A 117,671-nucleotide genomic window follows, 5' to 3' on the forward strand; every position below is an offset into this window, starting at 1 on the left:
ACCGACCAGGGCTGCTCCTCTTTCATCTTGATGTGGTGACCATGGAGGGGAGGAGTTGAAACTTATGGGGTCCGGGTGGTTGCTGGTGTGAGTGCGCTAAAGGACTTGACATTTCCACATGTTTGTCCCCTCTCCCTTGCTGCCCCCCCTTCCCTCCCCCCTTCCCTCCCTTACCTCCTTCCCTTCCCTCCCTTACCTCCTTCCCTTCCACTCCCCCTTTCCCCCCTTACCCCCCTCTTTTCCCCCCTTCCCTCCCCCTTTTCCCCCGGGTCGTGGACGGAGGAGAGGGGGTAAGGAGAGGACAATCTGCCAAAGGGAGAAATGCATTTGTTCGGGGGCTGCATGTACTTTTGGGGTATGGGACGGGAGGTGGTGGATCCCATTCTGTGATGCCTTTTCTGTTGTGACGGGCTCCCTCGTGCATGCCTATGTTTAGGGTGAGCTGAGGAGACCCCTCAGTGCTGACAGTTCTATGCTCTACCTCTGTTTTGATTATACTATTGTTTTTTGGTTCTTTAATGTTACTGATTGTCTTTTATTTGCATACCGGTATCAGACGTGACATTTACCACTGCCGGGACTGGGGGGACTGGGATCCGGGGGCTCCCTCTCCGACCTGTCTACCCACCAACCCAAGTAGGACGGCGCTTTAAAACCAGTGTACATCTGGTAAGCGCTATAGCATAATTGTGCTGTTTTAGTATACAATTCCTGTACTGTTGAGTGCGGACAACCCTTAATTTCCCTCTCCCCCTGGGGTTGAGGTGCCCGGCTTCTTTTTCCCCTTACCTTTCCTTCCATTTGCCCTTCCTTTCTCCCCCTTAGTTCCCGCCATCCATTACCTACCCAATACCTACCTTGGTTCAACTTTCTTTGCTTTTCTCGGACGTCCCCCTTCCCCTCCCCGAGGAGCGATGGCAGACTCAGTCAAGGTCACCTCTCTAAACGTTAAGGGAATGAACTCCTCTGAAAAACGGTGGATCCTCCTGTGAGAACTGAAGACTTCCTGTACTGATGTGGCCTTTATACAAGAAACACATTTTAAAAATACTAGCCTCCCCTTTCTATGGTCAAGATCCTTCGCTAAGGTCTACCACTCTACTAACCCCTCCTCTAAGACCAAGGGAATCTCCATTCTGATCTCTAGCAGGCTCCCCTCGGTTCTCCAGGATTCTCTGGTGGACCCTGGGGGCCGATATCTTTTTCTCAGGGGCCACATTGGAGAGCTCCTTTTTACATTTGCCACTGTGTACGCTCGCAATAATCACCAAGACACATTCCTCAGAACTACCCTGCGCAGATTATGTGACTTTCGGGAGGGCCAGTTGATATTAGGTTGGAATTTTAATGTCCCCTTTCGCCATCGGTTGACACTTCTGCCTCTTGCTCCTCGCTCCTCATTTCCTCTAGAAAGCGGATTACTAAGTGTTTACTGAATGACCAATTAGTTGATGTCTGGTGTCTGCAACAAACCGGGGAAAGGGATTACTCTTTTTGCTCTTCCCCTCACAAATCATACTTGAGGATAGACTTCTTCTTGATTCCACATGACCAACTGCACTTGGTGAGCTCTTCTTCCATCGGCCATATTACTTGGTCCGACCGCGCTCCTGTAGCCCTTACCTACACCCTCTCTAGGAACCCCTCACTTAGGTCTCTATTCTGGCACCTTAATGAGAGCCTCCTCCAGATACCGGAAGTTTTAGCAGATGTGACCAGGGAATTGGACCTTTATTTCCAAGAAAACTAAACGCAGGACTGCGACCCGGGGATAATTTGGGAGGCTCACAAGTCAGCTCTCCGCAGGGTATTTATCAGGCACGGGGCGCACATCAAACGAACACGGAAGGAACAGCTTGCTAATCTGTTTTGTGAACTTGCCTCTGTGGAAGCGAAACATAAACATGCCCCGTCACGGACCTTAGAGATTGAATTGGGGACACTCCGTACCCAGATTACTGACCTACTCCATTATAAAGCGAAAGCGGCACTCCAGTTTTGTCGTAAACTGACGTAGGAGTCAGGGGACAAATGCGGAAAAATCTTAGCCAGGTCGGTAAATGAGTTGAAATCTGCCTCTTACATACCACAGTTGATAGATGAGAATGGCCAGAGGGCCTCTACCCCAACCCAAATAGCCAAAGTCTTTGAAAAATGTTACTCTGATCTCTACAACCTGCCCGATTCAGGGTCCGGACAGGACAATATAGACAGATATGTAACCGGTTCTGGTCTACCAACCCTCTCATCGGAATCACGGGAGTACTTGGAGGACCCGATCACACTGGAAGAAGTCCAGATGGCCGTGGGACCTCCGAAGGTGGGTAAGGCTCTGGGCCCTGACGGATATACCGCACAATACTATAAGACCTTCCTCCCTATTCTCGGCCCGCGCTTGGTGAATTTATTTAATACTCTGAGCTCGAATGGGAATTTTCCTGAGGATACCCTTAGAGCCCACATCTCGTTGATACCTAAGGAGGGCAAAGACCCGGGCCTATGTGGGAGCTACAGACCCATTTCCCTCCTGAATTCGGTCCTAAAACTATTCTCTAAAATCCTCGCCACGTGATTGGCACAGCACTTACAGTCCCTTACATATTGGCCAGTTAGGTTTTATTCCCACCAGGGAAGATAGGGACAACACCATTAAGGTGCTTACCCTGGTCCATAAAGCAAAGTCATCTGGGACCCCTTGTCTTTTCGTGAGTACTGATGCCGAGAAGGCTTTTGATCGGGTCAAATGGACATTCATGTTCTCGGTCCTTCGCCATATAGGTCTGAGTGAACGGATGCTGGCATGGATAAGTAAGATATACTCACGCCCTTCAGCTCAACTCAAAGCGAATGGGGTGCTCTCATCTCCCCTTGACATCGGGAATGGGACCAGACAGGGTTGCCCCCTGTCGCCCCTATTATTCGCACTGTCATTGGAGCCCTTTCTCTCCACAATTTGACAAAACTCAGACATAACGGGACTCCAAATGGGTACTATTGAGTGCAAGATATCTGCCTACGTGGATGACTTGCTGTTCTCGCTGACGAATCCCAGAGTTTCCTTGCCAAATCTCCTTCGGGAATTCCAGATATACGGGATACTTCTTGAAATCGGAGGCCATGGGGGTCGCAGTCCCCCCGCAAATGTTACTAGACTTGCAGTCCAATTCTCGATTTAAATGGACCCATACAGCACTTCCCTGGCCCCCACCCATTCATAATCCTTACCAAACTTTCCTTCCGCTGCTCACAGGAACACACTGGATGACTTGTCTAATTAACCAACTTGTAAAAGACACTGCTATCCTCCTGTCTGGCACCGGTCCCCTTGGAGGCTTTACCCCTCACTGTTTGGGTGGTCTCTGCCTCCCCCTGGATGCTCCACATATACCCCAACGACATTGTCAGATTCATCGGAACCAGAGTGTTTAAAGGGGACAACCGCAGCCAGGTAAGCTCGCACCTCCACTCAGTGATTGTTCCAGGGACTCCGTCTGACCGCCTACGGGGGTCAGGAAGGAATTTTTGCCCCACTGGTGCATTTTGCTGCTACTGTCAGGGGGTTTTTCGCCTTCCTCTGGAACAACCATAGGTTAGCATACCCCTACCTCCGGCCTCCTTTCCTTTTTTTACGCTATCCTAGGACGACTATTCCAGATCACAGCCAGACTTCTTTTCTAAGCGGAGACCTCCACCTTAAGTAAAGGCAGCTGGAACAGCCAGCAACCGAATACAACAACTCCTTCCGCATCCATATAGGCATCCCCTGATCAACTTGCGCGCTAATAGCCTCAAGCACGGCGGCAAGTCTGATACCTAGCCCCACCTCAGGATCAATACCCTGATCAGGATCATCATCTTAGGCCCATAGTACCATCAACAGCATCCACAAACCATGTGCTACTTCAAATACTCAGCTGAAGTTCTGCACAGACTAAGGAACATCAACACCACATTGCCATCTTCCATACAAAAAATACTTCAAAGAGAACAACTATTAAAAACCGGACGACAACCAGCTCCCAACCACAGGAAGACATCTACTCGACCACTACAATTAGATTGCGCCTTGATTAACGCCAGGTCTGCAGTCAAACATAGACTGGAAGTACACGACTTCATCATCGAGAACAATGTAGACTGCCTCTTCATCACCGAAAGCTGGTTAACCTCTGACTGCAACACCATCCTCACCGAATTGGTGCCGGAAAACTACAGGATCCTAACCGAACACCGGATAGGGAAAAAAGGAGGAGGCCTCGCAGTGATCTTTAAAGGTCACCTGGATCTCACTAAACCATCATCTCAGAACACAGTGTCTTTTATGGAAACCCTGACGCTACATTTTCAACCAACACCCCATGACACCACTCATATTCTACTGTGCTACAGACCACCGGGACCAAAGTCCAATCTTCTTTCACCCCTCACGGAATCCTTTGCAATGCACACCCTAAAATTCAAAAATTTCCTGGCACTCGGAGATTTCAACCTTTGGGCAAACGAGCCTAAAGACCCCATCGCGACTGCCTGCATCAATCAACTAGAAGAACTGGGTCTACAGCAACTGATAAAGACTCCCACGCATGGGTCAGGACACACCCTGGACCTCATTTTCAAACAGAACATCGACGTCAACATACTCGACAACATAACTCTGCCATGGACGGATCACCACTCCATCAAATTCAAAATCACTACCAACATCACCAACGCAAAACGGAAACCTGTAACAACGCACTGGACCAGATCGCATAAAAAACTGTACTCCGAAGCCTTCAAAACCACTCTGTCCAAAAAAATATCTACAATAACTTTAAACCACTCTACGGAAGAAACACTCAACTCCCTGAACAAGGCATTACTGCAATCAGCAGACTCGGTAGCACCAAAACGCAGGGCTCTCATCAGGAAGAAAAATGCTGGATGGTTTAATAGCTCCCTCTCCGTACTAAAGCAAGAACGCAGAAGAGCGGAAAGAACATGGAGAAGAAATCCCACCGAGGAAAACCTATTTAACTACAAACGTCTGACAGAGAATTATCGGAAAGCAATCTTCAAAGCCAAAAAGGACCACTTCTCATATACAATCTCAACGGCCGCAAACCAACCTCGGGAACTGTTTAAACTGGTTAATCAATCAATGAATCCGGTGTGCCTAGAACCCCCAGAAAGCGAATCCCAGGATTACTGTGACAAACTGTCGGATTTTTTCATCGATAAAGTCAAAACCATCAGGGAAACAATTTGTCAGAAGAAAACATCAAACCTCAGCCAGCAAATACATAAAGAGGATGTCCGCACCAACATACCGCAACCGCCAAAATTTTCACTATCCCCAATTACCGTAGACACCGCAAAAAACATCATTAATAAACTGCGTGACAGTACCTCACCTATTGACATCATCCCCACAAAACTACTGAAAGAATGCTCCGACATCGTGGCTCCAACCATAACCCACCTCATAAACCGATCATTCCACGAAGGGATTGTTCCCAGCATCCTCAAACAAGGCATCGTCAAACCTCTACTCAAGAAACCAAACCTGGACCCTCAGGATCCAAACAACCGTAGGCCAATCGGCCTCAACACCATTTCTAAGATCATGGAGAAAGCTGTAGTACATCAGCTACAACTTCACCTGGATACTCACAAACTCCTGGACCCACTGCAATCAGGCTTCCGCCCGGGTCATGGAACAGAAACAGCTCTCCTCAAGATTTGTGATGACGCCCTCGAAGCAGCAGATGACGGAGAGCCGTGTCTCCTCGTACTGCTAGACCTAAGTGCAGCGTTTGATACAGTAGATCACAATACTCTACTCGTCCGCCTCACAGAAGTAGCCGGAGTCCAAGACATAGATCTCCATTGGTTCGCGTCCTTCCTAGGAAATCGGTCACAGACAGTGAAACTAGGAAAATTCCTCTCCGAAACTCGGGCAGTCACCTGCGGAGTCCCTCAAGGCTCTCCGTTGTCACCCGTTCTCTTCAACATTTACATTCGCCCACTCCTTCAAATCATCAGATGCTCAGATCTCTGCTTCCACTCTTACGCTGACGACACGCAACTTTATTTCCGGATCAATGGAAAAAAAAAAACACCAACAACAACTTGAAAACTGCCTCAAATCAATAGAGGACTGGATGACCACCAACTCCCTCCAGCTGAACCAATCAAAGACAGAGCTTCTTATCTTACACCCAAATCAGAAGCCCGCAACCAAAACCTCCTGGTCTCCACCAACCGTCTTTGGGCAGACTATCTCCCCAAAGACCAAAGCGAAGAGTCTCGGGGTTATTTTAGACGCACAAATGTCAATGGATGCGCAAATAGGATCTGTAGTCAGTCGATCTCACCATCTGCTGCGCATGCTTCGCAGACTCATCCCTTTTATTCCAAAGAATGACAAAGCAGTGGTAGTTGGAACAATCATTAATTCACGACTGGACTACGCAAACTCGCTTTACATAGGATTACCACAATATCAACTTGCGCGATTACAACTGATCCAAAACACGGCGGCAAAGCTGATAACAGGAAAAAAACCCTGGAAATCCATTTCTCCTTCACTGAGGAGCTTACATTGGCTAACCGTAAAAAATCGGATCACGTTCAAGACCCTTTGCCTCACCCCCAAATGCGTGCATAGAGAAGCTCCGCAATACCTAATGGAGAAAATAAATCATTACACACCAAACCGCAGTCTTCGATCAGCCAACAAAAACCTCCTCCTCGTGCCCAAAGCCCGGTATAAATCCAAGGGTGATCGGAGATTCGCTGTCCAAGGGCCTCGGCTATGGAATGCTCTACCAATCAACATCCGCCTGGAAGAAAATCACCTGGCTTTTAGGAAAAAACTCAAGACCTTCCTATTTTAGCAGATGATCAAAGCTCGCCACAGCGCCTAGAGGCGATTCAGTTCGCATTGTGCGCTATATAAGTATTTCATTCATTCATTCATTCATTGTCAGAGGGGCAACACTTGACAGGACACGGGGCTGTCATGCCGGTGGCATCTCCCATTGGAGGAAGGGATGATGGCCCCAACCCCTTGGCAGCAGGTTCTTTCATGTACAGACCAGGGCGGCTCATCTTCCCTTCTGGAGTCTTGACCTTAGAGGGGGGAGTTGCACTTTGGGGGGGTCTGAGTGATACCTAGTGCGCTGTACTGGAAGGGCTTGACATTCCCGCATATGTGTCCCCTCTCCCTGGTTGCGCCCCACGTCCCCCCCCCTCTGGCCCCCACCTACTCTTTGCCGACATTGCCTTCTGCAGCTTTCGGGGACACCCTGGATGACTTATTTATTGAGCCTATTGGTACGAGACACTGCTTCCCTCCAGTTTGACTCTGGACCCCCCTGGAGGATTTACCCCTTACTGTTTGGGCGGTCCCAGCCTCCCTCTGGATGCTCTACACAGCCCCCGATGGCGATGCAGGAGAGACACTAATTGGCGGGCCCCAGAACTGCTGCTCGGGTGAAGTCTCCCGTTGGATGGAGGGATGGTGGCCCCAGCCCCTTGCCTGCTGGATTCTCCATGCACCGACCAGGGCTGCTCCTCTTTCATCTTGATGTGGTGACCATGGAGGGGAGGAGTTGAAACTTATGGGGTCCGAGTGGTTGCTGGTGTGAGTGCGCTAAAGGACTTGACATTTCCGCATGTTTGTCCCCTCTCCCTTGCTGCCCCCCCTTCCCTTCCCCCTTCCCTCCCTTACCTCCTTCCCTTCCCTCCCCCCTTCCCTCCCCCCTTTCACTGCCCCTTTCTCCCCTTACCCCCCTCTTTTCCCCCCTTCACTCCCCCTTTTCCCCCGGGGCGTGGACGGAGGAGAGGGGGTAAGGAGAGGACAATCTGCCAAAGGGAGAAATACATTTGTTCGGGGGCTGCATGTACTTTTGGGGTATGGGACGGGGGGTGGTGGATCCCATTCTGTGATGCCTTTTCTGTTGTGACGGGCTCCCTCGTGCATGCCTACGTTTAGGGCGAGCTGAGGAGACCCCTCAGTGCTGACAGTTCTATGCTCTACCTCTGTTTTGATTATACTATTGTTTTTTGGTTCTATGATGTTACTGATTGTCTTTTATTTGCATACCGGTATCAGACGTGACATTTACCACTGCCGGGACTGGGGGGACTGGGATCCGGGGGCTCCCTCTCCGACCTGTCTACCCACCAACCCAAGTAGGACGGCGCTTTAAACCCAGTGTACATCTGGTAAACGCTATAGCATAATTGTGCTGTTTTAGTATACAATTCCTGTACTGTTGAGTGCGGACAACCCTTAATTTCCCTCTCCCCCTGGGGTTGAGGTGCCCGGCCTCTTTTTCCCCTTACCTTTCCTTCCTTTCTCCCCCTTAGTTCCCGCCATCCATTACCTACCCAATACCTACCTTGGTTCAACTTTCTTTGCTTTTCTCTGACGTCCCCCTTCCCCTCCCCGAGGAGCGATGGCAGACTCAGTCAAGGTCACCTCTCTAAACGGTAAGGGACTGAACTCCTCTGAAAAACGGTGGATCCTCCTGTGTGAACTGAAGACTTCCTGTACTGATGTGGCCTTTATACAAGAAACACATTTTAAAAATACTAGCCTCCCCTTTCTACGGTCAAGATCCTTCCCTAAGGTCTACCACTCTACTAACCCCTCCTCTAAGACCAAGGGAATCTCCATTCTGATCTCTAGCAGGCTCCCCTCGGTTCTCCAGGATTCTCTGGTGGACCCTGGGGGCCGATATCTTTTTTTAGGGGCCACATTGGAGAGCTCCTTTTTACATTTGCCACTGTGTACGCTCCCATTGATCACCAAGACACATTCCTCAGAACTACCCTGCACAGATTATGTGACTTTCGGGAGGGCCAGTTGATATTAGGTGGGGACTTTAATGTCCCCTTTCGCCATCGGTTGACACTTCTACCTCTTGCTCCTCGCTCCTCATTTCCTCTAGAAAGCGGATTACTAAGTGTTTACTGAATGACCAATTAGTTGATGTCTGGTGTCTGCAACACTCCGGATAAAGGGACTACTCTTTTTGCTCTTCCCCTCACAAATCATACTTGAGGATAGACTTCTTCTTGATTCCACATGACCAACTGCACTTGGTGAGCTCTTCTTCCATCGGCCATATTACTTGGTCCGACCACGCTCCTGTAGCCCTTACCTACACCCTCTCTAGGAACCCCTCACCTAGGTCTCTATTCTGGCACCTTAATGAGAGCCTCCTCCAGATACCGGAAGTTTTAGCAGATGTGACCAGGGAATTTGACCTTTATTTCCAAGAAAACTAAACGCAGGGCGCGCATCAAACGAACACGGAAGGAACAGCTTGCTAATCTGTATTGTGAACTTGCCTCTGTGGAAGCGAAACATAAACATGCCCCGTCACGGACCTTAGAGATTGAATTGGGGACACTCCGTACCCAGATTACTGACCTACTCCATTATAAAGCGAAAGCGGCACTCCAGTTTTGTCGTAAACTGACGTAGGAGTCAGGGGACAAATGCGGAAAAATCTTAGCCAGGTCGGTAAAGGAGTTGAAATCTGCCTCTTACATACAACAGTTGATAGATGAGAATGGCCAGAGGGCCTCTACCACAACCCAAATAGCCAAAGTCTTTGAAAAATGCTACTCTGATCTCTACAACCTGCCCGATTCAGGGTCCGGACAGGACAATATAGACAGATATGTAACCGGTTCTGGTCTACCAACCCTCTCATCGGAATCACGGGAGTACTTGGAGAACCCGATCACACTGGAAGAAGTCCAGATGGCCGTGGGACCTCCGAAGGTGGGTAAGGCTCCGGGCCCTGACGGATATACCGCACAATACTATAAGACCTTCCTCCCTATTCTCGGCCTGCGCTTGGTGAATTTATTTAATACTCTGAGCTTGAATGGGGATTTTCCTGAGGATACCCTTAGAGCCCACATCTCGTTGATACCTAAGGAGGGCAAAGACCCGGGCCTATGTGGGAGCTACAGACCCATTTCCCTCCTAAATTCGGTCCCAAAACGATTCTCTAAAATCCTCGCCACGTGATTGGCACAGCACTTGCAGTCCCTTATACATATTGACCAGTTAGGTTTTATTCCCACCAGGGAAGATAGGGACAACACCATTAAGGTGCTTACCCTGGTCCATAAAGCAAAGTCATCTGGGACCCCTTGTCTTTTCGTGAGTACTGATGCCGAGAAGGCTTTTGATCGGGTCAAATGGACATTCATGTTCTCTGTCCTTCGCCATATAGGTCTGAGTGAACGGATGCTGGCATGGATAAGTAAGATATACTCACGCCCTTCAGCTCAACTCAAAGCGAATGGGGTGCTCTCATCTCCCCTTGACATCGGGAATGGGACCAGACAGGGTTGCCCCCTGTTGCCCCTATTATTCGCACTGTCATTGGAACCCTTTCTCTCCACAATTCGACAAAACTCAGACATAACGGGACTCCAAATGGGTACTATTGAGTGCAAGACATCTGCCTACGTAGATGACATGCTGTTCTCGTTGACGAATCCCAGAGTTTCCTTGCCAAATCTCCTTCGGGAATTCCAGATATACGGGATACTTCTTGAAATCAGAGGCCATGGGGGTCGAAGTCTCCCCGCAAACGTTACTAGACTTGCAGTCCAATTTTCGATTTAAATGGACCCATACAGCCCTTAAGTACTTAGGTACTTACATTCCACCGGACAACGCGCGTACGTTTATGTTGAACTTCCCCCCACCCCTTGTCACTAAGATCCGCAGTTTGCTTCACGGGTGGCATTCTGGCCTCCACTCCTGGTTCAGGAGATGCAATCTCATTAAAATGAACATACTCCCTAAATTTACCTATCTTTTCCAAGCTCTCCCGATCCAGATTCCAGTCCCGTTTTTTAAGCAAGCTCAATCCCTGCTCACTCAATTTAACTGGGCCCACAAAAATCCCAGACTTAAGTGGTCACAGCTGACATTGTCTGAACAACAGGGATCTCCCTGACTTGCGATGCTACTACCTGGCCTCCCATCTGGGGTGTGTATTGGACTGGAATGGAAACAAACTTTCTAAGCTCTGGGTGCAACTAGGACAATCTCACTCCCGAATTCCGCTAAGAAGCGCCAAGAAGCGCCATGTGGTGCTATAAGGATTTACCCACAGAATTGACGTCACATCCCACTATAGGGGCTTCATTGAAAGTCAGTCACCTGATCGCTACCCAAAACACACTCACGTCTTTGACTTCCCCCCTATTCCCTATACGTGGCCATCCGAACTTTGAACCGGGGACCCACTTAGAAATTCCAACCTAGACCATGCGTCTAAATTCGTCATTGATGGAAAATGGCCTTCTTTCTCAACCCTAACAGATCCGACAGGGCTTTTCCAACTGCCTTTTTGGAGAGCGGCGCAACAACATCATTTTTTCCATTCCATCCCCAATACTCAAACTTTCGCCCACCCTCAGACAGAGTTTGAGACTCTATGCAGGAGCGAAGGCCCTTAGGTCCACATTCTCTCTCAAACAGATCACCCACACTTAACCTGTCTGTCCAACTGGGAAAAGGACCTTAATTGCTCATTTTCCCCAGCACAGAGACAACGCATTATCACTTTGGCTCTCAAAACCTCGCTGTGCACGAAGATACAGGAGACAAATTTTAAACTTCTCACCAGGTGGTATTTGACACCATCAAAGCTGCATAAATAATTCCCCTCTTCCTCGAACATATGCTGCAGGTGTGGAGAAGAAGAGGGCACGTTGCTCCACATTTTTTGGTCCTGCCCCAGCTTGGTGGACTTCTGGACAGAGATCTGATGCATAGCACAAAAATTCACAGACTTCTCCATCCCGGAAGAGGCTGCATTCTTTCTCTTGCACCATTCACAGATTCCCATTAAGAAGTACAAAAAATCAATTTTACGACATGTGATAAATGCGGCAAAATCCTGCATCTCTCTCTATTGGAAAATATGTCCCCCCCCTTTCATTACTCACGGCTTAGGAAAATAGAGGACATTAAAAAAAATGGAGGACTTGATCCTCACATCACAAGGTAACCAAGAATTTTTTAAACAAACCTGGGACATCTGGAATACCTTTATATTCTCGCTGGAAGGATGTCGCCTGCTATCGCCTTAGTGCTCTGAGCTTTCCTTGACTGGCCCCTTGGACAGTGGCTGCCATCGTGTCTCGTCTCCTCTTCTCCTTTCCTGATCTTTCAACCCTTCTCTTTTCTGCCTTCCTCCCCTATCTCTCACCCCCTCCACCCCCTCTCTCTTTTGGAAAAAGTGGAAAATTGGGAATGACGGCCCCACCCCCCCCTCTGGATGGATTATGCCGGAGGGACCTGGGGTTTGTGTGACCCTGGATCTTGGTACAGTACTTTATCCGTGCCTTGAATCATTATGATTGATGGAAGGCAGACTCACATTTGCGAATATACCTGTATCAAGTATTGTTCAGCTGCTTTTTGCTCTGTATTTCTCTGTTGCATTATGTACTCGGGGGACCGTCTTCCCCTGTTTGGAGAAAAAAAAAAAAAGAAGCCTGCGACACCTGGTATTCCCAGGCGGTCTCCCATCCAGGCATTAACCAGGCCCGACCCTGCTTAGCCTACAAGATCAGATGAGAAGGAACAGATTCAGGGTGATGTGGCTGTAGCCAGTATCTTCAGGCACTCTCAACTCTCTTGACAAATGCCAAGATGGTCACCTTGGGAACAAGCGGAAAAAATAGGTCAACGGCAACAACATAACAAGAAGCCTACGGCATCTGGAAATCCCAGGCGGTCTCCCATCCAGGGATTTAACTGGTCCCAACCCTGCTTAGCCTCTGAGATCAGATGAGATTGGGCTCTTTCAGGGTGATGTGGCCGTAGGAGATTTCTTCAGGCACTCTCAACCCTCTTGACTAACGCCAAGATGGTCACTTTGGGAAACAAACAAAAAAAAACAAGTTAACGCCAACAACATAAGAAGAAGTCTACAGCACCTAGTATTCCCAGGTGGTCTCCCATCCAGGTATTAACAAGGCCCGACCCTGTTTAGTCTCTGAGATCAGACGAGATCTGGTGCTTTCAGGGTTATGTGGCCATAGGCAAGCTCTTCAGGCACTCTCAACCCTCTTGACAAACACCAAGATGGTCACCTTGGTAAACAAACAAAACAAAAACAAGTCAACGCCAACAATATAAAAAGAAGCCTACAGCACCTAGTATTCCCAGGTGGTCTCCAATCCAGGTACTAGCAAGGCCCAACCTTGCGAAAAAAGACAGGTCAATGTCAACAACATAAAAAGAAGAATACGGCACCTGGTATTCCAACGCCATCTCCCATACAGGTACTAACTAGGCCCAACCCTTCTTAGCCTCAGAGATGAGAAGAGATAGGGCTCTTTCAGGGTGATGCTGCTGTAAGCGATCTCTTTGGGCACTCTCAACCCTCTTGACAAATGCCAAGATGGTCACCTTGGGAAACAAGCGAAAAAAAAAAAAACGAATCAACGCCAACAACATAAAAAGAAGCTTACAATAACTGGTATTCCCAGGTGGTCTCCCATCCAGGTACTAACCAGGCCTGACTCTTCTTAGCCTCCAAGATCAGACAAGATTGGGTGCTTTCAGAGTGATGTGGCCATAGGCAATCTCTTCAGGCACTCTCAACCCTCTAGACAAACACCAAGATGGTGACCTTGGGAAACAAGCTAAAAAAAAAACAGGTCAACGCCAACAACATAAAAAGAAGCCTACGACACCTGGTATTCCCAGGCGGTCTCCCATCCACGTACTAACAAGGCCAGACTCTTCTTAGCCTCCAACATCAAACGAGATCAGGTGCTTTCAGGGTGATGTGCCCGTAGGCAATCCCTTCAGGCACTTTCAACCCTCTTGACAAACGCCAAGATGGTCACCTTGGGAAACAAGCAAAAAAAAACTAAGTCAATGCCAACAACTTAAATAAAAAGCATATGGCATTGAGAAATCCCAGGCGGTCTCCCATCCAGGTACTAACCAGGTCCCAACCCTGCTTAGCCTCTGAGATCAAATGAGATTGGGCTCTTTCAGGGTGATGCGGCCATAGTAGATTTTTTCAGGCACGCTCAACCCTCTTGACAAACGCCAAGATGGTCACCTTGGGAAGCAAACAAAAAATCAAGTCAACGCCAACAACAAAAAAAGAAGCCTACAGCACCTAGTATTCCCAGGTGGTCTCCCATCCAGGTATTAACAAGGCACGACCCTTTCTAGCCTCTGAGATCAGAGGAGATTGGGTGCTTTCAGGGTGATGTGCCCATGGGCAATCTCTTTGGGCACTCTCATCCCTCTTGAAAAATGCCAAGATAGTCACCCTGGGTAACAAGCGGAAAAAAACAGGTCAACGCCAACAACATGAAAAGAAGAATACGGCACCTGGTATTCCAAGGCCATCTCCCATTCAAGTACTAACTAGGCCCAACCCTTCTTAGCCTCCGAGATCAGAAGAGATAGGGTGCTTTCAGGGTGATGCTGCTGTAAGCGATCTCTTTAAGCACTCTCTACCCTCTTGACAAATGCCAAGATGATCACTTTGGGAAACAAGCGAAAAAAAACAGGTCAACACCAACAACATAAAAAGAAGCCTACGACATCTGGAAAACCCAGGTGGTCTCCCATCCACGTACAAACCAGGCCCAACCCTGCTTAGCCTCTGAGACCAGACAAGATTGGGCGCTTTCAGGGTGTTGTGCCCGTAGGCAATTTCTTTGTGCACTCTCAACCCTCTTGACAAATGCCAAGATGGTCACCTTGGGAAAAAAGGGAAAAAAAACAGGTCAACGCCGACAACATAATGAGAAGCCTACAGCACCTGGTATACCCAGGCTTTCTCCCATCCAGGTACTAACCAGGCCCATTGCTGTTTAGCCCCCGAGATCAGATGAGATTGGGCTCTCTCAGGGTGATTTGGCCGTAGGCATTCTCTTTGGGCACTCTGAAGCCTCTTGACAGCAAATATCAGCAACGTGTCTCAAAGAGACAAATTGCATTAGAGATGTGAGATAGACATGAAATGTCAATACCCATTGGTTACTTATATGTAACCATTAATACAGTTAATGCGGCTACATACAGCAAAATGTGAGCTAAGCAGCTAAAGGGTATACATTATATAAGAGTAAATTGACGTAGCTTGTAAATTCCAACGTGTAAATCGTTCCATTAATTTTGTTACGCACGAAGACTGCTTACACTGACTGTTTTCCGTTTCCACTGGTTATCGGCATAATGTATCAGTAACCCTGAACATTAATAGTGATAGACAGTTTACATTAGGATGTATGCTTGATGTGAATGTAAAATAGTTGCATTATGTGTTATTAATGTAATCAAACTTTATTGCTATCCTTTGGTACTGCAACCACTTCTCAATCAAGTAAACCGTCCCACTGCTTTTCTCACATTTTGCTGCTGTTAAAAAATGGGTTGCCAGTGTTATGTGTTACAAATGGTTATCAGTGTGACAGTTAATGTGGAGAAGACGTAATACACAAAATAGAGTCAGAAAGAGAATCCTATTGCATAGAGGTAGAGAGATGGTTGCATTACTCTTAATGTGCAGTGTGTAAAAGGTTTTAAAAAGATGGTTTTGTGTGAAGTTTGCTTTAACGTAAAATTACCTGTACATTATAACTATGGTTACGTTTACAATGATTTAGAGATAGTAATCTCTATAATATAATAATAAGTATATTGAGGCAGTATATATAGGTCGAGATAAAGTGAATACACAAAAGGGTTCAAGGGATAGTTGCAAAGTAATATCCTCATTAAGGCAGAATGTCGGAATAGCAATGAGATTAGATGGTTGCAACATAACACGAAATATGAGTACGGCTAAAATACAGAAAAACAGTACATAATTTAAGAGTACCGTAGAATATAGTATAAATTATTTAAGATTAAATTGACTTAGCTTGAAAAAATCTTAGTTTAAATCGTTGAGTAAATCGTTGAGTAAATCGTAAATTTATCAGCTAAGTTAACTCTGAGATTATGATTAATTTGACAGTTCCATTACGCGGGCCTTTTCACTGGTTTAATCATAATGTATTATCAGTAATTGCTATCAGTAAATGTTAAAATTTTAAGACGGTTTAAATTAGGATGTGGAATTGATATGGATTTAAAAGCGGTACATTAATTTTCTGAAGCATATGGCAAAAAGACGGCTTACACTGCTTTTCTCACATTTTGCTGCGGTAAAAAGGAATGTTTTGTCACTGTGTTTTAACTGTGACTTATTTGCTTATGTCATGACAGCTTCATACGGGTTGAGCAATAAAACAGTTTTATTAAGATGTAAGACTAGTTTTATTCTCTACATATATGCTTTTCAGAGAGTTGTATAATATAGATGACCAATAGGACATTTAAATGGCTTAATATTGCAGGGAGGAAGTATCGCTGTTCAACGGTAAGAGATTGAAAGCTTAGCTTGATAGTCTAAATTTAAAGGATATGCCGGTACCACTGAGAAAGCTTGCATATATATTTATTGTGAGACTTTAAGCACAACAGTGATTGCACTTTGTACTAGTACCTCTGCTTTGTAGCTTAGGACTATGTCTCCTCGTAAGAGGGTCCCAGGGGGAGATAACAAGGACACTGGTAAGTCACCGCCTAGGTCTAGGGGTTCTAAAAATGCCTGTAGGTTACCATCCCCCCCCCTGCAAGACTGGAGTCAGCCTCACAGGATGAGTCAGTGCCCCTGTCAGGATTTGCAGCCTCTCCTAATATTTCAGCCCCGGTATACATCACTGAGGACTCCCTTAGGGCTACATTGGAGGGTTTTGAAGGGAGAATCATGAATTTTATTTCAGCTTCCCTGAAAGATAGCAGGAAAAGGGGTAGTTCCCCTACCTCTGCTGAGATTCCTCTTTCAGATGACACTTCTGACAATGAGGAGAGATCCCTATCTTGGGACAGGAATCTTGAGCAGTCGGATGAATCAGAGGAAGAGGAGAGAGTCCCCTCCTCCCAGGCGCTCAGAAAACAGGTGCAGTATTATACTGAATTGGTGCGTACCACATTCAGAATGCCTGCTGCTGAGATCGCTACGTCCTCTGTTTCTTCCCTGGGAGTCAGGAAAATCCCACAACCTGCCTTTTCCTTTCCAATTAATCCCTTAATGGATAAATTGTTGTATGAGGATTGGGGACATCCCGATAAACTGTTTGCTCCTCCTAAAAGGTTTTCTATGCTTTATCCTCTGGAGGAAAGTTTCACCAAGAAATGGGGGGTCCCATCTGTCGATGCGACTGTTTCTTGCATGAATAGAAACCTGACCTGTCCTTTGGATAATGCTCAGGTATTTAAAGATCCAACTGATAAGAAGCTGGAAACATTATTAAAAGCCTCCTTTTCCATGACTGGCACTGTAGTGCAACCTACAGTCGCAGCTGTGGGGTTGTGTCAGTTCCTCAAGGAACAGGTTAAGAAGATGCTTGGCCTCCTTCCCAGTGAGGAAGTGGAGAATTATGCAGAAATACCTCAAATTCTGTGTTTCATGATTGATGCGATTTTGGATTCTGTCCAACAAGCATCTCGTTTGTCTCTCCTGTTGGTACACATGCGAAGGGCCCTATGGCTAAAGAATTGGGCAGCTGAGCTATCATGCAAGAAGCATTTGATTGGGTTCCCGTTTAAAGGGGAACGTTTGTTTGGAGAAGAATTAGACAAATTCGTCCAAAAAATTTCAGGGGGTAAATCTACTCTCCTTCCAGTCAAAAGGAGCAAACGTCCATCATTTAGGCGTTCTCTCTCTCCCGGAGCATCAAGCTCTAAGCAGTGGCGACGGCCTTCTCAACCCCCCTCTACAGGAAAGGCTCAAGGCCGGGCCCAGTGGCAGAAGAAATCCTGGGGGCGAAAGCCTGCCAAGCAGAGCCCGAAAGCTTCCTTGTGAAGGGGCGCCCCCACTCGGCCAAGTGGGGGAAGGCTCCTGCAGTTTGCAGAAGCCTGGCGGGAAGAGATCCGGGACGAGTGGGTGGTCTCTTTGGTATCCCTGGGCTACAAGCTGGAGTTTCAGGAGAATCCACCTTCTCGCTTTCTAAGGTCAAGGATCCCCAGGGACCCAGTAAAGCAAAGACCGCTATTTCTGGCCTTAGATCACTTACTATCCCAGGGGGTGATAGTAGAAGTGGACCCAAAAGAACAGGGTTCAGGGTTTTACTCGAATCTCTTCACCGTTCCAAAGCCAAATAGAAGTGTCAGACCTATCCTGGATCTGAAGGATCTGACCCGTTTTTTACGCATCCGGTCCTTCTGAATACAGTCAATTCGCACTGTGGTCTCCTCCCTGCAAGGGGGAGAGTTTATGGCATCAATAGACATCAAGGATGCATATCTCCATGTGCCAATTTTTCCCGCACACCAAAAGTATCTAAGGTTCACGGTAGAGCGGCGCCATTTTCAATTTGTGGCCTTGCCGTTCGGGCTAGCTACGGCCCCTCGAGTCTTCACAAAGATTCTGGACCCTCTCTTGGCAAACCTAAGAGCTCAGGGTATAGCCGTCATGGCTTATCTAGACGATTTGCTTCTCATAGAGAAAACAGTAGCGCTCCTGAACCACAGTGTTACCAGAACGCTAGAACAGCTGGAACGCCTAGGTTGGATTATAAACCTAGAAAAGTCGTCCCTACAGCCTGCTACCAGGTTGGAATACCTGGGTATGGTTATCGACACTGCTCAGGGCAAGGTGTTTCTACCAAGGCCAAAAGTCTTGGCCATTGGGGATCTGGTGCGCCTAATTCTGGGCAGAAGATCTTCCCCCATTCGGTTGTGCATGAGACTGTTAGGGAAAATGGTTGCCTCCTTCGAGGCCGTTCCATTCGCCTAGTTCCACTCAAGGCCTCTGCAAAGATGCATCCTTGCGGCTTGGAAAAGGAAGCCCCAGTCCTTGGATCTTCCTATGCGTCTATCCCCAGGGACACGCAAGAGTCTCGTCTAACGAGTCTAAGAGTCTCGTTACAAACCGAGAATTTGCTGAAAGGCAAAACTTTTCTTCCTCTTCCATGGAAGATTATTATGACAAATGGCAGCCTGACAGGCTGGGGAGCAGTGTTGGAGGAGACGTGCTCGCAGTGGAAATGGTCTGTAATCGAGAAGCTATTGCCCATAAATGTCTTGGAGATCCAGGCAGTTTATATGGCTCTCATAAACTGTTCTTTCAGACTACGGGGTCTCCCTGTTCGAGTTCAGTCCGACAATGCCACAGCAGTGGCCTATATCAATCACCAGGGTGGTACCAGGAGTCTGGTTGCGCAAAAAGAGGTGAATCGCATACTTGTCTGGGCAGAAAGGCATGTTCCATGCCTTTCTACAGTCTTCATTCCAGGAGTGGAAAATTGGCAGGCAGATTTTCTGCGCCGCCAGCAGTTGTGCCTAGGAGAATGGGCTCTGCACCCCGACGTGTTTTGGAACATATGTCGCAGGTGGGGTACTCCAGACGTAGATCTGTTTGCGTCCAGGTTCAACAGAAAACTGGACAAATTCGTGTCAAGGACAAGAGATACACTCGCTCAGGGGTCGAATGCTCTGACAGTTCCCTGGGATCAGTAAAATTTGATTTATGCCTCCCCCCGTGCCCGCTTCTGCCGCGGTTCCTGGGAAGAGTCTAGTGGGAAACAAAGTCGCTTCTTTTGGTAGCCCTGGCTTGGCCCAGGCGACCGTGGTACGCAGAGATCATGAAGTTGGCAGTAGGCAGGCTGTGGATCCTCCCTCTCCGGCCAGATCTGCTCTCACAGGGTCCAATTTACCATGCTGCTTTACACAGTCTGAATTTGACGGTTTGGCTGCTGAGACCCACATTCTGAGAGACCGTGGGCTTTCGGGGCCAGTCCTTTCTACTCTGGTCAATGCCAGAAAGCCGGCCTCCAGGCTTATTTACTACAAAATCTGGAGGGCATATGTTTCCTGTTGTGAACTCAGGAAATGTCATCCTAGAAAGTATGTCATTAGCAGGATCTTGGCCTTCCTCCAGTCAGGCCTAGAAATGAATTTGGCCGTAAGCACTATCAAGGTGCATATTTCGTCCTTGTCAATGTTTTTTCAGAAACCACTTGCATCACATTCCCTGGTGCGGGCTTTCATCCAGGGGGCTATGAGGATAAGGCTGCCAGTCAAACCTCCGGTATGCCCATGGGATCTGAATTTGGTTCTCTCAGCTTTGCAGGGGCAACCTTTTGAACCTTTGCATCAGGCTTCGTTAGTTCTTTTGACTAAAAAATTGGTTTTCTTGGTAGCCATATCCACGGCTAGAAGAGTGTCAGAACTAGCAGCTCTCTCCAGTAAAGAACCGTATCTAATTATTCATAAGGACCTGGTGGTAATGCGTCCCAACAGGTCCTTTCTGCCTAAGGTGGTTTCAGGATTCCATTTGAATCAAGATTTAAGCCTACCATCCTTTTTTCCGGACCCACAGTCCGCAGAAGAAGAATCTTTGCACACTTTGGATGTGGTAAGGGCAATCAGTATCTATCTTCAGGCAACTGCTCAGATAAGGAAAACTGGTTGCTTATTTATTTTGCCGGAAGGCCCTAGGAAGGGCCAGGCGGCATCAAAATCCACTCTCTCAAGGTGGATTAGACAGATTATTTCTCAGGCCTATAGTGTTAAAGGGAAGATCCCTCGTTTTCAAGTGAGAGCGCACTCAACTAGGGCTGTAAGTGCTTCTTGGGCAGTGCATCACCAGGCCTCCCTGGCTCAGATCTGTAAGGCTGCAACTTGGTCATCAGTCCACACATTCACCAGATTCTATCAGGTGGATGTCAGAGGGCAAGAGGATATCGCCTTTGGGCGCAGTGTACTGCAGGCTGCAGTTTAGGTCCTTGGCGGTCTATATATTATGATCTGTGTCTCCCTGCCCTCAATCTGAGCATTGCTTTGGGTCATCCCACTATGTAATGAAGCTCCTGTGTCCTGTGATGTATGATCAAGAAAATAGGATTTTTATATACAGCTTACCTGTAAAATCCTTTTCTTGAGAGTACATCACGGGACACAGGGCACCCACCCCTCTTGGGTTTTACATGGTTTCCTATTGCTTTGCTACAAAACTGAGGTGCCCCCCATATGGGAGGGGTTATATAGGGGAGGAATTCTCCTTAATTGGGGGTTAACCAGTGTCCAATCACCAGAGGTGCCTATATAACCCACTATGTAATGAAGCTCCTGTGTCCCGTGATGTACTCTCAAGAAAAGGATTTTACAGGTAAGTTGTATATAAAAATCCTATTTTTTATGTTGTTGGCGTTGACCTGTTTTTTTTTGCTTGTTTCCCAAGATGACCATCTTGGCGTTTGTCAAGAGGGTGAGAGTGCCCAAAGAAAGTGCCTACGGCCAAATCACCCTGAAAGTGCCCGATCTTGTCTGATCTCGGAGGCTAAGCATTGTCGGGCCTGATTAGTAACTGGAAGGGAGACCGACTGGGAATACCAGGTGCCGTAGGCTTCTTTTTATGTTGCTGGCGTTGACATTTTTTTTTTTCCGCTTGTTTCCCAAGGTGACCATCTTGGCATTTGTCAAGAGGGCTGAGAGAGCCCAAAGAAATCTCCTACGGCCACATCACCCTGAAAGCGCCCGATCTTATCTGATCTCAGAGGCTAAGCAGGGTCCAGCCTGGATAGTACCTAATTACAGGTGCCGTAGGAATCTTTTTATATTGTTGGCTTTGACCTGTTTTTTTCCGCTTGTTTCCCAAGGTGACCATTTTAGCATCTGTCAAGAGTTTTGAGTATGTCCCAAAGCGTTCGCCTAAGGCCCCATCACCCTGAAAGCGCCCGATCTCAGAGGCTAAGCAGGGTCAGGGTCAGATGGGAGACCGCCAGGGTCTATGTTGTTGGCGTTGACCTGTTTTTTTTCACTTGTTTCCCAAGATGACCATCTTGGCATTTGTTAAGAGGGTTGAGAGTGTCTGAATAGAACACCTATGGCCACATCACCCTGAAAGCGCACAATCTCATCTGATCTCAGAGGCCTAGCAGTGTACGGCCTGGTTAATACCTGTATGGGAGACCATCTGTGAATACCAGGTGCCGTAGGCTTCTTTTTATGTTGTTGGTGTTGACCTGTTTATTTTCGCTTGTTTCCCAAGGTGACCATCTTGGCGTTTAACAAGAGGGTCCAGAGTGCCCAAAGAGACCACCTACGGCCCCATCACCCTGAAAGCACCCAATCTTGTCTGATCTCGGAGGCTAAGCAGTGTCAGGCCTGGTTAATACCAGGATGGGAGAACGTCTGGGAATAACAGGTGCCGTAGGCTTCTTTTTATGTTATTGGCCTTGACCTGGTTTCTTTTTTCACTTGTTTCCCAAGGTGACCATCTTGGCATTTGTCAAGAGGGTTGAGAGTGCCCAAAGAGATCACCTACGGCCCCATCACCATGAAAGCACCCAATCTTGTCTGATCTCGGAGGCTAAACAGTGTCGGGCCTGGTTAGTACCTGGATGGGAGACCGCCTTGGAATACTAGGTGCCATAGGCTTCTTTTTATGTTGTTGGCTTTGACCTGTTTTTTTCACTTGTTTCTCAAGGCGACCATCTTGGCGTTTGTCAAGAGGGTTGGGCGTGTCTTGAAGAGAACGCTTACGGCCACATCACCCTGAAAGCACCCGATCTCATCTGATTTCAGAGGCTAAGCAGTGTCAGGCCTGGTTAGTACCTGGATGGGAGACTGCCTGGAAAGACCAGGTGCCATAGAAGGATCTGGCCTGGTTAGTGTCTTGATTGGGAGATCGCCTGGGAATACCGGATGCCGTAGGCTTCTTTTTATGTTGTTGGCTTTGACCTGTTTTTTTTTAGCTTGTTTCCCAAGGTGAGCATCTTGGCCTTTGTCAAGAGGCTTCAGAGTGCCCAAAGAGAATGCCTACGGCCAAATCACCCTGAGAGAGCCCAATCTCATCTGATCTCGGGGGCTAAGCAGCGATGGGCCTGGTTAGTACCTGGATGGGAGAAAGCCTGGGAATACCAGGTGCTGTAGGCTTCTCATTATGTTGTCGGCGTTGACCTGTTTTTTTTCCCTTTTTTCCCAAGGTGACCATCTTGGCATTTGTCAAGAGGGTTGAGAGTGCACAAAGAAATTGCCTACGGGCACAACACCCTGAAAGCGCCCAATCTCATCTGGTCTCAGAGGCTAAGCAGGGTTGGGCCTGGTTTGTACGTGGATGGGAGACCACCTGCGTTTTCCAGATGCCGCAGGCTTCTTTTTATGTTGTTGGTGTTGACCTGTTTTTTTTCGCTTGTTTCCCAAAGTGATCATCTTGGCATTTGTCAAGAGGGTAGAGAGTGCTTAAAGAGATCGCTTACAGCAGCATCACCCTGAAAGCACCCTATCTCTTCTGATCTCGGAGGCTAAGAAGGGTTGGGCCTAGTTAGTACTTGAATGGGAGATGGCCTTGGAATACCAGGTGCCGTATTCTTCTTTTCATGTTGTTGGCGTTGACCTGTTTTTTTCCGCTTGTTTCCCAGGGTGACTATCTTGGCATTTTTCAAGAGGGATGAGAGTGCCCAAAGAGATTGCCCATGGGCACATCACCCTGAAAGCACCCAATCTCCTCTGATCTCAGAGGCTAGAAAGGGTCGTGCCTTGTTAATACCTGGATGGGAGACCGCCTGGGAATACTAGGTGCTGTAGGCTTCTTTTTATGTTGTTGGCATTGACTTGATTTTTTGTTTGCTTCCCAAGGTGACCATCTTGGCGTTTGTCAAGAGGGTTGAGCGTGCCTGAAAAAATCTACTATGGCCGCATCACCCTGAAAGAGCCCAATCTCATTTGATCTCAGAGGCTAAGCAGGGTTGGGACCTGGTTAGTACCTGGATGGGAGACCGCCTGGGATTTCTCAATGCCATATGTTTTTTTTTTAAGTTGTTGGCATTGACTTAGTTTTTTTTTGCTTGTTTCCCAAGGTGACCATCTTGGCGTTTGTCAAGAGGGTTGAAAGTGCCTGAAGGGATTGCCTACGGGCACATCACCCTGAAAGCACCTGATCTCGTTTGATGTTGGAGGCTAAGAAGAGTCTGGCCTTGTTAGTACGTGGATGGGAGACCGCCTGGGAATACCAGGTGTCGTAGGCTTCTTTTTATGTTGTTGGCGTTGACCTGTTTTTTTTTAGCTTGTTTCCCAAGGTCACCATCTTGGTGTTTGTCAAGAGGGTTGAGAGTGCCTGAAGAGATTGCCTATGGCCACATCACACTGAAAGCACCCAATCTTGTCTGATCTTGGAGGCTAAGAAGAGTCAGGCCTGGTTAGTACCTGGATGGGAGACCACCTGGGAATACCAGTTATTGTAAGCTTCTTTTTATGTTGTTGGCGTTGATTCGTTTTTTTTTTTTTCGCTTGTTTCCCAAGGTGACCATCTTGGCATTTGTCAAGAGGGTTTAAAGTGCCCAAAGAGATCGCTTACAGCAGCATCACCCTGAAAGAGCCCTATCTCTTCTCATCTCTGAGGCTAAGAAGGGTTGGGCCTAGTTAGTACCTGTATGGGAGATGGCGTTGGAATACCAGGTGCCGTATTCTTCTTTTTATGTTGTTGACATTGATCTGTCTTTTTTCGCAAGGTTGGGCCTTGCTAGTACCTGGATTGGAGACCACCTGGGAATACTTTTTATGTTGTTGGCGTTGACTTGTTTTTGTTTTGTTTGTTTACCAAGGTGACCATCTTGGTGTTTGTCAAGAGGGTTGAGAGTGCCTGAAGAGCTTGCCTATGGCCACATAACCCTGAAAGCACCAGATCTCGTCTGATCTCAGAGACTAAACAGGGTCGGGCCTTGTTAATACCTGGATGGGAGACCACCTGGGAATACTAGGTGCTGTAGACTTCTTCTTTTTTTTTTTCAAATATAAATTTTTATTATTTTTCAAACAATGCCCAACATGGGCATAAACATATAATACAACATAGAAGTGGGATACAAAAGAAAAGGGGAGGGAGGGAAAAAAGGGGAACCAACATCAAACCTATTACCGAGTTCACAGAAGGGACAGGGTCATAAAAAAAAAAAAAAAAAAAAAAAAAAAAAAAACCCCCATTGTGCATGGCTCCTCCATAGCATCTGAAATACCGAAACGTAATTGGGAGCCTTAATCCCTTCAGTTCCCCCATCTCCAGCTCTCATCAGAACCTCGATACCCCGGTAGAGACCCAATACCAAGGCAGAGATCATTAAAAATAGGGGAAGGGGTCCTGACATGGAAGACTAAGAGAGGGAGGAGAGGGGGGTGGGGTGAGGGGGGGGAAAGGAGAGAGATGGGGAGGAAGAGGGGGAGGGAAAAAGAGGGAGGGGAGAGGTGGAGGGGGGGGGAGGGGAGGGGGGGGGATTTCTGGTTGATTCAGGACTGCCCTACCCCCCCATGCAGTATCTATCGCCAAACATATTACAAAGTTCTCAAAAGTACCCCTTCGGGCGAGAGAATAAATTGGTGCCAGGGTGCCCATGTTTTCCTAAATCTTTCCTGCTGTTGCCTCCCCGTAAGTACCAGGTCCTCCAGTCTACTAATTTCCTCCACCTTACGAACCCAGGACGCCACCGATGGAGGGGCCTCGCTTTTCCAATGGAGCGGTATACATGCTCTTGCGGCATTCACCAATGGACATAAAATGGATTTTTTGTACTTTTTAATGGACATGGCATTCATGTGCAGGAGGAAAAAGGCCGGGTCATTAGGGACATTATACTCCGTAAATTTTTGAGTAACGGTCCTCACAGTGGACCAAAAATAAGACAACTTCGAGCATGCCCAAAATACATGCAACAAAGTGCCCTGTTCCAGTCCGCATCTCCAACAAAGCGCAGAGGTGGTCGGATAGAAAGAGTGTAAAACCTGTGGAGTTAAGTACCATCTCGTCAAAATTTTATAGTTCGTTTCCTGTGTAGTAGTACAGATGGTAGATTTCAGGGCCAATGCTACAATGTTGTGAATCTGGGTCGGAGTAAACGTACAGTTCAAGTCCCTCTCCCATTTTGTCATAAAGGTCAGATGGGCATTATCCCCGGGTGTGATAAGGAGATTATACATTGTGGACAACGTTCTTGGAAGCACCCCGTTACCAGAGCAACATTCCTCAAAGGCGGTCAACGGTCCATCAAATCGGAGGGGGAATGAAAGAGTTCGAAGAAAATGTCTAAGTTGGACAGCAGTCCAGAAAGCTAATTTATAAGGTCCCGATGTATTACAGAGCACCTCTATGGACGGCCAATCCCCATCTATCCGGAAACATCGTGCTTGTGTGCGCCCACTACTGGTCATAACCTGTAGAAGATGGGGGTCCATCCCGGGGGAGAATTGTGGGTTCCCCATGATAGGAAATAGCGGGGAGTTAGGCGTGGAAAGCAACCCCTTTGAGCAAGTCTGTGACCCCACCCGTAGAGTCGTCCCTATCAAGGGATGCCTCTTCATGTAGGCTGGGAGGTGTCTATAACACCAGATGGCCCCTGTTAATGGCACCCGGACCAGGGCCTGCTCCAACCGGATCCAAAGCTTCAGATCCCGGTGCCTGCACCAGTCTACAATTCTACCGAGGTGTACCGCCTGATAATATTTCTTTATATCAGGAACGGCAAGGCCGCCGAAGGGTTTGGGCATGGAGAGTAAGTTCCGGGCCAATCTCTGCTTCTTATATGCCCAGATAAAACCAGTAAATAAACCGTGAACCTGTCGGAAATATGATGTGGGTACCGAAATAGGGAGTGCCTGCAGCAAATATAAAAATTTGGGCAGGATGCACATCTTAAGCAGGTTGCACCTGCCAAACCATGAATGAAGGCCTTTGTTCCAGGATTCCAGAAGAGTCCTGGTTCTGATCAGTAAGGGAGGGAAATTAAGTTTAAAGACGTGGTTTAGATTTGCCGGGACAAAAGTCCCCAAATACGACAGTGCCGTGGGCGACCATTTAAAATTAAAGCTGGACCGAAGCCCCTGTATGGTCGCTTGCGACAGTGCCACTCCCATGGCTTCTGATTTAGTGTAGTTAATCTTTAGATTGGAGACTTGTCCGTATTCCTCGAATTCCCGGAGGAGATTCGGGAGGGATATCGCTGGATTGGAGAGAGAGAAAAGCAAGTCATCCGCATATGCAGAGACCTTGAAGTGAGCATCACCCACCACTATGCCTTGGATATCGGGGTTATTCCTAATTCTACATAAAAAAGGCTCCAAGGAAAGGGCAAAAAGAAGCGGCGACAGCGGGCAGCCCTGCCTGGTTCCATTTTTAATCAGCAGGGGTTCCGATAATATCCCGTTCACCTTAATTTGTGCCGTCGGAGTAGCATATAATTGGGCTATCCACCTAAGCATTTTCTCACCTAAGCCTATGTGGTGGAGGACAGTGGACATATACTCCCAGTTAACCCTGTCGAAGGCTTTTTCGGCGTCTGTATTAAGGAAAATAGAAGGAATAGGACCCTGGTTCGCAACGTGGATCAGGTTCAATACCTTGATTGTACTGTCTCTGGCTTCCCTCGTAGGAATAAAGCCCACCTGATCCTGATGGACTAGGGACTGCACATGTCTGGCCAGTCGTGTTGCTATTATCTTGGTAAATAATTTAAGATCCGTATTTAACAATGAGATGGGTCTGTAGCTACTACAGGCCAAGGGGTCTTTGCCTTCTTTAGGGATGACCGTAATATGAGCCCGAGTAGTATCAGGAACAAAGGTGGCCGTGTTCCCTATGTCATTAAAAAAGGTCACCATACGAGGGCTAAGGATGGAAAATAACGTCTTATAATACGGGAGGGTGAAACCATCCGGTCCAGGCGCCCTCCCAGGTTTAGCCGTGTTAAGCACCGACTCCAACTCCTCAGGAGTTATCGGGGCCTCTAACTCAGCTACACTGTCAGATGATAGTTTGGGAGTCTGGCTAGAACTCACATACGCCTCCATCAGAGGTCGTCCTCCCGGGAGAGGTGGTAGATTGTAAAGGGTATTGTAGAAGTTTTTGAATGCAGCCGCTATCTGGTGCGGGAGGCCGACATCTACATTCGCTTCCGACCTGATTCGAGGGACATAGGTCTGTGTCTTGATGTCTCGAACCGCCTGCGCCAGACCGCGCCCGCACTTATTACCCGATTCATAAGCCATAAGTCTGCATTTTTGTAACGCCGCCTTGGCTTTGTAGCCAAGGAGGTCATTGACCTGGCTTCGAATAGAGGAGAGTTCAGCCTCCACGGATGGTTGGCGTTGACTTGTTTTTGTTTTGTTTGTTTACCAAGGTGACCATCTTGGTGTTTGTCAAGAGGGTTGAGAGTGCCTGAAGAGCTTGCCTATGGCCACATAACCCTGAAAGCACCAGATCTCGTCTGATCTCAGAGACTAAACAGGGTCGGGCCTTGTTAATACCTGGATGGGAGACCACCTGGGAATACTAGGTGCTGTAGACTTCTTCTTATGTTGTTGGCGTTAACTTGTTTTTTTTTGTTTTTTTCCCAAAGTGACCATCTTGGCATTAGTCAAGAGGGTTGAGAGTGCCTGAAGAAATCTCCTACGGCCACATCACCCTGAAAGAGCCCAATCTCATCTGATCTCAGAGGCTAAGCAGGGTTGGGACCAGTTTAATCCCTGGATGGGAGACCACCTGGGATTTCCAGATGCCGTAGTCTTCTTGTTATGTTGTTGCCGTTGACCTATTTTTTTCTGCTTGTTCCCAAGGTGACCATCTTGGCATTTTTCAAGAGAGTTGAGAGTGCCTGAAGATATTGGCTACGGCCACATCACCCTGAATCTGTTCCATCTCATCTGATCTTGTAGGCTAAGCAGGGCCGGGCCTGGTTAATGCCTGGATGGGAGACCGCCTGGGAATACCAGGTGTCGTAGGCTTCTTTTTTTTTTTCTACAAACAGGGAATGACGGTCCCCCGAGTACATAATGCAACAGAGAAATACAGAGCAAAAAGCAGCTGAACAATACTTGATACAGGTATATTCGCAAATGTGAGTCTGCCTTCCATCAATCATAATGATTCAAGGCACGGATAAAGTACAAGAATTTTTGTGTTATGCATCGGATCTCTGTCCAGAAGTCCACCAAGCTGGGGCAGGACCAAAAAATGTGGAGCAATGTGCCCTCTTCTTCTCCACACCTCCAGCATATGTTCGAGGAAGAGGGCAATTATTTATGCAGCTTTGATAGTGTCAAATACCACCTGATGAGAAGTTTAAAATTTGTCTCCTGTATCTTCGTGCACAGCGAGGTTTTGAGAGCCAAAGTGATAATGCGTTGTCTCTGTGCTGGGGAAAACGAGCAATCAAGGTCCTTTTCCCAGTTGGACAGACAGGTTAAGTGTGGGTGATCTGTTTGAGAGAGAATGTGGACCAAAGGGCCTTCGCTCCTGCATAGAGTCTCAAACTCCGTCTGAGGGCGGGTGAAAGTTTGAGTATTGGGGATGGAATGGAGAAAATTATGTTGTTGCGCCGCTCTCCAAAAAGGCAGTTGGAAAAGCCCTGTCGGATCTGTTAGGGTTCAGAAAGAAGGCCATTTTCCATCAATGACGAATTTAGACGCATGGTCTAGGTTGGAATTTCTAAGTGGGTCCCCGGTTCAAAGTTCGGATGGTCACGTATAGGGAATAGGGGGGAAGTCAAAGACGTGAGTGTGTTTTGGGTAGCGATCAGGTGACTGACTTTCAATGAAGCCCCTATAGTGGGATGTGACGTCAATTCTGTGGGTAAATCCTTATAGCACCACATGGCACTTCTTAGCGGAATTCGGGAGTGAGATTGTCCTAGTTGCACCCAGAGCTTAGAAAGTTTGTTTCCATTCCAGTCCAATACACACCCCAGATGGGAGGCCAGGTAGTAGCATCGCAAGTCAGGGAGAACCAACCCTCCCTGTTGTTTAGACAATGTCAGCTGTGACCACTTAAGTCTGAATTTTTGTGGGCCCAGTTAAATTGAGTGAGCAGGAATTGAGCTTGCTTAAAAAACGGCACTGGACTCTGGATCAGGAGAGCTTGGAAAAGATAGGTACATTTAGGGAGTATGTTCATTTTAATGAGATTGCATCTCCTGAACCAGGAATGGAGGCCAGAATGCCACCCGTGAAGCAAACTGCAGATCTTAGTGACAAGGGGTGGGGGAAAGTTCAACATAAACGTACGCGCGATGTCCGGTGGAATGTAAGTACCTAAGTACTTAAGGGCTGTATGGGTCCATTTAAATCGAAAATTGGACTGCAAGTCTAGTAACGTTTGCGGGGGGACTGCGACCCCCATGGCCTCTGATTTCAAGAAGTATCCCGTATATCTGGAATTCCCGAAGGAGATTTGGCAAGGAAACTCTGGGATTCTTCAACGAGAACAGCATGTCATCCACGTAGGCAGATATCTTGCACTCAATAGTACCCATTTGGAGTCCCGTTATGTCTGAGTTTTGTCGAATTGTGGAGAGAAAGGGTTCCAATGACAGTGCGAATAATAGGGGCGACAGGGGGCAACCCTGTCTGGTCCCATTCCCGATGTCAAGGGGAGATGAGAGCACCCCATTCGCTTTGAGTTGAGCTGAAGGGCGTGAGTATATCTTACTTATCCATGCCAGCATCCGTTCACTCAGACCTATATGGCGAAGGACCGAGAACATGAATGTCCATTTGACCCGATCAAAAGCCTTCTCGGCATCAGTACTCACGAAAAGACAAGGGGTCCCAGATGACTTTGCTTTATGGACCAGGGTAAGCACCTTAATGGTGTTATCCCTATCTTCCCTGGTGGGAATAAAACCTAAGTGGTCAATATGTATAAGGGACTGCAAGTGCTGTGCCAATCACGTGGCGAGGATTTTAGAGAATCGTTTTAGGACCGAATTTAGGAGGGAAATGGGTCTGTAGCTCCCACATAGGCCCGGGTCTTTGCCCTCCTTAGGTATCAACGAGATGTGGGCTCTAAGGTTATCCTCAGGAAAATCCCCATTCAAACTCAGAGTATTAAATAAATTCACCAAGCGCGGGCCGAGAATAGAATAAGTTCTTATAGTATTGTGCGGTATATCCGTCAGGGCCCGGAGCCTTACCCACCTTCGGAGGTCCCTGGACTTCTTCCAGTGTGATCGGGTCCTCCAAGTACTCCCGTGATTCCGATGAGAGGGTTGGTAGACCAGAACCGGTTTCATATCTGTCTATATTGTCCTGTCCGGACCCTGAATCGGGCAGGTTGTAGAGATCAGAGTAACATTTTTCAAAGACTTTGGCTATTTGAGTTGGGGTAGAGGCCCTCTGGCCATTCTCATCTATCAACTGTGGTATGTAAGAGGCAGATTTCAACTCATTTACCGACCATCATCCCTTCCTCCAATGGGAGATGCCACCGGCATGACAGCCCCGTGTCCTGTCAAGTGGTGCCCCTCTGACAATGTCGTCTGGGTATATGTGGAGCATCCAGGGGGAGGCAGAGACCACCCAAACAGTGAGGGGTAAAGCCTCCAAGGGGACCGGTGCCAGACAGGAGGATAGCGGTGTCTTTTACAATTTGGTTAATTAGACAAGTCATCCAGTGTGTTTCTGTGAGCAGCGGAAGGAAAGGTTGGTAAGGATTATGAATGGGTGGGGGCCAGGGAAGTGCTGTATGGGTCCATTTAAATCGAAAATTGGACTGCAAGTCTAGTAACGTTTGCGGGGGGACTGCGACCCCCATGGCCTCTGATTTCAAGAAGTATCCCGTATATCTGGAATTCCCGAAGGAGATTTGGCAAGGAAACTCTGGGATTCGTCAGCGAGAACAGCATGTCATCCACGTAGGCAGATATCTTGCAGTCAATAGTACCCATTTGGAGTCCCGTTATGTCTGAGTTTTGTCGAATTGTGGAGAGAAAGGGTTCCAATGACAGTGCGAATAATAGGGGAGTCACATTCCCGATGTCAAGGGGAGATGAGAGCACCCCATTCGCCTTGAGTTGAGCTGAAGGGCGTGAGTATATCTTACTTATCCATGCCAGCATCCGTTCACTCAGACCTATATGGCGAAGGACCGAGAACATGAATGTCCATTTGACCCGATCAAAAGCCTTCTCGGCATCTGTACTCACGAAAAGACAAGGGGTCTCAGATGACTTTGCTTTATGGACCAGGGTAAGCACCTTAATGGTGTTGTCCCTATCTTCCCTGGTGGGAATAAAACCTAACTGGTCAATATGTATAAGGGACTGCAAGTGCTGTGCCAATCACGTGGCGAGGATTTTAGAGAATCGTTTTAGGACCGAATTTAGGAGGGAAATGGGTCTGTAGCTCCCACATAGGCCCGGGTCTTTGCCCTCCTTAGGTATCAACGAGATGTGGGCTCTAAGGGTATCCTCAGGAAAATCCCCATTCGAGCTCAGAGTATTAAATAAATTCACCAAGCGCGGGCCGAGAATAGGGAGGAAGGTCTTATAGTATTGTGCGGTATATCCGTCAGGGCCCAGAGCCTTACCCACCTTCGGAGGTCCCACGGCCATCTGGACTTCTTCCAGTGTGATCGGGTCCTCCAAGTACTCCTGTGATTCCGATGAGAGGGTTGGTAGACCAGAACCGGTTTCATATCTGTCTATATTGTCCTGTCCGGACCCTGAATCGGGCAGGTTGTAGAGATCAGAGTAACATTTTTCAAAGACTTTGGCTATTTGAGTTGGGGTAGAGGCCCTCTGGCCATTCTCATCTATCAACTGTGGTATGTAAGAGGCAGATTTCAACTCATTTACCGACCTGGCTAAGATTTTTCAGCATTTGTCCCCTGACTCCTACGTCAGTTTACGACAAAACTGGAGTGCCGCTTTCACTTTATAATGGAGTAGGTCAGTAATCTGGGTACGGAGTGTCCCCAATTCAATCTCTAAGGTCCGTGAGGGGGCATGTTTATGTTTTGCTTCCACAGAGGCAAGTTCACAAAACAGATTAGCAAGCTGTTCCTTCCGTGTTCGTTTGATGCGTGCCCCGTGCCTGATAAGTACCCTGCGGAGTACTGACTTGTGAGCCTCCCAAATTATCCCCGGGTAGCAGTCCTGCGTTTAGTTTTCTTGGAAATAAAGGTCCAATTCCCTGGTCACATCTGCTAAAACTTCCGGTATCTGGAGGAGGCTCTCATTAAGGTGCCAGAATAGAGACCTAGGTGAGGGGTTCCTAGAGAGGGTGTAGGTAAGGGCTACAGGAGCGTGGTTGGACCAAGTAATATGGCCGATGGAGGAAGAGCTCACCAAGTGCAGTTGGTCATGTGGAATCAAGAAGAAGTCTATCCTCAAGTATGATTTGTGAGGGGAAGAGCAAAAAGAGTAGTCCCTTTATCCGGAGTGTTGCAGACACCAGACATCAACTAATTGGTCATTCAGTAAACACTTAGTAATCCGCTTTCTAGAGGAAATGAGGAGCGAGGAGCAAGAGGCAGAAGTGTCAACCGATGGCGAAAGGGGACATTAAAGTCCCCACCTAATATCAACTGGCTCTCCCGAAAGTCACATAATCTGTGCAGGGTAGTTCTGAGGAATGTGTCTTGGTGATCATTGGGAGCGTACACAGTGGCAAATGTAAAAAGGAGCTGTCCAATGTGGCCCCTAAGAAAAAGATATCGGCCCCCAGGGTCCACCAGAGAATCCTGGAGAACCGAGGGGAGCCTGCTAGAGATCAGAATGGAGATTATCTTGGTCTTAGAGGAGGGGTTAGTAGAGTGGTAGACCTTAGCGAAGGATCTTGACCGTAGAAAGGGGAGGCTAGTATTTTTAAAATGTGTTTCTTGTATAAAGGCCACATCAGTACAGGAAGTCTTCAGTTCTCACAGGAGGATCCACCGTTTTTCAGAGGAGTTCAGTCCCTTAACGTTTAGAGAGGTGACCTTGACTGAGTCTGCCATCGCTCCTCGGGGGGGGGAAGGGGGACGTCCGAGAAAAGCAAAGAAAGTTGAACCAAGGTAGGTATTGGGTAGGTAATGGATGGCGGGAACTAAGTGGGAGAAAGAAAGGGCAAATGGAAGGAAAGGTAAGGGGAAAAAGAGGCCGGGCACCTCAACCCCAGGGGGAGAGGGAAATTAAGGGTTGTCCGCACTCAACAGTACAGGAATTGTATACTAAAACAGCACAATTATGCTATAGCGCTTACCAGATGTACACTGGGTTTAAAGCGCCGTCCTACTGGGGTTGGTGGGTAGACAGGTCGGAGAGGGAGCCCCCGGTTCCCAGTCCCCCCAGTCCCCCCAGTCCCGGCAGTGGTAAATGTCACGTCTGATACCGGTATGCAAATAAAAGACAATCAGTAACATCATAGAACCAAAAAACAATAGTATAATCAAAACAGAGGTAGAGCATAGAACTGTCAGCACTGAGGGATCTCCTCAGCTCGCCCTAAACATAGGCATGCACGAGGGAGCCCGTCACAACAGAAAAGGCATCACAGAATGGGATCCACCACCCCCCGTCCCATACCCCAAAAGTACATGCAGCCCCCGAACAAATGCATTTCTCCCTTTGGCAGATTGTCCTCTCCTTACCCCCTCTCCTCCTTCCACTCACCGGGGGAAAAGGGGGAGGGAAGGGGGGAAAAGAGGGGGGGAAGAGGGAAGGGAAGGAGGTAAGGGAGGGAAGGGGGGAGGGAAGGGGGGCAGCAAGGGAGAGGGGACAAACATGTGGAAATGTCAAGTCCTTTAGCGCACTCACACCAGCAACCACCCGGACCCCATAAGTTTCAACTCCTCCCCTCCATGGTCACCACATCAAGATGAAAGAGGAGCAGCCCTGGTCGGTGCATGGAGAATCCGGAAGGCAAGGGGCTGGGGCCACCATCCCTCCATCCAACGGGAGACTTCACCCGAGCAGCAGTTCTAGGGCCCGCCAATTAGTGTCTCTCCTGCATCGCCATCGGGGGCTGTGTAGAGCATCCAGAGGGAGGCTGGGACCGCCCAAACAGTAAGGGGTAAATCCTCCAGGGGGGTCCAGAGTCAAACTGGAGGGAAGCAGTGTCTCGTACCAATAGGCTCAATAAATAAGTCATCCAGGGTGTCCCCGAAAGCTGCAGAAGGCAATGTCGGCAAAGAGTAGGTGGGGGCCAGAGGGTGGGGAACAAGGGGCGCAACCAGGGAGAGGGGACACATATGCGGGAATGTCAAGCCCTTCCAGTACACCGCACTAGGTATCACTCAGACCCCCCAAAGTGCAACTCCCCCCTCTAAGGTCAAGACTCCAGAAGGGAAGATGAGCCGCCCTGGTCTGTACATGAAAGAACCTGCTGCCAAGGGGTTGGGGCCATCATCCCTTCCTCCAATGGGAGATGCCACCGGCATTACAGCCCCGTGTCCTGTCAAGTGGTGCCCCTCTGACAATGTCGTCGGGGTATATGTGGAGCATCCAGGGGGAGGCAGGGACCACCCAAACAGTGAGGGGTAAAGCCTCCAAGGGGACCGGTGTCAGACAGGAGGATAGTGGTGTCTTGTACAAGTTGGTTGATTAGACAAGTCATCCAGTGTGTTCCTGTGAGCAGCGGAAGGAAAGGTCAGTAAGGATTATGAATGGGTGGGGGCCAGGGAAGTGCTGTATGGGTCCATTTAAATCGAAAATTGGACTGCAAGTCTAGTAACGTTTGCAGGGGGACTGCGACCCCCATGGCCTCTGATTTCAAGAAGTATCCCGTATATCTGGAATTCCCAAAGGAGATTTGGCAAGGAAACTCTGGGATTCGTCAGCGAGAACAGCATGTCATCCACGTAGGCAGATATCTTGCAGTCAATAGTACCCATTTGGAGTCCCGTAATGTCTGAGTTTTGTCGAATTGTGGAGAGAAAGGGTTCCAATGACAGTGCGAATAATAGGGGCGACAGGGGGCAACCCTGTCTGGTCACATTCCCGATGTCAAGGGGAGATGAGAGCACCCTATTCGCTTTGAGTTGAGCTGAAGGGCGTGAGTATATCTTACTTATCCATGCCAGCATCCGTTCACTCAGACCTATATGGCGAAGGACCGAGAACATGAATGTCCATTTGACCCGATCAAAAGCCTTCTCTGCATCAGTACTCACGAAAAGACAAGGGGTCCCAGATGACTTTGCTTTATGGACCAGGGTAAGCACCTTATTGGTGTTGTCCCTATCTTCCCTGGTGGGAATAAAACCTAACTGGTCAATATGTATAAGGGACTGCAAGTGCTGTGCCAATCACGTGGCGAGGATTTAAGAGAATCGTTTTAGGACCGAATTTAGGAGGGAAATGGGTCTGTAGCTCCCACATAGGCCCGGGTCTTTGCCCTCCTTAGGTATCAACGAGATGTGGGCTCTAAGGGTATCCTCAGGAAAATCCCCATTCGAGCTCAGAGTATTAAATAAATTCACCAAGCGCGGGCCAAGAATAGGGAGGAAGGTCTTATAGTATTGTGCGGTATATCCGTCAGGGCCCAGAACCTTACCCACCTTCGGAGGTCCCACGGCCATCTGGACTGCTTCCAGTGTGATTGGGTCCTCCAAGTACTCCCGTGATTCCGATGAGAGGGTTGGTAGACCAGAACCGGTTACATATCTGTCTATATTGTCCTGTCCGGACCCTGAATCGGGCAGGTTGTAGAGATCAGAGTAACATTTTTCAAAGACTTTGGCTATTTGGGTTGGGGTAGAGGCCCTCTGGCCATTCTCATCTATCAACTGTGGTATGTAAGAAGCAGATTTCAACTCATTTACCGACCTGGCTAAGATTTTTCCGCATTTGTCCCCTGACTCCTACGTCAGTTTACGACAAAACTGGAGTGCCGCTTTCGCTTTATAATGGAGTAGGTCAGTAATCTGGGTACGGAGTGTCCCCAATTCAATCTCTAAGGTCCGTGAGGGGGCATGTTTAGGTTTCGCTTCCACAGAGGCAAGTTCACAAAACAGATTAGCAAGCTGTTCCTTCCATGTTCGTTTGATGCGCGCCCCGTGCCTGATAAGTACCCTGCGGAGTACTGACTTGTGAGCCTCCCAAATTATCCCAGGGTCGCAGTCCTGCGTTTAGTTTTCTTGGAAATAAAGGTCCAATTCCCTGGTCACATCTGCTAAAACTTCCGGTATCTGGAGGAGGCTCTCATTAAGGTGCCAGAATAGAGACTTAGGTGAGGGGTTCCTAGAGAGGGTGTAGGTAAGGGCTACAGGAGCATGGTCGGACCAAGTAATATGGCCGATGGAGGAAGAGCTCACCAAGTGCAGTTGGTCATGTGGAATCAAGAAGAAGTCTATCCTCAAGTATGATTTGTGAGAGGAAGAGCAAAAAGAGTAGTCCCTTTCCCCGGAGTGTTGCAGACACCAGACATCAACTAATTGGTCATTCAGTAAACACTTAGTAATCCGCTTTCTAGAGGAAATGAGGAGCGAGGAGCAAGAGGCAGAAGTGTCAACCGATGGCAAAAGGGGACATTAAAGTCCCAACCTAATATCAACTGGCCCTCCCGAAAGTCACATAATCTGTGCAGGGTAGTTCTGAGGAATGTGTCTTGGTGATCATTGGGAGCTTACACAGTGGCAAATGTAAAAAGGAGCTCCCCAATGTTTCCCCTAAGAAAAAGATATCGGCCCCCAGGGTCCACCAGAGAATCCTGGAGAACCGAGGGGAGCCTGCTAGAGATCAGAATGGAGATTCCCTTGGTCTTATAGAAGGGGTTAGTAGAGTGGTAGACCTTAGGGAAGGATCTTGACCGTAGAAAGGGGAGGCTAGTATTTTTAAAATGTGTTTCTTGTATAAAGGCCACATCAGTACAGGAAGTCTTCAGTTCTCACAGGAGGATTCACCTTTTTTCAGAGGAGTTCAGTCCCTTAACCTTTCCTTAGTTCCTTAGAGAGGTGACCTTGACTGAGTCTGCCATCGCTCCTCGGGGAGGGGAAGGGGGACATCAGAGAAAAGCAAAGAAAGTTGAACCAAGGTAGGTATTGGGTAGGTAATGGATGGCGGGAACTAAGGGGGAGAAAGGAAGGGAAAATGGAAGAAAAGGTAAGGGGAAAAAGAGGCCGGGCACCTCAACCCCAGAGGGAGAGGGAAATTAAGGGTTGTCCGCACTCATCAGTACAGGAATTGTACACTAAAACACCACAATTATGCTATAGCGCTTACCACATGTACACTGGGTTTAAAGCGCCGTCCTACTTGGGTTGGTGGGTAGACAGGTCGGAGAGGGAGCCCAAGGATCCCAGTCCCCCCAGTCCCGGCAGTGGTAAATGTCACGTCTGATACCGGTCTGCAAATAAAAGACAATCAGTAACATCATAAAACCAAAAAACAATAGTATAATCAAAACAGAGGTAGAGCATAGAACTGTCAGCACTGAGGGGTCTCCTCAGCTCGCCCTAAATGTAGGCATGCACGAGGGAGCCCGTCACAACAGAAAAGGCATCACAGAATGGGATCCACCACCCCCCGTCCCATACCCCAAAAGTACATGCAGCCCCCGAACAAATGCATTTCTCCCTTTGGCAGATTGTCCTATCCTTACCCCCTCTCCTCCGTCCACGCTCCGGGGGGGAAAGGGGGAGGGAAGGGGGGAAAAGAGGGGGGGAAGGGGGGAAAAGAGGGGGGGGAAGGGGGGAAAGGGGGAGGGAAGGGAAGGAGGTAAGGGGGAAGGGAAGGGGGGGCAGCAAGGGAGAGGGGACAAACATGCGGAAATGTCAAGTCCTTTAGCGCACTCACACCAGCAACCACCTGGAACCCATAAGTTTCAACTAATCCCCCCCATGGTCACCACATCAAGATGAAAGAGGAGCAGCCCTGGTCGGTGCATGGAGAATCCGGCAGGCAAGGGGCTGGGGCCACCATCCCTCCATCCAACGGGAGACTTCACCCGAGCAGCAGTTCTGGGGCCCGCCAATTAGTGTCTCTCCTGCATCGCCATCAGGGGCTGTGTAGAGCATCCAGAGGGAGGCTGGGACCGCCCAAACAGTAAGGGGTAAATCCTCCAGGGGGGTCCAGAGTCAAACTGGAGGGAAGCAGTGTCTCGTACCAATAGGCTCAATAAATAAGTCATCCAGGGTGTCCCCGAAAGCTGCAGAAGGCAATGTCGGCAAAGAGTAGGTGGGGGCCAGAGGGGGGGGGACGAGGGGCGCAACCAGGGAGAGGGGACACAGATGCGGGAATGTCAAGCCCTTCCAGTACAGCGCACTAGGTATCACTCAGACCCCCCAAAGTGCAACTCCCCCCTCTAAGGTCAAGACTCCAGAAGGGAAGATGAGCCGCCCTGGTCTGTACATGAAAGAACATGCTGCCAAGGGGTTGGGGCCATCATCCCTTCTTCCAATGGGAGATGCCACCGGCATGACAGCCCCGTGGCCTGTCAAGTGGTGCCCCTTCGACAATGTCGTCGGGGTATATGTGGAGCATCCAGGTGGAGGCAGGGACCACCCAAACAGTGAGGGGTAAATCCTCCAAGGGGAACCGGTGTCAGACAGGAGGATAGCGGTGTCTTGTACAAGTTGGTTAATTAGACAAGTCATACAGTGTGTTCCTGTGAGCAGCGGAAGGATAGGTCGGTAAGGATTATAAATGGGTGGGGGCCAGGGAAGTGCATAAAACTGCCACCAGATGACCGGGGCAGAGAGGGCAAGGGGATGAAAGTCAGATCTGTCAGAAAGTCACGTTGGCCTTCCCTTGAAGCTGAGTGCTCTGCATACCCAGGACGTTCTTCTGTATAATCTAGCCTATCTGTATACATTAGCCTGTCTTTTGTACACATTAGCCTCTCTGTATCAACTAGCCGATCCTCTGTATACACTAGTCCGTCCCTAGCTTGTCTTTTATACACCTAGTCTCTCGGTATACCCCGCCTTTCTGTATCTATACACTAGCCTCTCTGTGTACCCTAGCCTCTCTGTATAATCTTGCCTCTCATTATTTCCCAGCCTGTATTCTTTTTACCCAATTTTGCTTTTATATAAACTAGCCTGTCTGCTACCCTGTTATACACCTAGCTTCTCATTATACCCCGGCCTCACTGTCAGCTTGTCTCTGTACACTACACTATTCAGTCTGTATACACTAGCAAGTCTGTGTAACCCAGTCTCTCTCTCCCTAGAAAACACCAACCCTGGCCCTGACAGAGGAGGAGGGTTAAATAGTCCCTCAGGCTCCTCCCTGCGGCCAGCCTTCCCACTTTTAATCGGAGTCTTCAAGTGGGAAATGCGATATTACTTAAGAACCAAGGCCTAAGGTGTGCCATGGCCTGGATGGTCAGTATGCTTGAAAAGAGGGCAAAAAGACACAAGTATAGGTGGAAAAGGAAAGGTAAAGATCCCATCCATAAAATGACGTATGCCCAAATGCCAACTGTAAGTAACCGGTAAGTTACCGCTGTGAGAGTAGAACCCACCGACTCTTGACCTGAAGATGAGAAGGAACCCCCTAAGAGCCTGCAAGCTATGCAAACCCAAATTAATGTCCCGTGAAGGATAGGATGAGCCTGATGCCCAAGGTAACCCAGAGGATGAGAGGATACGTGGGGAAAAGGGAGCAAGGGCTGACCCGAAGAAGCCCTGCAAGAAGATGGCTGAGCAGACTGAAAAAACCCAACACAAGACCGCCTGTCAAAAACCCAGTGAGGCTATTATAATTGGAATGAGGCTGGGGTAATAAGACTGGCTTGGGTATACGGCGATGTACACCCTAGAAAAGAAAGAGAAAACAGAAAAGTTAAACAAAGTAATACAGATAGGCTAATATTATTCCCCTGAGCCTAGTGTATACAGAAGAATGGCTAGTGTATACAGAGAGGCTAGTGTGTACAGATGACAAGCTATTGTTTACAGATAGGCTTGTGTATACAGAAGAGAGTCTGGGGAATTCAGTGAGGCTAGAGTATGCAGAAAGGCTGGGACACCGAGACTATTGTAAAAAGAAGGCAGAAGAGAGTCTGGGGAATTCAGTGAGGCTAGAGTATGCAGAAAGGCTGGGACACCGAGACTATTGTAAAAAGAAGGCAGAAGAATGGCTAGTGTATACAGAGAGGCTAGTGTGTACAGATGACAAGCTATTGTTTACAGATAGGCTTGTGTATACAGAAGAGAGTCTGGGGAATTCAGTGAGGCTAGAGTATGCAGAGAGGCTGGGACACCGAGACTATTGTAAAAAGAAGGCAGGCTAGTGTATATAGGTTACGGGCACGTGTAGAAGACAGAGAGGCTAGTCTATATAGAGGGACTGGTGTACACAGAAAGATTAATGTATACAGAAAGGCTAGCGTGTACAGAAAACAGGACTTTATTTTTTGCTAATGCAACTACTTCTAAATCATGTAAAGAGTTACAGTGCTTTTTTCATATTTTGGTGCTGTTAAAAACTCAGTGGTGTGTTGTCAGTGGTGATATCAATGTGACAGTTAATGTGGAGAACTACAAATATACAAAATAGAGCAAAAGAGTGCTAAGTTTATTTTGTTAAGAGATTGACTGATAGACGTTCAGTAATTGGCTGTTATTGGTTTGGCAGTACATGGTTTATTTTGATGTAAGATAGTTTTATTCTCTACCTATAGCCGAGTTTTAGACGACTTTATTATTAGCATTAGTCGCATTATTCATATTTATTATGCAGAGTGTAAGTATTGTAGTGAGACGATATTGCTTTTGAAAGATTTGTATTATTATACATAGCATTGTTAGTAGACCAATAGGACAATTTACATGGCTTAATATTGCAGAGCGTAATTTAACAGGAAAGAAATCCAAAGCGTTAGTTGCAGTACCTTCATAAAACTGAGTAATCGCTGCATTACTCTAAATTTAAAAGTTGTTCCGGTAGCACTGAGAAGACTGATATTAGATGAGTGATCTACACATTTCGTTTACTATTGCAGAGAGATACCGGTTAAATGTTAATATCTTAATATGTAATGTGCTGCGTGTAAGGTAGGAATAAGATGGTTTTGTGTGAGTTGGTTTACCAGGATTTAGAGATCGTAATCTGGTTATTCTAATAATAAAGATTGCAAAATAACTCAGATTAATATTGAGACAGTATATACAGGTCGGGTTTAAGTGGAAATACACGAAATAAGAGCAACGACGAGTGTAGGTTTTTATCAATCAGGTTCATTACGTGTCTTTAATCAGCATAAGGAAGAGAAAGGATAAAAGAGACAAAAAAGACAAACTGCATTAGAAATGTGAATGTGAATTAGACATGAAATGTCAATCCCCATTGGTTACTTACAGGTAACCATTAATAAAGTTAACACGGCTACGTACAGCAAAGTTTCAGCTAAGCAGCTAAATATTCCTTAATATTGCAGAGCTTAAGTATTGCAGTTGAAAAGAGAGCGTTTTGTTGCAGTAGCTTCAAAATGACTGAGAAATCATTTCATTACTCTAAATGCAAAAGTTATCCCGGTAGCACTGAGTGGACTGATATTAGACGTGTTATCGTTGTAGTACAAATTCTGTTTCCTATAGCAGAGAGATACCAGCTAAATGTAAGAAGAGCAATTAAACTGTTCACATCGATAGCATTGCATTACTCTTAATATGTGAAGCGTGTAAAGAAGCAGAAGATGGTTTTGTATTATCCTAAAAGTAGCAGTATACGTCATAAAGGTGAGTAGGTAACCTGGATTTAGACATAGCAAACTCTATAATCTAATTTAGCAAAATGAGAAAGGATAATATTGAGACCGTATATACAGGTCTAGTTTAAGTGGAAATACACAAAATATCTAGCTTACCTTTACATTGTTCAATAGAGCGTTGCAAAGTAATACCAAGGCAAAATGTTGGAATAGCAATAAGATGAGATGATTGCTGTAATCATGAAATATCAGCAAATATCAGCAACGTGTCTGAAAGAGACAAATTGCATTAGAGATGTGAGATAGACATGAAATGTCAATACCCATTGGTTACTTAGATGTAACCATTAATACAGTTAACGCGGCTACATACAGCAAAATGTGAGCTAAGCAGCTAAAGGGTATACATTATTTAAGAGTAAATTGACGTAGCTTGTAAATTCCAACGTGTAAATCGTTCCATTAATTTAGTTACGCACGACGACTGACTGTTTTCCGTTTCCACTAGTTATCGGCATAATGTATCAGTAACCCTGAATTTTAATAGTGATAGACAGATTACATTAGGATGTATGCTTGATTAATGTAATCAAACTTTATTGCTATCCTTTGGTACTGCAACCACTTCTCAATCAAGTAAACCGTCCCACTGCTTTTCTCACATTTTGCTGCTGTTAAATAATGGGTTGCCAGTGTTATGTGTTACAAATGGTTATCAGTGTGACAGTTAATGTGGAGAAGAAGTAATACACAAAATAGAGTCAGAAAGAGAATCCTATTGCATAGAGGTAGAGAGATGGTTGCATTACTCTTAATGTGCAGTGTGTAAAAGGTTTTAAAAATATGGTTTTGTGTGAAGTTTGCTTTAACGTAAAATTAGCTGTACATTATAACTATGGTTACGTTTACAATGATTTAGAGATAGTAATCTCTATAATATAATAATAATAAGTATATTAAGGCAGTATATATAGGTCGAGATAAAGTGAATACACAAAATGGTTCAAGGGATAGTTAAAGTAATATCCTCACTAAGGCAGAATGTCGGAATAGCAATGAGATTAGATGGTTGCAACATAACACGAAATTTGAGTACGGCTAAAATACAGTAAAACAGTACATAATTTAAGAGTACAGTAGAATATAGTATAAATTAAAGTTAACTCTGAGATTATGATTAATTTCACAGTTCCATTACGCGGTCCTTTTCACTGGTATAATCATAATGCAATATCAGTAATTGCTATCAGTTAATGTTAAAATTTTAAGACGGTTTAAATTAGGATGTGGAATTGATATGGATTTAAAAGCGGTACATTAATTTTCTGAAGCATATGGCAGAAAGACGGCTTACACTGCTTTTCTCACATTTTGCTGCGGTAAAAAGAAATGTTTTGTCACTGTGTTTTAAGTGTGACTTATTTGCTTATGTCATGACAGCTTCATACGGGTTGAGCAATAAAACTGTTTTATTAAGATGTAAGACTAGATTTATTCTCTACATATATGCTTTTCAGAGAGTTGTATAATATAGAAGACCAATAGGACATTTGCAGGGAGGAAGTATCGCTATTCAACGGTAAGAGATTGAAAGCTTAGCTTGATAGTCTAAATTTAAAGGATATGTCGGTACCACTGAGAAAGCTTATATTAGACTAGTTGATCTTTGCCTTACACAATCCTATTATTATTATTAAGATCCCAGTGCATAGAGATACTCAGTTAATGTCAGAGATACTCGGTTAATGTCAGAAAAGCAATAAAACTGTTTACATCGTTACATCGTTAGCGAGCGATAGTAATGTACTCTTAGTATGTGCAGCATGTCTGGTAGCAAATGGATGGTTTTGTGAACATTTTGCAATACCGTACAATTAGCAGTAGACCTCATCGAAGTGAATAGATTTAACTGGTTTTGAGATAGTACTCTCTATTTCTAATAATAAATAAAGCAAAATCAGTCAGGATGGTGTGTCCTCAAGTGGTGATATCAATCTGACAGTTGATGTGGAGAATTACAAATATGCAAAATAGAGCAAAAGAGTGCAAAGTTTATTTTGTTAAGTCATTGACTGATAAGTCATTTTTTAAGTTATTGGCCGTTATTGTTTTGGCAGTACATAGTTTATTTTGATGTATGATAGTTTTATTGCATGCTTGATGTGGATGATTAAAATCGTGTAGTGAGTATAATCTATATTTAGCATAAGAATGAAAAGGCATAACATGGCAATGAGACAAACTCCATTAGAGATGTGAGCTAGATGAAATGATGAAATGTCTCAGTATATCCAAGATATACAGGAGCATGTTTTCCGTTTTCTGTATACATTACTCTGTCTTCTTTATACCCTGGCCTGTCTTCTATATACACTACGCTCTCTGTTATACACTAGTTTCTCTGTATACACTAGCCGGTCTTCTGCATACAATAGCCTGTCTTCGGTATACACTAGCCTATTTTCTGAATACACTAGCCCGTCTTCTGTCTTCTGTATGCCCTAGCCTGTCTTCTGTATACATTAGTCTCTCTGTATAAACTAGCATCTCTCTATACCCCAAACTGTCCTCTGTAAACACTTTCTCTTTATAGCCTGTCTAGCCTTTCTTCTGTACACACTAGCTTCTCTGTATACACTAACAAGGCTTCTATATAAAATAGCTTCACTGTATGCACTAGCCTCTCTGTAGAAGCCAGCCTTTATTCTGTATTCGCTAGCCTTTCTTCTGTATGCTGTAGTCTTCTATATATACTAGCTTCTCTGTACACCCTTGCATCTCTGTGAACACTGTGTAAACTAGCCAGTCTTATGTATACACTCGCCGACTGTATACACCAGACTCTCTGAATACACTAAAACCTCTGTATACCTCAGCCTGTCTTCTGTATACACTAGACTGTAAAAATTAGCTGTACCCACTAGACACTCTGTATACACTACCCAGTATTCTGTATACACTGTCAGCTTTGATGTATACCCAAGCCTGTCTTCTGTATACACTAGTTTCTCTATATGCACTGTCCTTTCTGTATACACTAACCTCTCTATATACACTAACATCTTTGTTTATACTAGCCTCTCTTTAAACTAGCCTCTCTGTGTACCCCAGCCTCACTGTTTACTCTAGCATCTCTGTATACTCAAGCCTATCTGCATGCACGAGTCTGTATTCACTAGACTTTCTTCTGTATGCTGTAGTCTTCTATATATACCAGCTTCTCTGTACACCCTTGCATCTCTGTAAACACTGTGTAAACTAGCCAGTCTTATGTATACACTCGCCGACTGTATACACTAGACTCTCTGAATACCTAGCCTATGTTCTGAATACACTAGCCCGTCTTCTGTCTTCTGTATGCCCTCTCTGTATAAACTAGCATCTCTCTATACCCCAAACTTTATAGCCTGTCTAGCCTTTCTTCTGTACACACTAGCTTCTCTGTATACACTAACCAGGCTTCTATATAAAATAGCTTCACTGTATGCACTAGCCTCTCTGTATAATCTAGCCTCTCTTTATACCCTAGATAGTGTTCTGCATACACTAGCCTCTCCGTAGAAGCCAGCCTTTATTCTGTATTCACTAGCCTTTCTTCTGTATGCTGTAGTCTTCTACTAGCTTGTACTAGCTTCTCGGTACACCCTTGCATCTCTGTAAACACTGTGTGAACTAGCCAGTATTATGTATACACTCGCCGACTGTATACACTAGACTCTCTGAATACACTAAACCCTCTCTGTGTACCCCAGCCTCACTGTTTACTCTAGCATCTCTGTATACTCAAGCCTATCTGCATACACGAGTCTGTATTCTGTATTCACTAGCCTTTCTTCTGTATGCTGTTGTCTACTATATACACTAGCTTCTCTGTAAACCCTTGCATCTCTGTAAACACTGTGTGAACTAGCCAGTATTATGTATACACTCGCCGACTGTATACACTAGACTCTCTGAATACACTAAACCCTCTGTATACCACAGCCTGTCTTCTGTATACACTAGACTGTAAAAACTAAATAGAATACACCAGCCTGTCTTCTGTACCCACTAGATTCTCTGTATACACTACCCAGTCTTCTGTATACACTGTCAGCTTGGATGTATACCCAAGCCTGTCTTCTGTATACTCTAGTCTCTTTATATGCACTGTCCTATCTGTATACACTCGACTCTCTCTATACACTAACCTCTCTATATACACTAACATCTTTGTATATACTAGCCTCTCTTTAAACTAGCCTCTCTGTGTACCCCAGCCTCACTGTTTACTCTAGCATCTCTGTATACTGAAGCCTATCTGCATACATGAGTCTGTATTCTGTATACACTAGCCTCTCTTTAAACTAGCCTCTCTGTATACCCCAGATTAACTGTATACTCTAGGCTCCCTGTATACACTAGCATTTCTGTATACATCACCCTATCTGTATTCACTTGCCTCTCTGTATACCCCAGCCTGCCTCTCTATATACACTAGCTTTTCTTCTGAATATAATAGTCTCAGTCTCTCTCTATAACCAAGCCTGTTTTCTGTATACATTAGCATGTGTCCTGTATACACTAGCCTGTCTTCTTTATTCTCTAGCCTACCTTCTGTATACCTTAGCCTCTCTGTATAAATTTGCCTTCCTTCTATATACACTGCCATTTATGAGGTAAACAAAGAGTCTAGTGTACATAAACGACAGGCTAGAGTATAAAGAGAGGATAGGGTATACAGAAGAAAGCCTAGTGTATACAGAACACAGGCTAGTACCCTGAGCCTGGGTGAGAGAGGATGAGGAGCATTAGGAGGGCTTGGTCTTTCACATCCGACCAAGTGTTCAGCATGATGTGGCTCAACACGTCCAGCTGCCGAAAATAAGGACAAGCATGGGAGGCACACAACACCCACTGTAACAGTGCTAGGTTCCTGCATTACAGAACCAGAACACCAGCAATAAGGGGTATCTTCAGGTGTATACTGTGCAGGAGGCACACAACACCCACTCTAACTTCTGCACTGCAGATGCCTGTATTTCAGAAATTGAACACCAGTAATAAAGGGTAGCTTCAGGTGTGTACTGCGCAGGAGGCCCATAACACCCACTGTAACAGTGCTAGGTTCTCAAGCAGTAAAGACACTGTCCATGTCTATCGTCCTCTTTCCCTGACCGCCGCAACACACTATACAAGGCCACCGCGCTGGCGGCCTTATATAGTGTGGGGTGTGTACTAAACCCCCTTGAGATATAATTGGCCACAGGAATACTGCCTGTGGTCAATTGTGGCTCTCCTCTCAGAGGATTTCACATCTGTTCTTATTATATAGAACTTATTATGCTCCTCGTAAACTTTTTCAATTTGGCCGAACGGCTGGACGCAAGTTGCCCCCGATGCGGGAACATGGGGGGAGACATGATGCACATGTTTTGGAGATGCCCGAAGTTGATCTGCTACTGGACGGAGGTGACAGGAACCATTGATCGGGTGTTTGGAACCTCCACCAGGATGGAGGCGAAGTATCGTCTCCTGGGATTAGTTGAAGGAGTTGGAAACCCGGGAAGCAGCCAGATGGCAGTTCTGAGATGCCTATTTCAGGCAAGTAAACTGATTGCCCAACCCTGCTTAGCCTCCAATGTTGGCAATGACTTGTTTTTTTTAGCTTGTTTCCCAAGATCACCATGTTGGCGTTTGTCAGGATGGTTGAGAGTGCCCAAAGAGATCGCCTATGGCCCCATCCCCTTGAAAGTGCCCGATCTTGTCTGATCTCGGAGGTTAAGCATTGTCGGCCCTGATTAGTAACTGGATGGAAGACCGACTGGGAATACCAGGTGCCGTATGCTTATTTCTTGATCATACATCACGGGACACAGGATCATTACATAATGGGTTATATAGGCACCTCTAGTGATTGGACACTGGTTAACCCCCAATTAAGGAGAATTCCTTCCCTATATAACCCCTCCCATATGTGAGGCACCTCCATTTTGTCACCTGTATCTATGGTGGTTGGTCACGTAAAACATGTGCTATGAAGAAAGTTCTGTGCAGGTCCCTGCGGGGGCCTAAGGGCTACAACAAACCGGATCCATATCTCGGGCCGATATTTTGACTCCCAAGATGATATGGTACCCGGGCCTCGTCATCTGAAGAAACGAGGTTTTGCCTGTAAGTCCTCTCCTATTGGAAGACTGGGCTCTGGGAAAACCAGAAAAAAGTGCCCGATCTTGTCTGATCTCGGAGGTTAAGCATTGTCGGGCCTGATTAGTAACTGGATGGAAGACCGACTGGGAAATACCAGGTGCCTTATGCTTATTTCTTGATCATACATCACGGGACACAGGATCATTACATAGTGGGTTATATAGGCACCTCTGGTGATTGGACACTGATTAACCCCCAATTACGGAAAATTCCTTCCCTATATAACCCCTCCCATATGGGAGGCACCTCCATTTTTTCGCCTGTATCTATGGTGGTTGGTCACGTAAAACATGTGCTATGAAGAAAGCTCTGTGCAGGTCCCTGCAGGGGCCTAAGGGCTACAACAAACTGGATCCATATCTCGGGCCGATATTTTGACCCCCAAGATGATATGATACCCAGGCCCCGTCATCTGAAGAAACGAGGTTTTGCCTGTAAGTCCTCTCCTATTGGAAGACTGGTCTCTGGGAAAACCAGACTTACTGTACTATTTACATAGTGGCACGAAAGTTTCTGGCAGAGTCTATTACAAGGTCCAGGTAGGAGGTTCTTCTGAGAAGGAACCCCAAAAAAACCTGAAGTTGGCACAATTCTGCCCGCCGTGATGGGTGAAGGCTGGAATCTGTCTGTTTTCAGCAATTTCAGGACAGGTAAGGGAAGTTAATCCTGTATAAATTATATTATGGATTTCTTCATTGAGTAGTTTTACGTCTTACCTGGTTTCCACCACTAGAGGGAGTAAGAGCGGCCTGATGCATACTTACATGCCTTTCAGATACACATGCTCAGTGAAGCCTGGTTCTCCCAGATGACTCACGTCTCCACTGCAATCTCTGCCACAATGAAGGTCATACAGGGGTCCCACGTAGTCTGGGGGTCCCAGGCAGCTCCAATGGCAATTCCCTTCCCCCCTGGATACCGGCGGTCCTCGTGCACCGAGCTTGCTCCCATGCTAATGGAGGAGGGGGAGTGTGTTTGCGAGCTGTGTCGTTCGGTGTGCACGGCGCTGTACTGTGCAGGCGTCAGACGGCAGTTTTACAGCTCAGAGCGTCAGGGGGCTGTAAGTGGAGACACAGGAGCTGTGGGCAGTAAGCATCCCACGGGATTGGATCCAGGCAAACCTAAGACACCTACTCAGCATCAGGTTGTGCAGTTTAAGCATATATATTTATTGTGAGACTTTAAGCACAATAGTGATTGCACTTTGTACTAGTACCTCTGCTTTGTAGCTTAGGACTATGTCTCCTCATAAGAGGGTCTCAGGGGGAGATAACAAGGGCACTGGTAAGTCACCGCCTAGTTCTAGGTGTTCTAAAAATGCCTGTAGGTTACCATCACCCCCTGCAAGACTGGAGTCAGCCTCACAGGATGAGTCAGTGCCCCTGTCAGGATTTGCAGCCTCTCCTAATATTTCAGCCCAGGTATACGTCACTGAGGACTCCCTTAGAGCTACATTGGAGGGTTTTGAAGGGAGAATCATGAATTTTATTTCAGCTTCCCTGAAAGATAGCAGGAAAAGGGGTAGATCCCCTCCCTCTGCTGAGATTCCTCTTTCAGATGACACTTCTGACAATGAGGAGAGATCCCTATCTTGGGACAGGGATCTTGAGCAGTCAGATGAATCAGAGGAAGAGGAGAGAGTCCCCTCCTCGCAGGCCCTCAGAAAACAGGTGCAGTATTATACTAAATTGGTGTGTACCACATTCAGAATGCCTGCTGCTGAGATCGCTACGTCCTCTGTTTCTTCCCTGGGAGTCAGGAAAATCCCACAACCGGCCTTTTCCTTTCCAATTCATCCCTTAATGGATAAATTGTTGTATGAGGATTGGGGACATCCCGATAAACAGTTTTCTCCTCCTAAAAGGTTTTCTATGCTTTATCCTCTGGAGGAAAGTTTCACCAAGATATGGGGGGTTTGATACGTGAGAAGCTGGCATACCAACATAGGAACACCCCCCAAAAGTTTTATAACCTATGGCAAGACTGGCTAGACCTACCAGGCCTGGCTCCGCACCAATTGATTCAAAATAGGTTGCTGCAGGGCTGATCTGACCTCCACTTCTGTCATGAGCTCTGAATAACCTGTCTAGAGTTTTTGTACATAACTGTTGGGGCATGATATTGAGTGCTGATAGATGTGGGTGTTATGTACGATACTATCTCCATGTGTTCTGTTTCTAAGGGATCTCTGAGGCCGCGTACACACGGGCGGACTGTTCGCCCAACTTTGTCCGCTGAACAGTGTTTGGGCGGACAGTCCGCTCGTGTGTGGGCTTTCAGCGGACAGTTTCAGCGGACAGTTTGACGGACAAGGTTTTTCGGAATTTCCGAAAAACTGTCCGCTGAAACCTTGTTTCATGTTTCCAGCTTGTTATCAGTTGGATCTTTAAATACCTGAGCATTATCCAAAGGACAGGTCAGGTTTCTATTCACGCAAGAAACAGCCGCATCGACAGATGGGACCCCCCATATCTTTTTTTTTTATCAGAAAAAGTTTTTATATTAAAACATAATGGTACAAGACATCCACAACAATGACCACACAGTGTACCGCCACACATAATATGAAATCTGAGTAACAAACAAATTCTTCACATAGGTATCAAATCAAGGAGGAATATTAAATGGAAATAAGTGAGACCGAATCGTTGGTGAAGAAACAAAATAAAATAAACAGGGTGTCAGCAGACAGGATATCTGCACAATACACAAGAGGGAAGGAAAGAGGTCTTTTGTGCATTCACAATACTGAACTTTTCGTTTTATTTTTTATTTTTAACCACTTGGGATCCGCGCTATTGCAAAATGACGGCAATAGCGCGGACCCACATTTTCGGGACTACGTCTATTGACGTAGTCCCGGCGGTACACTGTGTGGTCATTGTTGTGGATGTCTTGTACCATTATGTTTTAATATAAAAACTTTTTCTGATAAAAAAAAAAGATATGGGGGGTCCCATCTGTCGATGCGGCTGTTTCTTGCGTGAATAGAAACCTGACCTGTCCTTTGGATAATGCTCAGGTATTTAAAGATCCAACTGATAACAAGCTGGAAACATTAATAAAAGCCTCCTTTTCCATAACTGGCGCTGTAGTGCAAGCTACAGTCGCAGCTGTGGGGTTGTGTCAGTTCCTCAAGGGACAGGTTAAGCAGATGCTTGGCCTCCTTCCCAGTGAGGAAGTGGAGAATTATGCAGAAATACCTCCAATTCTGTGTTTCATGATTGATGCGATTTCGGATTCTGTCCAACAAGCATCTCGTTTGTCTCTCCTGTTGGTACACATGCGAAGGGCCCTATGGCTAAAGAATTGGGCAGCTGAGCTATCATGCAAGAAGCATTTGATTGGGTTCCCGTTTAAAGGGGAACGTTTGTTTGGAGAAGAATTAGACAAATTCGTCCAAAAAATTTCAGGGGGTAAATCTACTCTCCTTCCAGTCAAAAGGAGCAAACGTCCATCATTTAGGCGTTCTCTCTCTCCCGGAGCATTAAGCTCTAAGCAGTGGCGACGGCCTTCTCAACCCCCCTCTACAGGAAAGGCTCAAGGCTGGGCCCAGGGGCAGAAGAAATCCTGGGGGCGAAAGCCTGCCAAGCAGAGCCCGAAAGCTTCCTTGTGAAGGGGCGCCCCCGCTCGGCCAAGTGGGGGGAAGGCTCCTGCAGCACCCAATCTCGTCTGGTCTCAGAGGCTAAGCAGGGTTGGGCCTGGTTTGTACCTGGATGGGAGACCGCCTGGGTTTTCCAGATGCCGCAGGCTTCTTTTTATGTTGTTGGTGTTGACCTGTTTTTTTTCGCTTGTTTCCCAAAGTGATCATCTTGGCATTTGTCAAGAGGGTAGAGAGTGCTTAAAGAGATCGCTTACAGCAGCATCACCCTGAAAGCACCCTATCTCTTCTGATCTCGGAGGCTAAGAAGGGTTGGGCCTAGTTAGTACTTGAATGGGAGACGGCCTTGGAATACCAGGTGCCGTATTCTTCTTTTCATGTTGTTGGCGTTGACCTGTTTTTTTTCGCTTGTTTCCCAGGGTGACTATCTTGGCATTTTTCAAGAGGGATGAAAGTGCCCAAAAGAGATTGCCTATGGGCACATCACCCTGAAAGCACCCAATCTCCTCTGATCTCAGAGGCTAGAAAAGGTCGTGCCTTGTTAATACCTGGATGGGAGACCGCCTGGGAATACTAGGTGCTGTAGGCTTCTTTTTATGTTGTTGGCGTTGACTTGATTTTTTGTTTGCTTCCCAAGGTGACCATCTTGGCGTTTGTCAAGAGGGTTGAGCGTGCCTGAAAAAAATCTACTATGGCTGCATCACCCTGAAAGAGCCCAATCTCATTTGATCTCAGAGGCTAAGCAGGATTAGGACCTGGTTAGTACCTGGATGGGAGACCGCCTGGGATTTCTCAATGCCATACGCTTTTTTTTTAAGTTGTTGCTTGATTCCCAAGGTGACCATCTTGGCGTTTGTCAAGAGGGTTGAAAGTGCCTGAAGGGATTGCCTACGGGCATATCACCCTGAAAGCACCCGATCTCATTTGATGTTGGAGGCTAAGAAGAGTCGGGCCTTGTTAGTACGTGGATGGGAGACCGCCTAGGAATACCAGGTGTCGTAGGCTTCTTTTTATGTTGTTGGCGTTGACCTGTTTTTTTTTAGCTTGTTTCCCAAGGTCACCATCTTGGTGTTTGTCAAGAGGGTTGAGAGTGCCTGAAGAGATTGCCTATGGCCACATCACTCTGAAAGCACCCAATCTTGTCTGATCTTGGAGGCTAAGGCCGCGTACACACGGGCGGACTGTCTGACGGACTTGGTCCGCTGAAACGTGTTTCAGCGGACAATGCGCTCGTGTGTGGGCTTCAGCGGACTTTTTCAGCGGACAGTCTGGCGGACTAAGTCTTTCGGAATTTCCGTAATATTGTCCGTCCAAACTTGGTTTCAGCGGACAGTCCGCTCGTGAGTAGGCTAGTTCGACGGACTAAGTATGGCGCATGCTCAGAAAGGATTTACACGGCCGAAGGTTGCATTGCAGTGTATTGGACGTCGAATTTCTAGTCCCGTCGTACGTGCTGTACACGTCATCGCGCAAGCTTTCAGCGGACTGTCTGTTCGTGGTGTGTGGTCAAGTCCGTTCATTCAAAAGTAGGACGGACTGTCTGTCGGATTGTCTGACAGACTTAGTTGGACGGATAGTCCGCCCATGTGTACGCGGCCTTAGAATAGTCAGGCCTGCTTAGTACCTGGATGGGAGACCACCTGGGAATACCGGTTATTGTAGGCTTCTTTTTATGTTGTTGGCGTTGATTCGTTAGTTTTTTTCCACTTGTTTCCCAAGGTGACCATCTTGGCATTTGTCAAGAGGGTTGAGAGTGCCCAAAGAGATCGCTTACAGCAGCATCACCCTGAAAAAGTCCTAGCTCTTCTTATCTCTGAGGCTAAGAAGGGTTGGGCCTAGTTAGTACCTGGATGGGAGATGGCGTTGGAATACCAGGTGCCGTATTCTTCTTTTTATGTTGTTGACATTGACCTGTCTTTTTTCACTTGTATCTCAAGGTGACTATCTTGGCATTTGTCAAGAGGGTTGAGAGTGCCCAAAGAGATTGCATATGGGCACATAACCTTGAAAGCGCCCGATCTCCTCTGATCTCAGAGGCTAAACAGGGTTGGGCCTTGCTAGTACCTGGATTGGAGACAACCTGGGAATACTAGGTGCTGTAGGCTTCTTTTTATGTTGTTGGCGTTGACTTGTTTTTGTTTTGTTTGTTTACCAAGGTGACCATCTTGGTGTTTGTCAAGAGGGTTGAGAGTGCCTGAAGAGCTTGCCTATGGCCACATAACCCTGAAAGCACCAGATCTCTTCTGATCTCAGAGACTAAACAGGGTCGGGCCTTGTTAATACCTGGATGAGAGACCACCTGGGAATACTAGGTGCTGTAGACTTCTTTTTATGTTGTTTGTGTTGACTTGTTTTTTTTTTGTTTCTTTCCCAAGATGACCATCTTGGCGTTTGTCAAGAGAGTTGAGAGTGCCTGAAGTTATAGGCTATGGCCACATCACCCTGAATCTGTTCCATCTCATCTGATCTTGGAGGCTAAGCAGGGTCGGGCCTGGTTAATGCCTGGATGGGAGACCGCCTGGGAATACCAGGTGTCGTAGGCTTCTTTTTTTTTTCAAATATAATTTTTTCTCCAAACAGGGGAAGACGGGTCCCCCGAGTACATAATGCAACAGAGAAATACAGAGCAAAAAGCAGCTGAACAATACTTGATACAGGTATATTCGCAACTGTGAGTCTGCCTTCCATCAATCATAATGATTCAAGGCACGAATAAAGTATTGTACCAAGATCCAGGGTCACACAAACCTCAGGTCCCTCCGTCATTCCCAATTTTCCACTTTTTCCAAAAGAGAGAGTGGGTGGAGGGGGTGAGAGATAGGGGAGGAAGGCAGAAAAGAGAAGGGGTGAAAGATCAGGAAAGGAGAAGAGGGGACGAGACACAATGGCAGCCACTGTCCAAGGGGCCAGTCAAGGAAAGCTCAGAGCACTAAGGTGATAGCAGGCGACATCCTTCCAGCGAGAATATAAAGGTATTCCAGATGTCCCAGGTTTGTTTAAAAAATTCTTGTTTACCTTGTGATGTGAGGATCAAGTCCTCCATTTTTTTTAATGTCCTCTATTTTCCTAAGCCAGTGAGTAATGAAAGGGGGGGGACATTTTTCCAATAGAGAGGGATGCAGGATATCGCCGCATTTATCACATGCCGTAAAATTGATTTTTTTGTACTTCTTAATGGGAATCTGTGAATGGGGCAAGAGAAAGAATGCAGCCTCTTCCGGGATGGAGAAGTCTGTGAATTTTTGTGTTATGCATCGGATCTCTGTCCAGAAGTCCACCAAGCTGGGGCAGGACCAAAAAATGTGGATCAACGTGCCCTCTTCTTCTCCACACCTCCAGCATATGTTCGAGGAAGAGGGGAATTATTTATGCAGCTTTGATGGTGTCAAATACCACCTGGTGAGAAGTTTAAAATTTGTCTCCTGTATCTTCGTGCACAGCGAGGTTTTGAGAGCCAAAGTGATAATGCGTTGTCTCTGTGCTGGGGAAAACAAGCAATTAAGGTCCTTTTCCCAGTTGGACAGACAGGTTAAGTGTGGGTGATCTGTTTGAGAGAGAATGTGGACCAAAGGGCCTTCGCTCCTGCATAGAGTCTCAAACTCCGTCTGAGGGCGTGCGAAAGTTTGAGTATTGGGGATGGAATGGAAAAAATGATGTTGTTGCGCCGCTCTCCAAAAAGGCAGTTGGAAAAGCCCTGTCGGATCTGTTAGGGTTGAGAAAGAAGGTCATTTTCCATCAATGACGAATTTAGACGCATGGTCTAGGTTGGAATTTCTAAGTGGGTCCCCGGTTCCATGTTCGGATGGCCACGTATAGGGAATAGGGGGGAAGTCAAAGACGTGAGTGTGTTTTGGGTAGCGATCAGGTGACTGACTTTCAATGAAGCCCCTATAGTGGGATGTGACGTCAATTCTGTGGGTAAATCCTTATAGCACCACATGGCGCTTCTTAGCGGAATTCGGGAGTGAGATTGTCCGAGTTGCACTCAGAGCTTAGAAAGTTTGTTTCCATTCCAGTCCAATACACGCCCCAGATGGGAGGCCAGGTAGTAGCATCGCAAGTCAGGGAGAACCAACCCTCCCTGTTGTTTAGACAATGTCAGCTGTGACCACTTAAGTCTGGGATTTTTGTGGGCCCAGTTAAATTGAGTGAGCAGGGATTGAGCTTGCTTAAAAAACGGGACTGGAATCTGGATCGGGAGAGCTTGGAAAAGATAGGTAAATTTAGGGAGTATGTTCATTTCAATGAGATTGCATCTCCTGAACCAGGAATGGAGGCCAGAATGCCACCCGTGAAGCAAGAACCTAAGTACTTAAGGGCTGTATGGGTCCATTTAAATCGAAAATTGGACTACAAGTCTAGTAACGTTTGCGGGGGGACTTCGACCCCCATGGCCTCTGATTTCAAGAAGTATCCCGTATATCTGTAATTCCCGAAGGAGATTTGGCAAGGAAACTCTGGGATTCGTCAACAAGAACAGCATGTCATCTACGTAGGCAGATGTCAATAGTACCCATTTGGAGTCCCGTTATGTCTGAGTTTTGTCGAATTGTGGAGAGAAAGGGTTCCAATGACAGTCCGAATAATTGGGGCGACAGGTGGCAACCCTGTCTGGTCCCATTCCCGATGTCAAGGGGAGATGAGAGCACCCCATTCGCTTTGAGTTGAGCTGAAGGGCGTGAGTATATCTTACTTTTCAATGCCAGCATCCGTTCACTCAGACCTATATGGCTAAGGACCGAGAATATGAATGTCCATTTGACCCGATCAAAAGCCTTCTCGGCATCAGTGCTCACAAAAAGACAAGGGGTCCCAGATGACTTTGCTTTATGGACCAGGGTAAGCACCTTAATGGTGTTGTCCCTATCTTCCCTGGTGGGAATAAAACCTAACTGGTCAATATGTATAAGGGACTGCAAGTGCTGTGCCAATCACGTAGCGAGGATTTTAGAGAATCGTTTTAGGACCGAATTTAGGAGGGAAATTGGTCTGTAGCTCTCACATAGGCCCGAGTCTTTGCCCTCCTTAGGTATCAACGAGATGTGGGCTCTAAGGGTATCCTCAGGAAAATCCCCATTCGAGCTCAGAGTATTCAATAAATCCACCAAGCGCGGGCCGAGAATAGGGAGGAAGGTCTTATAGTATTGTGCGGTATATCCGTCATGGCCCGGAGCCTTACCCACCTTCGAAGGTCCCACGGCCATCTGGACTTCTTCCAGTGTGATCGGGTTCTCCAAGTACTCCCGTGATTCCGATGAGAGGGTTGGTAGACCAGAACCGGTTACATATCTGTCTATATTGTCCTGTCCAGACCCTGAATCGGGCAGGTTGTAGAGATCAGAGTAGCATTATTCAAAGACTTTGGCTATTTGGGTTGGGGTAGAGGCCCTCTGGCCATTCTCATCTATCAACTGTTGTATGTAAGAGGCAGATTTCAACTCCTTTACCGACCTGGCAAAGATTTTTCCGCATTTGTCCCCTGACTCCTACATCAGTTTACGACAAAATTGGAGTGCCACTTTCGCTTTATAATGGAGTAGGTCAGTAATCTGGGTACGGAGTGTCCCCAATTCAATCTCTAAGGTCTAAGGTCCGTGAGGGGGCATGTTTATGTTTCGCTTCCACAGAGGCAAGTTCACAAACCAGATTAGCAATTTGTTCCTTCCGTGTTCGTTTGATGCGTGCCCCGTGCCTGATAAGTACCCTGCGGAGTACTGACTTGTGAGCCTCCCAAATTATCCCCGGGTGGCAGTTTAGTTTTCTTGGAAATAAAGGTCCAATTCCCTGGTCACATCTGCTAAAACTTCCGGTATCTGGAGGAGGCTCTCATTAAGGTGCCAGAATAGAGACCTAGGTGAGGGGTTCCTAGAGAGGGTGTAGGTAAGGTCTACAGGAGCGTGGTCGGACCAAGTAATATGGCCGATGGAGGAAGAGCTCACCAAGTGCAGTTGGTCATGTGGAATCAAGAAGAAGTCTATCCTCAAGTATGATTTGTGAGGGGAAGAGCAAAAAGAGTAGTCCCTTTCCCCGGAGTGTTGCAGACACCAGACATCAACTAATTGGTCATTCAGTAAACACTTAGTAATCCGCTTTCTAGAGGAAATGAGGAGCGAGGAGCAAGAGGCAGAAGTGTCAACCGATGGCGAAAGGGGACATTAAAGTCCCCACCTAATATCAACTGGCCCTCCCGAAAGTCACATAATCTGTGCAGGGTAGTTCTGAGGAATGTGTCTTGGTGATCATTGGGAGCGTACACAGTGGCAAATGTAAAAAGGAGCTCTCCAATGTGACCCCTAAGAAAAAGATATCGGCCCCCAGGGTCCACCAGAGAATCCTGGAGAACCGAGGGGAGCCTGCTAGAGATCAGAATGGAGATTCCCTTGGTCTTAGAGGAGGGGTTAGTAGAGTGGTAGACCTTAGGGAAGGATCTTGACCGTAGAAAGGGGAGGCTAGTATTTTTAAAATGTGTTTCTTGTATAAAGGCCACATCAGTACAGGAAGTCTTCAGTTCTCACAGGAGGATCCACCGTTTTTCAGAGGAGTTCAGTCCCTTAACGTTTAGAGAGGTGACCTTGACTGAGTCTGCCATCGCTCCTCGGGGAGGGGAAGGGGGACGTCAGAGAAAAGCAAAGAAAGTTGAACCAAGGTAGGTATTGGGTAGGTAATGGATGACGGGAACTAAGGGGGAGAAAGGAAGGAAAGGTAAGGGGAAAAAGAGGTCAGGCGAGGAGAGGGAAATTAAGGGTTGTCCGCACTCAACACTACAGGAATTGTATACTAAACAGCACAATTATGCTATAGCATTTACCAGATGTACACTGGGTTTAAAGCGCCGTCCTACTTGAGTTGGTGGGTAGACAGGTCGGAGAGGGAGCCCCCGGATTCCAGTCCCCCCAGTCCCGGCAGTGGTAAATATCACGTTTGATACCGGTATGCAAATAAAAGATAATCAGTAACATCATAGAACCAAAAAACAATAGTATAATCAAAACAGAGGTAGAGCATATAACTGTCAGCACTGAGGGGTCTCCTCAGCTCGCCCTAAATGTAGGCATGCATGTGGGAGCCCGTCACAACAGAAAAGGCATCACAGAATGGGATCCACCACCCCCCGTCCCATACCCCAAAAGTACATGCAGCCCCCGAACAGATGCATTTCTCCTTTTGGCAGATTGTCCTCTCCTTACCCACTCTCCTCCGTCCACGCCCCGGGGGAAAAGGGGGAGGGAAGGGGGGAAAGGGGGGGGAGAGGGGGGATTGAAGGGGGGAGGGAAGGGAAGGAGGTAAGGGAGGGAAGGGGGGAGGGAAGGAGGCAGCAAGGGAGAGGGGACAAACATGCGGAAAGGTCAAGTCCTTTAGCGCACCCACACCAGCAACCACCCGGACCCCATACGTTTCAACTCCTCCCCTCCATAGTCACCACATCAAGATGAAAGATGAGCAGCCCTGGTCGGTGCATGGAGAATCCGGCAGGCAAGGGGCTGGGGCCACCATCCCTCTATCCAACGGGAGACTTCACCCGAGCAGCAGTCCTGGGGCCCGCCAATTAGCATCTCTCCTGCATCGCCATCGGGGGCTGTGTAGAGCATCCAGAGGGAGGCTGGGACAAACAGTAAGGGGTAAATCCTCCAGGGGGGTCCAGAGTCAAACTGGAGGGAAGCAGTGTCTCGTACCAATAGGCGCAATAAATAAGTCATCCAGGGTGTCCCCGAAAGCTGCAGAAGGCAATATCGGCAAAGAGTAGGTGGGGGCCAGAGGGGGGGGGGGCGAGGGGCACAACCAGGGAGAGGGGACACATATGCGGGAATGTCAAGCCCTTCCAGTACAGCGCACTAGGTATCACTCAGACCCCCCAAAGTGCAACTCCCCCCTCTAAGGTCAAGACTCCAGAAGGGAAGATGAGCCGCCCTGGTCTGTACATGAAAGAACCTGCTGCCAAGGGATTGGGGCCATCATCCCTTCCTCCAATGGGAGATGCCACCAGCATGACAGCCCCGTGTCCTGTCAAGTGGTGCCGCTCCGACAATGTCGTCGGGGTATATGTGGAGCATCCAGGGGGAGGCAGGGACCACCCAAACAGTGAGGGGTAAAGCCTCCAATGGGGACCGGTGTCAGACAGGAGGATAGCGGTGTCTTGTACAAGTTGGTTAATTAGACAAGTCATCCAGTGTGTTCCTGTGAGCAGCGGAAGGAAAGGTCGGTAAGGATTATGAATGGGTTGGGGCCAGGGAGTGCATAAAACTGCCACCAGATGACCGGGGCAGAGAGGGCAAGGGGATGAAAGTCAGATCTGGTAGGTGGGGGGGGGTGAGGAGTCTCACTCATATTACTCACGTTGGCCATCCCGTGAAGCTGAGCTCTCTGCCAGGATGTTCTTCTGTATAATCTAGCCTATCTGTATACATTAGCCTGTCTTTTGTACACATTAGCCTCTCTGTATCAACTAGCCAGTCTTCTGTATACACTAGTCTGTCCCTAGCTTGTCTTTTATACACAATCTTATTACCCCAGCCTCATTCCAATTATAATAGCCTCACTGTATACCCCAGGCGGTCTTGTGTTGGGTTTTTTCAGTCTGCTCAGCCATCTTCTTGTAGGGGTTCTTCGGGTCAGCCCTTGCTCCCTTTTCCCCACGTATCCTCTCATTCACAAGAAGTTCATTCTCATGTCTGGGTTACCTTGGGCATCAGGCTCATCCTATCCTTCATGGGACATTCATTTGGGTTTGCGTAGCTTGCAGGCTCTTAGGGGGTTCCTTCTCATCTTCAGGTCAAGAGTCGGTGGGTTCTACTCTGACAGCTGTAACTTACCGGTTACTTACAGTTGGCGTTTTGGCATATGTCATTTTATGGATGGGATCTTTACCTTTCCTTTTCCACCTATACTTGTGTCTTTTTGCCCTCTTTTCAAGCATACTGACCATCCAGGCCATGGAACACCTCAGGCCTTGGTTCTTAAGTAATATCGCATTTCCCACTTGAAGACTCCGATTACAAGTGGGAAGGCTGGTCAAAGGCCAGCCCGTATTTGTGGGAGGAGTCTGTCAGGGCCAGGGTTGGTGTTTTCTAGGGAGAGAGAGACTGGGTTACACAGACTTGCTAGTGTATACAGACGGAATAGTGTATACAGAAGACCAGCTAGTTTATACAGAGAGGCTAATGTGTACAAAAGACAGGCTAGATTATACAGAAGAACATACTGGATATGCAGAGATGGAGGCAAGGTTATACAGAGGGAGAGGCTGTTTTACACAAAGAGGCTAGTGTATGCAGACTTGCTAGAGTATACGGACAGACTAGTGTATACAGAGAGGCTATTTTATACAGAGAGACTAGGGAAAACAGAGAGGCTAGTGTACAGAGACAAGCTGACAGTGAGGCCGGGGTATAATGAGAAGCTAAGTTATACAGTAGACAGGCTAGTTTATATAAAAGACAAAATTGGGTAAACAGAATACAGGCTGGGGTATAATGAGAGGCAAGATTATACAGAGAGGCTAGGGTATAAAGATGTATACAGAAATGCGGGGTATACCGAGAGACTATGTGTATAAAAGACAAGCTAGGGACAGACTAGTGTATACAGAAGACTGGCTAGTTGATACAGAGAGGCTAATGTGTACAAAAGACAGGCTAATGTATACAGATAGGCTAGATTATACAGAAGAACATCCTGGCAGAGAGCTCAGCTTCACGGGATGGCCAACGTGAGTAATATGAGTGAGACTCCTCACCCCCCCCCACCTACCAGATCTGACTTTCATCCCCTTGCCCTCTCTGCCCCGGTCATCTGGTGGCAGTTTTATGCACTCCCTGGCCCCAACCCATTCATAATCCTTACCGACCTTTCCTTCCGCTGCTCACAGGAACACACTGGATGACTTGTCTAATTAACCAACTTGTACAAGACACCGCTATCCTCCTGTCTGACACCGGTCCCCATTGGAGGCTTTACCCCTCACTGTTTGGGTGGTCCCTGCCTCCCCCTGGATGCTCCACATATACCCCGACGACATTGTCGGAGCGGCACCACTTGACAGGACACGGGGCTGTCATGCTGGTGGCATCTCCCATTGGAGGAAGGGATGATGGCCCCAATCCCTTGGCAGCAGGTTCTTTCATGTACAGACCAGGGCGGCTCATCTTCCCTTCTGGAGTCTTGACCTTAGAGGGGGGAGTTGCACTTTGGGGGGTCTGAGTGATACCTAGTGCGCTGTACTGGAAGGGCTTGACATTCCCGCATATGTGTCCCCTCTCCCTGGTTGTGCCCCTCGCCCCCCCCCCCTCTGGCCCCCACCTACTCTTTGCCGATATTGCCTTCTGCAGCTTTCGGGGACACCCTGGATGACTTATTTATTGCGCCTATTGGTACGAGACACTGCTTCCCTCCAGTTTGACTCTGGACCCCCCTGGAGGATTTACCCCTTACTGTTTGTCCCAGCCTCCCTCTGGATGCTCTACACAGCCCCCGATGGCGATGCAGGAGAGATGCTAATTGGCGGGCCCCAGGACTGCTGCTCGGGTGAAGTCTCCCGTTGGATAGAGGGATGGTGGCCCCAGCCCCTTGCCTGCCGGATTCTCCATGCACCGACCAGGGCTGCTCATCTTTCATCTTGATGTGGTGACTATGGAGGGGAGGAGTTGAAACGTATGGGGTCCGGGTGGTTGCTGGTGTGGGTGCGCTAAAGGACTTGACCTTTCCGCATGTTTGTCCCCTCTCCCTTGCTGCCTCCTTCCCTCCCCCCTTCCCTCCCTTACCTCCTTCCCTTCCCTCCCCCCTTCAATCCCCCCTCTCCCCCCCCTTTCCCCCCTTCCCTCCCCCTTTTCCCCCGGGGCGTGGACGGAGGAGAGTGGGTAAGGAGAGGACAATCTGCCAAAAGGAGAAATGCATCTGTTCGGGGGCTGCATGTACTTTTGGGGTATGGGACGGGGGGTGGTGGATCCCATTCTGTGATGCCTTTTCTGTTGTGACGGGCTCCCACATGCATGCCTACTTTTAGGGCGAGCTGAGGAGACCCCTCAGTGCTGACAGTTATATGCTCTACCTCTGTTTTGATTATACTATTGTTTTTTGATTCTATGATGTTACTGATTATCTTTTATTTGCATACCGGTATCAAACGTGATATTTACCACTGCCGGGACTGGGGGGACTGGAATCCGGGGGCTCCCTCTCCGACCTGTCTACCCACCAACTCAAGTAGGACGGCGCTTTAAACCCAGTGTACATCTGGTAAATGCTATAGCATAATTGTGCTGTTTAGTATACAATTCCTGTAGTGTTGAGTGCGGACAACCCTTAATTTCCCTCTCCTCGCCTGACCTCTTTTTCCCCTTACCTTTCCTTCCTTTCTCCCCCTTAGTTCCCGTCATCCATTACCTACCCAATACCTACCTTGGTTCAACTTTCTTTGCTTTTCTCTGACGTCCCCCTTCCCCTCCCCGAGGAGCGATGGCAGACTCAGTCAAGGTCACCTCTCTAAACGTTAAGGGACTGAACTCCTCTGAAAAACGGTGGATCCTCCTGTGAGAACTGAAGACTTCCTGTACTGATGTGGCCTTTATACAAGAAACACATTTTAAAAATACTAGCCTCCCCTTTCTACGGTCAAGATCCTTCCCTAAGGTCTACCACTCTACTAACCCCTCCTCTAAGACCAAGGGAATCTCCATTCTGATCTCTAGCAGGCTCCCCTCGGTTCTCCAGGATTCTCTGGTGGACCCTGGGGGCCGATATCTTTTTCTTAGGGGTCACATTGGAGAGCTCCTTTTTACATTTGCCACTGTGTACGCTCCCAATGATCACCAAGACACATTCCTCAGAACTACCCTGCACAGATTATGTGACTTTCGGGAGGGCCAGTTGATATTAGGTGGGGACTTTAATGTCCCCTTTCGCCATCGGTTGACACTTCTGCCTCTTGCTCCTCGCTCCTCATTTCCTCTAGAAAGCGGATTACTAAGTGTTTACTGAATGACCAATTAGTTGATGTCTGGTGTCTGCAACACTCCGGGGAAAGGGACTACTCTTTTTGCTCTTCCCCTCACAAATCATACTTGAGGATAGACTTCTTCTTGATTCCACATGACCAACTGCACTTGGTGAGCTCTTCCTCCATCGGCCATATTACTTGGTCCGACCACGCTCCTGTAGACCTTACCTACACCCTCTCTAGGAACCCCTCACCTAGGTCTCTATTCTGGCACCTTAATGAGAGCCTCCTCCAGATACCGGAAGTTTTAGCAGATGTGACCAGGGAATTGGACCTTTATTTCCAAGAAAACTAAACTGCCACCCGGGGATAATTTGGGAGGCTCACAAGTCAGTACTCCGCAGGGTACTTATCAGGCACGGGGCACGCATCAAACGAACACGGAAGGAACAAATTGCTAATCTGGTTTGTGAACTTGCCTCTGTGGAAGCGAAACATAAACATGCCCCCTCACGGACCTTAGACCTTAGAGATTGAATTGGGGACACTCCGTACCCAGATTACTGACCTACTCCATTATAAAGCGAAAGTGGCACTCCAATTTTGTCGTAAACTGATGTAGGAGTCAGGGGACAAATGCGGAAAAATCTTTGCCAGGTCGGTAAAGGAGTTGAAATCTGCCTCTTACATACAACAGTTGATAGATGAGAATGGCCAGAGGGCCTCTACCCCAACCCAAATAGCCAAAGTCTTTGAATAATGCTACTCTGATCTCTACAACCTGCCCGATTCAGGGTCTGGACAGGACAATATAGACAGATATGTAACCGGTTCTGGTCTACCAACCCTCTCATCGGAATCACGGGAGTACTTGGAGAACCCGATCACACTGGAAGAAGTCCAGATGGCCGTGGGACCTTCGAAGGTGGGTAAGGCTCCGGGCCATGACGGATATACCGCACAATACTATAAGACCTTCCTCCCTATTCTCGGCCCGCGCTTGGTGGATTTATTGAATACTCTGAGCTCGAATGGGGATTTTCCTGAGGATACCCTTAGAGCCCACATCTCGTTGATACCTAAGGAGGGCAAAGACTCGGGCCTATGTGAGAGCTACAGACCAATTTCCCTCCTAAATTCGGTCCTAAAACGATTCTCTAAAATCCTCGCTACGTGATTGGCACAGCACTTGCAGTCCCTTATACATATTGACCAGTTAGGTTTTATTCCCACCAGGGAAGATAGGGACAACACCATTAAGGTGCTTACCCTGGTCCATAAAGCAAAGTCATCTGGGACCCCTTGTCTTTTCGTGAGCACTGATGCCGAGAAGGCTTTTGATCGGGTCAAATGGACATTCATGTTCTCGGTCCTTAGCCATATAGGTCTGAGTGAACGGATGCTGGCATTGAAAAGTAAGATATACTCACGCCCTTCAGCTCAACTCAAAGCGAATGGGGTGCTCTCATCTCCCCTTGACATCGGGAATGGGACCAGACAGGGTTGCCACCTGTCGCCCCAATTATTCGGACTGTCATTGGAACCCTTTCTCTCCACAATTCGACAAAACTCAGACATAACGGGACTCCAAATGGGTACTATTGACATCTGCCTACGTAGATGACATGCTGTTCTTGTTGACGAATCCCAGAGTTTCCTTGCCAAATCTCCTTCGGGAATTACAGATATACGGGATACTTCTTGAAATCAGAGGCCATGGGGGTCGAAGTCCCCCCGCAAACGTTACTAGACTTGTAGTCCAATTTTCGATTTAAATGGACCCATACAGCCCTTAAGTACTTAGGTTCTTGCTTCACGGGTGGCATTCTGGCCTCCATTCCTGGTTCAGGAGATGCAATCTCATTGAAATGAACATACTCCCTAAATTTACCTATCTTTTCCAAGCTCTCCCGATCCAGATTCCAGTCCCGTTTTTTAAGCAAGCTCAATCCCTGCTCACTCAATTTAACTGGGCCCACAAAAATCCCAGACTTAAGTGGTCACAGCTGACATTGTCTAAACAACAGGGAGGGTTGGTTCTCCCTGACTTGCGATGCTACTACCTGGCCTCCCATCTGGGGCGTGTATTGGACTGGAATGGAAACAAACTTTCTAAGCTCTGAGTGCAACTCGGACAATCTCACTCCCGAATTCCGCTAAGAAGCGCCATGTGGTGCTATAAGGATTTATCCACAGAATTGACGTCACATCCCACTATAGGGGCTTCATTGAAAGTCAGTCACCTGATCGCTACCCAAAACACACTCACGTCTTTGACTTCCCCCCTATTCCCTATACGTGGCCATCCGAACATGGAACCGGGGACCCACTTAGAAATTCCAACCTAGACCATGCGTCTAAATTCGTCATTGATGGAAAATGACCTTCTTTCTCAACCCTAACAGATCCGACAGGGCTTTTCCAACTGCCTTTTTGGAGAGCGGCGCAACAACATCATTTTTTCCATTCCATCCCCAATACTCAAACTTTCGCACGCCCTCAGACGGAGTTTGAGACTCTATGCAGGAGCGAAGGCCCTTTGGTCCACATTCTCTCTCAAACAGATCACCCACACTTAACCTGTCTGTCCAACTGGGAAAAGGACCTTAATTGCTTGTTTTCCCCAGCACAGAGACAACGCATTATCACTTTGGCTCTCAAAACCTCGCTGTGCACGAAGATACAGGAGACAAATTTTAAACTTCTCACCAGGTGGTATTTGACACCATCAAAGCTGCATAAATAATTCCCCTCTTCCTCGAACATATGCTGGAGGTGTGGAGAAGAAGAGGGCACGTTGATCCACATTTTTTGGTCCTGCCCCAGCTTGGTGGACTTCTGGACAGAGATCCGATGCATAACACAAAAATTCACAGACTTCTCCATCCCGGAAGAGGCTGCATTCTTTCTCTTGCCCCATTCACAGATTCCCATTAAGAAGTACAAAAAAATCAATTTTACGGCATGTGATAAATGCGGCGATATCCTGCATCCCTCTCTATTGGAAAAATGTCCCCCCCCTTTCATTACTCACTGGCTTAGGAAAATAGAGGACATTAAAAAAAATGGAGGACTTGATCCTCACATCACAAGGTAAACAAGAATTTTTTAAACAAACCTGGGACATCTGGAATACCTTTATATTCTCGCTGGAAGGATGTCGCCTGCTATCACCTTAGTGCTCTGAGCTTTCCTTGACTGGCCCCTTGGACAGTGGCTGCCATTGTGTCTCGTCCCCTCTTCTCCTTTCCTGATCTTTCACCCCTTCTCTTTTCTGCCTTCCTCCCCTATCTCTCACCCCCTCCACCCACTCTCTCTTTTGGAAAAAGTGGAAAATTGGGAATGACGGAGGGACCTGAGGTTTGTGTGACCCTGGATCTTGGTACAATACTTTATTCGTGCCTTGAATCATTATGATTGATGGAAGGCAGACTCACAGTTGCGAATATACCTGTATCAAGTATTGTTCAGCTGCTTTTTGCTCTGTATTTCTCTGTTGCATTATGTACTCGGGGGACCCGTCTTCCCCTGTTTGGAGAAAAAATTATATTTGAAAAAAAAAAGAAGCCTACGACACCTGGTATTCCCAGGCGGTCTCCCATCCAGGCATTAACCAGGCCCGACCCTGCTTAGCCTCCAAGATCAGATGAGATGGAACAGATTCAGGGTGATGTGGCCATAGCCTATAACTTCAGGCACTCTCAACTCTCTTGACAAACGCCAAGATGGTCATCTTGGGAAAGAAACAAAAAAAAAACAAGTCAACACAAACAACATAAAAAGAAGTCTACAGCACCTAGTATTCCCAGGTGGTCTCTCATCCAGGTATTAACAAGGCCCGACCCTGTTTAGTCTCTGAGATCAGACGAGATCTGGTGCTTTCAGGGTTATGTGGCCATAGGCAAGCTCTTCAGGCACTCTCAACCCTCTTGACAAACACCAAGATGGTCACCTTGGTAAACAAACAAAACAAAAACAAGTCAACGCCAACAACATAAAAAGAAGCCTACAGCACCTAGTATACCCAGGTTGTCTCCAATCCAGGTACTAGCAAGGCCCAACCCTGTTTAGCCTCTGAGATCAGAGGAGATCGGGCGCTTTCAAGGTTATGTGCCCATATGCAATCTCTTTGGGCACTCTCAACCCTCTTGACAAATGCCAAGATAGTCACCTTGAGATACAAGTGAAAAAAGACAGGTCAATGTCAACAACATAAAAAGAAGAATACGGCACCTGGTATTCCAACGCCATCTCCCATCCAGGTACTAACTAGGCCCAACCCTTCTTAGCCTCAGAGATAAGAAGAGCTAGGACTTTTTCAGGGTGATGCTGCTGTAAGCGATCTCTTTGGGCACTCTCAACCCTCTTGACAAATGCCAAGATGGTCACCTTGGGAAACAAGTGGAAAAAAACTAACGAATCAACGCCAACAACATAAAAAGAAGCCTACAATAACCGGTATTCCCAGGTGGTCTCCCATCCAGGTACTAAGCAGGCCTGACTATTCTAAGGCCGCGTACACATGGGCGGACTATCCGTCCAACTAAGTCTGTCAGACAATCCGACAGACAGTCCGTCCTACTTTTGAATGAACGGACTTGACCACACACCACGAACAGACAGTCCGCTGAAAGCTTGCGCGATGACGTGTACAGCACGTACGACGGGACTAGAAATTCGACGTCCAATACACTGCAATGCAACCTTCGGCCGTGTAAATCCTTTCTGAGCATGCGCCATACTTAGTCCGTCGAACTAGCCTACTCACGAGCGGACTGTCCGCTGAAACCAAGTTTGGACGGACAATATTACGGAAATTCCGAAAGACTTAGTCCGCCAGACTGTCCGCTGAAAAAGTCCGCTGAAGCCCACACACGAGCGCATTGTCCGCTGAAACACGTTTCAGCGGACCAAGTCCGTCAGACAGTCCGCCCGTGTGTACGCGGCCTTAGCCTCCAAGATCAGACAAGATTGGGTGCTTTCAGAGTGATGTGGCCATAGGCAATCTCTTCAGGCACTCTCAACCCTCTTGACAAACACCAAGATGGTGACCTTGGGAAACAAGCTAAAAAAAAACAGGTCAACGCCAACAACATAAAAAGAAGCCTACGACACCTGGTATTCCTAGGCGGTCTCCCATCCACGTACTAACAAGGCCCGACTCTTCTTAGCCTCCAACATCAAATGAGATCGGGTGCTTTCAGGGTGATATGCCCGTAGGCAATCCCTTCAGGCACTTTCAACCCTCTTGACAAACGCCAAGATGGTCACCTTGGGAATCAAGCAACAACTTAAAAAAAAAGCGTATGGCATTGAGAAATCCCAGGCGGTCTCCCATCCAGGTACTAACCAGGTCCTAATCCTGCTTAGCCTCTGAGATCAAATGAGATTGGGCTCTTTCAGGGTGATGCAGCCATAGTAGATTTTTTTCAGGCACGCTCAACCCTCTTGACAAACGCCAAGATGGTCACCTTGGGAAGCAAACAAAAAATCAAGTCAACGCCAACAACATAAAAAGAAGCCTACAGCACCTAGTATTCCCAGGCGGTCTCCCATCCAGGTATTAACAAGGCACGACCTTTTCTAGCCTCTGAGATCAGAGGAGATTGGGTGCTTTCAGGGTGATGTGCCCATAGGCAATCTCTTTGGGCACTTTCATCCCTCTTGAAAAATGCCAAGATAGTCACCCTGGGAAACAAGCGAAAAAAAACAGGTCAACGCCAACAACATGAAAAGAAGAATACGGCACCTGGTATTCCAAGGCCGTCTCCCATTCAAGTACTAACTAGGCCCAACCCTTCTTAGCCTCCGAGATCAGAAGAGATAGGGTGCTTTCAGGGTGATGCTGCTGTAAGCGATCTCTTTAAGCACTCTCTACCCTCTTGACAAATGCCAAGATGATCACTTTGGGAAACAAGCGAAAAAAAACAGGTCAACACCAACAACATAAAAAGAAGCCTGCGGCATCTGGAAAACCCAGGCGGTCTCCCATCCAGGTACAAACCAGGCCCAACCCTGCTTAGCCTCTGAGACCAGACAAGATTGGGTGCTTTCAGGGTGTTGTGCCCATAGGCAATTTCTTTGTGCACTCTCAACCCTCTTGACAAATGGCAAGATGGTCACCTTGGGAAAAAAGGGAAAAAAAACAGGTCAACGCCGAAAACATAATGAGAAGCCTACGGCACCTGGTATTCCCAGGCTGTCTCCCGTCCAGGTACTAACCAGGCCCATCGCTGCTTAGCCTCCAAGATCAGATGAGATTGGGCTCTCTCAGGGTGATTTGGCCGTAGGCACTCTCTTTGGGCACTCTGAAGCCTCTTGACAAAGGCCAAGATGCTCACCTTGGGAAAAAAGCTAAAAAAAACAGGTCAAAGCCAACAACATAAAAAGAAGCCTACGGCATCCGGTATTCCCAGGCGATCTCCCAATCAAGACACTAACCAGGCCAGATCCTTCTATGGCACCTGGTCTTCCCAGGCAGTCTCCCATCCAGGTACTAACCAGGCCTGACACTGCTTAGCCTCTGAAATCAGACGAGATCGGGTGCTTTTAGGGTGATGTGGCCGTAAGCATTCTCTTCAAGACACGCCCAACCCTCTTGACAAACGCCAAGATGGTCGCCTTCAGAAACAAGCAAAAAAAACAGGTCAAAGCCAACAACATAAAAAGAAGCCCATTGGCACCTGGTATTCCCAGGCGGTCTCCCATCCAGGTACTAACCAGGCCTGACACTGTTTAGCCTCCGAGATCAGACGATATCTTCGGGCACTCTCAACCCTCTTGACAAATGCCAAGATGGTCACCTTGGGAAACAAGTGAAAAAAAAAAAACAGGTCAAGGCCAATAACATAAAAAGAAGCCTACGGCACCTGTTATTCCCAGACGTTCTCCTATCCTGGTATTAACCAGGCCCGACACTGCTTAGCCTCCGAGATCAGACAAGATCGGGTGCTTTCAGGGTGATGGGGCCATAGGTGATCTCTTTAGGCACTCTCGACCCTCTTGTTAAAAGCCAAGATGGTCACCTTGGGAAACAAGCGAAAATAAACAGGTCAATACCAACAACATAATTAGAAGCCTACGGCACCTGGTATTCACAGATGGTCTCCCATACAGGTATTAACCAGGCCGTACACTGCTAGGCCTCTGAGATCAGATGAGATTGTGCGCTTTCAGGGTGATGTGGCCATAGGTGTTCTATTCAGACACTCTCAACCCTCTTGACAAATGCCAAGATGGTCATCTTGGGAAAAAAGTGAAAAAAAAAACAGGTCAACGCCAACAACATAGACCCTGGCGGTCTCCCATCTGACCCTGACACTGCTTAGCCTCTGAGATCGGGCGCTTTCAGGGTGATGTGGCCTTAGGCGAACGCTTCAGGACATACTCAAAACTCTTGACAGATGCTAAAATGGTCACCTTGGGAAACAAGCGAAAAAAAAACAGGTCAAAGCCAACAATATAAAAAGATTCCTACGGCACCTGTAATTAGTTACTATCCAGACCGGACCCTGCTTAGCCTCCGAGATCAGATGAGATCGGGCGCTTTCAGGGTGATGTGGCCGTAGGAGATTTCTTTGGGTTCTCTCAGCCCTCTTGACAAATGCCAAGATGGTCACCTTGGGAAACAAGCGGAAAAAAAAAACGTCAACGCCAACAGCATAAAAAGAATGGTATTCCCAGTCGGTCTCCCATCCAGTTACTAATCAGGCCCGACAATGCTTAGCCTCCGAGATCAGACAAGATCGGGCACTTTCAGGGTGATTTGGCCGTAGGCACTTTCTTTGGGCACTCTCACCCTCTTGACAAACGCCAAGATGGTTATCTTGGGAAACAAGCGGAAAAAAAACAGGTCAACGCCAACAACATAAAAAATAGAATTTTTATATACAACTTACCTGTAAAATCCTTTTCTTGAGAGTACATCACGGGACACAGGAGCTTCATTACATAGTGGGTTATATAGGCACCTCTGGTGATTGGACACTGGTTAACCCCCAATTAAGGAGAATTCCTCCCCTATATAACCCCTCCCATATGGGAGGCACCTAAGTTTTGTAGTAAAGCAATAGGAAACCACGTAAAACCCAAGAGGGGTGGGAGCCCTGTGTCCCGTGATGTACTCTCAAGAAAAGGATTTTACAGGTAAGCTGTATATAAAAATCCTATTTTCTTGATCATACATCATGGGACACAGGAGCTTCATTACATAGTGGGATGTCCCAAAGCAATGCTCAGATTGAGGGGAGGGAGACACAGATCATAATATATAGGCCGCCAAGAACCGGAGGACCTAAACTGCAGCCTGCAGTACACTGCGCCCAAAGGCGATATCCTCTTGCCCTCTGACATCCACCTGATAGAATCTGGTGAATGTGTGGACTGATGACCAAGTTGCAGCCTTACAGATCTGAGCCAGGGAGGCCTGGTGATGCACTGCCCAAGAAGCACTTACAGCCCTAGTTGAGTGCGCTCTCACTTGAAAAGGAGGGATCTTCCCTTTAACACTATAGGTCTGAGAAATAATCTGTCTAATCCACCATGAGAGAGTGGATTTTGATGCCACCTGACCCTTCCTAGGGCCTTCCGGCAAAATAAATAAGCAATCAGTTTTCCTTATCTGTGCAGTTGCCTGAAGATAGATACTGATTGCCCTTACCACATCCAAAGTGTGCAAAGATTCTTCTTCTGCGGACTGTGGGTCCGGAAAAAAGGATGGTAGGCTCACATCTTGATTCAAATGGAATCCTGAAACCACCTTAGGCAGAAAGGACCTGTTGGGATGCATTACCGCCAGGTCCTTATGAATAATTAGATACGGTTCTTTACTGGAGAGAGCTGCTAGTTCTGACACTCTTCTAGCCGTGGATATGGCTACAAGAAAACCAATTTTTTAGTCAAAAGAACTAACGAAGCCTGATGCAAAGGTTCAAAAGGTTGCCCCTGCAAAGCTGAGAGAACAAAATTCAGATCCCATGGGCATACCGGAGGTTTGACTGGCGGCCTTATCCGCATAGCCCCCTGGATGAAAGCCCGCACCAGGGAATGCGATGCAAGTGGTTTCTGAAAAAACACTGACAAGGCCGAAATATGCACCTTGATAGTGCTTACGGCCAAATTCATTTCTAGGCCTGACTGCAGGAAGGCCAAGATCCTGCTAATGACATACTTTCTAGGATGACATTCCCTGAGTTCACAACAGGAAACATATGCCCTCCAGATTTTGTAGTAAATAAGCCCAGAGGCCGGCTTTCTGGCATTGACCAGAGTAGAAAGGACTGGCCCCGAAAGCCCACGGTCTCTCAGAATGTGGGTCTCAGCAGCCAAACCGTCAAATTCAGACTGTGTAAAGCAGGACTGTGTAAAGCAGGACCCTGTGAGAGCAGATCTGGCCGGAGAGGGAGGATCCACGGCCTGCCTACTGCCAACTTCATGATCTCTGCGTACCACGGTCGCCTGGGCCAAGCCGGGGCTACCAAAAGAACCGACTTTGTTTCCCTCTTGACTCTTCCCAAAAACCGCGACAGAAGCAGGCACGGGGGGAAGGCATAAATCAAATTGTACTGATCCCAGACTCCTGGTACCGCCCTGGTGATTGATATAGGCCACTGCTGTGACATTGTCGGACTGAACCCAAACAGGGAGACCCTGTAGTCTGAAAGACCAGTTTATGAGATCCATATAAACTGCCCGGATCTCCAAGACATTTATGGGCAATAGCTTCTCGATCGCAGACCATTTCCCCTGCGAGCACGTCTCCTCCAACACTGCTCCCCAGCCTGTCAGGCTGGCATCTGTCATAATAATCTTCCATGGAAGAGGAAGAAAAGTTTTGTCTTTCAGCAAATTCTCGGTTTGTAACCACCAGACGAGGCTCTTGCGTGTCCCTGGGGATAGACGCATAGGAAGATCCAAGGATTGGGGATTCCTGTTCCAAGCCGCAAGGATGCATCTTTGCAGAGGCCTTGAGTGGAACTGGGCGAATGGAACGGCCTCGAAGGAGGCGACCATTTCCCCTAACAGTCTCATGCACAACCGAATGGGGGAAGATCTTCTGCCCAGAATTAGGCGCACCAGATCCCCAATGGCCAAGGCTTTTGGCCTTGGTGGAAACACCTTGCCCTGAGCAGTGTCGATAACCATACCCAGGTATTCCAACCTGGTAGCAGGCTGTAGGGACGACTTTTCTAGGTTTATAATCCAACCTAGGCGTTCCGGGTATTCTAGCGTTCTGGTAACACTGTGGTTCAGGAGCGCTATTGTTTTCTCTATGAGAAGCAAATCGTCTAGATAAGCCATGATGGCTATACCCTGAGCTCTTAGGTTTTGAGAGGGTCCAGAATCTTTGTGAAGACTCGAGGGGCCATAGCTAGCCCGAACGGCAAAGCCACAAATTGAAAATGGTGCTGCTCTACCTTTGAACCTTAGATACTTTTGGTGTGCGGGAAAAATTGGCACATGGAGATATGCATCCTTGATGTCTATTGATGCCATAAACTCTCCCCCTTGCAGGGAGGAGACCACAGTGCGAATTGACTGTATTCGGAAGGACCTGATGCGTAAAAATCGGTTCAGATCCTTCAGATCCAGGATAGGTCTGACACTTCCATTTGGCTTTGGAACGTTAAAGAGATTTGAGTAAAACCCTGAACCCTGTTCTTTTGGGTCCACTTCTACTATCACTCCCTGGGATAGTAAGTGATCTAAGGCCAGAAATAGCGGTCTTTGCTTTACTGGGTCCCTGGGTATCCTTGACCTTAGAAAGCGAGAAGGTGTAATCTCCTGAAACTCCAGCTTGTAGCCCAGGGATACCGAAGAGACCACCCACTCGTCCCGGATCTCTTCCCGCCAGGCTTCTGCAAACTGCAGGAGCCTTCCCCCCACTTGGCCGAGCGGGGGCGCCCCTTCACAAGGAAGCTTTCGGGCTCTGCTTGGCAGGCTTTCGCCCCCAGGATTTCTTCTGCCCCTGGGCCCAGCCTTGAGCCTTTCCTGTAGAGGGGGGTTGAGAAGGCCGTCGCCACTGCTTAGAGCTTAATGCTCCGGGAGAGAGAGAACGCCTAAATGATGGACGTTTGCTCCTTTTGACTGGAAGGAGAGTAGATTTACCCCCTGAAATTTTTTGGACGAATTTGTCTAATTCTTCTCCAAACAAACGTTCCCCTTTAAACGGGAACCCAATCAAATGCTTCTTGCATGATAGCTCAGCTGCCCAATTCTTTAGCCATAGGGCCCTTCGCATGTGTACCAACAGGAGAGACAAACGAGATGCTTGTTGGACAGAATCCGAAATCGCATCAATCATGAAACACAGAATTGGAGGTATTTCTGCATAATTCTCCACTTCCTCACTGGGAAGGAGGCTAAGCATCTGCTTAACCTGTTCCTTGAGGAACTGACACAACCCCACAGCTGCGACTGTAGCTTGCACTACAGCGCCAGTTATGGAAAAGGAGGCTTTTATTAATGTTTCCAGCTTGTTATCAGTTGGATCTTTAAATACCTGAGCATTATCCAAAGGACAGGTCAGGTTTCTATTCACGCAAGAAACAGCCGCATCGACAGATGGGACCCCCCATATCTTTTTTTTTTATCAGAAAAAGTTTTTATATTAAAACATAATGGTACAAGACATCCACAACAATGACCACACAGTGTACCGCCACACATAATATGAAATCTGAGTAACAAACAAATTCTTCACATAGGTATCAAATCAAGGAGGAATATTAAATGGAAATAAGTGAGACCGAATCGTTGGTGAAGAAACAAAATAAAATAAACAGGGTGTCAGCAGACAGGATATCTGCACAATACACAAGAGGGAAGGAAAGAGGTCTTTTGTGCATTCACAATACTGAACTTTTCGTTTTATTTTTTATTTTTAACCACTTGGGATCCACGCTATTGCAAAATGACGGCAATAGCGCGGACCCACATTTTCGGGACTACGTCTATTGACGTAGTCCCGGTTACGAGCGGCCTGCGCGCCCCCTGAGGGGCGCGCGCGGCGCGCTCTGTGATCGGCGAGTCCGTGAGACTCGCCTGATCACCGATCCGTGTAAGGGGTCGATCCCGACCCCTTATCACGTGATCAGCTGTCAGCCAATGACAGCTGATCATGTGATAAAACGGAGCCGGTAATCGGCTAGTATTCCTCCTCGCGCTGACAGCGCGAGGAGAAAAAAAAAAAGCCGATCGCCGGCGGCCGTGTTCGGGACATCAGTCCCGATCACGGCCAGCAATTTAAACAGACACCTGCCCCCTGCCAGTGCCCACCTGCCACCCGCAGTGCCATCCTGAAATAAAGTAAGTGCCCCCCTGTCAGTGCCACCCAGCAGTGCCCATAGTGCCCACAGTGCCACCCAGCAGTGCCCACAGTGCCACCCAGCAGTGCCCACAGTGCCACCCACAGTGCCACCCAGCAGTGCCACCCACAGTGCCACCCAAAATCTGCCTCAAAGGTGCTGCACCCCAGTGCCGCCCATCAGTGCCCAGCAGTGCCGCCCATCAGTGCCCAGCAGTGCCGCCCATCAGTGCCCAGCAGTGCCACCTATCAGAGCCACCTATCAGTGCCACCTATCAGTGCCCATCAGTCCCATCTATCTGTGGTACCTATCAGTGCCCATCCGTGCCACCCATCCGTGCCACTTCTCCGTGCCACCCATCCGTGCCATCTTATCTGTGCCCATCTTTGCCCATCAGTGCCGCCTTATCTGTGCCCATCGGTGCCGCCTTATCTGTGCCTATTAGTGCCGCCTTAACTATGCCTATCAGTGCCCACCAGTGCAGCCTATCAGTGCCCACCAATGCAGCCCATCAGTGCCCACCAATGCAGCCCATCAGTGCCCACCAATGCAGCCTATCAGTGCCGCCTAATCAGCGCACTTCAATGAAGGAGAAAAATGACCCGTTTGCAAAATTTTATAACAAACTATTAAAACATGATTTTTTTTTTTTTTTTTTGCATCTTTTTTTGTTTGTTTAGCAAAAAATAAAACTCCGAGCTGTAACTAAATACCACCAAAAGAAAGCTCTATTTGTGGGAAAAAAATGATAAAAATTTAATTTGGGTACAGTGTTGTATGACCGCGTAATTGTCACTCAAAGTGCATCAGCGCTGAAAGCTGAAAATTGGTCTGGGACTGAGGGGGGTTTAAGTGCCCAGTAAGCAAGTGGTTAAGAGACAAAATAAAAGAGAAAAAGGAAAAAACAGAGAATAGGGGAAGGGAAAGAGAGTCAGGCCGCGTACACACGCCCAACTTTGTCCGTCAAACAGTTTCGGCAAACAGTCCGCTCAAAATTAGCATGGACGGACATGGCCACACACGACGGACGAACAGTTTGCTGAAACCGTGCGCGATGACGTGAACGGCACGTACGACGGGACGAAAAATACGACGTTCTATACACTGCATTATAACTTTCGGCGTGAAAATCCTTTCTGAGCATGCGCGCAACTTTGTTTGACGAACAAGCCTACACACGAGCGGACTGTTCGCTGAAACAAGGTTTCAGCGGACAGTTTTTCGGAAATTCCGAAAAACCTTGTCCGTCAAACTGTCCGCTGAAACTGTCCGCTGAAAGCCCACACACGAGCGGACTGTCCGCCCAAACACTGTTCAGCGGACAAAGTTGGGCGAACAGTCCGCCCGTGTGTACGCGGCCTCAGAGATCCCTTAGAAACAGAACACATGGAGATAGTATCGTACATAACACCCACATCTATCAGCACTCAATATCATGCCCCAACAGTTATGTACAAAAACTCTAGACAGGTTATTCAGAGCTCATGACAGAAGTGGAGGTCAGATCAGCCCTGCAGCAACCTATTTTGAATCAATTGGTGCGGAGCCAGGCCTGGTAGGTCTAGCCAGTCTTGCCATAGGTTATAAAACTTTTGGGGGGTGTTCCTATGTTGGTATGCCAGCTTCTCACGTATCAAACCCCCCATATCTTGGTGAAACTTTCCTCCAGAGGATAAAGCATAGAAAACCTTTTAGGAGGAGAAAACTGTTTATCGGGATGTCCCCAATCCTCATACAACAATTTATCCATTAAGGGATGAATTGGAAAGGAAAAGGCCGGTTGTGGGATTTTCCTGACTCCCAGGGAAGAAACAGAGGACGTAGCGATCTCAGCAGCAGGCATTCTGAATGTGGTACACACCAATTTAGTATAATACTGCACCTGTTTTCTGAGGGCCTGCGAGGAGGGGACTCTCTCCTCTTCCTCTGATTCATCTGACTGCTCAAGATCCCTGTCCCAAGATAGGGATCTCTCCTCATTGTCAGAAGTGTCATCTGAAAGAGGAATCTCAGCAGAGGGAGGGGATCTACCCCTTTTCCTGCTATCTTTCAGGGAAGCTGAAATAAAATTCATGATTCTCCCTTCAAAACCCTCCAATGTAGCTCTAAGGGAGTCCTCAGTGACGTATACCTGGGCTGAAATATTAGGAGAGGCTGCAAATCCTGACAGGGGCACTGACTCATCCTGTGAGGCTGACTCCAGTCTTGCAGGGGGTGATGGTAACCTACAGGCATTTTTAGAACACCTAGAACTAGGCGGTGACTTACCAGTGCCCTTGTTATCTCCCCCTGAGACCCTCTTATAAGGAGACATAGTCCTAAGCTACAAAGCAGAGGTACTAGTACAAAGTGCAATCACTATTGTGCTTAAAGTCTCACAATAAATATATATGCTTAAACTGCACAACCTGATGCTGAGTAGGTGTCTTAGGTTTGCCTGGATCCAATCCCGTGGGATGCTTACTGCCCACAGCTCCTGTGTCTCCACTTACAGCCCCCTGACACTCTGAGCTGTAAAACTGCCGTCTGACGCCTGCACAGTACAGCGCCGTGCACACCGAACGACACAGCTCGCAAACACACTCCCCCTCCTCCATTAGCATGGGAGCAAGCTCGGTGCACGAGGACCGCCGGTATCCAGGGGGGAAGGGAATTGCCATTGGAGCTGCCTGGGACCCCCAGACTACGTGGGACCCCTGTATGACCTTCATTGTGGCAGAGATTGCAGTGGAGACGTGAGTCATCTGGGAGAACCAGGCTTCACTGAGCATGTGTATCTGAAAGGCATGTAAGTATGCATCAGGCCGCTCTTACTCCCTCTAGTGGTGGAAACCAGGTAAGACGTAAAACTACTCAATGAAGAAATCCATAATATAATTTATACAGGATTAACTTCCCTTACCTGTCCTGAAATTGCTGAAAACAGACAGATTCCAGCCTTCACCCATCACGGCGGGCAGAATTGTGCCAACTTCAGGTTTTTTTGGGGTTCCTTCTCAGAAGAACCTCCTACCTGGACCTTGTAATAGACTCTGCCAGAAACTTTCGTGCCACTATGTAAATAGTACAGTAAGTCTGGTTTTCCCAGAGACCAGTCTTCCAATAGGAGAGGACTTACAGGCAAAACCTCGTTTCTTCAGATGACGGGGCCTGGGTATCATATCATCTTGGGGGTCAAAATATCGGCCCGAGATATGGATCCAGTTTGTTGTAGCCCTTAGGCCCCTGCAGGGACCTGCACAGAGCTTTCTTCATAGCACATGTTTTACGTGACCAACCACCATAGATACAGGCGAAAAAATGGAGGTGCCTCCCATATGGGAGGGGTTATATAGGGAAGGAATTTTCCGTAATTGGGGGTTAATCAGTGTCCAATCACCAGAGGTGCCTATATAACCCACTATGTAATGATCCTGTGTCCCGTGATGTATGATCAAGAAATAAGCATAAGGCACCTGGTATTTCCCAGTCGGTCTTCCATCCAGTTACTAATCAGGCCCGACAATGCTTAACCTCCGAGATCAGACAAGATCGGGCACTTTTTTCTGGTTTTCCCAGAGCCCAGTCTTCCAATAGGAGAGGACTTACAGGCAAAACCTCGTTTCTTCAGATGACGAGGCCCGGGTACCATATCATCTTGGGAGTCAAAATATCGGCCCGAGAAATGGTGTCGGTTTGTTGTAGCCCTTAGGCCCCCGCAGGGACCTGCACAGAACTTTCTTCATAGCACATGTTTTACGTGACCAACCACCATAGATACAGGTGACAAAATGGAGGTGCCTCACATATGGGAGGGGTTATATAGGGAAGGAATTCTCCTTAATTGGGGGTTAACCAGTGTCCAATCACTAGAGGTGCCTATATAACCCATTATGTAATGATCCTGTGTCCCGTGATGTATGATCAAGAAATAAGCATACGGCACCTGGTATTCCCAGTCGGTCTTCCATCCAGTTACTAATCAGGCCCGACAATGCTTAACCTCCGAGATCAGACAAGATCGGGCACTTTCAAGGGGATGGGGCCATAGGCGATCTCTTTGGGCACTCTCAACCATCCTGACAAACGCCAACATGGTGATCTTGGGAAACAAGCTAAAAAAAACAAGTCATTGCCAACATTGGAGGCTAAGCAGGGTTGGGCAATCAGTTTACTTGCCTGAAATAGGCATCTCAGAACTGCCATCTGGCTGCTTCCCGGGTTTCCAACTCCTTCAACTAATCCCAGGAGACGATACTTCGCCTCCATCCTGGTGGAGGTTCCAAACACCCGATCAATGGTTCCTGTCACCTCCGTCCAGTAGCAGATCAACTTCGGGCATCTCCAAAACATGTGCATCATGTCTCCCCCCATGTTCCCGCATCGGGGGCAACTTGCGTCCAGCCGTTCGGCCAAATTGAAAAAGTTTACGAGGAGCATAATAAGTTCTATATAATAAGAACAGATGTGAAATCCTCTGAGAGGAGAGCCACAATTGACCACAGGCAGTATTCCTGTGGCCAATTATATCTCAAGGGGGTTTAGTACACACCCCACACTATATAAGGCCGCCAGCGCGGTGGCCTTGTATAGTGTGTTGCGGCGGTCAGGGAAAGAGGACGATAGACATGGACAGTGTCTTTACTGCTTGAGAACCTAGCACTGTTACAGTGGGTGTTATGGGCCTCCTGCGCAGTACACACCTGAAGCTACCCTTTATTACTGGTGTTCAATTTCTGAAATACAGGCATCTGCAGTGCAGAAGTTAGAGTGGGTGTTGTGTGCCTCCTGCACAGTATACACCTGAAGATACCCCTTATTGCTGGTGTTCTGGTTCTGTAATGCAGGAACCTAGCACTGTTACAGTGGGTGTTGTGTGCCTCCCATGCTTGTCCTTATTTTCGGCAGCTGGACGTGTTGAGCCACATCATGCTGAACACTTGGTCGGATGTGAAAGACCAAGCCCTCCTAATGCTCGTCATCCTCTCTCACCCAGGCTCAGGGTACTAGCCTGTGTTCTGTATACACTAGGCTTTCTTCTGTATACCCTATCCTCTCTTTATACTCTAGCCTGTCGTTTATGTACACTAGACTCTTTGTTTACCTCATAAATGGCAGTGTATATAGAAGGAAGGCAAATTTATACAGAGAGGCTAAGGTATACAGAAGGTAGGCTAGAGAATAAAGAAGACAGGCTAGTGTATACAGGACACATGCTAATGTATACAGAAAACAGGCTTGGTTATAGAGAGAGACTGAGACTATTATATTCAGAAGAAAAGCTAGTGTATATAGAGAGGCAGGCTGGGGTATACAGAGAGGCAAGTGAATACAGATAGGGTGATGTATACAGAAATGCTAGTGTATACAGGGAGCCTAGAGTATACAGTTAATCTGGGGTATACAGAGAGGCTAGTTTAAAGAGAGGCTAGTGTATACAGAATACAGACTCATGTATGCAGATAGGCTTCAGTATACAGAGATGCTAGAGTAAACAGTGAGGCTGGGGTACACAGAGAGGCTAGTTTAAAGAGAGGCTAGTATATACAAAGATGTTAGTGTATATAGAGAGGTTAGTGTATAGAGAGAGTTGAGTGTATACAGATAGGACAGTGCATATAAAGAGACTAGAGTATACAGAAGACAGGCTTGGGTATACATCCAAGCTGACAGTGTATACAGAAGACTGGGTAGTGTATACAGAGAATCTAGTGGGTACAGAAGACAGGCTGGTGTATTCTATTTAGTTTTTACAGTCTAGTGTATACAGAAGACAGGCTGTGGTATACAGAGGGTTTAGTGTATTCAGAGAGTCTAGTGTATACAGTCGGCGAGTGTATACATAATACTGGCTAGTTCACACAGTGTTTACAGAGATGCAAGGGTTTACAGAGAAGCTAGTGTATATAGTAGACAACAGCATACAGAAGAAAGGCTAGTGAATACAGAATACAGACTCGTGTATGCAGATAGGCTTGAGTATACAGAGATGCTAGAGTAAACAGTGAGGCTGGGGTACACAGAGAGGGTTTAGTGTATTCAGAGAGTCTAGTGTATACAGTCGGCGAGTGTATACATAATACTGGCTAGTTCACACAGTGTTTACAGAGATGCAAGGGTGTACCGAGAAGCTAGTACAAGCTAGTAGAAGACTACAGCATACATAAGAAAGGCTAGTGAATACAGAATAAAGGCTGGCTTCTACGGAGAGGCTAGTGTATGCAGAACACTATCTAGGGTATAAAGAGAGGCTAGATTATACAGAGAGGCTAGTGCATACAGTGAAGCTATTTTATATAGAAGCCTGGTTAGTGTATACAGAGAAGCTAGTGTGTACAGAAGAAAGGCTAGACAGGCTATAAAGTTTGGGGTATAGAGAGATGCTAGTTTATACAGAGAGGGCATACAGAAGACAGAAGACGGGCTAGTGTATTCAGAACATAGGCTAGGTATTCAGAGAGTCTAGTGTATACAGTCGGCGAGTGTATACATAAGACTGGCTAGTTTACACAGTGTTTACAGAGATGCAAGGGTGTACAGAGAAGCTGGTATATATAGAAGACTACAGCATACAGAAGAAAGTCTAGTGAATACAGACTCGTGCATGCAGATAGGCTTGAGTATACAGAGATGCTAGAGTAAACAGTGAGGCTGGGGTACACAGAGAGGCTAGTTTAAAGAGAGGCTAGTATAAACAAAGATGTTAGTGTATATAGAGAGGTTAGTGTATACAGAAAGGACAGTGCATATAGAGAAACTAGTGTATACAGAAGACAGGCTTGGGTATACATCAAAGCTGACAGTGTATACAGAATACTGGGTAGTGTATACAGAGTGTCTAGTGGGTACAGCTAATTTTTACAGTCTAGTGTATACAGAAGACAGGCTGAGGTATACAGAGGTTTTAGTGTATTCAGAGAGTCTGGTGTATACAGTCGGCGAGTGTATACATAAGACTGGCTAGTTTACACAGTGTTCACAGAGATGCAAGGGTGTACAGAGAAGCTAGTATATATAGAAGACTACAGCATACAGAAGAAAGGCTAGCGAATACAGAATAAAGGCTGGCTTCTACAGAGAGGCTAGTGCATACAGTGAAGCTATTTTATATAGAAGCCTTGTTAGTGTATACAGAGAAGCTAGTGTGTACAGAAGAAAGGCTAGACAGGCTATAAAGAGAAAGTGTTTACAGAGGACAGTTTGGGGTATAGAGAGATGCTAGTTTATACAGAGAGACTAATGTATACAGAAGACAGGCTAGGGCATACAGAAGACAGAAGACGGGCTAGTGTATTCAGAAAATAGGCTAGTGTATACCGAAGACAGGCTATTGTATGCAGAAGACCGGCTAGTGTATACAGAGAAACTAGTGTATAACAGAGAGCGTAGTGTATATAGAAGACAGGCCAGGGTATAAAGAAGACAGAGTAATGTATACAGAAAACGGAAAACATGCTCCTGTATATCTTGGATATACAGAGACATTTCATCATTTCATCTAGCTCACATCTCTAATGGAGTTTGTCTCATTGCCATGTTATGCCTTTTCATTCTTATGCTAAATATAGATTATACTCACTACACGATTTTAATCATCCACATCAAGCATGCAATAAAACTATCATACATCAAAATAAACTATGTACTGCCAAAACAATAACGGCCAATAACTTAAAAAATGACTTATCAGTCAATGACTTAACAAAATAAACTTTGCACTCTTTTGCTCTATTTTGCATATTTGTAATTCTCCACATCAACTGTCAGATTGATATCACCACTTGAGGACACACCATCCTGACTGATTTTGCTTTATTTATTATTAGAAATAGAGAGTACTATCTCAAAACCAGTTAAATCTATTCACTTCGATGAGGTCTACTGCTAATTGTACGGTATTGCAAAATGTTCACAAAACCATCCATTTGCTACCAGACATGCTGCACATACTAAGAGTACATTACTATCGCTCGCTAACGATGTAACGATGTAAACAGTTTTATTGCTTTTCTGACATTAACCGAGTATCTCTGACATTAACTGAGTATCTCTATGCACTGGGATCTTAATAATAATAATAGGATTGTGTAAGGCAAAGATCAACTAGTCTAATATAAGCTTTCTCAGTGGTACCGACGTATCCTTTAAATTTAGACTATCAAGCTAAGCTTTCAATCTCTTACCGTTGAATAGCGATACTTCCTCCCTGCAAATGTCCTATTGGTCTTCTATATTATACAACTCTCTGAAAAGCATATATGTAGAGAATAAATCTAGTCTTACATCTTAATAAAACAGTTTTATTGCTCAACCCGTATGAAGCTGTCATGACATAAGCAAATAAGTCACACTTAAAACACAGTGACAAAACATTTCTTTTTACCGCAGCAAAATGTGAGAAAAGCAGTGTAAGCCGTCTTTCTGCCATATGCTTCAGAAAATTAATGTACCGCTTTTAAATCCATATCAATTCCACATCCTAATTTAAACCGTCTTAAAATTTTAACATTAACTGATAGCAATTACTGATATTGCATTATGATTATACCAGTGAAAAGGACCGCGTAATGGAACTGTGAAATTAATCATAATCTCAGAGTTAACTTTAATTTATACTATATTCTACTGCACTCTTAAATTATGTACTGTTTTACTGTATTTTAGCCGTACTCAAATTTCGTGTTATGTTGCAACCATCTAATCTCATTGCTATTCCGACATTCTGCCTTAGTGAGGATATTACTTTAACTATCCCTTGAACCATTTTGTGTATTCACTTTATCTCGACCTATATATACTGCCTTAATATACTTATTATTATTATATTATAGAGATTACTATCTCTAAATCATTGTAAACGTAACCATAGTTATAATGTACAGCTAATTTTACGTTAAAGCAAACTTCACACAAAACCATATTTTTAAAACCTTTTACACACTGCACATTAAGAGTAATGCAACCATCTCTCTACTTCTATGCAATAGGATTCTCTTTCTGACTCTATTTTGTGTATTACTTCTTCTCCACATTAACTGTCACACTGATAACCATTTGTAACACATAACACTGGCAACCCATTTTTTAACAGCAGCAAAATGTGAGAAAAGCAGTGGGACGGTTTACTTGATTGAGAAGTGGTTGCAGTACCAAAGGATAGCAATAAAGTTTGAATACATTAATCAAGCATACATCCTAATGTAAACTGTCTATCACTATTAAAATTCAGGGTTACTGATACATTATGCCGATAACTAGTGGAAACGGAAAACAGTCAGTCGTCGTGCGTAACTAAATTAATGGAACGATTTACACGTTGGAATTTACAAGCTACGTCAATTTACTCTTAAATAATGTATACCCTTTAGCTGCTTAGCTCACATTTTGCTGTATGTAGCCGCGTTAACTGTATTAATGGTTACATCTAAGTAACCAATGGGTATTGACATTTCATGTCTATCTCACATCTCTAATGCAATTTGTCTCTTTCAGACACGTTGCTGATATTTGCTGATATTTCATGATTACAGCAATCATCTCATCTTATTGCTATTCCAACATTTTGCCTTGGTATTACTTTGCAACGCTCTATTGAACAATGTAAAGGTAAGCTAGATATTTTGTGTATTTCCACTTAAACTAGACCTGTATATACTGTCTCAATATTATCCTTTCTCATTTTGCTAAATTAGATTATAGAGTTTGCTATGTCTAAATCCAGGTTACCTACTCACCTTTATGACGTATACTGCTACTTTTAGGATAATACAAAACCATCTTCTGCTTCTTTACACGCTTCACATATTAAGAGTAATGCAATGCTATCGATGTGAACAGTTTAATTGCTCTTCTTACATTTAGCTGGTATCTCTCTGCTATAGGAAACAGAATTTGTACTACAACGATAACACGTCTAATATCAGTCCACTCAGTGCTACCGGGATAACTTTTGCATTTAGAGTAATGAAATGATTTCTCAGTCATTTTGAAGCTACTGCAACAAAACGCTCTCTTTTCAACTGCAATACTTAAGCTCTGCAATATTAAGGAATATTTAGCTGCTTAGCTGAAACTTTGCTGTACGTAGCCGTGTTAACTTTATTAATGGTTACCTGTAAGTAACCAATGGGGATTGACATTTCATGTCTAATTCACATTCACATTTCTAATGCAGTTTGTCTTTTTTGTCTCTTTTATCCTTTCTCTTCCTTATGCTGATTAAAGACACGTAATGAACCTGATTGATAAAAACCTACACTCGTCGTTGCTCTTATTTCGTGTATTTCCACTTAAACCCGACCTGTATATACTGTCTCAATATTAATCTGAGTTATTTTGCAATCTTTATTATTAGAATAACCAGATTACGATCTCTAAATCCTGGTAAACCAACTCACACAAAACCATCTTATTCCTACCTTACACGCAGCACATTACATATTAAGATATTAACATTTAACCGGTATCTCTCTGCAATAGTAAACGAAATGTGTAGATCACTCATCTAATATCAGTCTTCTCAGTGCTACCGGAACAACTTTTAAATTTAGAGTAATGCAGCGATTACTCAGTTTTATGAAGGTACTGCAACTAACGCTTTGGATTTCTTTCCTGTTAAATTACGCTCTGCAATATTAAGCCATGTAAATTGTCCTATTGGTCTACTAACAATGCTATGTATAATAATACAAATCTTTCAAAAGCAATATCGTCTCACTACAATACTTACACTCTGCATAATAAATATGAATAATGCGACTAATGCTAATAATAAAGTCGTCTAAAACTCGGCTATAGGTAGAGAATAAAACTATCTTACATCAAAATAAACCATGTACTGCCAAACCAATAACAGCCAATTACTGAACGTCTATCAGTCAATCTCTTAACAAAATAAACTTAGCACTCTTTTGCTCTATTTTGTATATTTGTAGTTCTCCACATTAACTGTCACATTGATATCACCACTGACAACACACCACTGAGTTTTTAACAGCACCAAAATATGAAAAAAGCACTGTAACTCTTTACATGATTTAGAAGTAGTTACATTAGCAAAAAATAAAGTCCTGTTTTCTGTACACGCTAGCCTTTCTGTATACATTAATCTTTCTGTGTACACCAGTCCCTCTATATAGACTAGCCTCTCTGTCTTCTACACGTGCCCGTAACCTATATACACTAGCCTGCCTTCTTTTTACAATAGTCTCGGTGTCCCAGCCTCTCTGCATACTCTAGCCTCACTGAATTCCCCAGACTCTCTTCTGTATACACAAGCCTATCTGTAAACAATAGCTTGTCATCTGTACACACTAGCCTCTCTGTATACACTAGCCATTCTTCTGCCTTCTTTTTACAATAGTCTCGGTGTCCCAGCCTTTCTGCATACTCTAGCCTCACTGAATTCCCCAGACTCTCTTCTGCCTTCTTTTTACAATAGTCTCGGTGTCCCAGCCTTTCTGCATACTCTAGCCTCACTGAATTCCCCAGACTCTCTTCTGTATACACAAGCCTATCTGTAAACAATAGCTTGTCATCTGTACACACTAGCCTCTCTGTATACACTAGCCATTCTTCTGTATACACTAGGCTCAGGGGAATAATATTAGCCTATCTGTATTACTTTGTTTAACTTTTCTGTTTTCTCTTTCTTTTCTAGGGTGTACATCGCCGTATACCCAAGCCAGTCTTATTACCCCAGCCTCATTCCAATTATAATAGCCTCACTGGGTTTTTGACAGGCGGTCTTGTGTTGGGTTTTTTCAGTCTGCTCAGCCATCTTCTTGCAGGGCTTCTTCGGGTCAGCCCTTGCTCCCTTTTCCCCACGTATCCTCTCATCCTCTGGGTTACCTTGGGCATCAGGCTCATCCTATCCTTCACGGGACATTAATTTGGGTTTGCATAGCTTGCAGGCTCTTAGGGGGTTCCTTCTCATCTTCAGGTCAAGAGTCGGTGGGTTCTACTCTCACAGCGGTAACTTACCGGTTACTTACAGTTGGCATTTGGGCATACGTCATTTTATGGATGGGATCTTTACCTTTCCTTTTCCACCTATACTTGTGTCTTTTTGCCCTCTTTTCAAGCATACTGACCATCCAGGCCATGGCACACCTTAGGCCTTGGTTCTTAAGTAATATCGCATTTCCCACTTGAAGACTCCGATTAAAAGTGGGAAGGCTGGCCGCAGGGAGGAGCCTGAGGGACTATTTAACCCTCCTCCTCTGTCAGGGCCAGGGTTGGTGTTTTCTAGGGAGAGAGAGACTGGGTTACACAGACTTGCTAGTGTATACAGACTGAATAGTGTAGTGTACAGAGACAAGCTGACAGTGAGGCCGGGGTATAATGAGAAGCTAGGTGTATAACAGGGTAGCAGACAGGCTAGTTTATATAAAAGCAAAATTGGGTAAAAAGAATACAGGCTGGGAAATAATGAGAGGCAAGATTATACAGAGAGGCTAGGGTACACAGAGAGGCTAGTGTATAGATACAGAAAGGCGGGGTATACCGAGAGACTAGGTGTATAAAAGACAAGCTAGGGACGGACTAGTGTATACAGAGGATCGGCTAGTTGATACAGAGAGGCTAATGTGTACAAAAGACAGGCTAATGTATACAGATAGGCTAGATTATACAGAAGAACGTCCTGGGTATGCAGAGCGCTCAGCTTCAAGGGAAGGCCAACGTGACTTTCTGACAGATCTGACTTTCATCCCCTTGCCCTCTCTGCCCCGGTCATCTGGTGGCAGTTTTATGCACTTCCCTGGCCCCCACCCATTTATAATCCTTACCGACCTATCCTTCCGCTGCTCACAGGAACACACTGTATGACTTGTCTAATTAACCAACTTGTACAAGACACCGCTATCCTCCTGTCTGACACCGGTTCCCCTTGGAGGATTTACCCCTCACTGTTTGGGTGGTCCCTGCCTCCACCTGGATGCTCCACATATACCCCGACGACATTGTCGAAGGGGCACCACTTGACAGGCCACGGGGCTGTCATGCCGGTGGCATCTCCCATTGGAAGAAGGGATGATGGCCCCAACCCCTTGGCAGCATGTTCTTTCATGTACAGACCAGGGCGGCTCATCTTCCCTTCTGGAGTCTTGACCTTAGAGGGGGGAGTTGCACTTTGGGGGGTCTGAGTGATACCTAGTGCGCTGTACTGGAAGGGCTTGACATTCCCGCATCTGTGTCCCCTCTCCCTGGTTGCGCCCCTCGTCCCCCCCCCTCTGGCCCCCACCTACTCTTTGCCGACATTGCCTTCTGCAGCTTTCGGGGACACCCTGGATGACTTATTTATTGAGCCTATTGGTACGAGACACTGCTTCCCTCCAGTTTGACTCTGGACCCCCCTGGAGGATTTACCCCTTACTGTTTGGGCGGTCCCAGCCTCCCTCTGGATGCTCTACACAGCCCCTGATGGCGATGCAGGAGAGACACTAATTGGCGGGCCCCAGAACTGCTGCTCGGGTGAAGTCTCCCGTTGGATGGAGGGATGGTGGCCCCAGCCCCTTGCCTACCGGATTCTCCATGCACCGACCAGGGCTGCTCCTCTTTCATCTTGATGTGGTGACCATGGGGGGGATTAGTTGAAACTTATGGGGTCCAGGTGGTTGCTGGTGTGAGTGCGCTAAAGGACTTGACATTTCCGCATGTTTGTCCCCTCTCCCTTGCTGCCCCCCCTTCCCTTCCCCCTTACCTCCTTCCCTTCCCTCCCCCTTTCCCCCCTTCCCCCCCCTCTTTTCCCCCCTTCCCCCCCTCTTTTCCCCCCTTCCCTCCCCCTTTCCCCCCGGAGCGTGGACGGAGGAGAGGGGGTAAGGATAGGACAATCTGCCAAAGGGAGAAATGCATTTGTTCGGGGGCTGCATGTACTTTTGGGGTATGGGACGGGGGGTGGTGGATCCCATTCTGTGATGCCTTTTCTGTTGTGACGGGCTCCCTCGTGCATGCCTACATTTAGGGCGAGCTGAGGAGACCCCTCAGTGCTGACAGTTCTATGCTCTACCTCTGTTTTGATTATACTATTGTTTTTTGGTTTTATGATGTTACTGATTGTCTTTTATTTGCAGACCGGTATCAGACGTGACATTTACCACTGCCGGGACTGGGGGGACTGGGATCCTTGGGCTCCCTCTCCGACCTGTCTACCCACCAACCCAAGTAGGACGGCGCTTTAAACCCAGTGTACATGTGGTAAGCGCTATAGCATAATTGTGGTGTTTTAGTGTACAATTCCTGTACTGATGAGTGCGGACAACCCTTAATTTCCCTCTCCCTCTGGGGTTGAGGTGCCCGGCCTCTTTTTCCCCTTACCTTTTCTTCCATTTTCCCTTCCTTTCTCCCCCTTAGTTCCCGCCATCCATTACCTACCCAATACCTACCTTGGTTCAACTTTCTTTGCTTTTCTCTGATGTCCCCCTTCCCCTCCCCGAGGAGCGATGGCAGACTCAGTCAAGGTCACCTCTCTAAGGAACTAAGGAAAGGTTAAGGGACTGAACTCCTCTGAAAAAAGGTGAATCCTCCTGTGAGAACTGAAGACTTCCTGTACTGATGTGGCCTTTATACAAGAAACACATTTTAAAAATACTAGCCTCCCCTTTCTACGGTCAAGATCCTTCCCTAAGGTCTACCACTCTACTAACCCCTTCTATAAGACCAAGGGAATCTCCATTCTGATCTCTAGCAGGCTCCCCTCGGTTCTCCAGGATTCTCTGGTGGACCCTGGGGGCCGATATCTTTTTCTTAGGGGCCACATTGGGGAGCTCCTTTTTACATTTGCCACTGTGTAAGCTCCCAATGATCACCAAGACACATTCCTCAGAACTACCCTGCACAGATTATGTGACTTTCGGGAGGGCCAGTTGATATTAGGTTGGGACTTTAATGTCCCCTTTTGCCATCGGTTGACACTTCTGCCTCTTGCTCCTCGCTCCTCATTTCCTCTAGAAAGCGGATTACTAAGTGTTTACTGAATGACCAATTAGTTGATGTCTGGTGTCTGCAACACTCCGGGGAAAGGGACTACTCTTTTTGCTCTTCCTCTCACAAATCATACTTGAGGATAGACTTCTTCTTGATTCCACATGACCAACTGCACTTGGTGAGCTCTTCCTCCATCGGCCATATTACTTGGTCCGACCATGCTCCTGTAGCCCTTACCTACACCCTCTCTAGGAACCCCTCACCTAGGTCTCTATTCTGGCACCTTAATGAGAGCCTCCTCCAGATACCGGAAGTTTTAGCAGATGTGACCAGGGAATTGGACCTTTATTTCCAAGAAAACTAAACGCAGGACTGCGACCCTGGGATAATTTGGGAGGCTCACAAGTCAGTACTCCGCAGGGTACTTATCAGGCACGGGGCGCGCATCAAACGAACATGGAAGGAACAGCTTGCTAATCTGTTTTGTGAACTTGCCTCTGTGGAAGCGAAACCTAAACATGCCCCCTCACGGACCTTAGAGATTGAATTGGGGACACTCCGTACCCAGATTACTGACCTACTCCATTATAAAGCGAAAGCGGCACTCCAGTTTTGTCGTAAACTGACGTAGGAGTCAGGGGACAAATGCGGAAAAATCTTAGCCAGGTCGGTAAATGAGTTGAAATCTGCTTCTTACATACCACAGTTGATAGATGAGAATGGCCAGAGGGCCTCTACCCCAACCCAAATAGCCAAAGTCTTTGAAAAATGTTACTCTGATCTCTACAACCTGCCCGATTCAGGGTCCAGACAGGACAATATAGACAGATATGTAACCGGTTCTGGTCTACCAACCCTCTCATCGGAATCACAGGAGTACTTGGAGGACCCAATCACACTGGAAGCAGTCCAGATGGCCGTGGGACCTCCGAAGGTGGGTAAGGTTCTGAGCCCTGACGGATATACCGCACAATACTATAAGACCTTCCTCCCTATTCTTGGCCCGCGCTTGGTGAATTTATTTAATACTCTGAGCTCGAATGGGGATTTTCCTGAGGATACCCTTAGAGCCCACATCTCGTTGATACCTAAGGAGGGCAAAGACCCGGGCCTATGTGGGAGCTACAGACCCATTTCCCTCCTAAATTCGGTCCTAAAACGATTCTCTTAAATCCTCGCCACGTGATTGGCACAGCACTTGCAGTCCCTTATACATATTGACCAGTTAGGTTTTATTCCCACCAGGGAAGATAGGGACAACACCAATAAGGTGCTTACCCTGGTCCATAAAGCAAAGTCATCTGGGACCCCTTGTCTTTTCGTGAGTACTGATGCAGAGAAGGCTTTTGATCGGGTCAAATGGACATTCATGTTCTCGGTCCTTCGCCATATAGGTCTGAGTGAACGGATGCTGGCATGGATAAGTAAGATATACTCACGCCCTTCAGCTCAACTCAAAGCGAATAGGGTGCTCTCATCTCCCCTTGACATCGGGAATGTGACCAGACAGGGTTGCCCCCTGTCGCCCCTATTATTCGCACTGTCATTGGAACCCTTTCTCTCCACAATTCGACAAAACTCAGACATTACGGGACTCCAAATGGGTACTATTGACTGCAAGATATCTGCCTACGTGGATGACATGCTGTTCTCGCTGACGAATCCCAGAGTTTCCTTGCCAAATCTCCTTTGGGAATTCCAGATATACGGGATACTTCTTGAAATCAGAGGCCATGGGGGTCGCAGTCCCCCTGCAAACGTTACTAGACTTGCAGTCCAATTTTCGATTTAAATGGACCCATACAGCACTTCCCTGGCCCCCACCCATTCATAATCCTTACTGACCTTTCCTTCCGCTGCTCACAGGAACACACTGGATGACTTGTCTAATCAACCAACTTGTACAAGACACCACTATCCTCCTGTCTGACACCGGTCCCCTTGGAGGCTTTACCCCTCACTGTTTGGGTGGTCCCTGCCTCCCCCTGGATGCTCCACATATACCCCGACGACATTGTCAGAGGGGCACCACTTGACAGGACACGGGGCTGTAATGCCGGTGGCATCTCCCATTGGAGGAAGGGATGATGGCCCCAACCCTTTGGCAGCAGGTTCTTTCATGTACAGACCAGGGCGGCTCATCTTCCCTTCTGGAGTCTTGACCTTAGAGGGGGGAGTTGCACTTTGGGGGGTCTGAGTGATACCTAGTGCGGTGTACTGGAAGGGCTTGACATTCCCGCGTATGTGTCCCCTCTCCCTGGTTGCGCCCCTTGTTCCCCACCCTCTGGCCCCCACCTACTCTTTGCCGACATTGCCTTCTGCAGCTTTCGGGGACACCCTGGATGACTTATTTATTGAGCCTATTGGTACGAGACACTGCTTCCCTCCAGTTTGACTCTGGACCCCCCTGGAGGATTTACCCCTTACTGTTTGGGCGGTCCCAGCCTCCCTCTGGATGCTCTACACAGCCCCCGATGGCGATGCAGGAGAGACACTAATTGGCGGGCCCTAGAACTGCTGCTCGGGTGAAGTCTCCCGTTGGATGGAGGGATGGTGGCCCCAGCCCCTTGCCTTCCGGATTCTCCATGCACCGACCAGGGCTGCTCCTCTTTCATCTTGATGTGGTGACCATGGAGGGGAGGAGTTGAAACTTATGGGGTCCGGGTGGTTGCTGGTGTGAGTGCGCTAAAGGACTTGACATTTCCACATGTTTGTCCCCTCTCCCTTGCTGCCCCCCTTCCCTCCCCCCTTCCCTCCCTTACCTCCTTCCCTTCCCTCTTCCCCCCCTCTTTTCCCCCCTTCCCTCCCCCTTTTCCCCCGGTGAGTGGAAGGAGGAGAGGGGGTAAGGAGAGGACAATCTGCCAAAGGGAGAAATGCATTTGTTCGGGGGCTGCATGTACTTTTGGGGTATGGGACGGGGGGTGGTGGATCCCATTCTGTGATGCCTTTTCTGTTGTGACGGGCTCCCTCGTGCATGCCTATGTTTAGGGCGAGCTGAGGAGATCCCTCAGTGCTGACAGTTCTATGCTCTACCTCTGTTTTGATTATACTATTGTTTTTTGGTTCTATGATGTTACTGATTGTCTTTTATTTGCATACCGGTATCAGACGTGACATTTACCACTGCCGGGACTGGGGGGACTGGGGGGACTGGGAACCGGGGGCTCCCTCTCCGACCTGTCTACCCACCAACCCCAGTAGGACGGCGCTTTAAACCCAGTGTACATCTGGTAAGCGCTATAGCATAATTGTGCTGTTTTAGTATACAATTCCTGTACTGTTGAGTGCGGACAACCCTTAATTTCCCTCTCCCCCTGGGGTTGAGGTGCCCGGCCTCTTTTTCCCCTTACCTTTCCTTCCATTTGCCCTTTCTTTCTCCCACTTAGTTCCCGCCATCCATTACCTACCCAATACCTACCTTGGTTCAACTTTCTTTGCTTTTCTCGGACGTCCCCCTTCCCCTCCCCGAGGAGCGATGGCAGACTCAGTCAAGGTCACCTCTCTAAACGTTAAGGGACTGAACTCCTCTGAAAAACGGTGGATCCTCCTGTGAGAACTGAAGACTTCCTGTACTGATGTGGCCTTTATACAAGAAACACATTTTAAAAATACTAGCCTCCCCTTTCTACGGTCAAGATCCTTCGCTAAGGTCTACCACTCTACTAACCCCTCCTCTAAGACCAAGATAATCTCCATTCTGATCTCTAGCAGGCTCCCCTCGGTTCTCCAGGATTCTCTGGTGGACCCTGGGGGCCGATATCTTTTTCTTAGGGGCCACATTGGACAGCTCCTTTTTACATTTGCCACTGTGTACGCTCCCAATGATCACCAAGACACATTCCTCAGAACTACCCTGCACAGATTATGTGACTTTCGGGAGAGCCAGTTGATATTAGGTGGGGACTTTAATGTCCCCTTTCGCCATCGGTTGACACTTCTGCCTCTTGCTCCTCGCTCCTCATTTCCTCTAGAAAGCGGATTACTAAGTGTTTACTGAATGACCAATTAGTTGATGTCTGGTGTCTGCAACACTCCGGATAAAGGGACTACTCTTTTTGCTCTTCCCCTCACAAATCATACTTGAGGATAGACTTCTTCTTGATTCCACATGACCAACTGCACTTGGTGAGCTCTTCCTCCATCGGCCATATTACTTGGTCCAACCACGCTCCTGTAGCCCTTACCTACACCCTCTCTAGGAACCCCTCACCTAGGTCTCTATTCTGGCACCTTAATGAGAGCCTCCTCCAGATACCGGAAGTTTTAGCAGATGTGACCAGGGAATTGGACCTTTATTTCCAAGAAAACTAAACGCAGGACTGCTACCCGGGGATAATTTGGGAGGCTCACAAGTCAGTACTCCGCAGGGTACTTATCAGGCACGGGGCACGCATCAAACGAACACGGAAGGAACAGCTTGCTAATCTGTTTTGTGAACTTGCCTCTGTGGAAGCAAAACATAAACATGCCCCCTCACGGACCTTAGAGATTGAATTGGGGACACTCCGTACCCAGATTACTGACCTACTCCATTATAAAGCGAAAGCGGCACTCCAGTTTTGTCGTAAACTGACGTAGGAGTCAGGGGACAAATGCTGAAAAATCTTAGCCAGGTCGGTAAATGAGTTGAAATCTGCCTCTTACATACCACAGTTGATAGATGAGAATGGCCAGAGGGCCTCTACCCCAACTCAAATAGCCAAAGTCTTTGAAAAATGTTACTCTGATCTCTACAACCTGCCCGATTCAGGGTCCGGACAGGACAATATAGACAGATATGAAACCGGTTCTGGTCTACCAACCCTCTCATCGGAATCACAGGAGTACTTGGAGGACCCGATCACACTGGAAGAAGTCCAGATGGCCGTGGGACCTCCGAAGGTGGGTAAGGCTCTGGGCCCTGACGGATATACCGCACAATACTATAAGACCTTCCTCCCTATTCTCGGCCCGCGCTTGGTGAATTTATTTAATACTCTGAGCTCGAATGGGGATTTTCCTGAGGATACCCTTAGAGCCCACATCTCGTTGATACCTAAGGAGGGCAAAGACCCGGGCCTATGTGGGAGCTACAGACCCATTTCCCTCCTAAATTCGGTCCTAAAACGATTCTCTAAAATCCTCGCCACGTGATTGGCACAGCACTTGCAGTCCCTTATACATATTGACCAGTTAGGTTTTATTCCCACCAGGGAAGATAGGGACAACACCATTAAGGTGCTTACCCTGGTCCATAAAGCAAAGTCATCTGAGACCCCTTGTCTTTTCGTGAGTACAGATGCCGAGAAGGCTTTTGATCGGGTCAAATGGACATTCATGTTCTCGGTCCTTCGCCATATAGGTCTGAGTGAACGGATGCTGGCATGGATAAGTAAGATATACTCACGCCCTTCAGCTCAACTCAAAGCGAATGGGGTGCTCTCATCTCCCCTTGACATCGGGAATGTGACTCCCCTATTATTCGCACTGTCATTGGAACCCTTTCTCTCCACAATTCGACAAAACTCAGACATAACGGGACTCCAAATGGGTACTATTGACTGCAAGATATCTGCCTACGTGGATGACATGCTGTTCTCGCTGACGAATCCCAGAGTTTCCTTGCCAAATCTCCTTCGGGAATTCCAGATATACGGGATACTTCTTGAAATCAGAGGCCATGGGGGTCGCAGTCCCCCCGCAAACGTTACTAGACTTGCAGTCCAATTTTCGATTTAAATGGACCCATACAGCACTTCCCTGGCCCCCACCCATTCATAATCCTTACCAACCTTTCCTTCCGCTGCTCACAGAAACACACTGGATGACTTGTCTAATTAACCAAATTGTAAAAGACACCGCTATCCTCCTGTCTGGCACCGGTCCCCTTGGAGGCTTTACCCCTCACTGTTTGGGTGGTCTCTGCCTCCCCCTGGATGCTCCACATATACCCAGACGACATTGTCAGAGGGGCACCACTTGACAGGACACGGGGCTGTCATGCCGGTGGCATCTCCCATTGGAGGAAGGGATGATGGTCGGTAAATGAGTTGAAATCTGCCTCTTACATACCACAGTTGATAGATGAGAATGGCCAGAGGGCCTCTACCCCAACTCAAATAGCCAAAGTCTTTGAAAAATGTTACTCTGATCTCTACAACCTGCCCGATTCAGGGTCCGGACAGGACAATATAGACAGATATGAAACCGGTTCTGGTCTACCAACCCTCTCATCGGAATCACGGGAGTACTTGGAGGACCCGATCACACTGGAAGAAGTCCAGGGACCTCCGAAGGTGGGTAAGGCTCCGGGCCCTGACGGATATACCGCACAATACTATAAGAACTTATTCTATTCTCGGCCCGCGCTTGGTGAATTTATTTAATACTCTGAGTTTGAATGGGGATTTTCCTGAGGATAACCTTAGAGCCCACATCTCGTTGATACCTAAGGAGGGCAAAGACCCGGGCCTATGTGGGAGCTACAGACCCATTTCCCTCCTAAATTCGGTCCTAAAACGATTCTCTAAAATCCTCGCCACGTGATTGGCACAGCACTTGCAGTCCCTTATACATATTGACCACTTAGGTTTTATTCCCACCAGGGAAGATAGGGATAACACCATTAAGGTGCTTACCCTGGTCCATAAAGCAAAGTCATCTGGGACCCCTTGTCTTTTCGTGAGTACTGATGCCGAGAAGGCTTTTGATCGGGTCAAATGGACATTCATGTTCTCGGTCCTTCGCCATATAGGTCTGAGTGAACGGATGCTGGCATGGATAAGTAAGATATACTCACGCCCTTCAGCTCAACTCAAAGCGAATGGGGTGCTCTCATCTCCCCTTGACATCGGGAATGGGACCAGACAGGGTTGCCCCCTGTCGCCCCTATTATTCGCACTGTCATTGGAACCCTTTCTCTCCACAATTCGACAAAACTCAGACATAACAGGACTCCAAATGGGTACTATTGAGTGCAAGATATCTGCCTACGTGGATGACATGCTGTTCTCGTTGAAGAATCCCAGAGTTTCCTTGCCAAATCTCCTTCGGGAATTCCAGATATACGGGATACTTCTTGAAATCAGAGGCCATGGGGGTCGCAGTCCCCCCGCAAACGTTACTAGACTTGCAGTCCAATTTTCGATTTAAATGGACCCATACAGCCCTTAAGTACTTAGGTACTTACATTCCACCGGACATCGCGCGTACGTTTATGTTGAACTTTCCCCCACCCCTTGTCACTAAGATCTGCAGTTTGCTTCACGGGTGGCATTCTGGCCTCCATTCCTGGTTCAGGAGATGCAATCTCATTAAAATGAACATACTCCCTAAATGTACCTATCTTTTCCAAGCTCTCCTGATCCAGAGTCCAGTGCCGTTTTTTAAGCAAGCTCAATTCCTGCTCACTCAATTTAACTGGGCCCACAAAAATTCAGACTTAAGTGGTCACAGCTGACATTGTCTAAACAACAGGGAGGGTTGGTTCTCCCTGACTTGCGATGCTACTACCTGGCCTCCCATCTGGGGTGTGTATTGGACTGGAATGGAAACAAACTTTCTAAGCTCTGGGTGCAACTAGGACAATCTCACTCCCGAATTCCGCTAAGAAGTGCCATGTGGTGCTATAAGGATTTACCCACAGAATTTACGTCACATCCCACTATAGGGGCTTCATTGAAAGTCAGTCACCTGATCGCTACCCAAAACACACTCACGTCTTTGACTTCCCCCCTATTCCCTATACGTGACCATCCGAACTTTGAACCGGGGACCCACTTAGAAATTCCAACCTAGACCATGCGTCTAAATTCGTCATTGATGGAAAATGGCCTTCTTTCTGAACCCTAACAGATCCGACAGGGCTTTTCCAACTGCCTTTTTGGAGAGCGGCGCAACAACATAATTTTCTCCATTCCATCCCCAATACTCAAACTTTCACCCGCCCTCAGACGGAGTTTGAGACTCTATGCAGGAGCGAAGGCCCTTTGGTCCACATTCTCTCTCAAACAGATCACCCACACTTAACCTGTCTGTCCAACTGGGAAAAGGACCTTGATTGCTCGTTTTCCCCAGCACAGAGACAACGCATTATCACTTTGGCTCTCAAAACCTCGCTGTGCACGAAGATACAGGAGACAAATTTTAAACTTCTCATCAGGTGGTATTTGACACTATCAAAGCTGCATAAATAATTCCCCTCTTCCTCGAACATATGCTGGAGGTGTGGAGAAGAAGAGGGCACATTGCTCCACATTTTTTGGTCCTGCCCCAGCTTGGTGGACTTCTGGACAGAGATCCGATGCATAACACAAAAATTCTTGTACTTTATCCGTGCCTTGAATCATTATGATTGATGGAAGGCAGACTCACATTTGCGAATATACCTGTATCAAGTATTGTTCAGCTGCTTTTTGCTCTGTATTTCTCTGTTGCATTATGTACTCGGGGGACCGTCATTCCCTGTTTGTAGAAAAAAAAAAAGAAGCCTACGACACCTGGTATTCCCAGGCGGTCTCCCATCCAGGCATTAACCAGGCCCGGCCCTGCTTAGCCTACAAGATCAGATGAGATGGAACAGATTCAGGGTGATGTGGCCGTAGCCAATATCTTCAGGCACTCTCAACTCTCTTGAAAAATGCCAAGATGGTCACCTTGGGAACAAGCAGAAAAAAATAGGTCAACGGCAACAACATAACAAGAAGACTACGGCATCTGGAAATCCCAGGTGGTCTCCCATCCAGGGATTAAACTGGTCCCAACCCTGCTTAGCCTCTGAGATCAGATGAGATTGGGCTCTTTCAGGGTGATGTGGCCGTAGGAGATTTCTTCAGGCACTCTCAACCCTCTTGACTAATGCCAAGATGGTCACTTTGGGAAAAAAACAAAAAAAAACAAGTTAACGCCAACAACATAAGAAGAAGTCTACAGCACCTAGTATTCCCAGGTGGTCTCCCATCCAGGTATTAACAAGGCCCGACCCTGTTTAGTCTCTGAGATCAGACGAGATCTGGTGCTTTCAGGGTTATGTGGCCATAGGCAAGCTCTTCAGGCACTCTCAACCCTCTTGACAAACACCAAGATGGTCACCTTGGTAAACAAACAAAACAAAAACAAGTCAACGCCAACAACATAAAAAGTATTCCCAGGTGGTCTCCAATCCAGGTACTAGCAAGGCCCAACCTTGCGAAAAAAGACAGATCAATGTCAACAACATAAAAAGAAGAATACGGCACCTGGTATTCCAACGCCATCTCCCATACAGGTACTAACTAGGCCCAACCCTTCTTAGCCTCAGAGATGAGAAGAGATAGGGCTCTTTCAGGGTGATGCTGCTGTAAGCGATCTCTTTGGGCACTTTAAACCCTCTTGACAAATGCCAAGATGGTCACCTTGGGAAACAAGCGAAAAAAAAAAAAAACGAATCAACGCCAACAACATAAAAAGAAGCTTACAATAACTGGTATTCCCAGGTGGTCTCCCATCCAGGTACTAACCAGGCCTGACTCTTCTTAGCCTCCAAGATCAGACAAGATTGGGTGCTTTCAGTGTGATGTGGCCATAGGCAATCTCTTCAGGCACTCTCAACCCTCTTGACAAACACCAAGATGGTGACCTTGGGAAACAAGCTAAAAAAAAACAGGTCAACGCCAACAACATAAAAAGAAGCCTACGACACCTGGTATTCCCAGGCGGTCTCCCATCCACGTACTAACAAGGCCAGACTCTTCTTAGCCTCCAACATCAAACGAGATCAGGTGCTTTCAGGGTGATGTGCCCGTAGGCAATCCCTTCAGGCACTTTCAACCCTCTTGACAAACGCCAAGATGGTCACCTTGGGAAACAAGCAAAAAAAAACTAAGTCAATGCCAACAACTTAAAAAAAAAGCATATGGCATTGAGAAATCCCAGGCGGTCTCCCATCCAGGTACTAACCAGGTCCCAACCCTGCTTAGCCTCTGAGATCAAATGAGATTGGGCTCTTTCAGGGTGATGCGGCCATAGTAGATTTTTTCAGGCACGCTCAACCCTCTTGACAAACGCCAAGATGGTCACCTTGGGAAGCAAACAAAAAATCAAGTCAATGCCAACAACATAAAAAGAAGCCTACAGCACCTAGTATTCCCAGGCGGTCTCCCATCCAGGTATTAACAAGGCACGACCCTTTCTAGCCTCTGAGATCAGAGGAGATTGGGTGCTTTCAGGGTGATGTGCCCATGGGCAATCTCTTTGGGCACTCTCATCCCTCTTGAAAAATGGCAAGATAGTCACCCTGGGAAACAAGCGGAAAAAAACAGGTCAACGCCAACAACATGAAAAGAAGAATACGGCACCTGGTATTCCAAGGCCATCTCCCATTCAAGTACTAACTAGGCCCAACCCTTCTTAGCCTCCGAGATCAGAAGAGATAGGGTCCTTTCAGGGTGATGCTGCTGTAAGCGATCTCTTTAAGCACTCTCTACCCTCTTGACAAATGCCAAGATGATCACTTTGGGAAACAAGCGAAAAAAAACAGGTCAACACCAACAACATAAAAAGAAGCCTGCGGCATCTGGAAAACGCAGGTGGTCTCCCATCCACGTACAAACCAGGCCCAACCCTGCTTAGCCTCTGAGACCAGATGAGATTGGGCGCTTTCAGGGTGTTGTGCCCGTAGGCAATTTCTTTGTGCACTCTCAACCCTCTTGACAAATGCCAAGATGGTCACCTTGGGAAAAAAGGGAAAAAAAACAGGTCAACGCCGACAACATAATGAGAAGCCTACAGCACCTGGTATTCCCAGGCTTTCTCCCATCCAGGTACTAACCAGGCCCATCGCTGCTTAGCCCCCGAGATCAGATGAGATTGGGCTCTCTCAGGGTGATTTGGCCGTAGGCATTCTCTTTGGGCACTCTGAAGCCTCTTGACAAAGGCCAAGATGCTCACCTTGGGAAACAAGCTAAAAAAAAACAGGTCAAAGCCAACAACATAAAAAGAAGCCTACGGCATCCGGTATTCCCAGGCGATCTCCCAATCAAGACACTAACCAGGCCAGATCCTTCTATGGCACCTGGTCTTTCCAGGCAGTCTCCCATCCAGGTACTAACCAGGCCTGACACTGCTTAGCCTCTGAAATCAGATGAGATCGGGTGCTTTCAGGGTGATGTGGCCGTAAGCGTTCTCTTCAAGACACGCCCAACCCTCTTGACAAACGCCAAGATGGTCGCCTTGAGAAACAAGTGAAAAAAACAGGTCAAAGCCAACAACATAAAAAGAAGCCTATGGCACCTAGTATTCCAAGGCGGTCTCCCATCCAGGTACTAACCAGGCCCGACACTGTTTAGCCTCCGAGATCAGACAAGATTGGGTGCTTTCATGGTGATGGGGCCGTAGGTGATCTCTTTGGGCACTCTCAACCCTCTTGACAAATGCCAAGATGGTCACCTTGGGAAACAAGTGAAAAAAGAAACCAGGTCAAGGCCAATAACATAAAAAGAAGCCTACGGCACCTGTTATTCCCAGACGTTCTCCCATCCTGGTATTAACCAGGCCTGACACTGCTTAGCCTCCGAGATCAGACAAGATTGGGTGCTTTCAGGGTGATGGGGCCGTAGGTGGTCTCTTTGGGCACTCTGGACCCTCTTGTTAAACGCCAAGATGGTCACCTTGGGAAACAAGCAAAAATAAACAGGTCAACACCAACAACATAAAAAGAAGCCTACGGCACCTGGTATTCACAGATGGTCTCCCATACAGGTATTAACCAGGCCGTACACTGCTAGGCCTCTGAGATCAGATGAGATTGTGCGCTTTCAGGGTGATGTGGCCATAGGTGTTCTATTCAGACACTCTCAACCCTCTTAACAAATGCCAAGATGGTCATCTTGGGAAACAAGTGAAAAAAAACAGGTCAACGCCAACAACATAGACCCTGGCGGTCTCCCATCTGACCCTGACCCTGCTTAGCCTCTGAGATCGGGCGCTTTCAGGGTGATGGGGCCTTAGGCGAACGCTTTGGGACATACTCAAAACTCTTGACAGATGCTAAAATGGTCACCTTGGGAAACAAGCGAAAAAAAACAGGTCAAAGCCAACAATATAAAAAGATTCCTACGGCACCTGTAATTAGGTACTATCCAGGCTGGACCCTGCTTAGCCTCTGAGATCAGATAAGATCGGGCGCTTTCAGGGTGATGTGGCCGTAGGAGATTTCTTTGGGCTCTCTCAGCCCTCTTGACAAATGCCAAGATGGTCACCTTGGGAAACAAGCGGAAAAAAAAAAATGTCAACGCCAGCAACATAAAAAGAAGCCTACGGCACCTGGTATTCCCAGTCGGTCTCCCTTCCAGTTACTAATCAGGCCCGACAATGCTTAGCCTCCGAGATCAGACAAGATCGGGCACTTTCAGGGTGATTTGGCCGTAGGCACTTTCTTTGGGCACTCTCACCCTCTTGACAAACGCCAAGATGGTCATCTTGGGAAACAAGCAAAAAAAAACAGGTCAACGCCAACAACATAAAAAATAGGATTTTTATATACAACTTACCTGTAAAATGCTTTTCTTGAGAGTACATCACGGGACACAGGAGCTTCATTACATAGTGGGTTATATAGGCACCTCTGGTGATTGGACACTGGTTAACCCCCAATTAAGGAGAATTCCTCCCCTATATAACCCCTCCCATATGGGGGGCACCTCAGTTTTGTAGCAAAGCAATAGGAAACCATGTAAAACCCAAGAGGGGTGGGTGCCCTGTGTCCCGTGATGTACTCTCAAGAAAAGGATTTTACAGGTAAGCTGTATATAAAAATCCTATTTTCTTGATCATACATCACAGGACACAGGAGCTTCATTACATAGTGGGATGACCCAAAGCAATGCTCAGATTGAGGGCAGGGAGACACAGATCATAATATATAGACCGCCAAGGACCTAAACTGCAGCCTGCAGTACACTGCGCCCAAAGGCGATATCCTCTTGCCCTCTGACATCCACCTGATAGAATCTGGTGAATGTGTGGACTGATGACCAAGTTGCAGCCTTACAGATCTGAGCCAGGGAGGCCTGGTGATGCACTGCCCAAGAAGCACTTACAGCCCTAGTTGAGTGCGCTCTCACTTGAAAACGAGGGATCTTCCCTTTAACACTATAGGCCTGAGAAATAATCTGTCTAATCCACCTTGAGAGAGTGGATTTTGATGCCGCCTGGCCCTTCCTAGGGCCTTCCGGCAAAATAAATAAGCAACCAGTTTTCCTTATCTGAGCAGTTGCCTGAAGATAGATACTGATTGCCCTTACCACATCCAAAGATTCTTCTTCTGCGGACTGTGGGTCCGGAAAAAAGGATGGTAGGCTTAAATCTTGATTCAAATGGAATCCTGAAACCACCTTAGGCAGAAAGGACCTGTTGGGACGCATTACCACCAGGTCCTTATGAATAATTAGATAATAATTAGATACGGTTCTTTACTGGAGAGAGCTGCTAGTTCTGACACTCTTCTAGCCGTGGATATGGCTACCAAGAAAACCAATTTTTTAGTCAAAAGAACTAACGAAGCCTGATGCAAAGGTTCAAAAGGTTGCCCCTGCAAAGCTGAGAGAACCAAATTCAGATCCCATGGGCATACCGGAGGTTTGACTGGCAGCCTTATCCTCATAGCCCCCTGGATGAAAGCCCGCACCAGGGAATGTGATGCAAGTGGTTTCTGAAAAAACACTGACAAGGACGAAATATGCACCTTGATAGTGCTTACGGCCAAATTCATTTCTAGGCCTGACTGGAGGAAGGCCAAGATCCTGCTAATGACATACTTTCTAGGATGACATTCCCTGAGTTCACAACAGGAAACATATGCCCTCCAGATTTTGTAGTAAATAAGCCTGGAGGCCGGCTTTCTGGCATTGACCAGAGTAGAAAGGACTGGCCCCGAAAGCCCACGGTCTCTCAGAATGTGGGTCTCAGCAGCCAAACCGTCAAATTCAGACTGTGTAAAGCAGCATGGTAAATTGGACCCTGTGAGAGCAGATCTGGCCGGAGAGGGAGGATCCACAGCCTGCCTACTGCCAACTTCATGATCTCTGCGTACCACGGTCGCCTGGGCCAAGCCAGGGCTACCAAAAGAAGCGACTTTGTTTCCCACTAGACTCTTCCCAGGAACCGCGGCAGAAGCGGGCACGGGGGGAGGCATAAATCAAATTTTACTGATCCCAGGGAACTGTCAGAGCATTCGACCCCTGAGCGAGTGTATCTCTTGTCCTTGACACGAATTTGTCCAGTTTTCTGTTGAACCTGGACGCAAACAGATCTACGTCTGGAGTACCCCACCTGCGACATATGTTCCAAAACACGTCGGGGTGCAGAGCTCATTCTCCTAGGCACAACTGCTGGCGGCGCAGAAAATCTGCCTGCCAATTTTCCACTCCTGGAATGAAGACTGTAGAAAGGCATGGAACATGCCTTTCTGCCCAGACAAGTATGCGATTCACCTCTTTTTGCGCAACCAGACTCCTGGTACCACCCTGGTGATTGATATAGGCCACTGCTGTGGCATTGTCGGACTGAACTCGAACAGGGAGACCCCGTAGTCTGAAAGAACAGTTTATGAGAGCCATATAAACTGCCTGGATCTCCAAGACATTTATGGGCAATAGCTTCTCGATCACAGACCATTTCCACTGCGAGCACGTCTCCTCCAACACTGCTCCCCAGCCTGTCAGGCTGCCATTTGTCATAATAATCTTCCATGGAAGAGGAAGAAAAGTTTTGCCTTTCAGCAAATTCTCGGTTTGTAACGAGACTCTTAGACTCGTTAGACGAGACTCTTGCGTGTCCCTGGGGATAGACGCATAGGAAGATCCAAGGACTGGGGCTTCCTGTTCCAAGCCGCAAGGATGCATCTTTGCAGAGGCCTTGAGTGGAACTAGGCGAATGGAACGGCCTCGAAGGAGGCAACCATTTTCCCTAACAGTCTCATGCACAACCGAATGGGGGAAGATCTTCTGCCCAGAATTAGGCGCACCAGATCCCCAATGGCCAAGACTTTTGGCCTTGGTAGAAACACCTTGCCCTGAGCAGTGTCGATAACCATACCCAGGTATTCCAACCTGGTAGCAGGCTGTAGGGACGACTTTTCTAGGTTTATAATCCAACCTAGGCGTTCCAGCTGTTCTAGCGTTCTGGTAACACTGTGGTTCAGGAGCGCTACTGTTTTCTCTATGAGAAGCAAATCGTCTAGATAAGCCATGACGGCTATACCCTGAGCTCTTAGGTTTGCCAAGAGAGGGTCCAGAATCTTTGTGAAGACTCGAGGGGCCGTAGCTAGCCCGAACGGCAAGGCCACAAATTGAAAATGGCGCCGCTCTACCGTGAACCTTAGATACTTTTGGTGTGCGGGAAAAATTGGCACATGGAGATATGCATCCTTGATGTCTATTGATGCCATAAACTCTCCCCCTTGCAGGGAGGAGACCACAGTGCGAATTGACTGTATTCAGAAGGACCGGATGCGTAAAAAACGGGTCAGATCCTTCAGATCCAGGATAGGTCTGACACTTCTATTTGGCTTTGGAACGGTGAAGAGATTCGAGTAAAACCCTGAACCCTGTTCTTTTGGGTCCACTTCTACTATCACCCCCTGGGATAGTAAGTGATCTAAGGCCAGAAATAGCGGTCTTTGCTTTACTGGGTCCCTGGGGATCCTTGACCTTAGAAAGCGAGAAGGTGGATTCTCCTGAAACTCCAGCTTGTAGCCCAGGGATACCAAAGAGACCACCCACTCGTCCCGGATCTCTTCCCGCCAGGCTTCTGCAAACTGCAGGAGCCTTCCCCCACTTGGCCGAGTGGGGGCGCCCCTTCACAAGGTAGCTTTCGGGCTCTGCTTGGCAGGCTTTCGCCCCCAGGATTTCTTCTGCCACTGGGCCCGGCCTTGAGCCTTTCCTGTAGAGGGGGGTTGAGAAGGCCGTCGCCACTGCTTAGAGCTTGATGCTCCGGGAGAGAGAGAACGCCTAAATGATGGACGTTTGCTCCTTTTGACTGGAAGGAGAGTAGATTTACCCCCTGAAATTTTTTGGACGAATTTGTCTAATTCTTCTCCAAACAAACGTTCCCCTTTAAACGGGAACCCAATCAAATGCTTCTTGCATGATAGCTCAGCTGCCCAATTCTTTAGCCATAGGGCCCTTCGCATGTGTACCAACAGGAGAGACAAACGAGATGCTTGTTGGACAGAATCCAAAATCGCATCAATCATGAAACACAGAATTTGAGGTATTTCTGCATAATTCTCCACTTCCTCACTGGGAAGGAGGCCAAGCATCTTCTTAACCTGTTCCTTGAGGAACTGACACAACCCCACAGCTGCGACTGTAGGTTGCACTACAGTGCCAGTCATGGAAAAGGAGGCTTTTAATAATGTTTCCAGCTTCTTATCAGTTGGATCTTTAAATACCTGAGCATTATCCAAAGGACAGGTCAGGTTTCTATTCATGCAAGAAACAGTCGCATCGACAGATGGGACCCCCCATTTCTTGGTGAAACTTTCCTCCAGAGGATAAAGCATAGAAAACCTTTTAGGAGGAGCAAACAGTTTATCGGGATGTCCCCAATCCTCATACAACAATTTATCCATTAAGGGATTAATTGGAAAGGAAAAGGCAGGTTGTGGGATTTTCCTGACTCCCAGGGAAGAAACAGAGGACGTAGCGATCTCAGCAGCAGGCATTCTGAATGTGGTACGCACCAATTCAGTATAATACTGCACCTGTTTTCTGAGCGCCTGGGAGGAGGGGACTCTCTCCTCTTCCTCTGATTCATCCGACTGCTCAAGATTCCTGTCCCAAGATAGGGATCTCTCCTCATTGTCAGAAGTGTCATCTGAAAGAGGAATCTCAGCAGAGGTAGGGGAACTACCCCTTTTCCTGCTATCTTTCAGGGAAGCTGAAATAAAATTCATGATTCTCCCTTCAAAACCCTCCAATGTAGCCCTAAGGGAGTCCTCAGTGATGTATACCGGGGCTGAAATATTAGGAGAGGCTGCAAATCCTGACAGGGGCACTGACTCATCCTGTGAGGCTGACTCCAGTCTTGCAGGGGGGGGGATGGTAACCTACAGGCATTTTTAGAACCCCTAGACCTAGGCGGTGACTTACCAGTGTCCTTGTTATCTCCCCCTGGGACCCTCTTACGAGGAGACATAGTCCTAAGCTACAAAGCAGAGGTACTAGTACAAAGTGCAATCACTGTTGTGCTTAAAGTCTCACAATAAATATATATGCAAGCTTTCTCAGTGGTACCGGCATATCCTTTAAATTTAGACTATCAAGCTAAGCTTTCAATCTCTTACCGTTGAACAGCGATACTTCCTCCCTGCAATATTAAGCCATTTAAATGTCCTATTGGTCATCTATATTATACAACTCTCTGAAAAGCATATATGTAGAGAATAAAACTAGTCTTACATCTTAATAAAACTGTTTTATTGCTCAACCCGTATGAAGCTGTCATGACATAAGCAAATAAGTCACAGTTAAAACACAGTGACAAAACATTCCTTTTTACCGCAGCAAAATGTGAGAAAAGCAGTGTAAGCCGTCTTTCTGCCATATGCTTCAGAAAATTAATGTACCGCTTTTAAATCCATATCAATTCCACATCCTAATTTAAACCGTCTTAAACTTTTAACATTTACTGATAGCAATTACTGATATTACATTATGATTAAACCAGTGAAAAGGCCCGCGTAATGGAACTGTCAAATTAATCATAATCTCAGAGTTAACTTAGCTGATAAATTTACGATTTACTCAACGATTTACTCAACGATTTAAACTAAGATTTTTTCAAGCTAAGTCAATTTAATCTTAAATAATTTATACTATATTCTACGGTACTCTTAAATTATGTACTGTTTTTCTGTATTTTAGCCGTACTCATATTTCGTGTTATGTTGCAACCATCTAATCTCATTGCTATTCCGACATTCTGCCTTAATGAGGATATTACTTTGCAACTATCCCTTGAACCCTTTTGTGTATTCACTTTATCTCGACCTATATATACTGCCTCAATATACTTATTATTATATTATAGAGATTACTATCTCTAAATCATTGTAAACGTAACCATAGTTATAATGTACAGGTAATTTTACGTTAAAGCAAACTTCACACAAAACCATCTTTTTAAAACCTTTTACACACTGCACATTAAGAGTAATGCAACCATCTCTCTACCTCTATGCAATAGGATTCTCTTTCTGACTCTATTTTGTGTATTACGTCTTCTCCACATTAACTGTCACACTGATAACCATTTGTAACACATAACACTGGCAACCCATTTTTTAACAGCAGCAAAATGTGAGAAAAGCAGTGGGACGGTTTACTTGATTGAGAAGTGGTTGCAGTACCAAAGGATAGCAATAAAGTTTGATTACATTAATAACACATAATGCAACTATTTTACATTCACATCAAGCATACATCCTAATGTAAACTGTCTATCACTATTAATGTTCAGGGTTACTGATACATTATGCCGATAACCAGTGGAAACGGAAAACAGTCAGTGTAAGCAGTCTTCGTGCGTAACAAAATTAATGGAACGATTTACACGTTGGAATTTACAAGCTACGTCAATTTACTCTTATATAATGTATACCCTTTAGCTGCTTAGCTCACACTTTGCTGTATGTAGCCGCATTAACTGTATTAATGGTTACATATAAGTAACCAATGGGTATTGACATTTCATGTCTATCTCACATCTCTAATGCAATTTGTCTCTTTGAGACACGTTGCTGATATTTGCTGTCAAGAGGCTTCAGAGTGCCCAAAGAGAATGCCTACGGCCAAATCACCCTGAGAGAGCCCAATCTCATCTGATCTCGGGGGCTAAACAGCAATGGGCCTGGTTAGTACCTGGATGGGAGAAAGCCTGGGTATACCAGGTGCTGTAGGCTTCTCATTATGTTGTCGGCGTTGACCTGTTTTTTTTCCCTTTTTTCCCAAGGTGACCATCTTGGCATTTGTCAAGAGGGTTGAGAGTGCACAAAGAAATTGCCTACGGGCACAACACCCTGAAAGCGCCCAATCTCGTCTGGTCTCAGAGGCTAAGCAGGGTTGGGCCTGGTTTGTACGTGGATGGGAGACCACCTGGGTTTTCCAGATGTCGTAGGCTTCTTTTTATGTTGTTGGTGTTGACCTGTTTTTTTTCGCTTGTTTCCCAAAGTGATCATCTTGGCATTTGTCAAGAGGGTAGAGAGTGCTTAAAGAGATCGCTTACAGCAGCATCACCCTGAAAGCACCCTATCTCTTCTGATCTCGGAGGCTAAGAAGGGTTGGGCCTAGTTAGTACTTGAATGGGAGATGGCCTTGGAATACCAGGTGCCGTATTCTTCTTTTCATGTTGTTGGCGTTGACCTGTTTTTTTCCGCTTGTTACCCAGGGTGACTATCTTGGCATTTTTCGAGAGGGATGAGAGTGCCCAAAGAGATTGCCCATGGGCACATCACCCTGAAAGCACCCAATCTCCTCTGATCTCAGAGGCTAGAAAGGGTCGTGCCTTGTTAATACCTGGATGGGAGACCACCTGGGAATACTAGGTGCTGTAGGCTTCTTTTTTTGTTGTTGGCGTTGACTTGATTTTTTGTTTGCTTCCCAAGGTGACCATCTTGGCGTTTGTCAAGAGGGTTGAGCGTGCCTGAAAAAATCTACTATGGCCGCATCACCCTGAAAGAGCCCAATCTCATTTGATCTCAGAGGCTAAGCAGGGTTGGGACCTGGTTAGTACCTGGATGGGAGACCGCCTGGGATTTCTCAATGCCATATGCTTTTTATTTAAGTTGTTGGCATTGACTTAGTTTTTTTTTGCTTGTTTCCCAAGGTGACCATCTTGGCGTTTGTCAAGAGGGTTGAAAGTGCCTGAAGGGATTGCCTACGGGCACATCACCCTGAAAGCACCTGATCTCGTTTGATGTTGGAGGCTAAGAAGAGTCTGGCCTTGTTAGTACGTGGATGGGAGACCGCCTGGGAATACCAGGTGTCGTAGGCTTCTTTTTATGTTGTTGGCGTTGACCTGTTTTTTTTTTAGCTTGTTTCCCAAGGTCACCATCTTGGTGTTTGTCTAGAGGGTTGAGAGTGCCTGAAGAGATTGCCTATGGCCACATCACTCTGAAAGCACCCAATCTTGTCTGATCTTGGAGGCTAAGAAGAGTCAGGCCTGGTTAGTACCTGGATGGGAGACCACCTGGGAATACCAGTTATTGTAAGCTTCTTTTTATGTTGTTGGCGTTGATTCGTTTTTTTTTTTTTCGCTTGTTTCCCAAGGTGACCATCTTGGCATTTGTCAAGAGGGTTGAGAGTGCCCAAAGAGATCGCTTACAGCAGCATCACCCTGAAAGAGCCCTATCTCTTCTCATCTCTGAGGCTAAGAAGGGTTGGGCCTAGTTAGTACCTGTATGGGAGATGGCGTTGGAATACCAGGTGCCGTATTCTTCTTTTTATGTTGTTGACATTGACCTGTCTTTTTTCGCAAGGTTGGGCCTTGCTAGTACCTGGATTGGAGACCACCTGGGAATACTAGGTGCTGTAGGCTTCTTTTTATATTGTTGGCGTTGACTTGTTTTTGTTTTGTTTGTTTACCAAGGTGACCATCTTGGTGTTTGTCAAGAGGGTTGAGAGTGCCTGAAGAGCTTGCCTATGGCCACATAACCCTGAAAGCACCAGATCTCGTCTGATCTCAGAGACTAAACAGGGTCGGGCCTTGTTAATACCTGGATGGGAGACCACCTGGGAATACTAGGTGCTGTAGACTTCTTCTTATGTTGTTGGCGTTAACTTGTTTTTTTTTGTTTGTTTCCCAAAGTGACCATCTTGGCGTTAGTCAAGAGGGTTGAGAGTGCCTGAAGAAATCTCCTACGGCCACATCACCCTGAAAGAGCCCAATCTCATCTGATCTCAGAGGCTAAGCAGGGTTGGGACCAGTTTAATCCCTGGATGGGAGACCGCCTGGGATTTCCAGATGCCGTAGGCTTCTTGTTATGTTGTTGCCGTTGACCTATTTTTTCCGCTTGTTCCCAAGGTGACCATCTTGGCATTTGTCAAGAGAGTTGAGAGTGCCTGAAGATACTGGCTACAGCCACATCACCCTGAATCTGTTCCTTCTCATCTGATCTTGTAGGCTAAGCAGGGTCGGGCCTGGTTAATGCCTGGATGGGAGACCGCCTGGGAATACCAGGTGTCGCAGGCTTCTTTTTTTTTTTTCTCCAAACAGGGGAAGACGGTCCCCCGAGTACATAATGCAACAGAGAAATACAGAGCAAAAAGCAGCTGAACAATACTTGATACAGGTATATTCGCAAATGTGAGTCTGCCTTCCATCAATCATAATGATTCAAGGCACGGATAAAGTACTGTACCAAGATCCAGGGTCACACAAACCCCAGGTCCCTCCGGCATAATCCATCCAGAGGGGGGGGTGGGGCCGTCATTCCCAATTTTCCACTTTTTCCAAAAGAGAGAGGGGGTGGAGGGGGTGAGAGATAGGGGAGGAAGGCAGAAAAGAGAAGGATTGAAAGATCAGGAAAGGAGAAGAGGAGACGAGACACGATGGCAGCCACTGTCCAAGGGGCCAGTCAAGGAAAGCTCAGAGCACTAAGGCGATAGCAGGCGACATCCTTCCAGCGAGAATATAAAGGTATTCCAGATGTCCCAGGTTTGTTTAAAAAATTCTTGGTTACCTTGTGATGTGAGGATCAAGTCCTGCATTTTTTTTAATGTCCTCTATTTTCCTAAGCCGTGAGTAATGAAAGGGGGGGGACATATTTTCCAATAGAGAGAGATGCAGGATTTTGCCGCATTTATCACATGTCGTAAAATTGATTTTTTGTACTTCTTAATGGGAATCTGTGAATGGTGCAAGAGAAAGAATGCAGCCTCTTCCGGGATGGAGAAGTCTGTGAATTTTTGTGTTATGCATCAGATCTCTGTCCAGAAGTCCACCAAGCTGGGGCAGGACCAAAAAATGTGGAGCAACGTGCCCTCTTCTTCTCCACACCTGCAGCATATGTTCGAGGAAGAGGGGAATTATTTATGCAGCTTTGATGGTGTCAAATACCACCTGGTGAGAAGTTTAAAATTTGTCTCCTGTATCTTCGTGCACAGCGAGGTTTTGAGAGCCAAAGTGATAATGCGTTGTCTCTGTGCTGGGGAAAATGAGCAATTAAGGTCATTTTCCCAGTTGGACAGACAGGTTAAGTGTGGGTGATCTGTTTGAGAGAGAATGTGGACCTAAGGGCCTTCGCTCCTGCATAGAGTCTCAAACTCTGTCTGAGGGTGGGCGAAAGTTTGAGTATTGGGGATGGAATGGAAAAAATGATGTTGTTGCGCCGCTCTCCAAAAAGGCAGTTGGAAAAGCCCTGTCGGATCTGTTAGGGTTGAGAAAGAAGGCCATTTTCCATCAATGACGAATTTAGACGCATGGTCTAGGTTGGAATTTCTAAGTGGGTCCCCGGTTCAAAGTTCGGATGGCCACGTATAGGGAATAGGGGGGAAGTCAAAGACGTGAGTGTGTTTTGGGTAGCGATCAGGTGACTGACTTTCAATGAAGCCCCTATAGTGGGATGTGACGTCAATTCTGTGGGTAAATCCTTATAGCACCACATGGCGCTTCTTGGCGCTTCTTAGCGGAATTCGGGAGTGAGATTGTCCTAGTTGCACCCAGAGCTTAGAAAGTTTGTTTCCATTCCAGTCCAATACACACCCCAGATGGGAGGCCAGGTAGTAGCATCGCAAGTCAGGGAGATCCCTGTTGTTTAGACAATGTCAGCTGTGACCACTTAAGTCTGGGATTTTTGTGGGCCCAGTTAAATTGAGTGAGCAGGGATTGAGCTTGCTTAAAAAACGGGACTGGAATCTGGATCGGGAGAGCTTGGAAAAGATAGGTAAATTTAGGGAGTATGTTCATTTTAATGAGATTGCATCTCCTGAACCAGGAGTGGAGGCCAGAATGCCACCCGTGAAGCAAACTGCGGATCTTAGTGACAAGGGGTGGGGGGAAGTTCAACATAAACGTACGCGCGTTGTCCGGTGGAATGTAAGTACCTAAGTACTTAAGGGCTGTATGGGTCCATTTAAATCGAAAATTGGACTGCAAGTCTAGTAACGTTTGCGGGGAGACTTCGACCCCCATGGCCTCTGATTTCAAGAAGTATCCCGTATATCTGGAATTCCCGAAGGAGATTTGGCAAGGAAACTCTGGGATTCGTCAACGAGAACAGCATGTCATCTACGTAGGCAGATGTCTTGCACTCAATAGTACCCATTTGGAGTCCCGTTATGTCTGAGTTTTGTCGAATTGTGGAGAGAAAGGGTTCCAATGACAGTGCGAATAATAGGGGCAACAGGGGGCAACCCTGTCTGGTCCCATTCCCGATGTCAAGGGGAGATGAGAGCACCCCATTCGCTTTGAGTTGAGCTGAAGGGCGTGAGTATATCTTACTTATCCATGCCAGCATCCGTTCACTCAGACCTATATGGCGAAGGACTGAGAACATGAATGTCCATTTGACCCGATCAAAAGCCTTCTCGGCATCAGTACTCACGAAAAGACAAGGGGTCCCAGATGACTTTGCTTTATGGACCAGGGTAAGCACCTTAATGGTGTTGTCCCTATCTTCCCTGGTGGGAATAAAACCTAACTGGTCAATATGTATAAGGGACTGCAAGTGCTGTGCCAATCACGTGGCGAGGATTTTAGAGAATCGTTTTGGGACCGAATTTAGGAGGGAAATGGGTCTGTAGCTCCCACATAGGCCCGGGTCTTTGCCCTCCTTAGGTATCAACGAGATGTGGGCTCTAAGGGTATCCTCAGGAAAATCCCCATTCGAGCTCAGAGTATTAAATAAATTCACCAAGCGCAGGCCGAGAATAGGGAGGAAGGTCTTATAGTATTGTGCGGTATATCCGTCAGGGCCCGGAGCCTTACCCACCTTCGGAGGTCCCACGGCCATCTGGACTTCTTCCAGTGTGATCGGGTTCTCCAAGTACTCCCGTGATTCCGATGAGAGGGTTGGTAGACCAGAACCGGTTACATATCTGTCTATATTGTCCTGTCCGGACCCTGAATCGGGCAGGTTGTAGAGATCAGAGTAGCATTTTTCAAAGACTTTGGCTATTTGGGTTGTGGTAGAGGCCCTCTGGCCATTCTCATCTATCAACTGTTGTATGTAAGAGGCAGATTTCAACTCCTTTACCGACCTGGCTAAGATTTTTCCGCATTTGTCCCCTGACTCCTACGTCAGTTTACGACAAAACTGGAGTGCCGCTTTCGCTTTATAATGGAGTAGGTCAGTAATCTGGGTACGGAGTGTCCCCAATTCAATCTCTAAGGTCCGTGACGGGGCATGTTTATGTTTCGCTTCCACAGAGGCAAGTTCACAATACAGATTAGCAAGCTGTTCCTTCCGTGTTCGTTTGATGCGCGCCCTGCGTTTAGTTTTCTTGGAAATAAAGGTCAAATTCCCTGGTCACATCTGCTAAAACTTCCGGTATCTGGAGGAGGCTCTCATTAAGGTGCCAGAATAGAGACCTAGGTGAGGGGTTCCTAGAGAGGGTGTAGGTAAGGGCTACAGGAGCGTGGTCGGACCAAGTAATATGGCCGATGGAAGAAGAGCTCACCAAGTGCAGTTGGTCATGTGGAATCAAGAAGAAGTCTATCCTCAAGTATGATTTGTGAGGGGAAGAGCAAAAAGAGTAGTCCCTTTATCCGGAGTGTTGCAGACACCAGACATCAACTAATTGGTCATTCAGTAAACACTTAGTAATCCGCTTTCTAGAGGAAATGAGGAGCGAGGAGCAAGAGGTAGAAGTGTCAACCGATGGCGAAAGGGGACATTAAAGTCCCCACCTAATATCAACTGGCCCTCCCGAAAGTCACATAATCTGTGCAGGGTAGTTCTGAGGAATGTGTCTTGGTGATCAATGGGAGCGTACACAGTGGCAAATGTAAAAAGGAGCTCTCCAATGTGGCCCCTAAAAAAAGATATCGGCCCCCAGGGTCCACCAGAGAATCCTGGAGAACCGAGGGGAGCCTGCTAGAGATCAGAATGGAGATTCCCTTGGTCTTAGAGGAGGGGTTAGTAGAGTGGTAGACCTTAGGGAAGGATCTTGACCGTAGAAAGGGGAGGCTAGTATTTTTAAAATGTGTTTCTTGTATAAAGGCCACATCAGTACAGGAAGTCTTCAGTTCACACAGGAGGATCCACCGTTTTTCAGAGGAGTTCAGTCCCTTACCGTTTAGAGAGGTGACCTTGACTGAGTCTGCCATCGCTCCTCGGGGAGGGGAAGGGGGACGTCAGAGAAAAGCAAAGAAAGTTGAACCAAGGTAGGTATTGGGTAGGTAATGGATGGCGGGAACTAAGGGGGAGAAAGGAAGGAAAGGTAAGGGGAAAAAGAGGCCGGGCACCTCAACCCCAGGGGGAGAGGGAAATTAAGGGTTGTCCGCACTCAACAGTACAGGAATTGTATACTAAAACAGCACAATTATGCTATAGCGTTTACCAGATGTACACTGGGTTTAAAGCGCCGTCCTACTTGGGTTGGTGGGTAGACAGGTCGGAGAGGGAGCCCCCGGATCCCAGTCCCCCCAGTCCCGGCAGTGGTAAATGTCACGTCTGATACCGGTATGCAAATAAAAGACAATCAGTAACATCATAGAACCAAAAAACAATAGTATAATCAAAACAGAGGTAGAGCATAGAACTGTCAGCACTGTGGGGTCTCCTCAGCTCGCCCTAAACGTAGGCATGCACGAGGGAGCCCGTCACAACAGAAAAGGCATCACAGAATGGGATCCACCACCCCCCGTCCCATACCCCAAAAGTACATGCAGCCCCCGAACAAATGTATTTCTCCCTTTGGCAGATTGTCCTCTCCTTACCCCCTCTCCTCCGTCCACGCCCCGGGGGAAAAGGGGGAGTGAAGGGGGGAAAAGAGGGGGGTAAGGGGAGAAAGGGGCAGTGAAAGGGGGGAGGGAAGGGGGGAGGGAAGGGAAGGAGGTAAGGGAGGGAAGGGGGAAGGGAAGGGGGGGGGGCAGCAAGGGAGAGGGGACAAACATGCGGAAATGTCAAGTCCTTTAGCGCACTCACACCAGCAACCACTCGGACCCCATAAGTTTCAACTCCTCCCCTCCATGGTCACCACATCAAGATGAAAGAGGAGCAGCCCTGGTCAGTGCATGGAGAATCCAGCAGGCAAGGGGCTGGGGCCACCATCCCTCCATCCAACGGGAGACTTCACCCGAGCAGCAGTTCTGGGGCCCGCCAATTAGTGT

The 117,671-nt window shown here is 47.0% G+C and overlaps 32 pseudogenes; 15 read left to right on the forward strand and 17 right to left on the reverse strand.

The window, feature by feature from the left end:
- Positions 1-12,957: 12,957 nt before the first annotated feature.
- On the reverse strand, positions 12,958-13,076 carry LOC143928819 (5S ribosomal RNA; annotated as a pseudogene).
- A 423-nt stretch (positions 13,077-13,499) lies between these two features.
- On the reverse strand, positions 13,500-13,618 carry LOC143928877 (5S ribosomal RNA; annotated as a pseudogene).
- A 7,723-nt stretch (positions 13,619-21,341) lies between these two features.
- LOC143928740 (5S ribosomal RNA) lies at positions 21,342-21,460 on the forward strand (annotated as a pseudogene).
- A 692-nt stretch (positions 21,461-22,152) lies between these two features.
- Positions 22,153-22,271, forward strand: LOC143928433 (5S ribosomal RNA; annotated as a pseudogene).
- A 102-nt stretch (positions 22,272-22,373) lies between these two features.
- LOC143929009 (5S ribosomal RNA) lies at positions 22,374-22,492 on the forward strand (annotated as a pseudogene).
- Positions 22,493-22,591: 99 nt separating this feature from the next.
- LOC143929089 (5S ribosomal RNA) lies at positions 22,592-22,710 on the forward strand (annotated as a pseudogene).
- A 161-nt stretch (positions 22,711-22,871) lies between these two features.
- On the forward strand, positions 22,872-22,990 carry LOC143928964 (5S ribosomal RNA; annotated as a pseudogene).
- A 1,191-nt stretch (positions 22,991-24,181) lies between these two features.
- On the forward strand, positions 24,182-24,300 carry LOC143929026 (5S ribosomal RNA; annotated as a pseudogene).
- Positions 24,301-24,706: 406 nt separating this feature from the next.
- Positions 24,707-24,825, forward strand: LOC143928820 (5S ribosomal RNA; annotated as a pseudogene).
- A 3,442-nt stretch (positions 24,826-28,267) lies between these two features.
- LOC143928821 (5S ribosomal RNA) lies at positions 28,268-28,386 on the forward strand (annotated as a pseudogene).
- A 317-nt stretch (positions 28,387-28,703) lies between these two features.
- On the forward strand, positions 28,704-28,822 carry LOC143929081 (5S ribosomal RNA; annotated as a pseudogene).
- Positions 28,823-53,127: 24,305 nt separating this feature from the next.
- On the forward strand, positions 53,128-53,246 carry LOC143928866 (5S ribosomal RNA; annotated as a pseudogene).
- Positions 53,247-54,227: 981 nt separating this feature from the next.
- Positions 54,228-54,346, forward strand: LOC143929033 (5S ribosomal RNA; annotated as a pseudogene).
- A 100-nt stretch (positions 54,347-54,446) lies between these two features.
- Positions 54,447-54,565, forward strand: LOC143928414 (5S ribosomal RNA; annotated as a pseudogene).
- Positions 54,566-54,665: 100 nt separating this feature from the next.
- LOC143929016 (5S ribosomal RNA) lies at positions 54,666-54,784 on the forward strand (annotated as a pseudogene).
- Positions 54,785-67,738: 12,954 nt separating this feature from the next.
- LOC143929017 (5S ribosomal RNA) lies at positions 67,739-67,857 on the reverse strand (annotated as a pseudogene).
- Positions 67,858-67,957: 100 nt separating this feature from the next.
- On the reverse strand, positions 67,958-68,076 carry LOC143929067 (5S ribosomal RNA; annotated as a pseudogene).
- A 1,200-nt stretch (positions 68,077-69,276) lies between these two features.
- LOC143928867 (5S ribosomal RNA) lies at positions 69,277-69,395 on the reverse strand (annotated as a pseudogene).
- A 951-nt stretch (positions 69,396-70,346) lies between these two features.
- LOC143928502 (5S ribosomal RNA) lies at positions 70,347-70,465 on the reverse strand (annotated as a pseudogene).
- Positions 70,466-70,625: 160 nt separating this feature from the next.
- LOC143928410 (5S ribosomal RNA) lies at positions 70,626-70,744 on the reverse strand (annotated as a pseudogene).
- A 286-nt stretch (positions 70,745-71,030) lies between these two features.
- Positions 71,031-71,149, reverse strand: LOC143928932 (5S ribosomal RNA; annotated as a pseudogene).
- Positions 71,150-80,391: 9,242 nt separating this feature from the next.
- On the reverse strand, positions 80,392-80,510 carry LOC143929044 (5S ribosomal RNA; annotated as a pseudogene).
- A 19,337-nt stretch (positions 80,511-99,847) lies between these two features.
- LOC143929082 (5S ribosomal RNA) lies at positions 99,848-99,966 on the reverse strand (annotated as a pseudogene).
- A 317-nt stretch (positions 99,967-100,283) lies between these two features.
- LOC143928822 (5S ribosomal RNA) lies at positions 100,284-100,402 on the reverse strand (annotated as a pseudogene).
- A 407-nt stretch (positions 100,403-100,809) lies between these two features.
- LOC143929027 (5S ribosomal RNA) lies at positions 100,810-100,928 on the reverse strand (annotated as a pseudogene).
- Positions 100,929-102,119: 1,191 nt separating this feature from the next.
- Positions 102,120-102,238, reverse strand: LOC143928965 (5S ribosomal RNA; annotated as a pseudogene).
- Positions 102,239-102,399: 161 nt separating this feature from the next.
- LOC143929090 (5S ribosomal RNA) lies at positions 102,400-102,518 on the reverse strand (annotated as a pseudogene).
- Positions 102,519-102,617: 99 nt separating this feature from the next.
- Positions 102,618-102,736, reverse strand: LOC143929010 (5S ribosomal RNA; annotated as a pseudogene).
- A 102-nt stretch (positions 102,737-102,838) lies between these two features.
- On the reverse strand, positions 102,839-102,957 carry LOC143928434 (5S ribosomal RNA; annotated as a pseudogene).
- A 692-nt stretch (positions 102,958-103,649) lies between these two features.
- LOC143928741 (5S ribosomal RNA) lies at positions 103,650-103,768 on the reverse strand (annotated as a pseudogene).
- A 7,725-nt stretch (positions 103,769-111,493) lies between these two features.
- On the forward strand, positions 111,494-111,612 carry LOC143928878 (5S ribosomal RNA; annotated as a pseudogene).
- Positions 111,613-112,035: 423 nt separating this feature from the next.
- Positions 112,036-112,154, forward strand: LOC143928823 (5S ribosomal RNA; annotated as a pseudogene).
- Positions 112,155-117,671: the final 5,517 nt, after the last annotated feature.

This window comes from Lithobates pipiens, unplaced genomic scaffold (genome assembly GCF_037356315.1).
Source record: "Lithobates pipiens isolate NorthernLeopardFrog02 unplaced genomic scaffold, aLitPip1_a1.2 Scaffold_23, whole genome shotgun sequence".
Taxonomy (NCBI): Eukaryota; Metazoa; Chordata; class Amphibia; order Anura; family Ranidae; genus Lithobates; species Lithobates pipiens.